Source organism: Chenopodium quinoa, unplaced genomic scaffold (assembly GCF_001683475.1).
Source record: "Chenopodium quinoa cultivar QQ74 unplaced genomic scaffold, ASM168347v1, whole genome shotgun sequence".
Classification (NCBI taxonomy): domain Eukaryota; kingdom Viridiplantae; phylum Streptophyta; class Magnoliopsida; order Caryophyllales; family Amaranthaceae; genus Chenopodium; species Chenopodium quinoa.
In genome coordinates, this window is record NW_018742907.1 from 1,272,810 (window position 1) to 1,391,902 (window position 119,093).

At 35.9% G+C, this 119,093-nt stretch overlaps 12 protein-coding genes across 16 annotated transcripts; 5 read left to right on the top strand and 7 right to left on the bottom strand.

Annotated features, from left to right (window-relative positions):
- Positions 1 to 1,324: 1,324 nt before the first annotated feature.
- On the bottom strand, positions 1,325 to 4,701 carry LOC110727570 (F-box protein CPR30-like). The gene is made up of 2 exons (XM_021907140.1): positions 4,625 to 4,701; positions 1,325 to 3,649 (listed from the first exon to the last, which is right to left on the bottom strand). The coding sequence occupies exon 2, from the start codon at positions 3,647 to 3,649 to the stop codon at positions 2,051 to 2,053; it is 1,599 nt and encodes a 532-aa protein (XP_021762832.1). The 5' UTR covers positions 4,625 to 4,701; the 3' UTR covers positions 1,325 to 2,050.
- Positions 4,702 to 11,574: 6,873 nt separating this feature from the next.
- LOC110727456 lies at positions 11,575 to 13,241 on the top strand. Its single transcript, XM_021907015.1, has 7 exons — positions 11,575 to 11,621; positions 11,730 to 11,860; positions 11,953 to 12,040; positions 12,122 to 12,202; positions 12,608 to 12,734; positions 12,821 to 13,000; positions 13,098 to 13,241. Exons 1-7 carry the CDS (start codon positions 11,575 to 11,577, stop codon positions 13,239 to 13,241), a joined length of 798 nt encoding a protein of 265 aa, XP_021762707.1.
- A 24,946-nt stretch (positions 13,242 to 38,187) lies between these two features.
- LOC110727571 (pentatricopeptide repeat-containing protein At3g48250, chloroplastic-like) lies at positions 38,188 to 40,707 on the top strand. The gene has a single exon (XM_021907141.1). The coding sequence runs from the start codon at positions 38,443 to 38,445 to the stop codon at positions 40,321 to 40,323; it is 1,881 nt and encodes a 626-aa protein (XP_021762833.1). The 5' UTR covers positions 38,188 to 38,442; the 3' UTR covers positions 40,324 to 40,707.
- An 89-nt stretch (positions 40,708 to 40,796) lies between these two features.
- On the bottom strand, positions 40,797 to 48,438 carry LOC110727572 (pachytene checkpoint protein 2 homolog). Its single transcript, XM_021907142.1, has 14 exons — positions 47,708 to 48,438; positions 47,533 to 47,596; positions 46,306 to 46,412; positions 46,154 to 46,221; positions 45,932 to 46,035; positions 45,753 to 45,857; positions 44,143 to 44,232; positions 43,982 to 44,057; positions 43,643 to 43,712; positions 43,465 to 43,535; positions 43,245 to 43,335; positions 42,249 to 42,376; positions 42,013 to 42,138; positions 40,797 to 41,901 (listed from the first exon to the last, which is right to left on the bottom strand). The coding sequence occupies exons 1-14, from the start codon at positions 48,123 to 48,125 to the stop codon at positions 41,761 to 41,763; spliced, it is 1,659 nt and encodes a 552-aa protein (XP_021762834.1). The 5' UTR covers positions 48,126 to 48,438; the 3' UTR covers positions 40,797 to 41,760.
- A 408-nt stretch (positions 48,439 to 48,846) lies between these two features.
- Positions 48,847 to 50,080, top strand: LOC110727573. The gene has a single exon (XM_021907143.1). The coding sequence runs from the start codon at positions 49,527 to 49,529 to the stop codon at positions 49,974 to 49,976; it is 450 nt and encodes a 149-aa protein (XP_021762835.1). The 5' UTR covers positions 48,847 to 49,526; the 3' UTR covers positions 49,977 to 50,080.
- A 6,402-nt stretch (positions 50,081 to 56,482) lies between these two features.
- Positions 56,483 to 61,301, bottom strand: LOC110727574 (serine/threonine-protein kinase HT1-like). The gene is made up of 6 exons (XM_021907144.1): positions 60,451 to 61,301; positions 59,820 to 59,952; positions 59,513 to 59,708; positions 58,264 to 58,388; positions 57,733 to 57,891; positions 56,483 to 56,957 (listed from the first exon to the last, which is right to left on the bottom strand). The coding sequence occupies exons 1-6, from the start codon at positions 60,579 to 60,581 to the stop codon at positions 56,640 to 56,642; spliced, it is 1,062 nt and encodes a 353-aa protein (XP_021762836.1). The 5' UTR covers positions 60,582 to 61,301; the 3' UTR covers positions 56,483 to 56,639.
- An 8,593-nt stretch (positions 61,302 to 69,894) lies between these two features.
- LOC110727575 (transcription factor-like protein DPB) lies at positions 69,895 to 75,032 on the top strand. Of its 3 annotated transcripts, none has more exons than XM_021907146.1 (10): positions 69,895 to 70,047; positions 70,663 to 70,991; positions 71,255 to 71,334; positions 71,470 to 71,513; positions 72,508 to 72,570; positions 72,666 to 72,812; positions 72,901 to 72,969; positions 73,106 to 73,204; positions 74,139 to 74,209; positions 74,455 to 75,032. In XM_021907146.1, the coding sequence occupies exons 2-10, from the start codon at positions 70,765 to 70,767 to the stop codon at positions 74,816 to 74,818; spliced, it is 1,164 nt and encodes a 387-aa protein (XP_021762838.1). In that variant the 5' UTR covers positions 69,895 to 70,047; positions 70,663 to 70,764; the 3' UTR covers positions 74,819 to 75,032. The 3 variants fall into 3 exon arrangements, with proteins under 3 accessions (XP_021762838.1, XP_021762839.1, XP_021762840.1); XM_021907147.1 differs by having other exon boundaries at positions 70,764 to 70,991; XM_021907148.1 differs by having other exon boundaries at positions 69,904 to 70,047; positions 70,671 to 70,991.
- Positions 75,033 to 76,920: 1,888 nt separating this feature from the next.
- LOC110727576 (protein NBR1 homolog) lies at positions 76,921 to 81,381 on the bottom strand. 2 transcript variants are annotated; one of them, XM_021907150.1, is made up of 7 exons: positions 81,269 to 81,381; positions 80,961 to 80,999; positions 78,751 to 79,865; positions 78,289 to 78,673; positions 78,054 to 78,203; positions 77,323 to 77,949; positions 76,921 to 77,230 (listed from the first exon to the last, which is right to left on the bottom strand). In XM_021907150.1, exons 2-7 carry the CDS (start codon positions 80,982 to 80,984, stop codon positions 77,132 to 77,134), a joined length of 2,400 nt encoding a protein of 799 aa, XP_021762842.1. In that variant the 5' UTR covers positions 80,985 to 80,999; positions 81,269 to 81,381; the 3' UTR covers positions 76,921 to 77,131. The 2 variants fall into 2 exon arrangements, with proteins under 2 accessions (XP_021762842.1, XP_021762841.1); XM_021907149.1 differs by having other exon boundaries at positions 80,961 to 81,381.
- A 1,680-nt stretch (positions 81,382 to 83,061) lies between these two features.
- Positions 83,062 to 95,075, bottom strand: LOC110727578 (plant intracellular Ras-group-related LRR protein 1-like). The gene is made up of 3 exons (XM_021907152.1): positions 94,036 to 95,075; positions 84,278 to 84,444; positions 83,062 to 84,206 (listed from the first exon to the last, which is right to left on the bottom strand). Exons 1-3 carry the CDS (start codon positions 94,756 to 94,758, stop codon positions 83,573 to 83,575), a joined length of 1,524 nt encoding a protein of 507 aa, XP_021762844.1. The 5' UTR covers positions 94,759 to 95,075; the 3' UTR covers positions 83,062 to 83,572.
- A 270-nt stretch (positions 95,076 to 95,345) lies between these two features.
- LOC110727577 (C2 and GRAM domain-containing protein At5g50170-like) lies at positions 95,346 to 102,395 on the bottom strand. Its single transcript, XM_021907151.1, has 9 exons — positions 101,518 to 102,395; positions 99,241 to 100,452; positions 98,963 to 99,145; positions 98,596 to 98,876; positions 98,329 to 98,445; positions 97,433 to 97,695; positions 97,148 to 97,322; positions 96,178 to 96,450; positions 95,346 to 96,092 (listed from the first exon to the last, which is right to left on the bottom strand). The coding sequence occupies exons 1-9, from the start codon at positions 101,873 to 101,875 to the stop codon at positions 95,886 to 95,888; spliced, it is 3,069 nt and encodes a 1,022-aa protein (XP_021762843.1). The 5' UTR covers positions 101,876 to 102,395; the 3' UTR covers positions 95,346 to 95,885.
- A 3,258-nt stretch (positions 102,396 to 105,653) lies between these two features.
- Positions 105,654 to 111,228, bottom strand: LOC110727579 (probable RNA-binding protein EIF1AD). 2 transcript variants are annotated; one of them, XM_021907154.1, is made up of 5 exons: positions 110,968 to 111,228; positions 109,371 to 109,593; positions 108,680 to 108,755; positions 108,475 to 108,601; positions 105,654 to 106,117 (listed from the first exon to the last, which is right to left on the bottom strand). In XM_021907154.1, exons 2-5 carry the CDS (start codon positions 109,482 to 109,484, stop codon positions 105,907 to 105,909), a joined length of 528 nt encoding a protein of 175 aa, XP_021762846.1. In that variant the 5' UTR covers positions 109,485 to 109,593; positions 110,968 to 111,228; the 3' UTR covers positions 105,654 to 105,906. The 2 variants fall into 2 exon arrangements, with proteins under 2 accessions (XP_021762846.1, XP_021762845.1); XM_021907153.1 differs by having other exon boundaries at positions 109,371 to 109,565; positions 110,968 to 111,226.
- Positions 111,229 to 113,399: 2,171 nt separating this feature from the next.
- LOC110727582 lies at positions 113,400 to 117,305 on the top strand. The gene is made up of 2 exons (XM_021907156.1): positions 113,400 to 113,885; positions 116,765 to 117,305. The coding sequence occupies exons 1-2, from the start codon at positions 113,742 to 113,744 to the stop codon at positions 116,918 to 116,920; spliced, it is 300 nt and encodes a 99-aa protein (XP_021762848.1). The 5' UTR covers positions 113,400 to 113,741; the 3' UTR covers positions 116,921 to 117,305.
- The last annotated feature ends 1,788 nt before the right edge of the window (positions 117,306 to 119,093 follow it).

The following is a 119,093-nucleotide window of genomic DNA, read 5'->3' on the forward strand; positions in this document are numbered from 1 at the left end:
GTGCATATGTTAATTGTCCACCACAGGCTTGTAATTCAGAGAGTCGCAATATTTTAGTTTGCAATGGTTGACTCACTTTATATAGAAAGCAAACAAAATTGAATAATCAAAAAACCATTTTTATACAGAAGAAAATGATAAAATGAATAGTGAACGGGAAAAAACCTGTCATAAACTCATAGATGCAAATAGTACCAACTAAGTTTGATTTAGTGGTAAAGATTGTACCTTTTTACTTTGAGGTCGTGGGTTCAATCTCCATTAAAGACACTTTGAGGGTAGGGATCCTTTATCCTTCCCCCCTCACTCTCTAAGTATCTAACCCGCAAATAGCGGACCAAAAAAATCGATTCCAAATAATCCAATCAAACGACCACTTAAATTGTATAACCCGTATACTCGTATATAATATGGAGTACTTATCTATTTGTGACCGAAAGTTTAGTCATCAATTAATAATACTATATTTAACCCAACCTGATGAAACGATGTCATGTCTTTGTCTTATAAAATTAAACTACAGCATGCAATAGCGGCCAACAAAATGATAAGTTGATCGGCAAAAGACATAACCTATTCTTAATTCTAAAATAATGGGAAATGGAGGCCAATTAGCCGTTGAATGAATCCCACAGTAATTATCATAATATATGGTCAATATTTGTATATTTATGGTACCAATCATAAATTAATAATCAATCATGAAACTTTATAATAGACGTATTAGCAATTACGTGAATATATAGATTAGGCCAGGCATGCTAATTGTTTTGTTTTTTTTCTTTATTTCCCGTAGTATTATTTTCAAAAGAACCCCTTGAAATAATGAACCCTATAAAAGTATACTGTATGTGATACGAGTAGTAGCTGCCACGCAAAATTAGCATAAATTATACTCTAACTAAAGACTTTTTCTATACAAATACAAATCGTCGTTACCTACCCTAGGCAATAGACACCATAAACTCCTCTCATACCTTTCCATTTTATTTTTATTATTATTATTTTTAAAAAGTTAACCTGTACATCATACGGGCTAAATTCTTTTTTTTTTTAATTTTAATTATAATTTTTATTTTATTAATAATTCGACAGGAAGAGGAATTCAACACTTTATATAATTTTGTTGATAGTGTTGCTACGATATCATTTCTTTGTAACAATTTACATTTTATTGTCAATTTAAATAATTAATTTTCTAATGTAAAATCATTTCTATGTAAAAATAATACTACGTAGTATAATACCCTTGATAACATAATAATCACAATCAGAACAAGAAGTAAATTAAATCGCCTGATTTTGGAAGAAAAAAAAAAACTAAAATAAAATACTTGAGAATTTGAGATCATATTGCCATCTGTGGTAGAATGAGGGAAATTCTATTGCACATAGATGTGTAGCAAACGAGGTGTAAAAGTGTTACTACAGAAACATACTAGTAATAGCAAGAGATTTCATCGAGTATAAACTTCCAAAACACCAAAATCTGACTGAAGTAGTACATAAAGGACCCAAATGCATGAAGACATGGCAATGGAAACCCCACTTATACGTACATGACCAAATGACCAAATGTCCAAATTGGTTACAATATTATGGTTGCACCACATTAAGGCCTTTTTTGCGATCCTTAAATTAATCGAAAATTGAAATCTAATTAGCTGAGGCGACACATAAGTAATATATGACATTTTCATGGGTAATTTTCCTCAATTTAATATGTTGAAATAGAATTCAAAGAAAGAGAAGGACCAAAGTTTCCCGTTGCAAAAACAAGAAAACAACACAAAGCAAGAACTTTGCTATGAAATCATTGTAAACATCTTGTTTATTGATGATTCAATCCCATTATAGACCTAAATCCGAAAGAGTTAGGTAAGAAACCTAAAATGTCAACAACCAAATATAATACTCCGCCTACTTATTATGTCCGAAAACAAAATCACTATGAAATTGTAAGACCATAATCAGAATCTAATTTTCCTAGCCAAAACATAGATAAACAATTAAACATCAAATGAAATAGAAGTTCTAGTATATCATGCTTCTATGGCTTAGTTGACTCTAATGGCCGCTTATTAACCTGTTTAAATAACACCAAACTTTCCACATAACTAAAAACTATATAACTTGAAGACCTTGAGTAAGTTTTTGCAAGATCTCTTACCCTTTCTCTTCTAACATCGTATGATTTTATGCCTTTCCCATCCACAGCAAACAATAATTCACCATTGGTCTTGAAATGCATGAGCTTATCGAATTGCAACGTAAATGTGTAACATTTACTCCATGATTTCGACACACCGTACTCTCCCATCACCCATATATCATTCCGGAGTTGATAATGAGCACAAAATACAGCAAGTGATCGCCCTAACACTGTTGGAAACTTCTCCTTCGGTTGTTCATCAGTTTTTAAGGCCTTAGGTAGCTCAAAATACTTGAACACTTCATTTTCAACATCAAATGAAACTATATATGAATCTTTATCCTTGAACCACGAATCAGCATCATTTGTAACATTTGGTCCGAAGTTTATCCAATGTATCGCGCCATTTAGAAAAATTTGTTGCCCAGCACTCCAATAAGGTGGAGGACTAACACCAAGGTTGCTACTCCAAGAATTGGTACCAAGTGTATACACTTGTACTAAGCCCGGGAAAGTAGCACGATAGCGCTCCCCAAAATAGTACTTGATCTCGGCGTGAGGATATATTATTGCTATGACCTTGTAATCATTGCGAGAGGCATCATACCCAAAACCAAGAACAAAATAAGTAGCCTCTTTCATAGCTTCAAACATCGAATTAGGAAGACTAAGCGTGCTATTTATGGAAGGGTTCCACAATATAATTTCACGAAATCCCCTCGATTTTCCCTTCTTTACCAAAAATACCCCATTTATGTAACTGATCATTTCATAAGCTCCTTCGAAATGATCATATAAACACTGAAGTTCCATGACCTTTCTAAAGGTATCACCACGGCGTACCAAGATTCGTTCATCTCTTAGCCAACTCCTAGCAGGGCGATACAAAACCAACAAGTGACATACCTCGGAATTGTTCTTGTAATTTTGAAGATGGGTATAAACAAAATCCGGAGCATCGATCAAAGACCGCCACAACTTGGATACGGACCTGTACTTGAGGAGGTCGCGTACTGGCAGCTTTGCAAGTACTTCTTCAACGAGTATGTCTTCAGGCAAACCATCAGCTTCGGTCTTGGGCCTTTTCCTAGCTTTCTTCCCATCCACAACCAACTCACATATAGAAGAAACTTCAGTGATCTTATTAAAAAGGCGTTTCCTATCAGCCTTGTCGAATTTAAACTTGGTAGCGAAATAGGATGCTATCGAATATAACCATGCATCGCTGTGCAACGCTACCATAGACAGCCACTCATGTTTTGTCATGCTGTCCCTAACAAAGTTGATCCCTAACCGTGGCTCAGGAAGTTCTGAAGAAGGAGGTGGTAAGTTGACCTCCCATTGTTGGTTAGGGAAGGCATACAAACATAGATTTGGATTGTTAGGATCACACAAACGATAGAATTCATCGACATCCTTAGTCAAAGCTTTGATCATCCCTGCTCTTCTACCTTTAAAATCCTGAATAACATCTTCCACCGTTCGAGGATTCAACATCTAGAACAAGTGAAAACGAATGAGGAATCAACATAAAACGATCATCCTTTTCAGGTTAATTAGGGGCAGAAAAATTCGAAGCTTAAATTTCTTGATTAATCAAAGAACTTTTAAGGGTTGAAATAGCTAGGTAAAGAAAGATATGAGTGGAATTTAATTAAAGCATGATTAAGGATAATGGGGGTAATGGATGAGTATTGATTGGCTAAACAAGTTAAATGTCAGAAAGTTAGAGGTGAGTAGATGTTATCTTTGACTATTGTTTTACGTAAGTTTCGTGGATTTTTCTTATTATATACACTTTTGATGTGATTTCCAAGTACCTTCCTTAATCATATTTTATATTCCTATAGCATTTTATAATCCTATAGCATATTGTATGAAATTACTAGAAATTTCTAGCTTAATCTAATTGCGATAAAGAAATTCCTTTCGAGACATTGACGTCAATCCCCAAGCCTATGCCTTCCTCACAAACAAGAAAAGTATATATTCGGGAAGGAGAAGAGCCATTTTTGTTTAAATACAACCCGAATACTCGAACCGGAGTACTCTTTCCCACTTTACCAAGTCAGAGCAACTATCTTAACTCCTAAGCAAGAATAGAAGAGACCTTTGAAGTTATAAAGTGTATGTCTTGCCCATACCATTCTCTAGTAGCATATATTATCATTATCAGTGTGACACTATGACGTGACAAACAAGTTATTCTGATTTAGCTAATTTGGATCGATTCATTTTTGGTTGATGAAATATTCAATATCAACTTAGTTTAATTCAGTTTTAATGAGTAAATTCATATTTTCATCTACTACACTACCTATCAATTAGCTCATGGTAAATTTGAATTAACTATCATGCGTGAATAGCTTATACTCCGTAAGTCTTTCAGGGCAGACAAAGAAAGATGCGAGTAATACATATTGACATATTGTTATGAAGAAAAACTGTAAGGTAAAAAGAAGCTGAGGTTACCTGATAACTGGGGAAATTCCTCTTCCTTCTAGTTCAAGAGTTACATGGTGACCTGCAACTGAAATTACCGTGAGATTAATCTAACCCAGTCGTTTCAAATTCGTTAAATTGTAACCACCAAGTTATGTAGCAAATGACTTAATTTTTAAAACAACACAGGGCACAAGACAAAAAAAAAATCTTGCCTTTGTGCAAAACTATAGAGAATGATTTGTACATTTTCTAAATGATGTAAATTTGTATATATGTTTTCATATTGAGCAAAACAATACATGTTTACAACCAAATATAAGCAGTTTTCCTAATAATTGTACGATTGTACAAGTAATGGCATCATGAATGCACGGGAACTATTGTGTACTCCGCATTACACATTACTGTCACAATCTATTCAGACGTAACATCCAAAACCCAGATAAAAAACAGAAGGGATCATGTATGAGACATCTTATGATGCCTACATAAATACAATACAATGCCAAGCTACAGCAATATAGTACATCAGTCTGGCGTACAGATACATCAGTTAGAAACTTAGAATGACCGGGGATTGACAAAGAGAATCTAGAGCTCCATGGATACGAACACATGATAATAACCAACAATGCATATGAATCATAGCCAAGTATTTCATTTGATGCAAACTTAACTGTTCTGACTAACAAATACTAACTTGGCTTGCTTATTACTAGTTTTAATGGGCTTTTATAGACATCCTATAACAAAAAATGTTCAACATTGAATCTATTTTTTGGATGCCTACTTTAACTAATCTGCTTGACTACTAACCTGAAACTCGAAGTTTAATGGAATCACAAATGCCATCACCGGCCTGAATCACTCAAAGCCTACAGGGTTTGTCCCAATTTATGCCAAGTTCCTTCACCTCTTTCAGCTAATAGAAGATGGCAGTATGCAGACACAGAGTTTAGTGGTCATAGCCCTTAAGAGTATGGAATGCAATCTTTAGAAGTTTTCTCTTTCTATTAGTTACTATTTCTGCAACCACATTGAGTTATGGACTTGTGGTTGATTAAATTGCTGTAATTTAATTAACAAATCCGCCGATACAACAAACATCTCCCCCCCCCCCCCCCCACCCCTGTCTTCCTTTGTTTTGGTTATGATTGAGAGTGGTGGGAAGGATTTAGGTTCCACATTACAACATGATACTCCTTGCACTTATACAAAAGTAAAGTAACCATTGATATATAGAAGTCTAAGGTTGACAAAAGCAAGAGAATGCTCCAGCTTCCAGCTTCAGCTCATAGCAAGCAGTCTTTAAAATTTTTACCCCTAGCAAGCAGTCTTTAAAAGCAAAGAGTATACTGCTCCATTACGCAAGATCCTTGGTCAGCTTCCTTACAACATCATACAACTTTTATCCCTTCACCTTTAACGGCAAGATGTACCTTGGCATACTTTAAGTCCAAGAAGCAGACATCAACAAAATTTTATATTTATACAACTCCTAACACCCGGGACAGCATACTCTTTCATCACCCAGACTATGTATGCATTGTTGGAGCACCTAATGAATAGAGTGAATGATTCGTTTCCTATCACTGGTACTACGTCATCTTATATTTCTCCACCTCCTCTACTGTCACCTCCTTTGGTTAAGCTCCCTAGGTTTCTCTGTTGCTCACACCAATTCCATGTAAAACACAGTTTACAGAAGCATGTGGATCACAATTCCACCAACTCGAAGGACAAATTTTTTATTCTCATCGAAGAGCTCATCCTCCTTGAGTAGATTTTAAATGAACTAGGTCTGGCAGCAACATAGTGTACTGTTTACTTAAAATGTTGTTTGGAAACGGAAAATAGGAAGTAACTAAATCCAACAAAGGGGTCAAAGGCAGCGCAGCGGATCACATAGTAAAATGCCAAATCCCTAGCCAAATTCCAAAAGGCTAATCCCAACTATGTAATACAGTAGTTTTAAACGATCCTCCTCTTAATGGTAATATAAACCACCATGATTGGAGTTAGGAAAGGGCAAAAAACTAAGATTTCCTATCACAAGGGTTCCAAATTAACATCCATTAAGCTCCCTAAAATTTTGCAATAGTATACTCCATAAATACAAACCCAACAAATCAGTCTCCCAATCATCAACAGTGAAATCAAGTTCCATGATCTTTCAAAATGTACCACTAAAAAGTTAGGATGAAATCCTTTCTTCTTGGCATGCAATGGCTGCTAAACAATGAACCAATGGTGATTTGACTGATTTCTGAAAACACTTTTAACTCTAGTGCTTAACAACAGTCAATACAATAATATACAAGAGAGGAAGAAAAGATGGATAATTCATGAAAATTTAAATTAAAAAAGTCAAAAACTTGCAAGCTACAACCTTATAGTACTTGCAAATATATTTACAATTGTTCATGTTGAATTCTCGTATTTACGAACTAATATACATTAGCATCAACAATAGTAATAAAGCTCTCTAAAGTAGTAGCCAAACAATCATTGTATAAATGATTAGCACAATACACATTTTAAATTTTACGTAAGATATTCAAAACATGCTCTTCCTACAGTAGCCACTGCCACGAAGAGAAGCCAAACCAGCTTCAAAAGCATGTAGACCTTTGAATGAGCTACACTCTTCCTTGTCTCAACAAGTTCCATGAAAACTCATTTAGATTCCTCACCTTTCAAATCTCTCATCATTTTGAATATCATCAATGAAATTCATAAGCAAATGCTAAAAAAAAAAAAAAAAAAAAAAAAAAAAAAATTTAACAAATCAAAAATTGAAAATTCATTGGAAAAATTTGGCAAGTCAAAGAATTTTTCTTATGACAAAGGAAGAAAATTGATTAGTTGGATTAAAGCAAAACATATTTTTTTTTAAAAAAAATAAAAATAATCCTTTGCTTACCTCATCAAACTGCTTTTCAAGTTCTTGTAATTGTTGATCAATAACACTTTGAAAAACTTCAGCTCGAAAATGGTGAAGATTAGTTACTCATGACTTATAAACACGAATTTTCCTTCTTCCTGGAACAACATACATTCCCCCCGTATTAAAAAAAATCTATGCCATGCTTAACCGTAAATGAAGTGACCTTATTCTTGTGAGAATCTCATTCATCATCTCTTAAATGCTGTAAATGCTCCTTAGTATGTCAACCATAGTTATTGCATTCGCAATATTATGATCCATATGTTGTAAAGTGATGTTGAACTCACTCTCTATCCCAAATATAGCTATCATCATGAATGCCTCAAAAACAAAAAACAACTGACATCAATGCCTATGTAAGTGACTTGACTTTATTTTTATCACCTCTTTCAACAAAAAAATCACCAATGGCATCGAATGACTCAAGAATAACAGGATAAATTCCAATAACATTCCAAATCATTTTAAAGTGTGATCCCAAACAATTGTTACAAGCCTTCTCCAGCCGAATGTCTCAACCTTATCTTAAAGAATGCCTCTACAACACATTTAGCTTGCCTCTGTCAAAGAAACTCTTTCTGCTCAGCTGAACCACCCACAAAAGTCAATAGTGTTGCAAGTACATTGACAAATAATCAAATACAATGAGCCTTCTTTTCAGCAACAGCAGCCAGTGTCAAATAAAGTCCATGCGCAAGGCAATGAACATGATATGCTGATGAAGATACCTTCATGATTAAAGTTTTAAGGTCATAATTTGCATCTTGCATTTTGCTAGTATCACTATAATATTAATTCGGACACTAAAAAGACTTAGAGAAGGCAACATAATTTATTTATTTATTTAATTTTTTTTTTAAAAAAAAAAAAAAAGGACTCAATTGCAGATTTCAATGTCAAATAAGTACTATCAGGAACATGCACAATATACCAACAAGAAAATGCTCTGTTATTTCTACTCTAGTATTAGCATACCGAAAACAGATAGTAATTTGGTCTTTATTGATAGATCAGCACACTCATCAAAAAAGGATGGGCAGTTCTTAAATAACAGTGTTAGTTGTCTCTTTTGCACAAACATTCATATTATCCTATAGAATTGAAGGAGCTACCATTTGAAAGTAAAATGGAGCCTTTCTAAATCCAACTTTATGAACATCAGAATATTCATTGAAGCATAGTTCAAATAACCAAGAAAATTAAACAAATAAGTCTCACATTCATAATGACCACAACCAGGCATCCCCTGTAGTAAAAGCCACCTCAAACATCGAACTAAAGCTTCTAATTGGTTTCATTAATGACTTAAAACTTGCTCATATTGTTCGAAGATCCTCATTAACACAAGTAGTCTCATTCTACAATAGATAGCAAACAAAGCTTTCAAAATTGGCTAAATTCTGTACTTCCCACACCATTTAGAGCTGAATTGGCGCATTGCTTTTCCAAAAGGTCTTTGAGGAAAGTCATAGGTATAGTATTGACAAGGTTTTCCTTGAATATACTCTATACTAACCATAATTCTGTCATCTGAATAAAAATCACTCATTCTTCTCCTTATTCCCAGGTCATGTGGAAGATTTAGAACATACCATTTACTTCATGATTAATTACAGCTTAAAACCTTAGATTTGAACCATCTCCAACTTCTGCTTCAGCATCTTGTGTTTGAGCAATAGCTCGGAATTCTAGAAAGAGGATTTGGACTTTCAATTTTCTTTACATATCCTTCTTGAAGAAAAACTTGAAATATCCCTTTCTAGGATTCCGAGCTATTGCTCAAACACAAATTCAATTAGAACCTAATTTATACACAAATTCTCCATTCTATTCAATAAATTCAATTAGAACCTAATTTATACACAAATTCTCGATAAAATTCAATTAGAGCCTTATACAATCTGAAATTTGGACTAGCATCATTCATCTCAAAATTGAGAAACTTCAATCCACAAATTAAAAATCAAATGCAACAATCATCAATTTATCATATCAATCCACCATTAAAACCCAAATCCCAAATTGCAACTGAATTACAAAAATAAAATCATTTGAAACAATTTACATCCTTTCATATATAAATACACAAACAAATTCATAAATAAACTATAACCAAATCATACAATCATAAAATGACCAAATTCTGAGAAAATGTACTAAAATAAAAAATCATCGCATAAATTTGCAATAAAATAGTAAATTGCGAAAGAATGAGATAGATTGAAGAGGGAAATTAAGCTTACCTGGGAATATCCAGGTTGGTCTTCAGATTTTACTGAGTGCTGCGTCGCCGGAAATAACACTCCTTGGCGGCCGATAATCTGAGTCGCTGCCGGTAAGAGCACCTCGTTACTCTGTCCGCGTCGTCGGTGAGACCTGGATTTCGAAATGAGCGCAAGTAGCGAAGAAATGGAAGAGTGAGAGAGTGTGAGACTAAGAATAATGGTTTTATAAGTTTGGGTTAGGGGTGGAGAAGCGGAATAGACACACAAACATATCATAGTGAAAAACACGATAAGACACGACATGATTAAATACATTGTATTTACATATCTCTTCGTATCTTGATTAATATGATACTCGTATCATTTATTAACTTGAAGTAATACTAAAATAAAACGTTGACGACATCATCAACTCCCTCCCTAACTTATGTGTCGCTCCCTAATTAAAAAAATTTCCATGTATGATGTCATCAATGATTTTTTTATTTTTATTTTTTAAAAAATCTACATTTTATTATATGTATAACTTGGAAAATCTAATATATATATATATATATATATATATATATATATATATATATATATATATATATATATATATATATATAAATAAAGTAGGCATTTTTTTATAGCATTCGGAGTGCCACGTATAAAATATACTTAATTCGACAAATAAGAAGAAAGATTTGTATTTTATTTTTGAATTTAAAAATTATGTCGCCATCTAAATTATTTTAATGAAAATAAATAAAGTTAAAATAAATGACATAATAAAATTTTGACTATTATGTTTATCAAATAAGAAAAAAAACTTAATAAATTAATCCTTTAAAAAAAACTTAATATACTTAAATATTAATAAGAAAAAATAAATAACCTTGTTTTAGCCTTTGACGATAATTTGAAAAATGATAAAATTTAAGTTGAAAAAAAGATCAATTGATTTAATTAGCTTATGATTTGTTATTATTATAAATAGGCATTAATTTAATTCACGCACCACCAAAGAATCACACAATACCTCATATAAAACAAATTGGGATTTCGTATTGTGATTTAAAAAAATGTCGATCTAATTTCTTAAACTCATTTTTTTTTCAAATTGTAGTTATGGGTAATATTATTTTTAACTATTTTTTTCATTGCATTGTTTTCTTAGGTCTACTTCGTCGATTCGAGAACTTAATTCTTCCAAAAATGATTGAAAAATTAAAGTACGCGTATCAAGGCTTTTTGATGTTTTGAACTTTCGGAAACATAATAGTTTGATTAGTTTGGACATGGTTTTAATTGACAAAGAGGTATGCCTTTAATTTTATTTATTTTATTTGATAATACTTATCGTTCTAAATTCATTGAATAATATATAATATTTTTTTAAATTCATTGTGTAACTTACAATATTATTTTAACATACAATATTATTTTGCATATGTAGGGTGATTATGTCCATGCTTCAATCAAAGGAAAATTTATCCAACAATTTCGTTTAAAACTAATTGAAGGCAAAATTTACATAATTCGATATTTTTCTGTTGTACTTAACAAGAATGGATATCGTGTTGTGAGCGATAACAAGATAATGATACAATTTTTCAAAATACAAATGTCAAGGGCGTTGCAGATAATAATAAAATTCCGTTGCATAGATTTGATTTTGTTCAATTGCAATATTTAGATCAGTTTCGTAGTATGCAACACTCCCTGGTATATATTTTCAATTTTTATTTTGTAAAAAATTTTATAGTGTCATCATTCTTTTTTTTTTTTATATATATCACTTTGTCTTATAAGATGTGGTTGGTATGGTTGTAAACGAAACTGGAAATTCAATTGAAATAGAAGACAAATGGTAATTATTATTTTAATATATTTGTATATATTATTATTGTAAGATAATTTATATTTGATTTATTTTAGATATATTAGTAAATTATTTGTATTTTGATATCATGGTTAGGGGACAACGAATCCAATTAAAGATTTGGGATAATGTATTTCCTTATTATTCAAGACAAAAAGACCTACTTGTTGATTCTACCAAGCCTTTTGGTATAGTTGTTACTTCAACAATGGTCAAATATTTTAATGGTAAGCATCATATATTAGTCATTATAATAACTTTTTTTATTTTTAATATTTTTAACGAATAACCTAATTTGCAATTGTCATTTTGTTTATAGGGAAAATTAATCTAAATACTTCTACAATAACCAAAATTTATATTGATCTTCAAATTTCTGAGGTTGATGAATTGAAATCTTTATGGAGGCATGTTATTTCAATAATTTTAATTTTTATGCTATTCTTTCTACATAAATATATCTCTTATATATGATCATTATAATGCAGTGAGAAGTTAGATAATGCTACCATTGGAAAACTTGAAATTCAGCATATCAACATTGGACCGAAGAAATCAACTCTAAAAAAGTTGATATTTTAACGCTTATTAATCATGTAAAAAAAACTTTAGAAAAGGTATTTCAATACATCACTTTCTTATAATTAATACGAAGTATATGATAAATCTTAAATTCAAACCTAATTTTATTTTTAAAATCATATAGGATTTGATCTTCTATTGCATGGCTAAAGTGGATACAATTATATATGAGTGAAAATAGTTGGTATTATATCTCATGCCCAACATGTGAAAGACGTATCACTCCAAGAAAAACATATTTTTGGTGCATTCCTTGTGAGAAACAAATTGAAAGGTCCATCCCAAGATTTGTTTCAAATTTCTTCTTTATCCATATTACAATAATAGATTAAATGAATAATAAATTATATAATGCCTAATATCTTCATGCATTATTTTTGTTTCTCAATCAGATATCGATTGGAGCTTAGTGTAATCGATCATAGTGGGTCAACAATATTTGTAGTTTTTGATGAAGAAGCTAAGAAACTAATAGGACAAGATGCAATTACTCCTTTTGAGGCTCATACTTATGAAAAGGTTTTAATAATTAATTTTTAAAAATAGTTAAAAGATTAAATTGTTCTACAAATGCTTTTATCTCTTATTTCAATTAAAATTGACAGATCAATGATCATAATGATGATGATAATAACAATGAAAATGGTGATACACAAATTCCAAATATGATTGCAAATATCATTGGAAGTGAGTTAGTGTTCAAAGTTAAAATCCCCGCTTATAATCATACAGCAATTCGACAAACTTTTACGGTGATGAGAAATTTTGACAAAAGTGTCATTGAGGTACTAAATATTTGTTACAAGTATTTAATGTTTATTTAGAAGTCATGAATTTAAAATTTTAATTTCTTAAAACTTTACATAAATAATTTTGATGTAGAATAAAGATGTCATAAAAGATAATGAAGATACTTCAAAAGATGAAGTTACAGTCATTGAAAAAACCGCAAAACGCCCTTTAAATAATATTGATTCAACGGAAAAGGATCATGATTCATCCGAACAAATCGCATCAAAAAGATAAAGGTATATATTTTTTAGAATATATATAATTCATTTAGATATTTCTTACTATTTCTAATTTTATCTTATAGATTATTTAATAGTATACTAATATTAACACTTTAATTTGTGTACATACTTTGTGTATGATGCAGGTTTAGTTTTATGAATCAAGGATTCTTTCGAAACATAATAAAACAACATGTTCAAGAAATAGAGATTTAGATGATAGTAACAAATAATATTTATGTTAGCTTTTTAATTTTTTTATTATGTAACAACTTTCGAGATTCTAGATGATAGTTTTTCTTTTATATATGTTTTATTATTAACAGCAAGTCATATACTTAATACTTTTGTTTACCTTTATTTTTGAATTGTTATATCAATTATAATAGTTTACCAATGATAATAATAATAAATTATTATTATTATATAATAAGATACAAATCTAAAATAATGATAAAAACAAAGTCGTGCATCGCACGGGCTTCACACCTAGTATCAATATAATTTGGTTTGTTTTCTTTTAGGTTTATTGTTATTATTTGATTCAATTTTTTATATATTATTTTTTATTTTACTTTAAGAAATTAGTCCACGTAGCAACAAGCTCGATCAGATCATTCACCATGATAAAACCACCGATGGTGGAGAAATGGTCACTGAATTTTGATTGGAATCGATCGAAATGGATAATGCCAATATAATTTGTTAGTTGAATACGTTCAACTCATGGTTGATGCCAGTCATTGTTTAACTCCACCTTTTTTTTCTTCATATTTCAATAAATATGCATTTTATATCATTTTCTTTCAACTATTTAAATTATTAATTGTAATTTGTAAATAATGTGGTTCATATAATTTCTTAATTGTAAATTATTTTAATATCTAATTCTGATCTTTATATACAATGTAATGCAACAGAATATAATTAAAAGAAAAAAAAAATTTGACTGTGCATCGCACTGGGATAGCCTAGTATATTACTATTACGTGAAAATTGTGTTATCACTCTATGTAATTGTTATGTGTATATCTTAATAATTTTGGGTACATCATATCATATCATATCATATATTACTAATAATTAAAGTCGGTCTCGCAGCCAAGCCATGAGACAGCGACACTTGGCATGTCAATTTTTCGCCAAGTGTCGCGCCACGTAGGCGACAAATAGGTATTATTGTGACACGATGATGCTAAGTAAGCGATTTTTGGATAGATTTTTTAAGATAAAATTGTTGTATAGAGTTTTATTATCGATAGAATTCTAATATTTCATATATACAAAATTAATTGTTTCGGGGTTTTTTTTGAGGTGTCCAACGGGAGAGTTACAGCACCGGGAATGTACGCCTGACTTCTGTACCTGCAAAACCACGAAACTCCGGTTGGGTGGAGTTCCGCCTCCGAAGGTCAAGTTAGTATGATTCCGGATGAAATTACGTGCAGAAGGTAGATTGGTTCTCTCGGATTCCGAGAGATTCCGCAATTAATTTTGCTCGGGTTTTGCGGGCGTATTTATGAATACCAATAAATGAGGTAGATTCCTCTTTTTATAGCAGATGGGTCTGCTCCCCTATTGGGGGTAAAATGCCACGTGGCATCCATTGGTTGGATGCCCATGGTGCAATAGGGTGATGACACGTGTTAGACCCCTATAGGGCCACGTGTCCAGGGTAATTTATACCCTAAACATTTTTCCCTCACGGGTGCTGACGTGTCTATGACACGTGGCACCTGTGACACGTGCCAACCAAGCAGGAAGGTGACGATTCGCCTCCCTCCCCCTCTTTTTTCAAATTTCAAACTAAGGGGAAAGAGGAGGTGACGGTTCACCTTCTGGGATCTCCTATAAATAGGCATCCCCCTCCTTTCATTTCTCACTTTGTCATTTTTGAGAGAAATTTCTTGAGTGAAAAAACGAGAGCTCTTGACCCCGCCTGCTTACTTGTGTAAACAGTCGTTCTTCCGGATACCGCTTGAGTTACACAGTCCGTCTCACTAAGGTATCCTTCTGACTCAATCGGTCTTTTTGATTGGATGTTTGATTATGCTGCAACCGGCGTTTGCCGTCTGGAGCTTTTTAGGCAATTTTTTATAAATTTCGTCTATTGAAAATCTCAACCGGGGTAGATCGTTTGAGTTATATTCTAGCACTTATCGAAGTTGCACTCAATAGACCCTCAGTCGGTTTTCACCGTCTGGGGTATCAAACAAGCAATCTCATTGGTGAGTTGCATTTAATAAACCCTCAGCCGGTGTAAACCGTCTGGGGTGTCCTCAAGCAATCTCATTGGTGAGTTGCATTCAATAGACCCTCAGCCGGTGTAAACCGTCTGGGGTATCTTCAAGCAATCTCATTGGTGAGTTGCATTCAATGGACCCTCAGCCGGTGTAAACCGTCTGGGGTATCCTCAAGCAATCTCATTGGTGAGTTGCATTCAATAGACCCTCGGCTGGTGTAAAACGTCTAGGGTATCTTCAAGCAATCTCATTGGTGAGTTGCATTCAATGGACCCTCAGCCGGTGTAAACCGTCTGGGGTATCTTTGATCAAACTTTCTTTTGGCCTACCTTGCTGTTTTCCCAGTCAGTCTCACACCGTCTGGGGGGGTGAGCAAGCAATTTCTTTCTAAGCTGTTTTGCTGTGACCCCTGACCGGTCTTTACCGCCTGGGGTGCCTTAAAACAGCCTTTAGCTTAACGAATACACAGCCGGCCTTCAGGCCGCCTGTATTGGCTTCTCTATTTCTTTGAGCTTTCTTGCGAAACTCAGCCGGTTTATGCCGACTGGGGGGTCTGTGCCCAATCTGATAAAAATCCCAGATTATTTGCTTTCGCCGATCTTACCCAACCGGCTTTTCCCGCCTGTGGTATCTTTGGGCAACATTGGTGATTAATTTTCCTTCTTTTGCCAATTTGCAGTTTGCTCAAAGTGATACCGTTTGGGGTATCTTTGGTCAACAACCGTCTCCAAATTTCTATTCAATCTCAAGGTAACGTCTTGGTTGTCTTTTTTGGAGTTTATTTTTGATTCTTTTGGCTGTAAATACCTTAAAATAATGACCTCACCCATCACACACACGGCACACCACAATTTAGAGGTCAGCCGGTCTCTTGGTACGGCTGAGTCTAGGACTGGGGGTGCCGCCTCTAGGTACGGGGAGTCTCCTTGTTCATCTCCAAAACCGACCGTCTCTGTCTCTGTGCAGGACGCAATGGCTCGCACAAAAAAGACTGCCTTCGATCCAGAGTACAGGGAGGCAGACTCAGGCGAGTTGCCGCCTAACCCCAGTCAGACGGAGGGGACAAGGGATTCTCCGCCTGACACCCCAAGCACTTCCAGTGATGTGATTTTAGGAATAGGAATGGGAGGCGACGAAGATGTCGCCTCGCCTCTTAAAGTTGAGCTGGAACACCAAGAAGAGGGTGCCAGCGACGACGAGACCGCCTCCTCATCCGGTAGAGAGCAGAGCGGCAGCAACAGCAGTCTCTTGACACCGGATGCTGATAGCGAGGCGGAGGAGAGGCCTAATTGGAATAACAAAGGCGACCCGTTCCTTATCTCTGTTTCTGCCAAAGATAGGGCAAGCATGGCAAATAATTTATAGGACTTCCTAAAAATTCGCCCGCTTGGGAAGAAATGGAAAATAATTGTGCCGCCTGAGATGGGCACTATTGTTTGGGAAGACGAGCAGCCCAACGCAAACGGATATTTTGGCTGCTATGAGGCGGCATTCCTGGCTGGTCTCCGCTTCCCCCTTCATAACACAATAAAGGCCATCCTTCGAGGATATGGCCTTGGTATTTGGCAGTTAACCCCCAACTCATGGGTCAACATATTGGGTTACATTGCCGCCTGCGAGATGCAGGAAATCAACCCCGGATGGGAGGCTTTCGCTCACATGCATTACTTGAGCAGAAGTCCAGGAGGTTGGAGAGCCTGGTACACATTGACCACCTACCCCTAGTACCTGATGACTTTGGACAAACCGTCTAAGTGGTCTGACTGGAAGAACAGGTTCTACTTGGTCTCTGCCCCTACTCAAGAGGAGAACCGGGAGTATAGGATATACAACCGGAAGCCGACCCTTCTGGGTCACAAATGCAAGAAGCCTCGTATCCCGGATGAGGACTATGAGCGAATAATAGAGTCTAAGTTCTTTGAACAGACCACCACAACCCTCTCCAATGGGGACTTAATAAGTGTACCCAGAAATTGGGTACTTAGGCACGAGTTTCTTCGAGACGAGGCGTTTCTATGCGTCTGTAAGCTTAGCACTCAATTTGACAAACGTAGGTCACATTAGAGATTGCCTCTATCTTATCTTTTGTTCCTTGTTTTATTTGTTTCTTTGACTGGATGGGTTCTTTTGTGCAGTGCGTGGATTAGCAATTTTTCCAGCTGACAAGACACCCGCCAAGTCAGCCGCTGAAATCTGCAAGGCAAATGCGGAGAAAAAACTTGCTGCTCAGGCGGAGAAGAAGGTATCTTTCTGTTCCTTTTCCCTTTCTACATATATTTCCGTTTGGCTTCAATGCCGCCTGATTGCTATGTTTGTTTTTAGGATAGGAGCAAGGTGCCCCATTCTGTTTCAAAAATAATCAGGCCTAGGCCTGGAGAGGAGCCGCCTGCCCAGAACAAGGCGAGGAAGACTTCCTCTTTGACGGTACCCAGCCGTCTGACGATTGGGGGTAAAACTCTCAAGAACCTCGGCTTGGGGTTCGATTTGTCAAAGAAGCAACCAGATGTTCCTGAAAAGGAGACGACGCCGCCTAGGGCATCCGGTGCTTCAATACCGGCTGAGGGCAGTCACAACCTTCAGCCCACCACCCAAGGTACTCTTGACCCCTTCAACCCTTCTTTGCTTGGCAAGCCTATGCGGGTCAAGTCGCACTCCCAGCTCCAGCCAGAAGACTCTTCTGGCAGCCAGCAGTCGATAGGAGGGAAGTATGTTGCCTTCTCACCATCTATTTCTGGAGCAGATCACTCCCCTCGCTGGCCGGATGTACAACGGTACGCTCGGGCCATGCTGAAGGTCGTCCCAAAAGAGGAGAAGGAGGCGATCCCAGGGATCCATTCCTTTAATGCCGACCAGGTTCTGGGCGGCCTGTCTGAGGTACATAATCCTTCAATTCGTTTCTTAAGTTATTATGCTGCCTGGTCACTTTTGACACCGTCTAGGCTTTTGCAGTCGATGCTGCGCGTAGAAGGGCTCAAGAAGGCTTATGCCCGAAAGTGTGAGGAGGTAAGACGGGCTAAACGGGATGCGTCTGACGCCCATAACGTTGCCCAGTATTCCATGATTATGCATGAATTGAAAACTAAAAGCATAATCATGCAACAGGCGGACAACATCAAGCGGCTCCAAAAGGCACTCGATGAAGCCGGCACCAAGATCCACAACCTCAAGGCGGAGAAGGATAATGACGAGGCGGAGCTGAAGAGGGTGGAAGACTCTTCCAAACTCCTGGATGTGGCCGGAAAGGAGAACACCAATCTTCTTGCTGACAATGTCCGCTTGTAGGAGGCGGCAGCCAAGGCCAGCGAAAATTTCCAGGCTATGCTGGAGACTGAACAAAGTCGGCTCATCGAAGAGAATGAGCAAGACTGCATTGCTCGAATGCAGAAAGCCTGGTCCCTGGTCCATCCGGACGCGGAGTACACCGTGTGGGAACTTGCCTACAAATATGCAGATCTTGCCATTGATGCGCAAGAAACGAACCAGCCGGCTCTGGAGCCTTATGAGGAGTGGGTCCAAAAGCAAATTGAGGCCATGCAGGCGGAGAACGACTCAGAAGGGGGAGAGAATCAAAAGGAGATTGCCCCTCTTGTCCCAGGAGCCGCATTGCAGAGCCAGGATCAGGCTCCGCCTCTGCCTTAAGCTCTTTGTCTTCTAATTTTCCGGCCTGCGTGCCGTGTATCTGATGTATCTTTTTTCACCGGACGGGGGTCCGGCTAACACTTGAACAAATTCCAATGTTAATATAATTTTATGCCGACTGAGTCGGTCATTTTTGCAAACCTTGTTCGATTTTTTTGCTTTTCGCTATTTGTATGTTTTCCCTTTTTTTTTAAATTAACAATGCCGAATGGTTGACTATGTGCCTGCCCCTGGGTGGGTGATTGTTTAGTGCAAACACTAAGCAAATAGCTGCCCATACATTCCTAAATCAACAATCAATCGATCTGGGTCAAGCGGGTTTAGGTCAGACGTTAATGTACTGATTGCCGCTTGAGTCGCACTTAGAGCGAAATGGGGGTTTTTGTGACCACTTGCCTGAGAAGTCTGAGCCAGCCTATGCCGGATGACTATAGAGTTCTGATAACTTATTATTTGGCATGATTTTATGGTACTTTTGAACCTTGTTTTCGTTATTAATCGACATCAAAGTTCATTTTTTATCCTATTTTTATGCAAATTTTGTACCATCCATGCTTCACCGGTTGTTTGTGTTTTTGATGTAATGTAGCTATTTTTAGCACTATGGACATGATCAAGCATGAGTGAGCAAGGATAAGGGCAAGCTTGGTTGATAGAGCCATGGAGGAAGAAGGAGGAATGCCTTAAAGGGAAATGAAAAGCTTTTGGAGAACCTTGAAAGGTCGTTTGCGTAAGCGTCAACTTCAACCAACCATAACTTTTGATCTTATCAACCTTTTGAAGCGATTCAAATTGGAGATTAAAGTTCGTCTCAAGAGCTTTCCAACGACTGGTCACAAGTCCATTTCCGACAAGAAACGTAGAAGTTACAGCTTCCCAAAGTTAAGCAGTGTAGGCAGAGCATCCTGCACGGACGTGCAAGATGATAGCACGTCCGTGCAAGTCTGCACGTCCGTGCCAAAAGCTGCACATCCGTGCAGACCTTGGCAGAAGCTTCTGCCTCCATTTTGGCCCTCCTGCACATCCGTGCTTAGCCTTGCACGTCCGTGCCAAATCTGGCACGTCCGTGCAGACCTGCATTCGAACTCCTTCCTTGTTTTCTCCGTCCTTTTTATTTGGGGGTCATATAAATACCACTTTAGAGCTCATTTGTAGGGGGATGCAGTTTTTTTTAGAGCTTTCCTCTTAGTTTGTAGTCTTAGAACATTAAATTCTCAAATCATTAGTTAGTTCTTAATTTTTAGCTTGGAAGCATTCAAATTCAATCATTGTAGAAGACAAAATCCACCATTGTTGCTCACTTTGAAGCTTCATAGTAACCATTTCTTACTCATCTTTTCTACTTCTCTTTACTTTTTTGTTGATTACTTGCTTAATTCTTGCATGCTTAGATTGTTAATTAGCTTAATCCTTAGTTTGAACTTGTTCATGAATTGCTTGAAACCTCTAATTGCTTTAACCTCCATGGATTGTGAGTAGTCTAAATTCTAGGGTTTGGGTAAAACCCTCAATGTAGTCACTAATTACTTGTTGCATGTGCTAATTTGGTTGTTGTGGGATGATGATTAGTTGAGCTTAAGTGGTTTAATTGCTTAGTTCTTGTATATGGCCATTGCTAGAACTATTTATCCAAGCTTTCTCAACGAAGGATCGAGAGATGAACTTGAGTTAGCTCCCTTATGCTTAATTGACCCGAAATACCATGAGAATAGGGATTACCGGTCAAGGGAATGTTTATGTCATCGTGATTATGCTTTAACACTTGATTTATGTTATGTAACCACGAGAGTAGGTTGTATTCACGATTCAAGTAATCCCTCTAGCTTGAGAGAGTAGTTGGGTGCTTTAGATGACTTCCCCTAATTTGTCCCATTAATTTACCTTGATTGTAGCATGCTAATTGTGATTTGTGATGAAGTTGAGTGGTATAACCCGAGCCCTAGATTCCTCTTAATATTGTTAATCTCCTCTTAGCTTTAGTTGAGTTGAATTAGAAGAAGTTACTCAAAACCAACCCAATTTAGAATTCATTTAGCTTATTTAAACGGTAGTACTCGGTGGTTGATTCAACGCCTCTCTTGGGTTCGACCCTTTCTTACCCTTACTATTGTTAGTGAGACCAAGATAGGAATCATTATCTTTGGTAGGCTCGACGACGGCCTATCAAGTTCTTACCGGCTGGGTTACATTGGGGTAACAGCCGTATGGAATCTTTCCCAAATTGGCGGGAAGTAAATTAAATAGAACGTTCGCCGCCTTAGTTGCCTTGAAGCAAAGAAGGTTGTGGCTTGAATTGTAATTTCCCCGTCTGGGGTACCATGGGGTAACAGTCGGTCAAGATCTGTTAGAAGTTGATTAATGGGCGCCTAAGCCGGCTAGGTTGCTTTTTGGCAATAGCCGTCTGCCCAACGAGATTTAATTTTACCGCCTGTATTGCCTTGGGGGCAATATCCGGCTCTATCTCGTTTGCAATAGGTCATTCGGACGGTCATGGGCTTAACCTAGCCGGTTAAGACCGTCCGACGCTTTGACGCTTAGAACAATATACCACCCGGAAGGGAGATGTTCTCTTTGACAAATTCACCCAGATGGGCGTTGCCGGATGTCTGTTCAGAGGTTAAGCAGACGGTTTATTATAGGCTTTGTGCCGTTTAACCGACTAAGTTAGGTACTTAGCGTTTTTGGTTTATGTTTGGGGCAAACGGTTGCCCGATCTTAAAAAATATCCGGATGTGTTGTTCACATCGGGACTTTGGTACACAGAAATTGAAATAAAGTATTTCTCATTAATTTGCTCTATTTACAAAAAATGACCACATCTTCCTAGAAGTAGTACTTTTTCAAGTTATCCACATTCTAGGTCCTAGGTAGCTTCCTACCATCTGGAGTTTCCAAGCGGTAGGTGCCGCCTCTGACTTCGACATATATCCGATAGGGGCCTTCCCAATTGGGGGTCAGCTTCCCTTGCTCATTTGCCCTGCCAGTGGCCTCCATCTTTCGTGGTACGAAGTCCCCAACTTTGAGAGCTTGTACTCTTTTGTTGTAAGCCCTCGTCATTCTTAGACGGTATATTTCATGACGTAAGGCGGCATTGCCTCTGCGTTCTGGGAGTGAATCCAATGCTAGGCGCATGGCTTCCCAGTTAGCCTCCTCGTCATAGAGCATGACTCAAAGTGTTGGCTCATAGAGCTCTATTGGCAGAACCGCTTCAGTGCCGTACGCCATTAGAAACGGGGTTTCACCGGTTGCCCCCTTCTCAGTCGTTCTGATGGCCCAAAGGACGTGAGGTAACTCATCCGCCCACAGACCACCGGCTCTTTCGATCTTCTTTTTTATGCCGTCTGAGATGAGTTTGTTGAAGGCTTCAACCTGACCGTTTGCTTGGGGCCGACCAACAGATGCAAAACAATGCGAGATCCCCTGATCTCCCAACCAATCCTTGAGGGCAGGCGTTTCAAACTGAGGACCGTTGTCAAAAACCATAGACATAGGCACCCCAAACCGGGTGATGATGTTTCTCCATATGAAGGAGATGACGTCCTTCGTCTTGATGCCTTTGACCGCCTCGGCCTCAACCCACTTGGTGAAGTAATCTACAGCCACCAGAATGTATCTCATACCTCCTGAGGCAGGCGTGTAAGGACCCAAGATGTCCATGCCCCACTTTGCAAAGGGAACCGGGCTGTAGATTGCCGTCAGGTCAGTTGCAGGACGGTGTATGAGCCGGGCAAACTTCTGACATTTTTCACACTTTTTCACCAAGTCCATGGCATCCGCCTCAAGGGTCGGCCAAAAATAACCTTGCCGTCTGGCTCTTTTTTCTAGAGTGTTGCCTCCTATATGTGAAGCGCAAAAGCCCGCATGCAGATCCTCTAACACTTCTCTTCCCCGCTCTGGGGTTACGCATTTCAGTAACGGCTGGAGGTATCCCTTTCTAAAGAGTTCCCCCTTGAACATTTCAAAGCTTAGAGCTCGCTTTTTAAGTGCTGTTGCTTCTGAAGAGGCATCCGGCAGGGTGCCGTCTACCAAATAGTCCCGGATGGGGTCCATCCAGGTGGAGCTTCGGTCTAAGATTCCAATGGGATCATGCTCGATACTTCTTTTTTCCATGACCTCCCAAAAGACTGACCTAGGCGTGTCATAAGTGGCGGATGAGGCCAGTTTGGATAAGGCATCCGCCTGGTTGTTTTCGGACCGAGGCACTTGTTCCAAATGGAACTCATCAAATGCCCCCGCCTCCTCTTTGACCGCCTGTAGGTATTTGATCATTGCCGGATGGGTGGCCTCGTAGTCACCATTGAATTGGCTGACGATTAATTGAGAGTCTGAGCAGGCGACAACTTTTCTTGCCCCTGCCGCCTTACACATGCGCATACCAGCTAGAAGAGCCTCATACTCAGCTTCATTGTTTGAAGCTTGAAATTTGAACCGTAGTGCATATTCGTATGTATCTCCTTCTGGAGATTTGCAAATTACGCCTGCACCACAACCGTTTACCGTAGAGCTTCCGTCTACAAATAACCTCCAAACATGTCCAGCATCTTCCGGCTGAGCAGGCCTAGTCATTTCGACAATGAAGTCAGCAAACTCCTGACCCTTCACTGCCCGCCTAGGCTCAAAAGTTATTTCCAGGCTCTGAATTTCAACAGCCCACTTGATCATTCGGCCGGATGACTCCATGGTGGTCATTGGTCGTTTGAGTGGCTGATCAGTATAGACAATTACCGGATGGGCCAAGAAGTATGGCTTCAGCCGCTTGACTGCTTTGTAGAGAGCCAGCCCAAATTTTTCAATCATTGGGTACCGGAGTTCAGCATTTCTGAGAATATGGCTGATGAAATACACTAGAAGCTGTTTGCCGTCTCTCTCAGCAAGGAGAACGGCACTAAGAGAGTGATCTGAGACGGCTAGGTACATGTAGAGAACCTCCTTGGGCATGGGGCTCACTAGTTTGGGCAACGAGTGCAGGTGTTGTTTTAACCTTTGGAATGCCGCCTCAGCCTCTTCTCCCCATTCAAATCTGGACCTCTTCCTGATTGCTTGGAAGAAGTAAGGCACTTGTTGCCTGGCCGGCTGAGGAATCTTCCTAATGCCGCCAGGCAACCGGTTAATTTTTGGGCCTCCTTGACGGTTCGGGGTGATTGCATGTCAATCACCGCCTAGACCTTCTCCGGATTGGCCTCTATGCCTCTTTGATCAATCACAAATCCGAGAAACTTCCCAGACTCAACACCAAAGACACACTTCTTGGGGTTAAGCATGACCTTGTGCCGCCTGAGTGTGGTGAAGGTTTCTCGGAGGTCAGCTAGGTGATCCGCCTGGAGCTTGGATTTGACTATCATGTCGTCTATATACGCCTCTACATTCCTTCCGATTTGATGGATGAAAACCGTGTTGATCATTTGCTGGAAGGTAGCAGGCGCATTCTTCAACCCAAACGACATCACCGTGTAGCAATACAACCCCTGATCAGTGACGAAGGCCGTCCTGATCCTTCTTCCATAGGGGAATTTGATGGAAGCCTGAGTAGGCGTCCATGAAGCTCATCAGGGCATGGCCGGCTGTAGAGTCAACCAGACTGTCTATCTTAGGAAGCGGGTAGCTATCCTTTGGACATGCCCTGTTTAGGTCAGTGTAGTCTACACACATCCGCCAGGTACCATTCGGTTTTTTGACAAGGACCACATTAGCTACCCAATCCGGGTAGTAGGATTGTCGAATGAACCCAGCGTCGAGGAGCTTTTTAACCTCGGCGATTGCCGCCTGTGACCTCTCCTCGCCATGATCCCTCTTCTTTTGCCTAACTGGCTTTATTTTGGGATCAACAGCTAGCTTGTGGACAGCTAGATCCGGGCTGACGCCTGGCATCTCTTCCACTTCAAAGGAGAAGTGGTCTTTGAACTCTCTCAAGAGTTGGAGCAAGTCTGCCCCCAACTTTTCAAAAGCAACCGTCCCAACTTTAATGGATCTGTCAGGACGGCTGTCGTCCAGGACGACATCAATGCTTTCACCAGCCGGCTAGGGACGGGAGTCATCTGGCCTTTCCTCGACTAGTGATTGCTATTTCATTTTCTTAGCGGGGGCCAATTGGTCCGCCTTTCTCTTTGTACCGCCTGCCTTAGGGACAGGCCCGACTTCTTTGTCATCGAGGTCAGTAGGTTCCTCGCTGGGGCCGGCTGGATGGGCAGTCGGCCTAACGTCTAAAAGATAGCACTCTCTAGCCGCCTTTTGGTCCTCGCTTAGGGAGCCTACTGACCCATCATCCCTCTCGAATTTTATTAGCATGAGGGAGGGGATGATTACCGCCTTGGACTCATTGAGGGTTGGACGTCCCAATATGAGGTTGTAGGCAGTCAGCTCTTCGACTACCAAAAACTTGACGACCATGTGCCGCCCTTATTCCTTGCCTCCCAGCCGGATGGGTAGGTCTATCTTACCTATCGGATGCACTACCCCACCTCCAAAGCCAATTAGGGGGTGGAGGGCCTTGTGCATACTGCTGGGCTTGTATTTCAGCTTCGCCAAGCAGCGATAGCTTATCAGATCAGACAACCTCCCGGTATCGATTAGGATTCGGCCAACTCGTTGATTGGCAACTTTACATTCGATGACAATGGGGTCATCGTGGGGCCGCCTGACCGTACCCCTGTCTTTCTCAGAGATGAAGACTTATGGGAAGACGTCTTTCGACACCTGACCTTCGTCCTCTGAGGCGGACAACTTCCTGATGTTGTCCTTGGCACCCCGAATGGTGGGGCCACCACTAGCGAAGCCGCCTGCAATGGTGTAGATATGCTCTTCATCTGTGTCAGAGCTCACCACCGGCTTCTTAGACGATTGCCCTCCATTTGTAGGGTTACCCTTGGACTTTGTCAGGTAGGACTTCAAAGCCCCCTCATCAGCCAATCGGTCCAATAGCCGCCTGATTTCTTTTCTTTTCATTTCTTCTTTTCTGGCCGGCTGATGGAACCGGCTTTCCTTTACGTCAGACCGCCTAGGTTCTGACGGGTGCTTGACGACACAGAGCTCTGTCGCCTGTATATAGTCTTCAGCCTCCATTAGTGCCTCCTAGAGTGTAGCAACCCTCTTGCGAACTAAGTCGAACTTGAAAGTCGCCCATCTTTCATACCCTTGAAGAAGTCTGTGTACGCGACTTCGTCAAATAGTCCTTGTATTTGAATTATCATCAGATTGAACCGCCTGAAATAGGACCAAAGTCCCTCCTTGTCACCCTGCCGGATTGCCCCAAGGTCGAGACTGGTTTTCTTGGCCGGGATGTTCATGGAGAAGTTGGACGCGAACAGATATGCAAGCGTCTTAAAGTTATTGATGCACCCAGCCGGCAGGTTGCCGAACCACCGTTGGGCTATTCCCTTTAGTGTTTCCGGGAAGCATCGACACCAGGCGGCGTCGTCCAACCGCTGTAGGTACATGAGGTTGGTGTAGGCCATCAAATGGTCTTCTGGGTTGGTGGTACCGTCGTAGGTACCTACCAACACATTCTTAACCTTGGCCGGCTGTGCCACCTCGGTTATTTCGCGGGAGAAAGCCGAAGGCTGTTCCCCTAGGTTTAGCAGCCTGAGCTGCCAGTCCATGGGCTGGACGATGTTTGCCGCCATTCCCCCAAAAGGAGAATGCTGCATGTATAGTGATTGAGCTCCATATGGTTGCTGAGGCACAAATGGAGCCTGGTGGATCACATGCGGAGCAGTACGGACGGATGTGTCGTGCGTCTGGCTCCTAGGGTGAGTTTCCGAATGCTTGATCGAAAAATTACGAAAACTGTCTGGGTATGTCGACGTAGAGGCCATCTGGGACATACTCTGACCTCTCTTATCCTGGATAAACAACCGGGCGTCTGTGAAGGTCTTTTTTGACCCGTCCGGCTGAATTTGCCGGATGGCCTTTCACAGCCCTGATTCAGGGAAACGAATTTTTGAAAGGTCAATTAGGGGCCCATCCCCCCCTTTAGGCTTCGGGTGAGGAGTAGGCACCCGGTCTTTGATTGGTTTCTTTACTAAAGCCCTCTTGGCCGACTGGCCCTTGCTGGAACCAGCTGACTTTTTGATGATGTCGGTGATTTCCCCTTTGAAGCTACTCATGAGGTTCATGAGCTCCTCTCTGGTGACGGGGGCCGACCCCTCCGCCGCCTGGGGTTGTCCGGTATGCTTGCCGCCTGGGTTGTTGGGGCAAGCCTTGTCTTGGCCCCGTTCCTTCTTTTCTTTGGAACGGGTGCGCCTGGAGCGGAAAGACCCGTCTAGGGCCATATAGGTTTCGACATTGTAGTCGTCCCCACTTCCACTTTCATGGTCTGTGTGGACCTCAGGGTCAGCCGTGGGTCGGCTGCCCTCTATGTTTGGTACATTTTCAGATGCCATCCTAGTGGTACTCTCACCACAGACGGCGCCAAATGTTTTGGGGTTTTTTTGAGGTGTCCTACGGGAGTGTTACAGCACCGGGAATGTACGCTTGACTTCTGTACCTGCAAAACCACGAAACTCCGGTTGGGTGGAGTTCCGCCTCCGAAGGTCAAGTTAGTATGATTCCGGATGAAATTACGTGCAGAAGGTAGATTGGTTCTCTCGGATTCCGAGAGATTCCGCAATTAATATTGCTCGGGTTTTGCGGGCGTATTTATGAATACCAATAAATGAGGTAGATTCCTCTTTTTATAGCAGATGGGTCTGCTCCCCTATTAGGGGTACAATGCCACGTGGCATCCATTGGTTGGATGCCCATGGTGCAATAGGGTGATGACACGTGTCAGACCCCTATAGAGCCACGTGTCCAGGGTAATTTATACCCTAAACATTAATCATAACTTTTTATAAATATCCTATTACTCAATTCTATTTCCATCATCAAATTCGTTTTAAAAAATTCTTTAAAATAAGATCCATTTATAATATATTTAATTTAGTAAAAAAAATAATAGAGAAGCAGTAAAAAAAAAAAAGTTTTCATTAGTAAAATTATTTTGGTTTGGTAATAAAAATAATTTAAGTTCAATAACAATAATTTCAAGTCAATAATAACATAGATATATATTTACAAACAAAACTACAAAAAATATACTATTTTATAAATAAGTGAAAGGATATCGTTTATCCTGCATTATCAAAAGGAATTACATGACCGTATTAATGAACATCCAAGTCAATAAGTTTTTTTTTTATCAATAATCTGGGCATCGCCCGGGCACAAAACCAGTTTTTCGCCAAGTGTCGAGCCACTTAGGCGAAAATAGATATTATTGTGATTAGATTAGATGCCACGTTAGATTTGATTGGATAGATTTGTTTAGGATAAAAAAGTATACATAAAATACTTTATAATTCTTTGAAAAAAATTTATCTTCTTATTTATAGTAGACTTTTACTTATAGCAACACACCACATATTATAATTAATATGAATATCCAATTAACAATAAAATTTTAATCCTATATGAATAACCACGTAATTATAATTATAAATATGGCCATGTATCATTAGTTTTTTTTATCTAACATATAAAAAAAATATAAATACTATTAATAATAAAAATTATTATTGTTATTATCATAATTATAATAATAATACAAAACATGCCCACAAATAAGTACACTCTCTAAAATGGGTATTTGGGGCAACGCCTGGGGCACGTACTAGCCACTAATAAATAAAGTCGGTCTCGCAGTCAGGCCACGAGACAGCGACACTTGACATTTCAGTTTTTCGCCAAGTGTCGAGCCACGTAAAAAAGAGAATTTTGGATAGATTGTTTAAGATAAAAATGTTGTATAGAGTTTTATTATTGATATATTTTAAATATTTCACATATACAAAATTAATCATAACTTTTAATAAATATCTTATCGCTCAGTTCTAATTCCATCATAAAATTTGTTTAAAAAGTTCTTTAAAATAAGATCCATTTATAATATATTTATTTTATTTTTAAAAATAATAGAAAATCAATAAAAATAAGTTTTAATTAGTAAAAATAATTTTAGTTTGATAAAAATTAAATATTTTCAGTTCAGTAAAAATAATCAACGTTCAATTATAATAACATAGATATCTATATAGAAACAAAACTATAAAAAGTACAATTATTATATAAATAAGCGATATGATATTGCATGTCTAAATATCTAGCATTATCAAAAGGGATTATAAGACTGATTTTTTTCAAACCAAAAAAATTTATCAACAATCTGGACATCGCCCGGGCACAAAACTAGTAACTAATATATAAAGTTAAACTTTTAGCCAGACCACAAGACAGCGACACTTGGCGTTTCAACTTTTTGCCAAGTGTCAGGCCTAGGGATGGAAATACTAGATTGATATCCGTTAACCCGATCCACCCGCTTAAAATAAATGAACGAAAACCCAAAATAAATGGATGAAAAGTGGGTGACGGATGAAGTGGATAATGGATCGGATTGGATGTGGATGATTATTTTTTCACCCGCTAACCATCCACCCATCCGTTTAACATATATAAAGATTCTTAATCTAAATTTTAATTAAAAAAATTAAAATATACAATAAATACTTTGTTTGTTGCAAATTAATTTTTTCAAAGAATATGTAGTTAGTGCTTCCTTTTTATTTAAAGAATAATAATAACTTACGATAGAAATAACCATAAATTAAATTTAATGCAAACTTTTTTTTTTTATAAAATGTTCATCCATTAGTCACCCGATCCAACCGTTTCATCCGCGGATGATGGATGGACAATACGGATGATAGGTGAAGCGGGTGATGGATAGATGTGGATGATGGAATTGGAATGATGGATGGATGCGGGTGAAGCTCCACCCGATCCGAATCCGATCCATTGCCATCTCACGCCATATAGGCAACTATTAATTATTAGTATGACACGTGGGATAAAAACATTGGATAGATTTAGATAGATTTTGTAAGACAAAAAAAAATTAGTTTAGAGTTTTTTTTTCAATAAAATTTGGATAGATTTTTAGGATAAAATTGCTGGTTTAGAGTTTTATTTTCAATAAAATACCAATATTTTATACCTTTCATTAATTATAACTTTCAATAAGTCTATTTTTAGCCCATAAGTTTCCTAAATTATGACATAAGTGAGTAAATGAAAAAAATTCCTCAAAACAAAATAAAAAATGGTGGAATTAGCCCATAAGTTTAGTGATAACTGATAAAGGTTTATTTTACTATACTCCATACAATTAGTAGTTGAAGTACAATAATAAGGATTATAGCAATATATTTTTAGATACTATTATGTAACATTAGATTGGAATTTTTTTTTTGGAAGGACGACATTGGATCAGATTAATCAAGCATAATTAATTAAAGAGAGAATTTTCGTATCATTTTTCTCATACGTAGTGTATATTTCTATAATATATATTGCGCTCTTAAAAAAATCAATAGTGTCCTTCGTCAAAATATCCCAAATCAAAAGAGATATACAGTACACCTCTTACATAACAATGTTTGTACCAATGATATGTTTTAAAATTTGGAATATAGGTTAAAGTTTTATTTTAAAATTCAATAAACAAACCGGATATCGCCACCACAATTAAAATTCCAAATAGACAATCGTCTTTCAAAAAAAAAAAAAATTCCTAAAAGTCCAGGAGCCGAAGACTTACTTTCGAACTAAGGGTTTTGAATAAAGTCTAGGAGTTCAAATTGTTAAATGTCAATGAAACCGTAGAATTAAATTACTCATCCAATTATGAACATGTAAAGTAACAAATGTTTCAAACGTGGATAGATTTAGACATTAGCGATAATGCCTTTGAGAAAATAATTATTACTTTATAATTATTTTATAAGTAGCCAATTAATGTAAGGATTTTTAAAATATAAACATATATATTGCGGAGGAACCCGGGCCATCGCCCGGGGTACGTACTAGTTTTAGTTATAAAGTCAACATTTAATACTCATCTGTAAAGCCCCGTTCACTTCACCTTATTTTTGCTGAACTGAAATTATTTGTACTAAACTAAAATTATTTTTGTTGGACTTAAATTATTTTTACTAAACTGAAATTAGTTATAATGAACTGAAATTATTTTTGCTTAACAAAAATTATTTTTACTGATTTTCAATTATATTTGTTTTTCATAGTTACTGAATTTTACTGAACTAAACTTATTTTTACTGAACTAGAATCATTTTTACTGAAATGAACTTATTTTTACTGAACTGAAATTATTTTTATTGAACTGAAATTATTTGTACTTAATTTTATTTTTTTTAAGGTAAAGTGAACAGGGCCTAACACTATATAAACAACTGTATTTTATGAGTATAATTTAGTTTTTCTCATAAATCTATCTGTTGGCTTAGGCCTTGTTTAGTTCACCTGATTTAAGCTGATCTGATCTGATCTGATATTTTCTGATCTAATCTGATCTGAACTTATATTTTTTGATCTGATCTGATCTAAACTTATTTTTTCTGATCTGATCTGATCTGAACTTATATTTTCTGATTTGATCTGATCTGAACTTATTTTTTTCTGATTTGAACTTATTTTTTCTGATATGATCTAATCTGAACTTATTTTTTCTGATTTGAACTTATTTTAATTATTTCAATATTCTACTTTTTATGTTAATCAATATTAATGTTTAATTATTATTGTTATGATTATTATTATTATTATTATTATTATTATTATTATTATTTATTATTATTATTATTATTATTATTATTATTTATTATTATTATTTATTATTATTTATTATTATTATTATTATTATTATTATTATTATTATTTATTATTATTATTATTATTATTATTATTACAAATATTTTAAAGAAACCTATAAGTATTAAAATTACTAGATAGTATAAGGTAATAGAATTGGAATATTTGATAATTTTATTACTTATAGTATCCCACTTCATAAATGAATTTTTTTTTATAAGAAAGTATTAAATGGGGATCCTAAAAAAACTAAATGACAGATTATATTTATCATAGCTTTTTTCTACATAGAAAAAAGGAGATTTGACTTATTTTTAAATACCTTAATTCTTAAATAATAATAATATGGATCTATGATATATCGGATTTGATTTTATCGTTTGTTTGAACTAGCAAAATTTTCTATGTTACTTTGTAGTAATTTTAATTGTAGTAATGCGTAGCTATTATTATTGAAAACCTTGTATGTATACTCCCTTCGATTTTAAATACCTTCTCCATTTTTACATGTGGGGAGTTTTAGGAGAAATTGGTAAACGTAATGGATATGCCATATAACTTTATTTTGTAACAGGAAAATATTATCTAGTAGATTCTGGATATCCGAATACCGTTGGATATTTGAGTCCAATAAAAGATAAAGATATTAGAACCCATATGCCCGAATTTCGAAATGGTCCACCACCTCTAGGCATACTTGAACTTTTTAATTATCTTCACTCTTCACTTCGAACAATGATCGAGAGATGTTTTGGACAATTAAAATCTCGATGGAAAATATTGATAATGATGCCAAATATGGACACTAAACAGCAATTGGCAATTATGGTTGCTACATTCACACTTCACAATTTTATTCGATTACACTAAACATCAATTGGTATAGAAATCGAACCAAGAGCAGATTATGATTTGTTTAACGAGAATCATAAAGCTGTAATGAACGAAGTACAACTTAATATAGCGAAGGAAATTTGGAACTTCTTGTAATGAAAATTATATTTGTAAACGTTTATGATTTGGAGCTTATAATGAAACTTTAATTATTATCGTTTATCGTTTGTGCTATTTAATAATAATAATAATAATAATAATAATAATAATAATAATAACCATCATAATAATAATAATAATAATAATAATAATAATAATAATAACCATCATAATAATAATAATAATAATAATAATAATAATAACCATCATAATAATAATAATAATAATAATTTGTTCTAATCTGATCTGAACTTATTTTTTCTGATCTGATCTGAACTATTTTTTCTGATTTGATCTGAACTTATTTTTTCTGAAATAAGTAAAAATAAGGTGAACTAAACAAGACCTTTGTGTGGCCCAAATTTCATAAGCCCAACTAATTATGTCTTTAATGTTTTTTTACGTAATTCTAGCATGTTGTTAATGAAAAAATGTGGAGGATACACTAGAAACCATGAATGCTCCTAAGGCTTCTAGATGCATAATTTATAGAGCATATGTATAGAGCCTTCTACACACTTCATCGATCATCTATAAATATAATGTGTTGGGAGCCATTTGAAATAATCGTCAGATATCTTTTCTCGTAAGTCACAAGCGTTATTCATTCATAGCGTGATTCTTGCTAAGCTTTTAATAGTTTTGATAGAAGGTTTTTCTTAATTATGTATTTTTTATCTTTTATATAAATAAATTTATTGTTTGCATGCATGCATATTTCTTGATTAAAATTTAAAACACTGCATTCTTTAAATCACCAGGGTCAACCTATAATTATTTTAGTAAAGCGTAAAAGTATTAGGTTCCATTGCTGAATATAAATTCTAGCTTTTAGCCTCAAGTCGATTAAAAAATTTATTGTTACTGCTAACTATATTTTCTTCTCACATAATACGAAACTTGGTTAGCTCTTAAACAGTTGAGCATTATCTAGAAATGGACAAGCAACACTTTCAACAAATGAACGGATCAAATTAAACGTAAAAGTGGGTTGGAAAGGGGGAAATTAAGCTGACCTTGCTGTTGGAATTTTCGTGTTAGTTTTCGAAGGATCGGAACAAGATGAGGTAAAAAGACATTGAAAATGGTTTTACGAGTTTGGAATGGTGATTCTCATTTAATACAAAATTATCTTAAACAATTCAGAATTATTTAGAAATGGGCAAACAACACATCCAACAACTGAACTAATCATATCAAATTTCATTGTACGTAGTAAGAGAAATACCGCAACTTCTCTCAACTGAACTAATCCCCAATATACATCGCCCGGACCAATAACTAGTTATGTTGTAAATTGGATAATATATTAAACGTGATGTTATTCAAAGGCCTGTTTGTGTGATTGTTGTTAATAAACATTGGTAATGATAATGATTTCATAAGTAACTTCGAAAGAAAATTTCATGCCAATTATTCCATCGTTGTTCACCCAACAAGTGCGCTACATAATTACTATCAATGGTGCGATTAAAGTAACAACAGTCCCAATTTTACTAATTCTAGGCATAAGATATTATGAATAACATGCATTGTCAATATGCAAATATATATTTATGATGGGAAGACTGATAAAAGACATTTTTATTGTTAATTATGGGGTAACATATAATTTTTTTAAAAAACAAATCAATTCCCTTTATAATAAAAAATAATTACATTTAAATATGACATTAGATCAGATTTATCATTAATTTGACGCTTATAAAAAGCTTCATCATATGGTTCATGTTTAAATCCAATTCTCTAATTGTTACTCATATAAAATGTACAACATATAATGCTGTAAACATGAGATAGAGATATCCTAACTTCAATTTTTCATCAATAAATATATGTACGTACTTAACTAGGCGGGCATAGTATTTTCATGTAATGAGAATTTGTTTTGGACATCAATAACAAAAATACGGTGTGTAATTTTTAGGTACCGCTCAAAATGGTTATAATTTAAACATCTAAATAAAAGCTAGGGTAAAAAAGTATAATAAAATTCAAATGTAACCATTATATAGACATATCTGCAAAATATATACTTCGTATTCCTTTAAACATTTTCATATTAAATAACTAACTAACTTAGCTAGCTAGAGCTAGGTTAAATGCAAACAATCCCATTATTTACCAAATATATTATGAAACCACAAATTTTTTAGCATACCTGGAAAAACAGCTAACTTGAACTAAATTAGCAATCAATATAATATATTGAGAGATCAAAACCAGAAGTTGAAACCCATAAAAGAGGAGGTTAATTGAATTGAGCTTATATATATGTATTTAGCTAATAGTACAATCCCAACTCATAAAATTAAATCAAGAAATAAAAACCAAAATTTAAACAATTATTAGAAAAAAGAACAACCCAAATATAAGTAATAATAATGATTAGTAGAACGTATATTATTAGTAGCTAGTAGTTGATGATTAGATTCGGAATTCGGACCAGGAGTGCTTAATTCCCCTTGCATATAGATTCACCATCCATTGCCTCGATCATCGACTCGTGATTGATCATGAAAGAAGCTTCTGATGACGATGATGATGGTGATGATGTAGACTTCTATCCATTTGTTCATCATGGAGCAATAAGGTCAAGACAAACATTTTTACAATATATAAGGTGTATGTAAAGAATTTAAGAATGTAATATAGAACATATAGACATATAGTAGTAATATAATGACAATGCAATAAAATGAGAGCATATATATAGAAAATAAAAGGGTAAAGAAAAAGGGTAATTAATATAATGTAATATAATGGAAGTTAAGCATGCAGTAAAAAAGAAAAATTGAGAAGCACGCATAGTAAGACATGAAGTTATAATAGATTGAGACTTTTCCAACAAACAAAGAGACCTCCCCACAAATCTTTATATTCTCCGCATGCAAAAAAATTTCACTTTTTTTCAAACTTTGGGTTAAAAAAAAAGGGATTGGAAATTAATCTGAAAGGGATAGATAATGTATACAATAGTGGAGAATTAGGGGATTTTTTTTTTTTTTTTTTTTGGCCTTTTGTTTAATTGTTAACAGGATGGTGGTGCCCTAAAGCTGGAACTCTTCTTAAAAATAAAGGGACTTTATTTCAATTGGGGTTATAAATCTTTTGATTCTTGCATAACTTTGCTTTTGGTCGGTTCATTGTTGTAGAATTATACAAATTTGTTTTACCTTTTTCATGTTAATGTTTGATTTCTTGGACCATATTTTATTTAATCAAAAAAAAAAAAAAAAAAAAAAAACAAACACATGTGTCTTGAGTTTTGGTACAAAATTGTAAAGAATATGTTGATGAAAGTATTTGAATTATGTTCTTTTATGCAACTTATTATGAGCTTAATACGAAGTTAGATATTTTAGGTTCCACTTGATCAGTATATACCACGTACAAAATAATAAAACAATACAATTTTTATAAAATAATAAAATAAAATAAAACAGTAAAATTTACAAATTCCTTCAAAAAAATTACAAATTGATTTTAAACTTAATAATCTAATCATTATAATCAAATGAACTTTCAATATTTTACCGTGCACTGTTATTATGATTTTGTCTTTGTAAAAAAGTTCACTTTAGAATTTGATCATAAGACACAACTTAATTTATGCAAAATATATGTAAAAAATAAACTTAAATTACAATAATAACTTCGTAATAATTTTTTCCATTTTAAGATGCAACATTATTTTATTTTATTTTTAAGAAAATGCACCATTACTTTTTAATCCCATCTTAAACAGGTTGATTAATTGATTGACGATGTAGGGCATATAGTAAATCATGCATGTGTTGCACTAGTACCCGTCACATACTAAACTTAAGTCAATTACTCATACTAAAGAAGTAAAGATAGTAAAGTACCTTTATTCGTTTATTAGGGTCAAAATGTGACATTATGACTTACAGGCTACAGCAAATGAGCAAATACTAGTAGTAAAGCAACTTTAATCTCATTTTTTGTTTTTTAAATAAACAATTTAACAATCCATTTATTAAGTACCAACGATAGTAATCTATCAAAGCCTTTTTGTCAGCTAAAGCAAAGGGAAAAGATAAAAATTAGCATATCATGCCTTCAGTTGACGACAATTAGCTAAAAGTTTAAATCTCATGATTTTTGAGTAAATTACAAAAATTGACTACGTTAATATAGGCCATAAAAGATGATTGCCGTTTAAAGTAGAGGCAAATTGAACAATGATAATTGTTTGCCTCCAAATTAATATGATTAGTCTATAAAAAGATTTAGATATGATTAATATGTGAGTTTCTATTGGAATACCGTTTGACATTAAACTAATTCTGTATTACATCCTCCATATTTTCATTTTTATGTTACTATTATATAAATCGTGTTGACTCTAGACTCTTTAATTATGCAATCGGTTGTTAAGGGTTTCTAGTAAAGAGGTCCATACAATATGATTACATGAAAGATGGGAAAAGAACTGGACCTAAAGTTTTTTTATCAAAAAACAAAAAAGTAAATGAGAAAAAAAAAATAGAAATACAAGAGAAAAAAAGAAAGTTTAAATGATCGAGTAATTGAAATCGAAATGGTATTTAGTGAAATTTCAAGATAAGTCAGTAGTTTATATATATTCCTTTACACATAAGTTGTGAAAGGGCTTTTGTTTGGTTTTTACTGGTGGAAAGCTCCAACCTTTGTTTCTTTATAAATTTTTTGCTTTTATTTGTCTTTTTATGTTTATAAAAATGTGTTTTTTTTTTTTTTTTTTTTTTTTTGCCTTTTGAGACTTTTTTTGCCAATTGATGGTAGCGTCTTAGCTTACACCCTCATACCATAGTAAAACAATGCAAGGATGAAGAACGCAAGACAACACAAGGCCAAGTCAAGCTAAGACTTCTAGCTTAAGATAGACATGATACCAAATGGTGAGCCAAGACATTAATGAGATGATTTTGAGGACCAAGTATGCCTTCCAGGGCCCTTTGTGAACCCAGAGAATCGCCTTGATGCACAATTTTGCTAGGTCTAAAAAATTATCAAGAAGCCAGATTTGAAGGCTATAATGCATGAAATTAAACCAATTTTGGAGGTTTTAGGATTGAAATCGAAAATTTTCAGAATACAGGAACTGCATCCTGGGATCATATAATTTTTTTGGAATCATATATAGGCTCTAGTTGGTCATATAAAGGCTCCTGACGACTTTGAGTTAATGAAGGGAGGCCTATGTAGTAGGCTAGGTAAACGGCTAAATTTATTGTTTTAAGCAAATTGAACAGTTCTAATTAACTACCTTAATAGCCTCCCAAAGTGACATAGGATGCATAGGAAATTAGGAAGCACCTTGATCACCTTCCTTTCAGGATCTAATGAATTGTTGTGAGCTTCGTTTCATTTTTGAAAAATTATGCGAGTACACAAAAGTTATCAATTTCTTGAATACAAGCAGATGGATCAGATAATAACATTCTCGTGACTTCAAAACACTTCAAATCCGTTCAAACCATAACTAGGCCTTAACCTAAGAATCCAACTCATTGCAGCCCAACAAACAACCTAATGTGCATTTCTCAAAATTCCAGCGATTCAACTCGAAGAAACACCAACTCATAAACCCTGCTAAAACCTCCAATTTCTCTCTTTCCAATTTTCTCAACCATGAACAGAGCTCAATTAATCCGTTTATCTGCTAGACTCGCCAACTCGCTTTCCTCAACTCGGCAACCAGGACTTCACTCGCTCAGGTTGAATCAGGTGACTCACTTTTCTCACCTCACTCAATCCCCTACTTTCTCTAGAAATCCACATTTTAGCTATGTTTCCCCCAATTCCCATCAAAGTCTATACTTTTCTACAACACCAGATTCTTTGATTAAGCTAATTTTGTCCAAAGATTGGTCAGAAGAATTTGAGGTTGAATTGGGAAAGTTAAACCCTAGAGTGAACCATGAATCTGTAGTTTATGTTTTGAAGAAATTGAATAAAAACCCTAAAAAATCTTTAGATTTTTACAAATGGGTGCGTGATAAAAAAGGGTTTGAGCCTCGTTATGTTCCTTGTACTATATTGCTCAAGACTTTGGCTAGTAGAGAGTTTTTGAAGGATTTCTGGGATGTTGCCAAGGAAATGAAGGAAAAGGGGTTTTGTATTGATAAACATATTTATGGTGCTATTAATGGGGCTTTAGAACGACAAAATTTGGTTAATGAGGCAGGAGTATGGACCAAGTTTTACGAAACGATGCACGAGGATAATGGTGAGAATGATGCTGTTAAGGGTGTTGTTGAGGTGGTGATGGGATCTGAGTGGAATGAGGGGGTGGAGAGTAAGTTAATGAAGCTTGGTTTTCCGTTAACGGAGAATGTTGTGTTTAGAGTGGTATGGAATTTGAGGGAAGAACCATTGATGGCTTTAAAGTTTTTTGAGTGGATTGCGAGTTGCAGGAAATTTGAGCATAATAGTGTAACATACAGCAGGATGGCCAGGGTTTTAGCTCTAGGTGGATTGATGGATGAGTTTTGGAACCTGGTGACGAAAATGAGAAGTGAGGGGTATGAGATAGATAATTATGTAAAGCTTGCAAGGTGTCTAGGTAAGGAAGATGCTGTTAAGCTGTTTGAGCTCATGATGGACGGTCCATACAAGCCAACAGAGACCGAGTGTAATTGGCTTTTGAAGATGCTTGCCCATGAACTTGATCCAGATATTGAATTGGTAAATAGGGTTGTTAACAAGTATGTGGGAGCTGGAAACACCCATACTAAAGCTTTATACGACGGTTTGCATAGATCTTTATGTAAAGCTGGGCAATTTGATGAAGCAAAGAAGGTCGTGGAAGACTTGAGGAATGCTGGTTACAAGCCTGACAATATTACTTATAGCCAAGAAGTGTTTGGCCTCTGTAGATTGAAAAGGTTTGAAGATGCTGTTAAGGTGCTAAACCAAATGGAAGCTGAGGGATGTGTTCCCGATATAAAGACTTGGACCATATTAATCCAAGGTTATTGTATAGCAGGTCAAATGGATGAGGCATTGTCATGCTTTGCACAGATGCCGGAAAGAAACCTTGATCCTGATGCTGATTTGTTGATGGTGTTGATAGAAGGATTCCTCTCTCAAGATAAGTTGCTTGGTGCTTATAAATTTCTTGTTGAGATGGTCAACAAAGCTTGTATAAAACCTTGGCAGGCTACATACAAACTGATGATTGAGAAGCTAGTACAAAATGGTAAACTTAACGAAGCATTCAACCTTCTTAGTATGATGAAGCAGCAAGAATATCCGCCTTATCCCGAACCATTTGCTGAGTATATCTCCAAATCTGGAACTGTGGAGGATGCTAACAAGCTCTTAGAAGCAGTGCCTATGAATGGTCTTCCATCCACTGAAGCTTACGTAAATGTCATTACTTCTTTCTTTAACAAAGGTAGACATTCTGAGGCCAAGGATCTGCTTTACGGTAGCCCTTCTCATGTTCGCAGACATAGGAAAATTAAAAAATTGTTTGGCTCCAAGCCTTCAATTAACTCTCCTAGTTAAGGCAGTTGGTATCAGAACAAAAACAACTGTTCTTTGTGTAGAATGTACGTCTTCAACCACTAGTTATAAATGAGCCTTCTTGGAAGTCTAGTTGGCTGGGTTTGGAGAGAGATATATTTCCCTTCAGCATTATGCTGTATACTGTCAAGCTGGAAATTGATGGTTTGATATATAACTCTGGAATTCAATAAAATGCTCCAGGATTCGCGTGGCCTAGACTGGTTGCCTTTTAATGTCATTTTGGATGTCCTGTTGTCCTTTTAAATTGTTTGTTGTGGAAGAACATTTCCTTCTCCCGTTATAGGTTTATAGCAGGAAGACTTGTCAATGAATGTTTACATGTTTGTACTGAAGAATTTAACAGATGATGAGTTTTTGTGCGCATGAGCGATTTTTTATGTATGAAAATACAAGTTAACTTCATAAAAGTTATAGGAGTACTCCGTATTAAGTACGAGTACTGATTAATAGTCATGTTAGATTTCTAGTATGCTACTCTGTGCATTATAATCATTCCACTTGAGGTTCCCTCGTTTCATACTATTCTGTGCATTATAAACATTCCACTTGAGGTTCCTTTGTTTCATACTTTCATATAATCAAAGTATTTGATACAACCTGTCAAAAAAAGAAAAAAAAAAAAAAGGTATTTGATACAAACTTTTCTTATTCCATATAATCTGCCACTATCAAGTTTCAAAAAATACTTGTCATTGAAGGATCCCAGCCGCAGTACCAGTTTTGGATAAAAACACAATACTCAATTTGTATACATAATGTCATAAACCCTACATTAATGGGAACAGGATTAGTAACTTTCTCAAGGGCTTCATTCATGAGCAATAAAAAGTTTTGGAGAATTAAAATTGCTGATGTGGGCTCCTTTCATTCGATTTCAATGTCTTTTACATCACCAAATTTCATAGCAGTGCCACATTTGTTTATGTTGAAATTCAACCGAAGTTTGGCTCACTTGGTAAGAGTTTTACTTTGGATCTTAGAGGTCTTGGATTCTAATTTTACCAATCGAGTGTTTGGGATTAAGGATCTCCTTGACTCCTGACCTCTCCTTCCTACTTCCAAGTACTAAGCCCACAAATACTTGACTGAAAAAACTGTAAGGGTTGGGTTAAAGCATAGTCAAGATCATTCTCCATTAAAAATAAATAGAAGTAAATAAAGTCAACCAAATTAATTCAAGTTATCAACAGAGGATCATGTGCACCAAACTTCCTTAACTCCTAATTTACATATGCATGATCCAATTCTGTACAATTCTATCTGACCACTTCCTCACATTTTCAGAGAATAAGGTGAGAAACTACAATGAATGTGATAATACAATAATAAGACCCCTACACCTCCAATCCCTCCCTTTTTTTTCACCTTGGTACAACATAAGACTCTGATACAATTAATAGTTTAATACTTCAAAATTCAGTCTGGTCTCTCAGAACGCTCTCTTTTGGCTGTATCAATCATTGTGCACAAAAACTTAATAGGATCACAGTTGAATGTATGGGCCATAGCAGCATGCGTCAAAAATGGAAGCTTTCGTAACGATCTTCCACTCAATCCCTTTACATCAAGATAAGTTATAACTTTAGAAGAAAGTATATCAAATCAAACCATGAAACCATATAAAACATAGATAATATACATAACAGGACATGTGTAGTGTGTACTTACATCACATGCTTCTGCAACTTCAAGCAATTGCCTAGACAATGTCAATGAAGCCCCAGCCTCTTGCATTTCACTTGACAGCAACTTTTCCTTGAGACTAGGAAAAGTCAGCATATCGAGGGGTTTATCCTACATTTCCATAATAAACAGAACATAAAAGTAAGATATAACTAGTTCATATAGCATGGAGGATGGAATGCAATGGGAACAAGGATGAAAGTAGAAGACAGATCAAAGACCTGAAAATTCTTTAGTATTCCACTTCTTAGAAGCTCTTGAACGCAGGATCTTAGTATTTCATAACGTGCTTGCAGGGTTGGAGGACCCACATAGGCTTTGATATCTGCCCTGTCAACAAAAGCAATATCTGCAAAGCCAGAAAGCAAATACACGGAACTATATGTTCAAAAAACTTGAATGAGGGTAAAGAGAGCACAAATTACACACAGTACACCTAGTAGTCTAGTACACAATCAAACAGATAAGTATGGTGAGCCTTGGACCAAGAAAGAAAAAGTAAAAAGATTCAGCTCCAACAGCTTCTGAAATACATAGATTGTGTGCAATTCCCTTGGAAATGAGACTGTCGACTGCAGTTAATGGCTCAAATGGTAAAAATGTCATAAATTGAGGTCCAGATAACAAGTTCAACTATATATATGATGTTTCTTGCGTGAAGTTCTTTGGAAATGTGTCTCCTCTCAAGTACATACATTTCTTTGTTGAATTTCATTCCAACTTATTACCGCCTATAGAGGATGTAATAAGTGGTAACGAAAATCACTGTAGAAAACCACATTCTTGAGAGTTGATGTACCTTAGATGGAATGTATATGAGACATTCCATAGATAATTACAAACTATATATTAAAATACGTCACTTTATGACTTGAAAGTGATACTGTTTTTGAACTTGGCAGTGATCTTTTCTTATATGCTAATGCATTGAAGCACTTTTCAACCGTTTCATGGTTTCTTCTCAGGCCTGTAAAAGTACAAAGGCATAGCATAAGATATCCAAAGAGATTGTTTCTTCCTACATGCATGGGCCAAACTGGTATGCTCAGTTGTTCGTTAGGAAGCTTGATCAGAATACTTGTCCAAACATCATAACAGGCAGCCAGATAATGCTAGTATCTGCTTTTAAGATACTGGAATATGAAATATCTGGATTCTAGAAGCCATCCCCAAAAAGAAATACAAGACACAGACTCTGAACTACAGTATATGCATACCTATAGCTGCTGTAATATTGGATGTTGTCATAATTATAACATTTGGCGAGCTTTTCAATTTGTCCAACTGAGTAAGTAGAGCATTCACAACCTGAGACGCCATTTATGAATTAATAGTTTTCCAGGGCAGTCAATTAGACAATTTAAATCATTCCAAAATGAAGTTTCAAAAAGAAATAAATAAAAAAAGAAAAACAATTGAGCAGCAAATGCAAGATACCCTAATAGAATCAGAGGGCTCAGAACCAGACAGGGCAGCATTTCTAGCAGCCGCAAGACTTTCAACTTCATCTGCAGATCATGAAAACAAATCAATATAAACTGATTTGAGATCAAAGAGAAAGTTTATCTCCTTTTGCCTTCTTTATTTATTTCGTTAGTGGAAAACCAACACTCACCAATTAAAACAAACACTAGATTGTTTTCATCCTCAACCATTTCTTGAATACTTTGGAACAGCTTAGCAACCTTTCATAAGTAGACATCTCAGTCAGTATTCTATGCCAAAAAATAAATCAGTCTATTAAAACAGCATACAAAATAAAAACCCAAGTAAAACTGTCGCAATAACTGAAGCTGAATTAGTACATGTCAATCAGATAAAATTGAAATAATTTGCATTTGTTGTAAAAATACATGAAGGCAATGAGGCAATCTTCTATCATCATAATAGAATTTTTTAAGAGCTGAAAGAAATGAGTAATTGGGATAAGATCACGCATGCTGAAAGCACATACCAATTTACCACTTTCTGAAAACCATTTGCTGAACAAAGAATGAGCATTAACTTCAATCAACTGGGACTGTGGATATCTGATTTTGTATGAAGAGAAATTATTAGGCAAAGAAACTAGGTGTTAAGTCTCAAAGTAATACAGTTAGCATAACACATCCAAACCTGGAGCTGAATCGTATTGATAGTTTCTGAGCCAATGCTTTACATAATGATGTTTTACCAGTACCTGGGGGTCCATGTAGAAGAATGATTCTGCATAGAAAACGATAGACTCAACAGAAGAAAAAAAAAGGGAAATCAACTAGAGCTGGTTCACCTAGCTATCTCAGATATCTCTTACAGTGTGTTAGGATAGAATAATATGGGGAAAAAAAGGTTGGAAGTGAAATTGAGGCAATCATCTTCCTTAATTTGAATGAATTAGGGGATGAAGGAAGGGAAGGGAAGGGAATTGGAGGGATCCATTTTCCTTCCACTTTATGAAACAAACTCTTTGAATGTTGGAAAGAATGGGAAGGAATATGAAAGATCACTTATTCCCCCTTCTCATCTTCCTTCCTTTTTCTTCCCCAATTCCTATCCAAATAAAGTGTAAGCTGCAAAAATTAAAATTTGGCCTCTAACCACAATGGAGCTTTAAACTTTAAATCATGGTCAAGGTATTGTGCTAGTAATGATATATGACATCCATGATGCCATTATCAAAGTATTATACAGAAATGTAATTCCAGCTCAAGAAAAGATGAGGTGAATGTAGTTTAAAAGTATTGTTTCAGGACAATTGACATCAATACAAGCAGAAGTTGGCATTATAGGTTTAAACAGAATGAGCGGCTTCTGAAGCATAAGTGCATTTTCTCTAGACCATGCCTTATTTTCAAAGCTGATGATAAACCGATAAAAATAAAGTAAAGGTAATACAAGTTCAAGCATAATGGGCCTACTTTCTATAACATACAGAGAACTTTCTCTTGTAGATTGTCTAAGAATAAGTAGTACTTTGTAAGTGTTGTATCACCAATCTTAAATATGCAGTTTTCAATAATTGACGCACATTTAGTTCATTGTACTTTGCAAGCCTGTATAGTTGCCAAATTAGCTCTGTGATCAACATCTACCAGCTTAAGTATCGAGTCATGAACACAGAACTCCATAACTCCAGCGTTAGCAAATGAGCTCACTTATCGGCAGTTATTTCATGCTTATAACTTAAGCAAATTAGCAGTAAGATGGCAGAGTATCATTTAACTATGGTGCCTCCCGGCTGGTGAAATGACTGAACATTGATGGAAGCTTAAGCAAGTTGCTGTTGTCAGTTCTGGGAACAACTGATTCAGGAGAGTAACTACAACTAGAGAACCTATCATCTTCTCTTTTAGAAAGAGAGACATTTAAACTGTTTCTGATGATAATTTATTAACTTATATCAGGGACTATACATCACTGCTTTCAAGAGGAAACCACTTAACATCCAAAAGGGGAAAATTAAAATTTAACAAAAGAAATTCAGGAGGAACAAAGCGTAGAATTCTTCCATAAAAAGGTTAAACAGCTCTCAAAAATCCAATATAATGATTGGGAAAACAAAAACAAAAAAACCTGGTAAAAAGAGTTTTTTTTTTTTGGGTGAACTGATAAAGAGAGTATCTGGAAGTAGTGTGAAACAGAGAACAAAAGCCAATCAACGCATTCAGCAGGGATAGTAGATTGCAGACCATGTATGAAAATGAATATATATATGGAATAACATGATGGGATATATGCTACATTACCGGTTCCAAGACACAAGAAATGGATTTACACCCTTTTCACTAAAAAGCAATGCACTCGCTGCATACCGCAACAATCTTTCCTTTAGTCCAGATTCGAAGATCAAGCTGCAGATGCAACAGTCTTATTGATATAATTCATTCAAAGAAAAAAAAACACAAGGGGGAAAAGACATACACACCTTTCCCACATTCCATCAAACTCCTTAGCAGGAAGAGCCCATTCATTAAAACTGGAATGTTGACCATCTCCTCCTAATTCTTCACAAGGCCCTTCCTCACTAAGCTAGTAAAAAACAAGGTCACATATCAAAACAGAATCATCAATGTACTAGAATCAGTTAGAATAGAAGCATATAAACATGTAACACTAGGTCATCCAAGTATGACTATAAAGCAAGTACCTGATACACATGCACAAGTGGCTTGACCTGCCAAAATAAAAGAACTTCACCATTCTTCACCCATTCATCTACAAGACAAGGAAAAACATCAAATTTATCAGAATTATCCACTACGTTGAGGCAACACCTGATACATTTTTAAAAAAGCTTACCTGTATCGCATACACATATACTCTGCACATTTTCTAATAAATATTGGTCATTGTCAGGTAAAGGAACAGGACCATTGCTATAACTCAAACTTCTTGTCTCTAGCATTCTGAAAATAAACAGAACTAAAATATCAAGAACAAGCTTAGGAAACCCCCTCCCAAGAATTTGGAAGTTTTAAAATATGAACAGGTCAGCTATTCAACATAGTGTTTTCTATGATGTTTTCCCAAATTTAGAAACAAAAATGTCTAATACTATTAGATGAAAACTGCTCCATACATCTAAAAATAATAGCAACATCACATACTATTTCAGCATGTTTGAAAAAAGTTTTCACATTTTCAAACTAGTCATGGTTTGTAATTGATTTACAATTAAACCCTAAATAACAACAAGCATTTTGGGAAATATGGTCCAACTATTTATTTCAGGTCTTTTAGTAATATTTATACATGTGTGATGTGTCTGATGATGAGATGTTGGCATGTTGGGATAATATGACTCTGAATCCTAGATAAAGGGAGAAAGTCTATTTTGTCTTGTACCAGTGTATTGTCTACTACAATAATCAAATAACTAAATATCCTTGGGGTTTTTTTCTAGTAAAAGAATTCCATTATGGGATACCAAACCAGAAGTTGGAAAATGTTTACTAAGTATAGCTGTTTCCTTTCATAGCCTCCCTCCCTCTCACTCAATCATTTGTGACAAAAAGAAACTAGATACATATTCACATCCATCCATACATGCATAAATGAAAAGCCAGAGCAACATATTGTATTTTCAAGTTATTGTCGAATATGTAGACGACAGCACATATAATCCTGGAAGGTGGTGTGTCTTGAACCTGCTACTCAACCACAGACACAAGTCTGGCCCATGGAAACACATTATGCGCCTACAAATTTCAGAATAGAAGTTCTTTGTGTTGGTATCGTATTCATACTTGTACCATTGTCTATCTCAAGGTAACAAAGGCAATCAGCTGTAGGCAAAACCAATTCCCTTTTAAGCACATACAGTATAATAGCATAATGCACCTAAAACAACGGAATCGCTCGATACACAAGACTGGCAGAAGCTAAGAACAACTAAATGATCAGCTAGAAACAAATATTCAATCAATCAGCAAAAAATGCTACTTCTGACAAGTACAATCATTTATACAAACATACGAGTATGACCACTAAAAAACTGATTGAACTACTAAACACATCAAAAATTACCTTTCAACGCAAGTGCGGACATCATCCAATCGAGCTGTACTGGAGGGTTTCAAACATACTTCAACTGAAATTAGGGCAAAAATTGGGGCAAATTCCAAACTTTTAGAAATCAAAATTGGAGCTTAGAAAAACATAAAATTAGCAGAAATTAACATATGAGAGAGTAAGAGGGGACCTGAAACGAGGAATTTGTCATCGGCGATTGCAGGAGAAGCAGCTGATTCGGAAGCAATGGGAGGAGTTGGAGTAGATTGTTCTGGAATCATCGGAGAAGCAACATTTGGCTCCAAAACGACGCCATTTTCGATTTTGATGGTTTCTGCTTCGGGTTCAGTGGATTCAGGTTTTGGAATTGAAATCTCCATTGGAGAGCTCATTTTCTTGAAATTAGGGTTTCTGCAACGAGTTGATTTTGATTGATGAACACGACGAAATTGAATTCTACGTGATGATGCAGAGTGTAGAAGAGAGAGAAATGAGAGAAATCGAATGAAAAGGGATGAACAATTGATTGGAAATTGATGATTTTTGGAAGAAGCCCTAGAACGACATTTTAGGGAATTCTTTGCTTTTGAATTTGAGCGGGAATTCATTAGGGTGGGTTAATTGAGTTTATCCATCAGATTCAACTTCACACTTTATCATACAGTACTTTTTGTTCGTTTAGTTTTTGTAACGTTGAGGGAAAGTGTGATACTAAAGCCCGTTCACTCTATCTTATTTTCGGTGAATTGAAATTAATTTTACTGAATTAAAATTATTTTTACTGAAATGAAATTATTTTTGGTGAAATGAAATTATTTTTGGTGAACTAACTTACTTTTATAGATCTTTTGTTATTTTTCTTCTTTACAGTTACTGATTTTTACTGAAATGAAATTATTTTTATTGAACTAAACTTATTTTTGGTGAACTGAACTTATTTTTATTGAGCTGAAATTATTTTTACTGAATATTATTTTTTTAAGGTGAAGTGAACAGGGTCTTAACTGGAGTAATTGGTTCTGTTTGAGAATTAGCTAATGGTTATACAGAGAATTGATTTTACTATCTACCTGGTTGTATTAGCTGATTTGATTAATTGGTTATAAATAACTGATCGTGTAAAACTGTTTATTAATTTACTCGTAGCTTATTGTAGTGATCAAATCAACAAATTTGATTAACTAGTTGTAAATAACCGACTGTGTAAAAGTGTTTAGCTTATTGTAGTGGTCAAATCAGCTAATTTTGCCCTCATAACCTCTCCGCCAAACACCTTAACCAAGTGGCTAACACATTATAAGCTAATACGAGCTCTTTTTTTTTTTTTGCAAGAAATATGAGTTTTAAAACTTTTAATAAACTATTTACTAAACACGCAAATTAACTTTTGAAAATTGTCAAAGCTTTAATAGGCTTCAATAAGCTAAGTGTTCTCCAAAATGCTCTTAGCCCATATGATAGTGAGAAAGATAGAGAGCATCATTGGCCAAATAAAGTAATGTTGCGATTAATTTGCAACTTTTCAAAAAGAATACGTTGCCATAAAAATAAAAAAATAAAAAAAAAAAAGTTTTAAACCACTAAGTCGCCTCTCCTTGCATAAGCTACGAGAAGAAATTGAAGGTGGTCCATCCTCAATGACATTCACTCTTTTTTATACGAAGTGCTAGTTAGTACACCTAACTTATCTTGAAGCACCGGCATCTCACATTTCTCATCCACCTTAAACCGCTCAAACCTTACATCTAGTTGCCAAATTAAACAAAACCACCACCATTAGTTAATGTCCCCAATTCATTCAATGGTTCCAACTTCCAAGCTTCAAATAGAATAAATGAGAATAAATCATTAAATTTCTCCATCAAATACCCATGTCAAATGTCATACACTCGTTCCTTTTTTAGATAACTAAAATAAAATGAGAGGCTATTATTGGCCCAAAGATTATATCATGGTCCCCTTACACTACCCTTTCCTAGTGAAACAACAAGGCCCAAAAACCAAACATCATGAAACAAAATATTAAACGAGATGATAAAAATAAGACTGAACAAATGGAACTTGAAATCATCAAAGCTGTAGCTCAAGCTTGGCATAGTCACTCCAACAATGCTAGGGAAGCAACATGCGAGTTCGATGCTCGAAGGCATAACTTTCGTGACACGCCTTCGAGGTTTAAACTCGAGGTCGAAGCTATGAATAAGTTGAAGGTGGATGAAGAGGCTAATAAGGGGATATGGAATTTTAATCAATCTCTTTGGGATCCCTTTGAAATTGTGGCTGTATCGAAAAAGTTGGAAACCGGGTTAGTTTTGAATTATGATTTTGATGATTTGCAAAAATTAAATGAGCAATTAAGGGTGTTTAAGAAAAGAAAAGAGAGTAAGAATAGCCTTAGGAATTTGTTCAATGTAATGTCTTCTAGGAGATTTAGTGATAAAGCTCAATTTTCAGATTAATCAAAAACTTTCAAGTAGTTAATTTCCGAGTTTCTTAATATGTACTCCAAATTAATACTTTTATGATACTCCGTAATTATAATTAAAGTTATTGATGATCAAAATCTCTGGTATTTTTGGTTCTCGGCTTCTTGTGATGTTATGGTATGAATCATATGATCAAAGAAACTCCAAACTAAATTTGCTTCTTCTTTGTACCTTTGCCACCAAATTTGTAACACAACAATTCAAATATGGCCCATTCATAAACTATAGTGTATAATTTGATCCTCTAAAAGATTTGTAATACTACTTCCGCTAAAAATTAGTTGTAACTTTGAAATATTATTTGTGAGATATAAAATATTCCAAAGTTGCTACTAATATTTAACGGAGGTAGTATGATAAATTGATAATAAGTGTGAATTGTATGAGCAGATCGCTAATATCATTGCGCTTATTGAGGTAAATTTTTTCTATATTTTATTGGACAGGTGACAATGATTTTATATATGCGTGCACACCTAATATTTAATAATTGATATGAGGTAGTCGACATCTACCATTTTACACTAAAATTTGAGCTTACCAATATCAATGACAACATTGAATTGTACAAGTTTCTTATGATTAAAAAAATTCCATGAAATTTTTAAATGTTGTTATAAGAGATATGGATTGCATAACTTACAGTATGATTTTAAGAGAGCACTAAGTAAGAGTTAGAAAGAGGCCTACATATATGATTCTTGAAGATAAGTTGAGAGAAATCTTTCATCTTTTGATTTGGCTTTTTATATCAACTTGAGTGTTGGACCATAGCATATCATATATGCAAGTTACATCATCTTATTAGCTAAGAAAAGAATTTTAAATAACAGTAAGACTTCATCCTAAAACATTTGATAATAAGGCTTCTCCCATGTATTAAGCTATGTTAACTAGCTCATATGTGAGTTCATGCACTTCTTAGCACACGTTCGCAAAGGTACATAATTAGGCGTAAATAAGGAAACTTATAAAAGTGAAATTATGCACTTCATCAGTTACAGGGCAAATGTCGTCAATTGATGCTTTTTACTACACCATATTACCATCATATTGTTACTAGTGTTTTTCTTTTATGCCAATGTCAGAAAGGTATGTATAACTAATAACATCTGTATGTAAAGCCAATATTCTTGCATAGAACAAATTCTTCTAAAAGCACATAAAAAATGCTTTGAATTACTTTTTCTCCTTCACGCATCACGTCTTGTTGGAAACCTACAAAGAGATACTCCGTATACGTAGTTAATTATTTAATTAGACAACCACACAGTACACAACCACATCTTTGATGAGGGTCTTATGTGATAACCAGGTGCGTGCCAACTCCCATATGTGTGTTGATCAATCGTCTTAACAACAATATTGCTACGGCCTACGTACGGACATACACGCATATGCTTTTATTCATATAAAAAATATATATATATATATATGAAAAATAGCAACACGAACTAATATATTTACTACTTCTTCAGTCCATAAGAAGCAAAAGATAGACATCAAATTATTTATTTGGACTGCTAGCTACAAGTACACACACAATTCACCTATATTGTCACATCCCACACGCATTATGCAATATGCATATATTGTACTAAGCCATGCATTTAGACAACAATACTACAATAGTATAGTAGACTTAGTAGTATATATAAATTAAAATATAATGCAATTAGTTATGGGTACAACCTTAATTGTAGATGATGCAGTAATAATACGTAATAGCATAGAGAGTAGTATCTTGGTCACATAGTAAAAGTGTTCCACCAGCGAACCTCAAAGCCCCTATGATTGGCCTTGATGAAGTTATCAGCTTCATCATCAACACTCATTATAGCACCCCCTTCTCCTTGGGTAGCTTGATCCCCCTTCTCTCACCATCCACCACCGGCGGCTCAACAGAATCCATAAAACGAACCCTTTGAGGACGAGCATGACTCTCTGGCATGTGGTTGTGGTGGTAGTGCTCGATATGAATTGTTCCATCCGTGTCCTCATAGTCCGATCCAATGTCATTCCTATCGGCCTCATCATTGACACTAGGATAACGAGGGACGTTCTCGAGATTGGAAATATAGTCAAGGTAGTCACCACTACTATTATAGGTGGTGTCCTTGCGATAGGAGGGTTGTATGTAATGTTGTTTTTGTGTATATCGGAAGGCCATTTTTGCTTAGAACACTCTCCCTTAGAGCGTATTATCTATTATTTATTGTAACAAGTATTTTTTTTTTTTTTTTTTTTTATGAAAGGAAAGCAAGGTTTTTGTAAGCAATTGGAAAGAATAATCACTTCAATTTAATATTCTTTGTGATAAGGTGAAAAAAGTTTTGCACCCTATGCCATTTTTTTTAATACTCTAATAACCCAATAACTAGGCATCAACGATCAATCAATCAAGAATATCACACAGAAGAGCAAGCGTTGTTGTTACACCAAGTGACCCTTCGTCTCTCCAAAACAAAATATCTCACACTTGATATTTATGGTCAAAGTGTCAAACTACATCAAGTTTTTGACCATTAATTTTGATCAATTCAATATGCCAAAATAAGGATAAAAACTTACACTATCATGAAAATGAAAAACATATTATATAAAGGAAAATGATAAGTTTAGCTCTAAGGGATCATTTGGTTGGAGGTATTCAACAAAGGGAATGGGAATCGACGGGAATCATTCCCTTTGTTGTTGTTCGTTAGGCCACTTTTTCAATCCCCTTTACCCTCTACATTCCCCCAAATCCCTCCAAGTTGATTTCCCACCCCCTTAGGTATTTCCATTCCCATTCCTGAGCCACCACCTCACCACCATAGCACCTCCCTCTCACCTATCCTCACCACCGGAAAATCAGCCACCGCACCACCGCCGCTCCTCCCCTGACCATTCGCCGCACCTCCCTCGCCCCTCGCCGCCCTTCCCTCGCCCCACAAATATGTCCCCTCCCCGTAAAACTTCCTCCAACCCTCGCAAAACCCTTAAAGCTCTCCTCCCTCCCTGTAAAACCGTCAGTCGCCTCTCCCACCACCCTCGGAACCCTAGCGCCTAAGGTTTCGAGGGTGGTGGGAGAGGCGGCTGACGATTTTACGGGTAGAGAAAGGAGTTTTAAGGTTTACGAGGCTGGGGAAGTTATACGGGGGAGGGGAGGGGTAGCGAAGGTCGAGGGTGGTGCTGCGAACGGCGGCGAGTGGTGGGGGATGTGCGACGAGGGTGGTGCTGCGAACGACGGCTGGGTGGTGGCTGAAAAAGGTGGGTTTTGAAAGAAATGGGTGGTTGTGTGGTGGTGATGTGGTGGTGGGACTGGTGGTTTTATTTCTCATTGTTTTTCAAAACAAACAACATATCAAATTTAAGGGTTTTTCAATTTCCATTCCATTCTCTATCTTTTCCTTTGTTCATTCCATTCCGATTACCCCGTGCAAACCAAACGACCCCTAAGAACTATGGAGTACATATTAAAAATGAATAAATACAATATTAAATTATCAATTGTATACACCGAGTCGTTTTGTTATAATTCTCAAATTTATATTTCATATTGTTAGATCTTCCTACTTTATTTGGCCAATTTTATCCCATAAAAAGATTTAAAGTAGGAAACAATTTTTTTTTAATTTTTTTTATAATATTTTTTTTACCAAAGGAAAAATATTTTAAGAGATGCATATTATGCTTATATATAAGCCTATAATAGATAATAAGTTTCATTTTCACATCATAGCTTGACATTTTAACCCGAATTTACCGTCATAGTAATTATTTAGTATTACCATCAAAGTCATATGTAATCAATTATCTAGATAGAGAAGAATATAGTAGAGGTGATCATTAAGCGGGTCGGGCCGAGGCCACAAGAATTAGCGCGCTTCTCAGGCTAGGCTGGGTCAAGCTTCGGGCCGAAATTTTTGTTTCCAAACCCACCCAAAATGGCCGGACCATGCGGGCTTTTCGCTCCGGGTAAAAAAAATCAACTAAAAATGCATAAAACCACATTTCCAAACCCGCCCAAAAATCAGACCAGACCGAAAATCTGCCCAAAACCCGTTCAAAATTGGGCCAAGCTAACTTTGATCAAGTCTAGAACATAGTACATACTGTTATACCATTTGAAAGATTCCCAAGTTTTTTTTTTTCTTTATTTCTTTTTTTCTTCTCTTGGAGGATAAGTATTCTCCAAGACAAGCTAAGAGACCCAATCTTTTCTTTTGGCAATGCCCATAAAATATATATTCTCAAATGGCCAAATCATACAAGTTGAAAATTTCTGATTCTTATGTAAGAAATACGATTGCAACGATGTAGACAGTGGCGGAGCTAGAATTTTTTTGTGTGGGGGGCCAAATCTTATATATGTACTCATATCTCATTCATACACAAAAACAATTCAATATATACTTTGTTATAATATAAATTTTAAGTATATAAAATACAATGATTTCCAATTCTAAAACAGTATAAATTAAATGAGTGAACCCGCATATTTTTGTTAAAAGTAAAATTGTAAGGCACAGAATTCGAACCCAAGATGAGGAAGACAAAATGAATCTTGTAATCTTACAACTTAACTAAACCATCTCTATTACAACTTAGCATGTGTATCTTATTGCTACCTCTAATTAATATTTAATGCCAAGGGGGAGGTCATGGCCCATGTCAGCCCCCCCTTGGCTATGCCACTGGATGTAGACACTTATAAATAACATGCTCCACGTAGGCGCACTTTGAGCGACTTCTAGCTACAAATGACAAGTTAATGTTGTCATTCAATTGAATTCAAAACAACACAATTCGATTTGACTATACGTGACTAATTAAAAGACATCTCAAGTAAAGTAAATTATTTGGAATAATATTTTATAACTTTTCCAAAAAAAAATTGAATATTTAAATCTTTTATAACTTTATTTAAGTACTAAGCATCAAATTCATCTATACAGCCCAGAGAACATATTCGACCAATATAGGCTACATAGACTACATAAATATTGTTAGAAACTTTTATAAAATGATTGAATAGAAAGGGCAATTTTCACTAAACACTCACATATGAGTACCAAAAGTTGTTATTTTTATCATATGAAACCCATGTGTCTTTGTACATGATACAATCGGATGTATAATAAATAATGAATAAAGGAACATATAATGAAGTCCGTTGATTTTGATTTCCCTTTAGCTCGACATAATATTTTACCTCATCTAAACTGTACTTTAGCAATTAGTTAGCCTCATAATTTGTATAGTGTACAATCTGTACATATAAGAAGCTAATTGACTTTATTTATATAATGAGACCCTACTTGGACTTCATTGAGTACGGAGTACCTAGTCAAAACAATGTGTTCATCATTTTTGAACAAGGAAAAATAATTGTTTTTATTATTCAAGATTGTGAGAAGTGACAAAATATTGGTCTTATTTTATTTTCTTGTGTCGGTGCTCTAAGCTCTTGCAAATTTGCAATTATTATTTATAATTGTTTACTCAGTAGTCCGTACGATTCAAGGGTTATAAAATTACTACAGTACTACGTACAATTCTTTTTTGTTTTGAAAAATTCGAGTAAAAAAATTACAATTCAATAAATTAGGAATGGACCATTATTTTGGCAGATAATGATGCAAAGGATCAGCTTTATGGCTCGTGTGTTATGTTCACATTAGACTCGTACCTTTTACATGTCAATTATAGTTCGATTTTATTATATAAATAACCCTTAGAGATAAAAATATCTAGTAGGATAAAAGAGATTCAAAAGGGCCAAAACGGCAAAACCTACCCATAAGAACAATAATTGGTCGAATTCCTGCGAGTCGGGAACTTAAGGGTCACAACTTCAAATCATATTAATTATATCTAACAGCTTTGAGGTCTAACGTACACCCACCCAAATCAATAAGACAGACCTGTCGACATAACATTATGGCATTATGACATTATCTATCTTTATCTTTTTCTATTCCTATTCTGCACGACTGCACTGTGTAAATAGTTCAGCTTATACCAAACTTACTTTATATTTGAATATTTTACGATTTAGAGCTGTCATTCCTGTCAGTTGGTCCATATTAATTATGGTACAATCTATGCATAAGCTACTAAGATTAAGGATAATATGATATCGTTACTGGAGTGGGATTTTTCTTTTGGTTTGGCTGACACTACTTGCAAAGATATGAAGCATCTGTTTCAGCAGGTTGATAGTTGCTCGTGCTAGGTACTTTGGGTCACCAAGCACTTCTCTCGCGTTGTATTGGAAATGTACAGTTTGTATCTAGGCGATCTAGCATACTGACAGCGTATTAGTAACTGGTAAAGAGAAAGTTCTGCAAGATGTATGTGTGTTAATTCGGACATCAGATGCACTTGACCTGTATTTGTGCTCGTTCTAGAACAGTTTCTGCTCGAATTTCCTTATTCAGTGCTTAAACCGAATTATGTGATGTATCAGGCAGCACTAAACAGCACAAAGAGAGGAAGCAATTTTAGACATGTACTATTTCATCAGAATGGGTCTATTATAAGTTACAAATTACAACAGATCGTTTGCTAAAATGCTAAACTATGCTACATAGCACTTTCACAGACCCTTTTCTGGTGGTTTAGAAAGGTGTTTTCTTCTACCAGTCTAGGCTAGTAACATTCGCCACCAAAGCAAAAGAAAAACCCTCGAGGCTTGTCTTCCATGGATTCCCTTGGGGTTTCACCAGTACTGTCCTTTTTAGCCATCAAAGAGCTTGTGCCTGGAGATTCTGGAGGTAGAATTGAATTCTCTCTGGTAAATATCCGAGGTGGGATTGCTGGTCCAAGAGGTGCAATGGTAGAGAGATAATGAAGGAGCATTTGGATTATTTGAGTGAAGTTGGGCCGGGCATCTGGATCTTCATTCCAGCATGAGGTTAGAATTAGAGCTACATCTTCAGGGAGGTCATCTGCACTAGGCCTCACATTCTGGGAAAAAGGATGAAAACCAAATCAGCACCATTTCATCATAGATAACACTAGTTCAAATGCAAAAATACAAATCCTCAAATGCTACGACGCTACTAAAAAGTTTTTTTCTTCGTGGCATAAAAGACAAAAAAGGGTTAGGAAAACATGAAGACATCCGATAGTGATGGTTCTAAAATTGGGAGCCACCCTATTGACTTAGTTATTACTTTGTATTTGTTTATACTTGTAAAAACTTTGGTCATCTTAAATATGCCAAGACAACCACATGATGCTTCCCTATCAAATTATCAATCTATCATCTTTCAATACAACACACAATACAAGTAAGAGGGAGAGCTTCCTTCCAAAGTCTCTCTTTCAGGAAAAGACTTATGTTAAGAGGTATATAGGTTAAAGATATTTTGCCCTCTCTTGCAACTTACACTTTGTCGATTTCACTTGATAATACCTTACGCTTTATCAAGTGACAGTTCTGTAAACCTTACAATTTTAGGTGATGAGAAAAGCTTTAGAGTTTCTCTCTACTCTTGTCCACTCCTCTCCAACATCACCTTATGGAGTGCGATAAAAAGTCAGATTCCACAATTCACCTCCAGAAATGTTTAAAACTCTACTCCACAAACTCCACACTCTGGAATGGGACATAGATCCTGACTCTTGACACTTCATTTTGGGTCAAAAAATGCTAAATTTGCCTTCAAATTTCAAGTCCGAACATGACTTTTTAACATAGGCTAATGGGCATAGGTTAAGCAAGTCGAGCAAATTTTACCTTGAAAGCAGCAGCATAAGCTGCCTGTAAGTTTGACATGCCTTCAAAGGGCAGCTTGTTGTGCAGCAGCTCCCACAAGACAATTGCAAAACTATAGGCATCAACTTTGTGGTTGTAATGTTTCTTTTCCCCTTGCCTCAGAGTAACAGTACTGTACAACTGCCATGAAAAAAAAAAGATATTATGCACTAGGAAATCTTCATCATCGCCAACTAGCTACACTAAACAATCTTCCCACCTCTCTTGTGCCTCTCCCCTCCGCCTCCCACTACACTCACCCTAATTATCTCCGTCTTTATAATTTCTAAAACTCCCACCATCCCTGTCTAATAGACTATATTTGACTTGGAGTCATGTTTAAATAATTGACCTAGTTTCAATAAGATAAGATTTCTAACATACTGAATTTATAAAGTGGCCTTTGGGGATGAAATATAAGACATGTATCATATAATTTTAGGATGGAGGAAGTGATCTATATAAAATCAGGTTGTTATGAAGAAAATTTTAAGAGCTGTCTTAGTAAGGAACCTCGGGGGCCATCCATCGATAAGTTCCTGTTTCAGCGGTCATCATCTCTGTTAAAGTCTCTTCTCTCGCTAAACCAAAGTCTGCAAGTTTTACTGTTTTGTGATCTGCGGTCAAAAGTAAATTCTCTGCAAAAGATAACAAGAATTGTTATCAATAATTCATATGATCACAAGCTATGAAAGCCGCAGCTATCACTACTCAAGCCTTTAAGCAAATAACAGCCAACATTACCCCCCCCCCCCCACCCTCGAAAATATTACAGGTCCAGTACACCTTGTTAATAAATTATTAAGTTCTAACCAGAAGTCCAAATTCATCACTTTGATTAATTCTGTTTGATACTTTGATGATTCTTTACCAAAATTCCTGAACAGTGGAATCACATGACACTACACATAGCACCAAAATATGAATTGAACTCTAATATAATGCTAAAAGCTGCACAAAATTTGATATCATTGGGCAGGAAATGGTCATCACCCGGAGAGGTTTGGAAATCACATCAAATATATACATTTATTAGAAGAATTTTGCAAAATTTGCCATCAGAAATTATGAGGTCGAGGTAAATACCATACCATACAAGAAAATGAAATTAATCTACCTAAGTTCAGCAGCCAGAGAAACAAGACAGAAATGGGAAGCACTTGCTTATTTTATGGCTAAGGTAGTCCATGTCCTCAGTTCCTCACCCTTTATTCCTTTAATGACCATTCCCAAAAATAAAAATTCTAGATAAACCCGTATATTCAGACATTATAAGAATTGTCATTAGATTGGCCAAGTATAATAGTAAAAGAAAAGCACAAAGAAAGATACACTTCAGTGATATATGCAAATTCAGTTGTTTTCACATGCTCGCATACTCTCAGGCTCTCAGCATAGGTGAACATAATACAAAAGAGTTGAAATTATCTTGTGGTCTTATGGTCTATGCGGTTTGGACTTAGATGCCACTCTTTTGCTTTATGCCATGCCATATAAGTGTCTCTATGTTTGGCACGATAAGATTTTGATGATTAGTGGCATACATATTATAGATGGTTACCAGTTCAGAATAAATGCCTTAATGCATCACTGACACCTATTGACTCATGGCATGGGTCCACAAAAACTCTGACAATCAGCAACATCACAGCGCTCAGCAGAACAATGCAGACAGGCTATATGATTTAGCTGCTATCTAGAGTATCTACTACACATGATCGTATGGACAAAACAGAAATGCGGCTCTAAGTTCAAATGATACCTGGTTTTAAATCCCGGTGTATGATCCCATGAGCATGAAGGCATTCCATCGCACGAGCAATATCAATGGCAAACCCTATAGCAACTCGCCTATCCAAACACTTCGGCCGCATATTGAACAAATATTTACGCAATGTTCCCCCCAACAAAAGCTCGGTAACAATTACCATGACTGGTTCTTTGCAGGCACCGATAAACTGTGAGCACATATAGCTAAATTGAAGTCAATAGGCAGAATTCACCAAAAATTAACCTTAAAAATGATGCAAAGCTTGATGATAGCAATGAGGGCTGTGGAATTAAAGTACCTCCACCAAATTTTTGTGCTGAACTCTAGATAACATAGCTACTTCTCTCGCAAACCTCCCCTCTCGCTTGACAATCTCCTCTGGGGTATCGCCTCTATGGACAATCTTGATAGCAACATTGTGATTCTTATACCTGAAGAACATTATCCCATATCAAGGAAGGAAAAAGATGACTATTAACACCCTCAATCTAACAACCTACATTATTCTCAAACCTTTTATCCCATCAACTTCATAACAATGTATCAAATTTTGCAAACAAATATTATTACCTTATTCAATACTGTATTAAACTATACTCACATTTTCATAAATCATCAAACTCAAAGATACAATCATCAACCTCAACTAATTCCCTAAATTACTACACCATATTGTAATTTCATTTATAAGCAATTCTTCTACAAAGTAAAGATACCATATGTAAAATTGAAAACAAAGAATTATCAGATCTTAAAAAATTTTATCTACAGAAGTTTAACTACATAAACATTAATTCATCAACCACCCTCACCAAAGGCCACCAACGCCACCGCTAATGGCGGCAGTGAGGGTGGTTGATGATCCGGCAATCCAACAGCACAAAAAACCTACTTTGATCCAAACAAGTAACAGAAATTTGTAAACTTACTTTCCCTCATAAACTTTAGCATGAGCTCCTTCACCAATTTTAGGTCCAACAAACAGCTGATTTGGATCAACCAACCATTTAGAATCTAAATGAAACTCATCAACTGAGTAAAACCCATCTCCAGAATCCATTTTTCCCCCAAATAAATTGAACCAAATTATTAGCTAGAATAAACCCAGAATTTCTTCCAAATGATCAATCAATAAGAATAGCAATCATCAAAAAAAGATATCCTCTGCTAAAACCCCAGCTTTCTGCTCATTTCAGCTGCTGCTACAACTACTTGGTGGCAGCTTCTCAACAACACCCACATCTCAAATTACAAGATATGGATAGAAAGAAGCTACAAAGTGCAAAACCCAACAAAATTCATTGAAATTTGAGCCCAAATTGCCAAAAAAATCTCCCAGTTTAGGGGACATAAACAAGGAAAGAGAACAACAACCAATCAAACAAGCTGAACTTCAAAAAAAAAAATGGATTTTTAAACAATTCAGCAAAAACCCAGCTAAAAAAAAAAAAAAAAAACAAACTTTGTAAGCTAGTACTAATTAATGAGTAGTGATTACAATAGGCTGAAAGATGATTAGAAAAATGTACTACGTAAGTAAAAAAAAAAAAAAGGGTTTTGGTTGTACGTGATGTTACAGAACCTTACTCACGGATCTAAGGACAGAATCATGGGAAAGAGAGAGGTTTTAGTGGATTAAATTAAAGGGGGGACAAGAAAGAGAAAAGGATTTAAAGGGGGGAGGTATGGGAGAATAGTGTATAATTTGAGCATAGTGTAAAATACTATAGTATAGTTTTTTATATACGAAGTGTTACATAAAATAATCAAGGGATGCACATGGAAACGGATCTTTCCAACATGGGGGTAGGCAAAGCACGCTATATTAAGGACTTTGCTTGGACACAAACAAATGCGATTGCCTTCTTCTAATCATCCTCCCATCTTGTGTGGTCTTTTGCTACCATTACTTCTTAGACCCTATTTGTACTACACCAGTACAAGTGTTTGTACAATTGTGTAAGGACGTTATTGCGCGCTATAAATATTACATAATTTCGTGTGGATGTTGTTTACAGGATTATTATTATTCTTATTGTGGATTTGGGGCTTATAGGCTCATACTACCCGTTTTGCTGAGTCTTACTAAGTTATATAGCTATGCAAACTAAGAAAAAGTCAAAATGGGGACCATACATATAAATACTTTTGTATTAAAGAGGAAAGAGATAGAGACTAAGACATTTATTAAATAAAATTGGGTCTCACACAGTAGGGTTGTGGATGATAAAAAAAATGAATAAAAAATTGTCATAAAAAAACGGATGAAAACGGAAAGTAAGTCTTAAGAAAACAGAGGTAGTAGCTTATTGCTACATATATATATTACTATATGTTTTTTTTTTTTTTTTTTTTTTTTTTTTTTTTTTTTTTGGTGAAATTGTGTTTTGAAACTTTGTGTTGTTATTAAAAATACGGTTACTTGTCTTATCATTTAGATCTAAAAATGAATAATTATGTTTTATTATAAAAGTAACAATGCAGTTAGTATTTTTTTTTTTATACTCCTATGTATTATAGAGTAATAAACATAACACTTATAGAATAGTATTTCCTATTAATATTGTAGTAAAAAAAAAATAGTTGGCCTCAAAAGGCACAACAATTGCCTTTGACTATTCTTTATACTTCTTTTCTTCATAAGAATCATAACAAAGGTAAATCACCTCCCAAATACAAATAATACATGCAATGGTAAACCATCATTTGATTTTAGAACATTAACATCAAGATTTAAATCTAATTTTGTATGCAATAGTTTCTAGAATAACAAGGGTTATATTTTTAAAACATGAATTCAAAGAGTCTTAGAATATAAAGTTTATTTGGAACATATGTCTAAGGTGAACAACATGACTTTTGTTTTAGAATAAACTTTATCTTAAATTACTTGATTCATTTAATTACATTTCTTAGATGTCTTATTTAAGCTTTTTACAATTTTTTCTAGACAAATATCTCACAAATCGATATCTTAATTTCCACATCTACAAATATACGAAGTACTATGTGTTGGGGATATTAATTATCGGGTCATAAAAATTGCAACGAACTTGGATAAATTAACACATCGAGACGTGAACAAAATCACTTTCCCAAAGTAATATTTCGACCTGATTTTACACGCCGGGTACCACGAAATTACTAGGAGATACAACGAATACAATCACAACAGTGTGTAGTATGTTTGTGATCTAATGTAAGCAAAATTTGGGTAATTATGATGATGATAAATAAGCCTTGCAAAAGTTTTCAAGAGAAAGCAATAAACTGATTTTCTTGAATCTATCTTTTATCATATGAAAAGTCATATATATATGAAGCCAAACAAAACCAACTCCACGAAGAAGAAAACCGTCACTTTTCATCCCAAACCAACCCGCGCCCGACCGGGCCGATCTAAGTGTCAAATCAAGTCCCTCTCGCAACCGGCCGGGCGCTAAGGCCCCAAATTCCAGAAACTACTCTCGCGCCTTGTAGGGCGGAGATACCTAGATCCGGGCAGCAACTTCACAATTTTCTTCTCCGGTCTCGCGCCCGGTAGGGCAGCGGAGCAAGTTCCCAGACCCACCCTCGCACCCGGTCGGGCGAGCACAACCCAGACCGGGCGGCAGACCGGATGGTGGTAAGATGTCTCTTAACCCAGTTTTTCCTTCTCTAAACCGAGAATATTAGCTTCAAATCTCTTGCTTAATTAATTCACAACACCTTAACCTAAGTAAATTAATTTAAACAACATAAATAATGTCTATCATTCTCTAAATTATTCAACAATCCTCCCCTATTTAGAGAATAAAACTAGACTCATTGCAAAAAACATCATCATCATAAATAGCAATCTTATGCATAAATGAAAGTGTACAAAGACTTGAACTCCCACTTAGAGCAATATACATTCCAAGAATCCATATCCATATGGTGTCGTAAAACGATTGAACCAAAAGCAATACATATTGAATTCATGAAGATATTACACACACAAGATAAATTACTTGATTACATTAATACTTGACACGTAAAGCCATGTGTCCCTATCTTTTCGTAAGTACTTCAAAATTATGCCCAAATAGCTTCTTGAAGCGGCTAAACTTCGTACTTATATAGGTAGACTTCCAAAACATGCTCATGTGATAAAGCACTATATCAGGAATTCTATTAAGTTATAAACAACCTTTTTTCATCACAGTAAACCGGAACTTTACCTTGGATGATTAAACAAGTTCCCAATTACCAAATAAGAAAGTTAATCTTATTGAACTTAAGACCCAATGTCTTATTGGGCATTAAGTTAAGACTCTCTCATGGGTAATTAATTAGGGCTGGCCAATCCCAAATTGATTGACATCCTATTATTCTCATCTCTAGCCAATGCCTTGGTGAAACAATCGGCTAGATTAAAATTTGTTCAAACATAATCAATAGTTATCACACTATTCTTGATAAGCCCTTGGTTGTAACTATGCCGCACTCCAATATGCCTTGACTTACCATTATATACTTGGCTATATGCCTTAGCCAAAGTATCATTATTATCGCAATGTATCACAATTGGCGATATTGGCTTTAACAAAGGAATCTCATGCATTAAGTCCCTTAACCATTATGTTTCTTTATCAGCGGAATGTAACGCAATGAACTCCGATGTCATCGTAGAATCCGCAATGCAAGTTTGCTTCTTCGATGCCCATGAAATGGCACCTCCCCTATATAGGAATACCCATCCACTTGTGGATGAATGATCTCTATTTGAGATCCAACTTGCATCCGAATATCCTTCAACAACCGAAGGGTATCCACTATAACACAAACCATAATCCATGGTTTTCTTCAAGTACCACAACAAACGACAAATCGCTTGCCAATGTAGCATACTAGGAATACTAGTGAACCTGCTCAATTGACCAACCGCATAAGCGATATCCGGCCTAGTACTTGTCATGGCATACATCAAATATCCTATAACTCTAGCATATTCCAGTTGTGAAACTGCATTACCTTCATTAGATATCAACTTTATGCTAGGATCCATAGGTGTTGAATAAAGAAAGGTCGAACTTTTACTAACATTGAACTTCTTGAGCACTTTCTCAATGTAATGAGATTGTGGCATGATCAACTTTCCATTATCTCTCTTTATTCTTATGCCCTAGATGACATCCACTTCTCCCATGCCTTTCATAGAAAATTGAGAACTAAGGAAGGATTTTGTCATTTCAACTTGTGACAGATCCGTTCCAAAGTTCAACATGTCATCTACATATAGGCAAATTATGACACCTTGACCATTGTCATCAAATTTTTCTATACACACATTTGTCAAAATTGTTCAATTTAAAACCATTAGACAACACAACCTCATAAAACTTTTGATGCCATTTCTTAGGTGTCTGTTTTAGCCCATACAGTGATTTAATTAACTTGTAAACTTTTGCCTCTTGGCCTTTCACAACAAACCCATCCGATTGTCACATATAAACCTCCTCTTCCAAATCTCCATTCAAGAATGTTGTCTTGACATCCATTTGATGGATCACTAATTCTTAATTGCCGCAAGTGCAATCAACAATCTAATAGTTGAGATTCTAGCTACCGGTGCATATGTATCAAAATAATCAATGCCGGGTTTTTGTGTTAAACCTTGTGCCACTAACCGGGCTTTGAACTTTTCAACAGTTCCATTAATGCTCAATTTCTTTTTGAAGATCCACTTGCACCCAATTAGTTTAAAATTAGGCGGTAAATTAGCTAACACCCAAGTGTTGTTTCCATGATGGATTCCATCTCATCATCAATTGCTTCCTTCCAAAATGGAGCATCCCGAGACTTCATAGTCTCTTCATATGTTAAAGGATCATCTTCCACATTAAAAATGTATGGATGTTGTGTTGAAACTTCATCCCTTGATCCTTCAACCAAGTACACATGAAAATCCGGGCCAAAAGATTTTTCTTTCCTTGGCCTCTTACTTCTCCTAGGTTGTAATGATGATGTAGATGCCTCCTCTAAATGAGCTTGGTCATTTACCTCTTGATCAATTAAAACTTGATCAAAACTTTGAGCATTGGAATTTGGAGTTATATCCTTTGGTCTAGGAATTGAAGAAAATCGATTTTCATAAAACAATGCATCCTTGACTCAATGGTGGTGTGAACCGACCAAAAGTCATTTTGCTCTATTACATAGAACCTATAGGTTTTGCTATGTTCCGCATATCTTATAAAAATGCATGCATTCAACTCCTCTTTCACCTAACTTTTTACGTTTAGGTTCTGGCACTTTTACAATTGCCCTAAAACCCCAAACTTTAAGATGACTCAAGTTTGGTTTCCTTTTATACCATATCTCATATGGGGTAACATCCTTCCCTTTCATGGGAACACGATTTAACACGTAACAAGCCGTTAAAACGGCTTCACCCCAAAATCCATCACTTAAACCTGAATATGACAACATAGAATTAACCATTTCTTCATTCTAGTGTCCTATTCTTCCTTTCCGCTACACCATTTTGTTGTGGTGTATTTGCCGCGGTAGTTTCATGTACTAAACCTAAAGATTGGAAATAACTTGGGTCATAGTATTCACCTTCTTTATCGATTATTAATCTTTTTATCTTTCCATTAGTTTGCAATTCTACTTCACTTTTGTAGATTTTAAATTTGTCTAAGGCTTCATCTTTAGAGAATAACAAATAGACATAACAAAACCTTGGAAAAAATCAATAAATGTTACCAAATATTTCTTATTCCCTAAAGAAGGTGTGTTGTGAAAATCACACAAGTCACTATGCACTAAATCAAGCAATGTAGTATTTTTCTCAACAACATTAGGAAATGGTTTCCTTGTGATTTTTGTTAACATGCATGTCTTGCACTTTTCTATTCTTGGATCAAACATGGGTATCAAATCATGATTAGACATAAAATATACATTTTTATAATTAACATGACTAAGTCGCAAATGCCATAGAGAAAAATTGTCATTAACAACATACACAATATCATTCAAAGTATTACAAATACTTAACTTAAACATATTATCACACGAGTAACCAAGTCCTACAAATTGACCACCTTTAGACAAAATAAACTTATCCGACTCAGACACCATTTTAAAACCTAATCGATTCAAGATCGCACCGGATACAAGGTTTCTCCTAAGTTCGGGAGCAAACAACACATCTCTTAAAATAAGAGATTTGCCCGAACTAAAGACTAGCTCCACTTGTCCCTTGTTAACCACCTTAGCGGTAGAGTCATTGACCACATAGAGAATTTCTACATCATCGACCTCCATGAAGGTCTTGAACAATGTTCTATCTTTGCACACATGCCTCGATGCGCCCGAATTGATATACCACGAACAATTAGCCTGTACACAATTGATTTCAGAAATCATACACACATAATCAATTAATGAATTAAATGAAATTTGTGCACAAGAGTTACCTTGTTTGTCTTGGGATTGGCTAGCATTTCCATTCCCACCTTGAAACTTTTTCTTGCTCAATTTCTTCTTCCAGATTGTACAATCCTTCTTAAAATGACCGGATTTTCCACAAACCCAACAAGCACGTGATTTTGTACCATTACCACTTACTTTAGGTTTCTTGCCCTTTTGTTTGTTTGAGTCATATCCCCTCTTCCTCTCATTGGACTTTCCATCCTCCATCGTGTTAACGGTGGTAGAACTAGGATTTACCTCCTTTTGTCCTTCTTGCACACGGATTTCTTCCTCAATTCGAATATGGGAACTTAATCCCTCAAGATTAATATCTTCTTTTCTATGCTTTAAACCATTCTTAAAGTCTTTCCAAGAGGAAGACAATTTGTCTATTATAGATGATACTATACAGGTCTCATCAAGATTAATTTCATGTTGCCTAAGACTCCCAAAAATCCTTTGAACCTCATGATATTATTCCACGACCGCCCTACTATCAACAAACTTATAATTGTTAAATTTACTAACAAGGAATTTTTTTGCTAAAAGCATCCTAGCTCGGCCATATACTTTGACTCTAAGTCTTCCCAAAGCATTTTAGCGGAATCACGAAACAAATAAATATCAAACAACTCATTTGACATACCGTTCAAGATGTGCCCACGACAAATGTAATTGTCATTCTCCCATTTGTTGCGTTTCCTAGTGACCTCCAATGCCTCGTTTTCCTCCTCCGTTGGCTTTGAGGAAATGAGATCATACGCCACTCCAAGTGAGGTCAACAGAAAATACATCTTTTTCTGCCATCTTCGAAAATCAACTCCTTCAAACTTGTCCAACTTTTGAAAGTTTAATGTCAATTCTTTCATCGTTGTCATCTTTGTAGGAAATATTACTTTGGATTGTTGGGGAAATTGATTACCAAGTCACAAAAATTGCAACGAACTTGGACAAATTAACACTTCGAGGCGTGAAAAAAATCACTTTCCCAAAGTAATATTTCGACCCTGATTTTACACACCGGGTATCATGAAATTACTAGGAGATACAACGAAAACAATCACAACAGTGTGTAGTATGTTTGTGATCTAATGTAAGCAAAATCTGGGTAATTATGACGATGATAAATAAGCCTTGCAAAAGTTTTCAAGAGAAAGCAATAAACTGATTTTCTTGAATCTATCTTTTATCATATGAAAAGTAATGCATATGAAGCCAAACAAAACCAACTCCACGAAGAAGAAAACCGTCACTTTTCATCCCAAACCAACCCGCGCCCAACTGGGCCGACGATTGTTCGGCTGGGCCGATCTAAGCGTCAAATCCAATACCCTCTCACACCTGGCCGGGTGGCGGTGGCCCTTCCGGGCGGTAAGGCCCCAAATTCTAGAAACTACTCTCGTGCCCGGTAGGGCGAAGATACCTAGATCCGGGCAGCAACTTCACAATTTTCTTCTCCGTTCTCACGCCCGGTAGGCTGGCGGCTACCCTGTCGGGCGGCGGAGCAAGTTCCTAGACCCACCTTCGCACCCGGTCGGGCGAGCAAACCCAGACCGGGCGGCAGACCAGATGGTGGTAAGATGTCTCTTAACCCAAATTTTCCTTCTCTAAACCAAGAATATTAGCTTCAAATCTCTTGCCTAATTAATTCACAGCACCTTAACCTAAGTAAATTAATTTAAACAACACAAATAATGTCTACCATTCTCTAAATTATTTAACACTATGTTGGATTATCATTGGAATAAAACATAGTAACTTTTGTTCACCTACTTACCTCCATCATCTCTCTCAAAACTTTAAAGTATCTAACGTGTTCTCATTTTCTCATGAAGCAATTATTTTGAAATGTTATTGAAAATAAGGTTAACATAACTTGTACTATAATCCTTTCAAGGGATTACTAAGTATTTGAAATTTTGATACACAAATATACATTGTCAATACTCTTAACATATTCCTTGATCATTTTACATCCTCCCTCTCCCCAATGTCCAACTTTGAATTGTCAATACAACTATAATCCTCTCGTGCAAAGATGACATTATTCTACAACCCTATTAGTTGCTTGCATGAACACCCATTTTGGCCTTGCACATGTCTTAAATCATCAACTATACTTCTAGGAATGCAAATTTCTCTTTAACGCACATAAATGTCAACCTATAGGAGAACATAAAATCCAATATCATGTTCACCCTAAGTCATTCTACATACTTAAAGCATATTTGAAATATGCTGTTCTATACTATAATTTTTTTATGCATGTTCTAAACCTATATTCTAATGTTATGAAAACAAAGGAATGATTTATATTTTTTGTCACCAATAACAAACAAATTAATCATGTTTGATTCTTAGTTCATACTTTGATCCCTCCACTAAAGGTCTTAAGTTCATTTTAATTCGATAAATACTATGTCTCTCCTCAATTTACGATTTCATTTCATTTTCTATTCTTCATTGGCTTATGATTTAAGCTTTCGCTATCCACTATTAAAGCTTTCATTCTATTTTGGTTTCACCCTTAAAATCAATGCTTTCACTCTCTTCCACTAATCAATACTCCGTATTTCATTAAATGAAGCTTAAATTTGTGCTCACTTTGTGTGTTCGATCATTTAACTCAATTTCTATATTATAATCAAGTTTAATTTGAGACATTGCAGGTAGATGTTGAATCGGTTGTCAATTAATATCAGATCAGTTCAAGTTGAGTCATAGGTCACTATTTTCGTCAAATTCCATGTTGAGTTTAGATGTTATTGATGTAGATCAATTTCTTAATTAGGTTGGGTCAATTCTCGACAGCTTTACCATCATACTCCGTAATTCATAACAACATGTACTTGTATATGTTTCTATTGATTATTAAAGATATTATCGGTAAAAGTTTATCTACTCAAATTATACATACTTTTTATATACGTGTCATTAATCTTCCTCCTATGTATTCATTTTTTCCTTTGGATTTTTTCACTTTTTCCGCGCACTTCTCCCTCTTTTCTTCATTGAAGCGTACTCTGCGTTCTCCATTGAATCTGCGTCTGAGCTTTCTCTTCTCCATCGAAGCAGTTTCTGAGGTAAGATGTTTGTTCTGCCTTTTTCTGTTTTATCATGGAATATCAATTTCACAATCTAGGGTTTAATTTCGCAGTATTGTTAATTTAATTGTCAGTATAGTCTAACTAGGGTTCTTGTAAGGTAAATGATTGAATTATTGGTTGTAATTACTGAAATTTTGAATCTTTTTATTTGCAATTAACAATTTACGATAAGATACTCAAAGGAGAGGAATTTTACGTGATTACAAGTGCCTAATTTGATGATTCAGTCATATAAAATTGCTAATGTGTTGCAGATTTTGTTTATAACCCTTCAATGTTAGGATGGAACTGTGAAAATTGACATTATGCCCTCACTGCCCTTCTCAGCGGCGGCCTATTTGAGTGATTTAGTTAATTTTCTATGTTAATAAGTAATTAAGTACTAGTGGTAGACTATATTGACTAAATGTACGGCTTAATTAGTATCAGGTGCACTGAATTATATTGAAGAGGGTAGATGATTGTATTGGGACTAATTGGCTCAGAGTCAGGCCTGTTTGAGAGAATGTAGTTGATTATGATGCTATTTCCATTGGTTACCAATAGAAGTAATAGTTGTGGACTATGTCGGCTAATTGTATTTAGTATCAGGTGCGCAGAATTGTGAGGAAGACGGTAGATGACCATATCAGGATAAGTTGGCTCAGGAACAGGCCTGAACTTCTCTAATTCTCGCCTTTTATATTCAGCAGGATGGTAACTGGGAATTCTCAGGAAGACCGAGAGAAGAACCCTAAAGGAGCTACCAGGTCGTGGGGGCCTGCTGTCTCAGGACAGTCAGTATCAACTAGTGGCAGTGTGGGCTCACCATCGAGCCGGAGCGAAGCTGGAATGGCAACACCAGCTCGTGACAGTACTGTTCTTAGACTAAGTCACCTTGAGATTCATGGTGATGATTCTGCCTCTCAGGGTGCTGTTGTGTAAGTCTTGTATCTTCCATTTTAAGTTGCTTTATGGCTTTTGTGATGCTTAGATGGTTCCGTTTTATTTGTTGGTTCATTGTGTGTATCCTTTCTAGTCTTTTGGGTCATGAAGGGGTATTATTGCCAATTTTTCATATCTTGGTGAAGTTTCTGCATTTCTGCTGCTTTTGTTTCTGTATTTCTGCTGCTACTATGCCTTGTTTCATTCACCGGAATCTTTTTCCTTCTCTAAATATTACATTCTATTAACCTCTAATTAGGAGTAAGAAGAAAAAAAGAGGTCAACGTGCAACTGGAACTGACAAAAGTGGTCGTGGACTTCGACAATTCAGTATGAAGGGTAAACAGCATATCTCTATTGATGAAAGTTGCCTAGAAAATCATATTCTACTCCCCTGTGTATTTCGCAAAATTCCTGACTTGGGATGTTCCTATTGTCTGTGTACATGACTATATTATCTATCAAAATTACTAGTTTGCGAGAAAGTAGAGAGCAAAGGAAGGACAACATACAATGAGGTTAGCTGCTTGCCACTCATCTTTTGCAATTTCCTATTGCTTTGGACGTCTTTATTTCTATTCTGGATTATTTCTGATGGTTTCCTATTTATAACTTAGTACTGGGGCGCCTTTTATATCTATCTTTCCATTAACCTAAATTATGTTCAACAACAAAGTACCTTTCTTAGGCATTACATTACCATAATTTTACTACATGCGTACACTAGTGAATATGTGTTAGCACTGTAGCAGATGGTGGCTCGGTTTAGATTATCTTGTTTATAAAATGGCTTAGCTTTTCTGCAAACAACTTTAGAACTTTAGTTTATTTGTGTTTCGAATATGCTACTAGGAAAGAGGACATCATGGCACTAAGTCTATGTCTTTGCATACTAGATGAGGGCTTAAAGCCCCTGTTAACATACTGATAGATGTAGGATTTAACAGAAAATTTAGTGACTTAGTGAGTGATCCTGTTAAATTCTAGAGATCCTGACGGTAGTTACGGTAGCCTGAACAGGTTGAGCTAGAAATGGAAAGAATAGATGGAGAAGGAAGGATTCATGTTTAATACAAAGATTATTGTAATTTTTTTTTCAATGGAAAAGGATCTATGAGACAATGTAGCCCTTTATGCAGAGCTGAAAGTGGGAATATTGAGCATGAACCCAACATCAATAACATCGACACTGGATTTTGTTGTGCATTTCTAAACTTATTCCATTTGAAAAATTTATGCATGTATTATAATCAGTTTTGATTGGTATTGCAAGCGTTTGACACTGTGAAACCTACAAAATGCTTTTTATACTATCCCTTGCCCTTGAGAACAGTTGGTTTTTTGATTTTATATTACCGTTCCCATATTGTCTGTTGTATCTTATATGTTTTTGTATAGATACAAGTTGTTACTAAGCACCTCCTGAGATAGTGCATTCTTTGTGCCGTGTTGTTTTGTTGCTCTTTTGTCACGTGCTCGTGCTTGACATCTGATGATTGGAATAACCTCCAGGTAGCAGATGAACTAGTTGCTGAATATGCAGATGCAAGTAATGCTCTTGGGTCAAATGAAAATGTATGCATTTTTCCTTAAATCAGATTCGATAATTGTTTCTCTTGTATGCTTGAAAGTTCAGGAGAAAATAAAATGGAACTGCCTCTTTGTTTCAGCAAGGATATGATGAGAAAAACATTCGCCGACGAGTGTATGATGCGTTAAATGTTCTAATGGCAATGGATATAATTTCCAAGGATAAGAAGGAAATACAATGGAGAGGTCTGCCTCGAACAAGCTTGAATGATATTGAAGAGTTGAAGGTGTGAAAGTTACGTGCTTTTAGTCGGTCTTTCTTTTGGAACATTTTGTGTGTAAGCTTCTCAAGCTGATTCATTTTATAACTTGCAGACAGAGCGGGTAGGACTGAGAAATAGGATAGAAAAGAAAGCTGCATACTTGCGGGAACTGGAAGAACAAGTAATGATTTCCTTATATAAATCCTAATTGATTAGCTTCTTAGCTATATGTGTTTTTAAAATGCCAGAGTTTGTAATTTATATCGTCTCTTCCTGTTTTCTGTGATTATTTTGCTAATTCTTTTGCTGCCTTGAAGTTCGTAGGATATCAGAACCTCATACAGCGTAATCAACAGCTGTATGGAGATGGGAATGCTCCTACTGGTGGTGTAGCTTTACCTTTTATTCTGGTTCAGGTAATATAAAGTGCTGAATGACACCTCTTGCCTAATTCAATTCAAATCATTTTTTTATACAATTGTAACTTGTATATTCATTATAGGCTGGATTACTAGTCTAAGTGGTGAAATACTTAAGAAAACAATGGATTTTGATAAAAGATTAATTATGTACTTTGTTGCATGATTAATGGTATTTGGGATACACAATATCTCAAAAAAAAAAAAAAAAAAGAAAAAAAAAGAAAAAGAAAACCGAAGTTTGGGCCCTAAATTACGCTTCCATGTATCAAAGATTAACCACATAAAGCTTTTATGGGTATATGGTGTTCCATTGTCAGCCACTTGAAAATTATCAGATGGAAGTGGCTATTGTATGCTGAATTGGAAGCTCATGATAACTTTTTAAGGGTTCCTGCAATTTGATTGAGTATGAGCTCTGCTTGAATAGTGCGCCAAAGGGAGGGGGGGGGGAGTGTTGGAGGTGATGAGGAAAAGGTGGGTTCTTGATTCAAGCGGAGTTGAGTAGCTCATACAGTGTTGGATCCAGATAACAATTTACTGGTGGGGAAAAATATGAGTGATGATTTTTTTAATTGAGAATAAATGGAAAGTTTAAATATTTACAAGGAAAAGATAAAACACTGAAATTTTATTGGGTGGGTTGCCAAGAAGTAGATCTGTAATTGATTTAAAAAATTGGCTTGGTTCAGCTCACTGGAAGCATATGCTGCTGCCAGTGCCTCTTGGTATATTAGGAACCAGTGAACATCTGCCTAGGTGCTGTAATGTACTCGGTTGTAGGGGTATAGAACTATGATAGGTGATTAATTATTAGCTCATCAAAAATTGTACAAACAATAGCTTATTCGTGAGTAAATGGTGTTTTTTGATGTTTCCTTATAATGATCATTTCAATTAATCTTGCATGGTTTGTAATTTTGTATTACAGACTAGACCAAATGCTACCGTTGAAGTCGAAATTTCAGAAGATATGCAGCTTGTGCATTTTGATTTCAATAGGTAAGTAAAGGCATTACTGTATATGTCATGCTCTATGGTCTTTTTCAAAGAAGTTAAATTATTGGCAATTTTGCACTAAATTTATAAAGGATGTTCTGGCCCAAAAAAAAAAAAAAAAAAAAGAAAAAAAGAAAAAGCCAAAAAACTACTGACAGCCTTAACTGTATGATTTTGTGACTGCACAATATTTCTTGCCGTTGGCAAATTTTTGACAATTGTTTCTTTCCATGGCCAATTTAATGCAGTACCCCTTTTGAACTCCATGACGACAACTACGTCTTAAAGCAAATGAATGTTTCCAACAAATCTCTATTTGATGCTGAGGCTTGCGATATTCCAGCTAATGCAGGTGAAGGTCCAAGTGTGCCTGCCACTACTTATCATCCTCAAATCTCTCAGCCTCCTTCACCTAAAACTTATCACAATGAAAGCTCTCAGCTACCATCACCGCCGAAGCCATACCAACCTCAAACTTGTACATCGCCATCATCATCGACACAGCAAGCTCAAATGACATTGCCCTCTTCACGCCCGAATACAGCAATGAAGAGCCCCACATCTCCACCTCTTCCTGGTATACTTAAGGCTCGTGTGCAGCATGACAGATAGACAAGAGATGTTGAACTTTTTCCATATCATCTCCTTTCGTCTGTGTATAAGTTCCTACTAAACCTGGCAGCATGCACTCTCTCAGTATAGCTTTTTCAGCTGGAGGGTGAGGTACTATATAGGAGTGACACAAAACTTAGTCTTCCTCTTTACTGCAGATTTGTAGTTCGCTGTATCACCATTTTATTCTATGAAAAATTATTCTTGAGCAATATCTCGTCTTTCCTTTTCTTATGTAGTTAACAGTTAACTATGTTGTGTCAAAAAGATAAATTTAGAAAGATTGCTCTCGAATTAATACTGAAGATAATTCTTTTGGATGATTTCTTAAATCTATATAATTTATGTTGATTGATTGTTTTCGTACAAAGTTAACCAATAAATTGTTAACCATTCTGTCTAGAAATTCCATAAGGGTTTTGGATGCAGGATTTTCAAGCTTTAAAGGCTTGAACTAATACAGTAGAAATCATCTATAAAATCAGATACTACCTGTCCATAGTTAAAGTCACATATTCTACTTTAGGTTAATTAGTCACGTATTTTACTTTAGGCTTGGAAAATATTGTTTAGATTAGTGACAAAGTATCCTACCTAGTAAAACAAAATATATCTACTCCCATGGCAAGCGGATTTGATTTTCTCAAAGCCTCAAACTTAGGCCAAGTTGTATTCACCTTACTTTAAAGTTAACATTGAAACAATCATTTTAAAATAGAGGGAGTACTACGTGAAACTCTACTCCGAACTTAGGCCAAGTTGTATTCACCTTATTCAACACTGTAATTGGTTTGTCTTTAGTATGGCGTGCCTTGCGCCTAACTTAGCAATAGCAAAGCAGCAAATTTTTTTTTTTTTTGGGTACACCCAATGCGCTCAGACAGTAAATAAGGCTGCAAACAATCCGGGCCGAGTCGAGTTCTAGTCTGTTCGAGCTAAGCTTGATAAGAATTATTCGTGTTCGAACTATCCCGAGCTTGAACGAGCTTTAAAAATCTTGTTCAAACTGGGCTCATTAAGAATTTGGCTTGTTCAAGCTTTGTTCAAAAACGTATTCATTTACATTTCGAGTTTAAGTTCAAGTTTGAACGGGTTTAAATCGGGCTTGATTGAATAAACGCCCTAATTTATCATTAAAAAAAATAAAATGGTTTCTTACAAATTTTAACACATTTATTTAATTTTATATAAGATGTTTATATTCTTTCTGTTAAAAAAGGTAATGACAGAGTTTTTCATGCCTTTACATGATGAAATAATTAGTACCTTTTACAAATATGTATGAATAAAAGATATATAAATTGTCCTAGTTTTAAATGGGCGTGAAAAACTTATAAATGGATTTAAATGAGTTGTTCATGAACATAACCGAGTCGAACATGATGTTGTTCGAGCTTTGTTCATCTATTTGACGAGCTTAAGATTTATGTTCAAGCTTGTTTGTTAGCTTAACAAACGAGTTTTGACCAACCTTGTTCACGAATCGTTCACGAACGTATCAACTCATTTACACCCCTAACACTAAAAGAGAACATACCTCAAAGATTTAACCCAAGAAAAAAAAAAAAATCAAAAAAAAACCCTCAAAGCTAGAAACATGTAGGTTCAATGGCATTTTTTACAATTATTATTTAACTAGTATAGATCCCGTGCATGCACGGATAATAGTAAGATTTTTATTTAACTTATTAATTCAAAGATTATTATAATTAAACTTTAATACATTAAATTAAATTAATTGACACATAAGTATGTCTCACAATTTTAATATATAGTACTAACATTAATTTTATAAGAAAAAGTTATTATGTATAATGTTTATTTTTTTAAAAAATTATTATTAGTTGATACATTTTCTTTATTCGTTGATTCGAAATTTTATAAATTATTGATTTATTGAATAAATTTTTTTAAACTGTAGATTTGTTGTAATTTAAAAAGAAAAATTTGTTGGTATTAATAGTTAATGAAATATCGTGTACTTATCCTTGAAAATGATAATTTAAGTTATGGTAAGATTTAGAAACAGTTATAATAAAAAGTAAATTTTGGAAAGAAAAATTCAGCGGGGAATTTTTTTTACCCACTAAATGACAACATGGTGAGTAAAAAGGGCGTTCAAACAGAAGCATCATTTATAATATTTATCATATATATACTGCCATATCACAGCAAGCGTTCCAAACATAAAGATCCCAAATCAACACAGCACGGTATCGGCAAAGTCATAAAAATTTAAACATTAAAGAAGTTCACAAACAAAGCCATTATTAATAACAATTGGCCCAAAAGATAGATAGGTATGTTAATATACTACTGTTCCTCCCCAGCTATCAGGTCCATGACCACGCGCGTAATACTTCCATTGTTCTTAGCCAGTAGCTTCCTGTTAGTATCTTTATCTTCAAAACCCTGCAGCAAAAAGTGCAGAAAAAAAAAAATACAATTAACTTTGACGGAAGCCCCAAACCAGCTCAACCTAATCAAATGTCTCCCGGACTTACCATCTCTTTCAACTCCTCGAGCATAGGATCCCATTCAGAAACACCGCAGAGATCATCCACAGACCGCTCCAGGTCATACTCATTTACACGAAGAACCTCTTTATTCGAGTCAATTTGCTTAAATCCCATCTTCTCCAATTCCTTCAGCAGGGTCTCTTCAACACCTTCTTTCTCCCAATCTTGCTCAAGGTTGCTCTTGTCATTCTGGGCAGAAGAAGACCCCTCAGACATATCAATGATAGGGTATAAAGTTGCTGAAGGAGCAGACGGTGATTCATGGTTGTCAGTGGCTGCGGTATCAGAATTTGGAACAGGTAATGCCTCACGAAACACACTATCAGCAGTTTCAATAGAAGGCCATTCTGATGATGAAGCTGCAGTAGCAGTAGGGCACAGCACATCACTAGCAACCAGTAAATCATTATTGATTGGAAAATTCAAGTCTTCAATTTCAATATTACGTCTCTGCTCAACCATTGATGGAGACTTATCTTCAAAGTTCACAGCAGGTTCATTGTTTACATCTAGAGCCTGTGGGCCCAACGCTCCAGTAGTCTGAGGAGGGAGGTTCAAGTTCAAATCAGGGCCAGGGGATCCTTCACTGGTCAAGTCCGCAGAAGCATCAACCTGATGAAGAACAGGGCTAATTAGTTAAGAAAACAACTAAAACCCCTATTAATACAAATGTATTGTAGAAAAGCAGAATGGAAACCAGATTCTCAAGAACAGACCTGTATTTCAACCCACACACGTTGTCCAAACTTTTGCCCAGACAGCTCTGCCATTCTCCAATAGGAAACATATCGACCAGGCAATTCCGGCGCAACGAAATCAACTGCTATGTTGATTTCATTGCCAACATCCACACCATTGATAGGTAGCTGTCAAAATAAAACAAAAACAATGACTAAAAAGTCCACAACAAGCATAAGACCTTTTATAGAACAAGACTGGGAGATGAAATACCTCAATCTTTACTGAATCAGAGGCACTAAACCGATCTCCCCCGATCCAGAGAAGTTGTAGTCCATTATGCCATGGAAGTGCGCCATCGTTACGCATCAGCCATATCTTGGTAAAAGGCGTCGACGGGGCCATCGTTGTCCCATCCATAATATTGACATCCATAATGAAGCGACTGTCAAGTCTAGAGCGAGAATGCTTTCCTATCGATTTCCTAATTGCCCAAGGGGGATGCACTAGAGGGACCAGTGGTAATTTACGTTTAGGATCATAATAATTCTTTAAGGCCGATGGATGCTTGTAAGGCAAAGGGAAATCAAGTCTACAGTAATCTAGATCATTCCCCATTCGTCCAAAGCAGATGCTGCATAAATCATAATCATATTTTCTGCAGAAAGAAAGTAAGACAATTACTTCAATAGAACAATGAAAATAATCCACATTAAACCACAAGATCATTCTTACACTTTAGACTTGAACCTTGGTCCAGTGATCGGAAGAATCCCACAGCCATCACAGCGGACTCCTTTGTGAAAAATGGAGCCCATAGCATCAATTTTATTAAAATTATCGTGAACCGAAGGAGGACTAAAATTCCCTGGCTCACCCCAGAGCGAATTTCCAAATGCGCTTGAGTGAAAATTGGACCTGAAAGGGGGGCTATGCCAAATATTTAAGCCCTCATAAGATTCGTATCTACTTGTTTCCTTATCAGAGGAAACACGCTTTTTCATGCTACCTTTGGAACAGTTGATCTTGTGCACATTCATAACAGACTTCGCAGCAGAGTTTTCTGCAACTTCCTTGTTCTTTTTACCTTCACTAGTCGACAATCTGAGAGATGAAGGTTGAGAGATTGCATTCTTGCCTTTGTGGGAAAATGGTGAAGGTAGGAAAGGTCTAGGGGGTTCTGCTTCTCCCGTAGCTTCAGTGGTGCTTCTAAGAGTCGGCTGCACAGAACTAGGTGTTTGAGAATCATTAAGTTTTACCCTTTCACCAATAGATGCATCATCCTTTCTACTTAGACCGTTTCGATTGGGGTCGTAACAGTTTTTTGCATGACTGCTGACATTAGTAATACCACAATCAGGAGGAGATACGTTCAGGTATTGCTGCCCCATTTTCGAAAAACCATCCAAGAGATCAGCAAGTATAGGAGAAGTAGCTTTTGATGACAATTCAGTAGATATCTTTGTAAAAGCATCACGCAGAGGCTCCGGAACAGATTTCAAGACTTCAGCGACATTTTGATTGCCATTGTGTTGTGTAGAAGACGAAGAAGATCCTCTAGGCATTGAGCTTTCATTTTTTGTAGCACAAGGTTGAACAGTCTTGTCTGTTTTCAGGTTAACAGTGATCCTAACTGGATCCAGATCCTGCCTCACAACATCATGCAGATCTTCATCATCAACAAGGGTGACCAAGTCATCGTCTTCATCTAGATATGTCAAGGTAAAATTTGCATCCGATGGCAAGTTGAAGAGAGAGCAAATCTTCAGCCTCAGACCTTCCATGTTTAGATCTAAGCGCTGACCATTAACTGGAACATTGAAACGCCTGAGTGTATCCTCATATTTCACCTAAAAAGGAATACGTAAGAAGAATATTAAGAGATAATGACATGACAAGCTCAAGTCCAAGCTTTAAAAGACCCATTGCAACCCAATAGCCCCAACTATCGGTAATCACTGATGTCCAAAATCTCAAATCATGAAGATGGAAGTCAACATTATATATAACTTAGCTAACTTGATTATAATACAGAGATTAAACGAAGAGAGCAAAATGTAATACTTGCACCATCAGGTAATACAGTAATACAAAAGAAAAATGAAGATACAGAATCTTTCACACCATCAAAGATTACTAGCAGAAATTCTCTTATAAATCTTTTCTTTTCTCCTTGTATAATGTTAAAAACCTTTCACTCCTACTATTACTCATAAATGTCTTGTTTTGTCTGTTAAGAGGATTTCTGTACACTCTTTGTCATCAACAATAATCAAAGTCAATATTACGCCATGATACAAGAGCCTATATATATAACATCTGTTATTGATCACGACTACTGAGTAATTTCTATTGTAAATGTTGATCAGGCATTTAATCAATTAAAACAGCAGCAAGTAGCTAGCAAAACACATCACCAACACTCTCGTCATCCCTATTTACCAGAAGTTCAATTCATATGACATGCAAAAACAAGTTCACTTCAATTCATAGAATAATTAATAATATATGGTGACAAATAATTACAATAACAAAATCCGAAAAAAAGTCAATTTACAAGACCTCAATTACAATAGAATAACACACCATCATCAAATCACATGGAGATCAACAACTAATCAATATTCGATCTATCAAATCGAAGACCCAATCAAAATTAGGACAAACAATTACGAAAATTAAAATAAAAAAAAAAAACAAAAAAAAAGTAATCAAATAAATTAGACATGCAATTTCAGATTTCACACCACAAAACCTAATTCGTACGAACAATTACCAAAAATCAAACAATGTGATCAGATAATTTGACAAGCGATTTCACTTTCACACACAATTATACACAAATTAAACCAAAATTAACAAGCAGCAAGTAATATCAAAAGAAAAACAACAAAAATTGAAATTGAAATACTTAAAAAATTAATAAAATCGATACGAATCCAAACCTTAATTACAACGGAAGAAGCCATGATCTCTTCTGCGATCTTCTTAGGTAGCGGCATTGGAGAAGAAGCAGTCGACAAAAATCAAAAGAAAGCGTACCAGTAAGCCGCTGAAATTCTAGCTAAACCTAATTTCAAGAATTTAAAGGGTTTTTGAATAATTTTTTTTTGGAAGAGAGATTTTCGGAAAGAAAAAACAAAGTAATTGATAAAAAATATTTATGAAAATCGGAAACCGAAAGATTTATTTATGAAAATTGGAAATCTAATTACGAGTATTTATTATTGAGATTATATATTAACACGCGTACCCGTTAGCCGCGATTTTTTTCTCTATCGTAAAACTCTTGAGATTCCAGAGCTGTGTTTATGTTTATCCGATTTTATAGCTAAGTGGTTAGATACATGGTATTTGTGTTTGAGTGTTTCTTCTCCTAAAAGAAAGAGTACTAGGCTAAGGAAAGATTTTGAGAGGGGTATATTGGTCATTTTATTTGTGTGGAATTTATTTGTGTTTGTGGATTGTTCATTTTTATTGACTAGATTATCGTTACTTTGAAATTGAATAATTGACATGAAACTTGACTTATAATTGAGTATTTCGAAGTGAAGTTGAAATTAAATTTGAATTGAACCAGCTTGGATCAACTACTCCGTATATTTTACGAGCACTAACTTTAACCCATTTTATCCGATTCAATACAGTCCAAATGGTCCAGTTTTATTCCAAAGTTTGAAAGTCAAAAATCCAAATGATATTACAAACAACTAGCTAGAGTAAAGTTGTCACGATGCACCAATTCTAAATTATTTAGTTTATTCTTAAATAAAATTTAAGTTGCAACATTGAAAATACTATGTTTTAATCATTGTAAGAAGTAATCCAAAAATTTGCATGACCCTTAATAGTATTTAAGTAAGTTTTAAAAGTAGCTTCTCAAGATCAAAATTAAAAATTAGGTCACACATGATTTTTGCCTCTTTGGATAAAATAAATTTTGGCTTCATAGAAGCTCACATCTATTTCTAGTCGCCTTACTAGTTTGTGATGGAAATAGTTGAACAAAAAGATGGATTAATTTTTTTTAATTATATATATATATATATATATATATATATATATATATATATATATATATATATATATATATATATATATATATATATATATATATATATATATATATTTAAGAAACCAACCCTTTGAGAGTACTTTTCTTTGCAATAATGGCATGACGACCTTCCTCTTGTGGAATTTAGCTAGTAGTTGGGCATTAATTGAAGCTATGTTAGTGTTTCTTCTTCAAAAAGATACACTACTAAGCTAAGGAATGAAACTTGAGGGGCAAATTGGTCAATTACTTGTGTGTCCAATTCATCAACAAAAAATATGCATAAATTAATAAATACCTATCAAAAGATGGTTCGCGAAACTTTACTGGCTTTACGATAAAATACAAATATATTACTCGTAAAAAAAATAAAAAATAATATATATTAGTCTAATAAACTTGTGAAAGATATTGAGTTAACCATTATCTTTATATCAGTATTTTTTCTTAGGATTTTATTTGAATTCAACGGTAAAGTTGTCGGAGTGTTTATGTACAAACATAAGTCGACGGAGCAGTGGAGTGAGAGGGTGTAGAACACAATCACCATAGGAGAGAGCAAGTGGTACAATTGATGGGTTTCACACTTTCGAGTTACCTCCTTGTTTGGTTTAGGATGGGAATAACTGTATTTCTTTCTTTATGTTATTGATAGATGTTGATATTACCGTAATATTTCACTTACTCTATAAGTCTATAGGTTATATTCGCAACAATTTTCAGTGTATACAAACATAACTTGAGTCTAAATAAAGCGCCATTAAAAATCGTCCAAGTTTATACGTTACAAGAGCACACATAATAATCTAAATCCATTGTCCTTTTTATTAGGTCACATAAATCATTAATACTCGTGTTGTTTAATGGTAGATTTTTCTAGCTCAACGAATGCCTATTACTCTAGAAAGTAAAAGCTACATGATACAAGAGTACAGTGTAACCCTTAAAGTTACATATATGAATAAACAAAAAAATTAAAAAAAAAACATTAATTACACAAAAGAGTGCATGTTTGTATCATAAATTTTCAAACTTTTTAGAGCTGCATATATCATTACCCCTAACATGAAGGACTGTTAATACACCGCATTATTCAATGAACATACTCCAATTCTCAAAAGTATCAAAACTATGCTTTTAAAACTGCAATGTGGATACTACAATCACTATTTTTTGACAACATGTACCCACATTATAAGCCAAGAAATGCTAGCTGCATATAACACAACAGCCCAAAATAGCACAATGCAATTTTCATACTTATTACACAGACAAAACTGTTATCCTAAACTAATCTGCAAAACTTAGTGAATAAGTCAAAAGTGTTCAATACAAAGCAAACAGCAACTTTATCAAGACTTTTCTGCCCGTACCAAGCTGTAAGTCTGTAACCAACAAAAAAATGGGGAGAGGGCCATCGGCGTTGTTGCAGAAATGAGCAAAATTCTCAAAGCTCACAAAAACGATCAGGAAAATGAAAGAGCAAGTCAGTTTGCATACTGATCATAGAGGTTGGTCAAGGTAAGGGTCTTGGGGACTTCGAGGAGATCCAAGATATTCAGAGGCTTTAGAAACGACTTCATTAATCTTAGAAACACTTCGTTTCAACCATCCAGTCTCCTGTCCTTCCTGCGTCACTTGCCTGCTCCTTTCTTCTTCCTCCAATAGGAGATCAGCCCATCTCTTAGCCATGAAAAGCTTCACAGCCTCGACCCCTTCTTTCACAACCTCAACAGGAGGAATGACAATAGGGTTCTGTTCCAAATTAAGCTTCGCCAGCTTCTCCAGCCTACCAAATGAATTTGGCAGTGAATGAATCTGGTTGTTGCTCAGGTCTAGTTCTTCAAGATTAATTAGTTCGCCAAATGTCTCAGGTAACTCCTTCATATCACTGAAATTGCCACTAAGGTTTACAGTTAAAAGATTTTTCAGTTTGCCAATTGTGAGAGGAAGGCCATGAAGCTCGTTGAAGTGCACGTCAAGGTGTTGAAGAGATTTCATCTCTCCAACAGATGTTGGAAGAGAACGGATCTTATTGTATTGAACTGCAAGTTTTTTCAAGTTCACCAACTCATAACCTATGTTAGTTGGCAAGTATGCTAGGTTATTGAAACTAGCATCCAACTCCACCAGCGACCTGAAAAGACCAAAAATCAAGACTTCCCCATATTGGCCTTTTGAAGTATTTGGAAAAGAATCAAGCATTACCTGCAGTGGCTGATGCTGTCAGGAAGGGTAGTTAGCTTGTTGCCAGACACATTGAGGATCTTCAATTTAAGAAGCAGACCAATAGAGTCTGGCAGTGATTGCAGAGAGTTGGAGGACAGATTAAACTCTTCAAGATTTTCCAGCCCGGCTACAGAGTCAGGAATAGACTACAAACCAAAAGCACTGAGCATTAGGAGGATTAAATTGAATAACATATACCAGTTTATAGATAACGCAATAGCAACATAGCTAGGCCATAAAATATGCAATATAAAAACATCAAGGCATATTTACACAAAAAAAAAAAAAAAATACACCAGGTCCCACATACCTGCTCCCAAACAAAGGGATACATTTCCAATTTCATACAAACAAGGAAAATTATTTACCATAGGAACAAATTTAGGACTGCAGCCCCAAGAAAAAGGTTGGTTGCATAGGAAAGAACAACGGAATTAGCCCGGAGATTTAAACTGCTGCAGAATATGAGCTGGAACTGAACTCTACTAAAGATTTCCAATTGAGCTTTAACTTGCATGAAGAGGCAATTCCTAGACTTGTTCAGTGAGATTTTTAATAAGCAGTCCCATGAAATACAGATGTAATTAACAGGTATGGCAATTTGAAAATTACTTGTATTTCTTTATATAGCCCTTTTTATAATCTTTTACACATAGATAATAATCAATAAATATTTAAACACAAATTTAACTTAAAACAGTGTGATTGCACAAAATTAGCTGCAAGCTGATACCAACTCACACTGACATAATGACATTGTAATCAGTATCATATGTTTAGAGTGAATTTGACCCAAGAGATACCACTAGACACCTTCAGACTTCAGCAGGGTGAGAACCAATATTTTACCACAGATGAACAAAACTCTAATCACCAAATTGTAGACACCCCACTCAGATTGACAAAAATGTTGTTTCCCAAAAATTGTACACACACCACTCAGCTTTATGAGATCGAGGAATATCTTATTTATCAAGAGTTTCACTCCTCCCCCCTCCCCCCCTTCCCCTCTTTCCCAAATGAAACCATTCCCATTATGAACCCTCTTGGTCCCACCTGGGCACCTCATTCCAACAATAACTAAAACAAGACTGATATAATGGTTTGAGAATTTATTATCAAGGAAGAACATTGCTGAAGGCATTATTAACGAATAGTAGAAGGGCAACAATTTGACAGATTTTAACACCTTTTTATACTAATTTAATTGGGTAAAACCAGAATACAGACTCTTGAGAACTAGTTGTTCATTCAACATTCTGCTATGTGTAGCTCAAGGCACAGAAGCTTGAATGTCTTAAGATACCCAATAAATGGAGGTCTTCCGAGCAATGCATAAGGAATATAAGAGGAAAGTATCGAATGCAGTCAAGACATGTGACAGTTATTGACTAAAATATGAGTGACACAACCGATGACAAACAGTTCACAGGAATATCATCCATGTGACCATATCTGCATTCTTGCATTGCTTAACCATTTTCCAACATGCTTAGAAGCCATATTGATTCTCTATGACTCTATGAGTCAAATCTTGAAATGCAAATTATTAGGTTCTTCACAAAGATCTGGCTTGGCAAGTTAGTGGAAGGCAAACAAATGTCACAAATCAGGGTACCAATCAACTTCTCAAGTGGATAAGCATAGTCTCATGGTTCTAGTTTGATTTAATATTGAAATGGATAATTTAAAGATCCATCAAATATTAGAGCTACTACTATTCAGCTATTCTCTTAATGCCTACCTCCATACATAGTACTCCATTGCAGTCAAATGTTCACTATTCTTTGACTTTGGGTAAGGATGGACTAAAATACAATAATTCATTTTATTGTCTCTTTCCTTTTTAATTTTCAAATAGGAGAGAGTTATCCGATCAAAGTCCAATGGGAAATCACCTCTCTATTATCACAGAGGTAGGCTCTGTTGAAGAATTTGTGTTTACAAGGGTCACAAAGAAAAATGTAAGGGAAAAAATCTGAAAATAAACTTCGAGGCGTGAACGGAATCACTTTCCCAAAAGTATGATTCCGACCCTATACTACAACCGGGTATTACGGAAATTTACTCAGGATATACAACGAAGGTCAATTACAATCACAAGTAGGATGATGGCAATACATTGTGTTAAGCTTTTGTGATATTGGGATAATGAAAATTAACTTGCAAAAGGTTTTCCAAGAAGAACAATCAACCGTTTTCTTGAATTACCATTTTCTATCTTTGTCCTAAGCGCCCTACCGAGCGGGCACCGGATAGTGGCTTGTCCAAACTGAGATACAAATTGCACTTCTTCTTTGCTTTTCTTAATCAACAACACCTACACCTAAGTTATCTAAGCTTAGCAAACATGAAAATGCCTACATACTCTAAATTATTCAACAATCCTCTCCATTTAGAGTATAATATAAGACTCATTGCAAAACATCATCATCACAAAAAACAATCTTATGCATAAATGAAAGTGTACAAAGACTTGAATTCCCACTTAGTGCAACATACAATCCAAGAATCCTTATCCATTCGTTATAAAAAAAACGTTAGAACCAAAACCAATACATATTGGATACTTCAAGATATTACACACCCAAGATTAATTACTTAAATACATATTTACTTGACACTTAAGCCATGTGTCCATATCTGTTCATAAGTACATCAAAGCTATGCCCTTAATAATTTCTTGAAGCGGCTAAACCTTGTACTTATATAGTTAGATTTCCAAAACATGCTCCTATGATAATATCAGGAAATCTATTAAGTTAAAAGACCTCTTAAACATCACAGAAAATCCAGAACTTAACCATGGATGAATAAACAAGTTCCCAATTAGCAAATGAGAAAGTTAATTTTATTGAACTTAACACCCAACATCTTATTGGGCGTTAAGTTAAGATTCCCTTATTTGTAATTATTTAGGGCTCCAATCCTAAATCGATTGCCATCCTATTGTTAACATCTCTTGCCAATAACTTTGTGAAACAATCGGCGAGATTAAGATTTGTTCGAACATAATCAATAGTGATCACACTATCCTTAATAAGTCCTTGGATGTAACTGTACGTTTATGCCGTACTCCCATGTGTTTTGACTTACCATTATAAACTTGGTTATATGCCCTTGCCAAGGTAGCATTGTTATCACAATGTATCACTATTGGTGATATCGATTTTGGCAACGAAGGAATCTCAAACATGAGATCCTTCGACCATTCGTCTTCTTTACCAGTCGAATGCAAAGCAATGAACTCCGATATTATGGTGGAGTCCACAATGCAAGTTTTCTTTTTAGAAGCCCATGAAATTGCACCTCCCCCATATAGGAAAACCCATCCGCTTGTAGAGGAATGATCTTTGTTAGAGATCCAACTTGCATTCGAATACCCTTCTACAGCCGAAGGATATCCACTATAAGGCAAACCATAATCCATGGTTTTCTTCAAAGCATACCTAGGATTACTAGTGTATCTACTTAGTTGACCAACTGCATAAGCAATATCCGGCCTAGTACTTGTCATGGCATACATCAAACAACCTATTACTTTAGCATATTCAAGTTGTGAAACTGCATTACCTTCAATAGGTATCAACTTTATGCTAGGATCCATAAGTGTTGAATAAAGAGAAGTAGAGTCATCACTGACATTAAATTTCTTAAACACTTTCTCAATGTAATTAGATTGTGACAAGATCAACTTTTCTTTTTCCCTCTTTATCCTTATGCCCAATATGACATCCGCTTCTCCCCAATATGACATCCGCTTCTCCCATGTCTTTCATGGAAAACTTTGAACAAAGAAAAGACTTTTGTCATTTTAACTTGTGACAACTCCGTTCCAAAGATCAACATGTCATCTACATATAGACAAATTATGACACCTTGACCGTTTTCATAAAATTTGCTATATATACACTTGTCTGAATTGTTCAACTTGAAACCATTAGACAACACAACCTCATCAAACTTTTGATGCCATTGTTTAATTGCTTGTTTTAGCCCATACAAAGATTAAATCAACTTGCAAATTTTTCCCTCTTGACCTTCCACAACAAACCCTTCCGATTGTTGCATGTAAACTTCTTCCCCTAGACCTCCATTCAAGAATGCGGTCTTGACATCAATTTGATGGATCATGAGATTATGGATAGCCGCAAGCGCTATAAACAACCTTATAGTTGAGATTCTAGCAACCGGTGCATATGTATCAAAATAATCGATACCAGACTTTTGTGTAAAACCTTGTGCCACTAACCGGGCTTTGAACTTTTCTATTGTTCCATCAATCCTCAAATTATTTTTGAACATCCATTTGCACCCTATTGGTTTACATTTAGGTGGTAAATTAGCTAACACCTGAGTATTACTTCCCATGACCGATTCCATCTCATCATTAATAGCTTCTTTCCAAAATAGAGCATCACGAGACCTCATAACCTTATCAAAGGATCATCTTCTACATTAAAAATATAAGGACATTGTGTCGAAACAGAATACCATGGTCCCTCAACCAAGTACACATGAAAGTCCCGGCCAAAAGATTTTTTTTTCCTTGCCCTCTTACTTCTCGTAGGGTGAGATAATGATGTTGTTGCCTCCTCTAAATGATTTGGTAATCTATCTCTTGACCAAATCGGTATTTGGAGTTATATCCTTAGGTCTAGGAATTTGATGAATATCTATTTTCATTAAACAATGTATCTCTAGACTCAATGGTGGTATGAACCGACCAATAGTCATTTTGTTCAATTACATAGAACGTATAGGATTCGCTATGTTCCGCACATCCTATAAAAATGCATTCCACTCTTCTTTCACCAACTTTTTACGTTTAGGCTCCGACACTTTTACAATTGCCCTACAACCCCAAACATTGAGATGACCCAAGTTTGGTTTCCTTTTATATCATAACTCATATGGGGTTACCTCATTCCTTTTCATTGGAACTCGGTTTAAAATGTAACAAGCGGTTAATACTGCTTCTCCCCAAAATCCATCACTCAATCTCGAATAGGATAACATGGAATTAACCATTTCTTGTAGAGTCCTATTCTTGCGTTCCACTATACCATTTTGTTGTGGTGAATATGTCGCGGTAGTTTCATGTACTATATCTATTGATTGGAAATAACTTGGATTATAGTATTCACCACCTTTATCGGTTCTTAATCTTTTGATTTTACCGTTTGTTTGCAATTCCACTTCATTTTTGTAGATTTTAAATTTGTCGAGGGCTTCATCCTTAGAATGCTATAAATAAACATAGCAAAATCTTGAAAAATCATCCATGAAAGTTGTTAATTACTTTTTGTTGCCTAAGGAATGTGTGCTATGAAAATCACATAGATCACTATGCACTAAATCAAGCAATGCATTATTCTATACCACAACATTAGGATATGGTTTCCTTGTGATTTTTGTTAACATGCATGTCCTACACTTTTCTATCCTTGGATCAAAAGACGGAATTAAATCATGCTTTAACATAAAATACAACTTTTATAATTAACATGTCTAAGTCTTACATGCCATAGAGAAGAGCAATCATTTTTCTTTTTTTTTTTTTTTTTTTTTTTTTCTTTTTTTTTTTTTGGTGTTAGAGAGCCACGAGGGCAAGAGATGAGAATCGATCCCAAGATCTCTTGGAATCGGGAGGGGAGCTCTAACCACTTGAGCTATCCCTCACTCTCAAGAGTAATTATTAACAACATACAAATTGTCTTACAAAGTATTAGAAATACTAAGCTTAAACATTTCATCACAAACGTAACCGAGTCCTACAAATAAACTACCTTTAGACAATATAAATTTATCTAAAACCATTCTAAAACCTAAACGATTCAAGATAGCCCCGGAAACAAGATTCCTCCTAAGTTCGGGAGCATACAACACATCCCTTAAAATTAGAGATTTGCTAGAGCTAAGCATTAACTCTACTTATCCCTTGCCTAGTACTTTTGCGGTAGAATCATTCCCCATGTAAAGAATCTCTCCATTGGTCACCTCAATGAAGGATTTAAACAACAAAGGATCCTTGCAAATATGCCTCCATGCTCCTGAATCAATGTACCAAGAAGTATAAGTATCACCTTGTACACATAGGATTTCAGATTTCACACATAAATAACTCATTAAAGAATTAAATGAAATTTGTGCACACTGCTTGTCTTAGGATTGGCTTAACCTGCCTTTTCCACCTTGTGCCTTTTTATTGCTCATCTTTTTCTTCCAAATGGTACAATCCTTTCTAAAATGACCGGAATTTCCACAAACCTAATAAGCTCGTGATTTTTTACCATCACTTCCCACTTTAGGCTTTTTGCCTTTGTTTGATTCATTTTCTCTCATTAGACTTAGCATCCTCCACCACATTAACTGTGGTTGAACTAGGATTAACATCCCTTTGTCCCTCTTGCACTCGGATTTCCTCCGCAATCCAAATGTGAGAAGCCAAGCTCAAGATTAATATCATCTTTCTTATGCTTTAAAGCATTTCTAAAATCTTTCCAAGATGATGGTAGTTTATCAATTATAGAAGAAACAATAAAGGTCTCATCAAGAGTGATATTGTGTTGCCTAAAATTCTTTAGAATTCATGAAATTGTTCCACAACTAGCCTAGTATCAATCATCTTAAAATTATTGAACTAACTAACAAGAAATTTCTTGCTAGATGCATCCTCGACCATATATTTAGACTCTAATTCATCCTAAAGCAATTTAGCGGACTCATGAAATTGATTAACATCAAACAATTCATTAGACATACCGTTAAGGATGTGACTACGGCATATGTAGTCATCATTCTCCCACTTGTTCCTCTTTTTAGTGGCATCCAATGTCTTGTTTTCCTCCTCCAAAGGCTTCGGGGATGTGAGAACACAAGCCACACCGAGCAATGTCAACAGAAAATGCATCTTCTTTTGCCAAAAATCCACACCTTCAAACTTGTTAGCTCCATTAGTCACATCAAATGCATGTATAGTCTTTTCCTTTCTCCTTAATTACACTTATTACATCTTTATCCTTCAAAATGGTAGTTGACTCAAATTATGGATTCCTTTGTTTTCTTTTCCTTCCAATTCCTCCCAAGACAAGAGTCTCAGCCAAAAGGTTCCTAACTTTTCACTTTTCGCAAATACCCACAAAAAAATCCGAAATAATCTCGTATTATTTTCACTCCTACTCGAGAGTGATGGAGGTGATGCAACGAAGATTGCGAGTAAATTTCCAGGATCGTGGAATTCTAACCAAAACCCCAAAAAAATTTGGTCTCAAGCGTTCATGGGTTCTTCTAAAACCCCAATTTCAGAATCTTTTGCACTCCTTTATGATTCCTGCCCTAATGACATCGTTCTCTATATGGATGGCTTTGCTCTTCCACTATTTTGAAGGATAAAGATGTAATAAGTGTACCTAAGGAGAAGAAGAAAAAGACTGTACATGCATCTGATGTGACTAATGGAGCTAAAAAGTTTTAAAGGTGTGGATTTTCGAAAGTGGCAAAAGAAGATGCATTTTCCGTTGACATCGCTCGGTGTGGGCGTATGGCTTATGTTCCTCACAACCCCGAAGCCTTCAAAGGAGGAAAAAGAGACGTTGGATGCCACTAGAAAGAGGAACAAGTGGGAGAACGATGACTATATATGCCGTGGTCACATCCTTAACGGTATGTCTAATGAATTGTTTGATATTTATCAATTTCATGAGTCTGCAAAATTGCTTTGGAATGAATTAGAATATAAATATATGGTCGAGGATGCATCTAGCAAAAATTTCTTATTAGTAAGTTCAATAATTTTAAGATGATTGATAGTAGGCCGGTTGTGGAATAATTTCATGAAATCCAAGGAATTTTAGGGAGTTTTAGGCAACACAATATCACTCTTGAAGAGACCTTTATTGTTTCTTCTATAATTGATAAGCTACCATTATTTTGGAAAGATTTTAGAAATGCTTTAAAGCATAAGAAAAATGATATTAATCTTGGAAGTTTACTTTCATATTTTTCCTTAACATTTTTCTTTGTGACACTTGTAAACACAAATTCCCCAACAATCCAAAAGTATAATTCCGACCCTATACTACAACCGGGTATTACGAAAATTTACTCGGGAGATACAACAAAGGTCAATTACAATCATAAGTAGGATGATTGCGATACAATGTGTTTAAGCTTTTGTGATTTTGGGATAATGAAAATTAACTTGTAAAAGGTTTTCCAAGAAGAACAATCAACCGTTTTCTTAAATTACTATTTTCATCATATATAATATATATATATTAAGAGCAAAATACCAAGCAAACAACGAAGATAACCGTCAAAGTTGCCTAGGCTTACACCCGCGCCGCTGGGCGAGAGAAACCAAGCAACCCAGGTAAATCTGGGTCCTGTCGAACAATGGCGGCCTTGTCGGCCGGTTGCCAGCGATAATCTTCTTCGTTCTCGCGCCCTACCAGGCAGTGCCCGGCGATGGTACAACAAATTTCTATCTTTATCCTCGCGCCCTACCGGGCGGCTCGCCGTGCCAGGCGGACGACTACTTCTCTAAACCGAGATACAAATTGCTCTTCTTCTTTGCTTTTTTTAATCAACAACACCTACACCTAAGTTAATTAAGCTTAGCAAACAAGAAAATGCCTACATACGCTAAATTATTCAATAGGCTCCACCTGCCTAACCTTGACTAAAGCAGGGCCTATTGAGAGGCATTTCAACATGGTATTTGCTGATTAGACCTAGATCAGAACCATAGGTTGGTGTGCCACATATAACCTTAATACCTATGGAGCTAAAGTACTACATAAAATCCTTCTATATTTCTCAACTCTCTTATGAAAATCTTTCTGTTTTCTCCGGAATCAGCTCAGGAAACTGAAAAACTCGAGATAATAGCTATTTGGGTCTGGCTTGATTTCAAGTTGGATTTCAGGTTAAAAGTTGAAAATAAGTTTCCACCAGAAGAAACAGGCTTTTAATACTCAGTAACAGTAATCCAAAAGTCATTATACAACTTATCTAAGAAACATCATCTCCAAGCACAAAATCAATCCAATCTTCTAAACTCACACACCATTAGTTTGCCAATTTAAAACTCCGTAACAGCATTCCAAAAGTCAAACGAAAACCTTCATACAACTCATCCAATAAACATCATCTGCAAGCACAAAATTGATCTGCTCTTCTAAACCCACACACCAATAGTTCGTCAATCCTCAAAACGCAAATCAGATTTCAACCATAAGAAACGAAGTTTTAACACTCCGTAACAGCATTCCAAAAGTCAAACAAATACCTTCAAACAACTCATCCAATAAACATCATCTGAAAGTACGAAATTGACCCGCTCTGCTAAACCCAACACCATTATGTCATCAATCCTAAATCACTCATTTTTTATAAATAGTATGATCCAGAAATGATGCAGGACACACCAAACCACGTCCAAGTCAAATGTGGTCATTCATCATATCTCTATTTTCTAATTTGATAATTCATAGAAACACAAAACAAATTCATGATCCTTAATCATTTTCTACCTCAATTCATAATTATTCATCAAACTGAGCAGGCAAATGCAAAATCATCTAAAATTCAATTGAATCCAATAACCCAACAACAAGTCAACAACAATATATAATTCAACTAAAATTCCAAATCCAAGCAATTAAAAACACATTGATCATCTCAATCAACAAAATCAACACAATCAAAAGAGAAACAAAGAGAAAAATGAAAACCTGGAGTTGATTGCTAGACAAATTAAGAACAATAAGATGACGAAGCTTCCCAAAAGCTTCAGGAAGAATCTTCAACTTCCTACCAGTCAAATCAACCTTCTCAACAAATTCATCCTTCAAAACCGCAACAACCTCCTCATTCATTTCATCTTCTTCCTCCTCCTCCTCATCAATGGCGTCCCCATTACGAACCTCACCTTCCTTCTCTCTAACAGCAGAATCATAAATCTTCATCAACTTCTCCTCAGCACTCCTTAGCAACTTCTCATACGCATCATGCATCTCATCAAGCTGAATAACAGCCTTGTACATCATCTTCTCCCGCTCCGCCTTCTCACGCTCGCTGTCGACGTCGGGGGAGCGAGGGGAGAGCGCGATTTCCTCGAGTTGGGAGGAGAGAAGAGCGTCGATTTCGGCGACTTTGGATTTGGCGATGTCGATGGATTCGTGATCAGGGCGTTCGCCGAGAGCTTGGAGGATGGAGCGAGTTTGGGAGATCTCGGAGACGGCTTCGGCCATGGCGGACATGACCTTGGGGTCTTTGAGGTGGGGCATGGTTTCGACGAGGGGGTCGTGGAAAGGGGCGGCGGAAGAAGAGGAGGAGGAAGAAGGGGGTTGTTCGATGTCGTGGGTGGGTGCGGTGGGTGGGCGGAGGGAGGAGAGTGATGGGACTCGAGCCATGACGTAGGAGAGGACTGGGAAGTTTGTGGGGTTTGGATCCATGATTGGAGGAGAGAGAAAGATGAAGATGAAGATGGTGGAAAACTGGAAATGGAGGGTTTGATCAAGGTGAGAGGAGAGAGAAAGTGTGTGAAGGGATTTATTAGAGAAGAGGGGAGAATTTTAGGGGGATTAGTGGATTAGCATTAGCAATGGTGATGAACTGATGATGATAACGAAATTAGTGGAGACTCATCAACTCATTAATTGATTTTGTTGCAGATGAGGGGTGTACTGGGGAGGTCTGTTACATTGTACATTAGTACTCGTTAGTTGTAGCCTCGTAGTATTGTTTTGTCACCCCAAATCGCATAATATGGTTGGTACATACCACTCAAACGGAAACTAAATTCCCACTCACAACCTATATACGTGAGTTGTAGCTCATAGTATTGTTTTATCATCTCAAATCGCATAATATTTTTTTTAAGGTAAGATGAAGGGCCCTATTGAACCGACACTTCTTACAAGTTTAGCCAATCTAGCTCCGTAGGTCAACGCTTGAGAGTAGAGGGGGAGGTAAGGGAATCCCCCTAATCTCAAGCATTTGTAATTGCTGGGATTTAATAATAATAATTTAATATCTTTAATTGTCAATTAAACAAAAATTAAGAAATACATTAATTTCGTCTAAGATTTGAGAACATGCTATTAAGTTTGTTCTCAATTTATTTTTGGTATACTTGTGTTATACACAGTCATCACATTAACATTCCATCTCAAATAACTTGTGTGTAAATAGTAATTGTAAAAAAAACGTTTTGGGAATAGATGTACTCCAATAATCCCAATATACATCAGTGTTATCCTATGGAACAATCAATATACATATACTCGTAATATCTAATTTCTATGGATCCATTGAAAAAAATTGTCATTAAAGAAGTTACATCCTACCCCAAAAAAAAAAGAGAACTTCTATATCAAATGGTCATTATAGTAATTTTTCCCTGTAAAACGTAATTAAAGATATAATACAAACAATTAATGAAATCCTTTTCTTCTTGTCAAAAAGATATAATACACAATTACCAACTCTAAGGATCCTTTGAAAAAAATGGTCATTGTAAAAGTTACGCCCTACCCAAAAAAAAAAAAAAAAAAAAAAAAAAAAAAAAAACCTACCAGTACTATACTGAATGGTCATTTGCCAATAGAATTTCTTTCTTGACGAGCTCAAAAATAGACTTTAATCTGCAGGAGAACTTCTCATTTATATTTTTAACGATTCTCTGTTGGAATTTGCAGTCTTTTAGCCACAAAATTCCCATGTATACCTCACATTTGCATGCATCTTTGGTTGACGGAAGACTTTCAAGATGATAGCTCAAATGTACCTGCATTCATATCAAAAACGGTACTAAGAAATCAAGTAACTAAACACAATTAAGAAGCCTAATAAGTTGCAATATATCAACATACACGAAAGTGGTCACCAAATGGAATATCATGGAGGGCCATGGCTTCATTCACGATCCATCCACCTGTATCACCAAGGAGCGATTTTCTCTGGCTGCATCGCACTTCTCCTCCAAAAACGGAGACAATGTGATTAAATTTATAAGAAAGTTGCCTTTCATAAACATCAGGCTTCACTGATTGCCACTCTGTTGTGACATAGTTCAGACAACCAGATTTTGCCATCACTTTACGCTCTAATTTTCCTCCTCCAAACATCTTCATTAAGGATTTGATCTGCAATGGAGTCGTTAAAATCTTTTTCAAGATCTCAAAAATATGATCAAAACAATGATGGAACCCAAACGGCAACTAACACCTTCAGAATTCAAAAATTGGATATCCTTTTCAGTGAAATTGTTTGCGCTTTGGATCTATTTAAAGTGTGACCAAGCATGTATCTAAGGATTTTTTGTAAGATTCCAATTTAAAAAGACTATAACTAAACAGTAATCTGTGTCATAGTTTATAATTACTAAGTGAGCAAAGTATATAATTAATGGGTTAGATATTAGCTTTTAATATAGTTTTGACTGGGCTAAAGAGATTTAACAACACCACAAATTCACCAACACTTAATTTTGATTAAAACATCATTTATCAGTACCGTTCAATGTCCATGTCTTTAATTACACTCTAGTCCCCCAGCTAGACATGACATCTCAGTTGCACAGCATTTTTTTTTTTTTTTGAAGAAAAGTCAAGTGCCAATTCATTAATCAATGGACAACTTATCCATGAGAACACAAGGAGAAGTTACAGAAGGGCAAAAGTTCTCCCAGACTTGTTCAGAACCAAAAGGCACTAAACTAGCAAGGTGACGGGCCACAGTTAAGTTGCACAACAGCATATATAGCTTAAGGAGTTGAGGTCAGTGATGAGTTGATGAAATGAAGTCTAAACTCTAGAATGTGCAAATTCATCAACCACTTACATCGACAGGAAGAGTAGAGGAATAAATTTTCAACATATTCGACTCTTCAACATGGAAATGATTGTCATTTTCAAGTGGAACCAACAGACTTTCTTGATTCCCCTGGTCTTCTTCTGTGCCCAGGGCCTTCCTCTCCAGAGCAGCTGTCCTTGATCTCCATAAGGCCGTAATTGTCCTGTCACTCGTAAAAAAAGAGAGTGTTTTCAAAGTAGTTCAAACAGCATCCCCTCATAAAATCCAGGCAACAATGAAAATAAAGCTCCATATATAAGTAGCAGAATTTACTTGCTGGCAACTTCAAATGGAATAAATGATTGGAAATAGAACTTAAGCCTGCCCTCTTCATCCTGAGTCCTGGCACCATGCCTTGCATCTATGCCTCTCCCTTTCCGCAAGATTATGATAAGAGTAGGACTACCAAAAGATGACATGGTGGGATCCTGCACTTCAATATCTTCAATGTCCTCCCATAAAAAGAAAAATTTGGTTTTGTGTCCAAAGAAATTACTGTAGAATCCAACTATTCTTGCTGACAAAAATAGACGACCCTGCAAAATTCACAACTTTTAGGAAGCACTAAGTTGATAAACATGCAAGTAATGTCAGCACTATTGTCCCATTCTCTCACTCAAATCATGCTTGGAATGAGGGAATGAATTATATGGTATTCAAAATCAATAAGGGGCACTGGGTTATAAGGATATGGAGGAGATAGGAAAGAGGAAAAGGGGGGAGGGGGGTAATTACCCTCCTGACTACTCTTAACAATAGTTTACTTTCCACATTAGTTTCAGAATACTATTTACCTCCTAGTTAATTTCCATCATTCCACGCGTGCCCTCAAATATGGAATGAGACTCGCTCCACCCTCATGTAGACTTTGAGTAATTCTTCCATCAATTTCAAACAAAAATTTTTGAACGTCCCTTAACAGCTGAACCAAATGAGCTCTTCTTTGATTAATTCATATTTTCCACATAAATACATTCACTTCAACTCAAGAGAATTCCAACTGCTTTCTTCATCAATAACTATCTAACTACTGTCTATCAGTATTGTACTAATCATTATAAACAAATGAATGCAGATATTGAGTTGCATCATGCTTTTAATCATTAATGACAAAATCCCGTTCTTTCAAAACCATTGCACAGTGAAATGCTTTACCCATATAGAGTTACCTGTAAAGGCATCTTTCTCCTCAAAGAACACGAGTAATCTTTGATCAAAAATTCTTCTGGTGGCAAGCCAAATAGCTTCTGAAACGAGGAGTTCTTGTGGGGAGACCGAAGATTCAGCTGTCAAATAAACATGTTACATCCTCTCTCACACACAATATACAAGATGTGCAATTCCTTGCCAAAAAAATAAAAAAAAAATAAAAAAACCCAAGGACAGAAATATTTTGACAGACTAGCTAATCAACATAATAATCAATAGCCCTATACCTTCTTTCCAACTTCTTTTTCCATTTTGTTGAGGTACCCTTTGACTGTTTCAACTCCCTTTTTGTTCTCCACAAAGATTCTTAAATGCAATTTCGCCTGAGAGGAAACAGCTTTCCCTTCAAGAGGAACCCACATATCAGCCAGTTCTGTTGCTGAGTGCTTCAGAAAATTGATCTCTGTGTGCCCAAGCGAGGCTGTCTGGTCAAATGGGCCACCAAAATCAAATACTTCAACATCAAGGACTGAAGGTAGCTCCTCTGAAGCATCAAACTCAAGTATCTCTGCGTAAATTCATAGATGGAAATAAGAAAAAGTAATAATATGGAGTAATAATTGCACAGGGTACACATTAACCAAAAGGCCAAACCATTCCATTGTGGATCACAAGTTTGAAGCTGTACAGAGCTTGTCCTAGTTTTTCCATTACAGGTAAAGACCACAAAGGGATCAGAAGGTTCTGCTGTGTCCAGTGACGGTAAGTTGACCGCTTCAACCAAAGCTACTGTAACTTTCCACCCATCACCCTGAGATTTAATCCCATGATCGTTTCCTGCAAATATAGAGTACGACATCAAGAATATGGACATAGTATAAGTAGACTTAAAATCTTAAACATTAGGGCGTAGTTATAAAAATGGTTACTACCTACACGTAGTCTGGCTTGTACAAAGAGAGAAACCATGTTATATACACGCTCTAAAAGAAGTACTAAAACCCCACAAGTGATGAGCTGTCCAAAACTGTCAGGCAAAATAAGGCCATTAATCTCAAGTCCCTGAGGTTCATGGGGCACGGATATTAGGATATGTACAACTACATATATTGTAAGAAAGATGGCGGCAACTACGGTAAGGTTCCCAAAATACTCAGTAGCCAACTCCCAATCTGATTGATGTTCCCTTTGAAGAGCTTCCAAGACATGATCCTTTTCCGATGAATCCTCACTATCCAACAATTTGAACTTCTGAGCTAGCAATTTACTAAAATGGTCAAAGCTCTCCTTCAGCCCTTGCTTTGCTCCATTCTCAATCATACCTTTCATTAAGGTACTCTGCGAAAAATTTATGCCCCAAGAAATCAGAAGACGGGAGGATTCCTCGCCTGAAGATAATTCTGGACCAGGCATGATTTTGTAGAGCAACTCAACCTTGAATGTATTCCCATATGGAACATCTGGTGTAGCTATACTTATGAAAACAGCAAACTCAGCACCATCGGCTTTGACATAAGTCTGCTCCTCAGTGGCTTTAACAGCCTTACATAACTTGCTGGCAGGATTAATGTAGGTGACTAGTCGTGATAAACGTGGTGAATCACCTGATTTACAAGTCCAGGGGCTCTCTTGCATATCAGTTGTTCCCTGTAACTCTGAAAGTTCTCTCCTAAACTGTGAATCTGGAGCAAATAGAAAGGCATTAAGATCTTTCGAAGTAACCACATATGTCTGATCAAGAAGAATACCGCCTTGCAGATTCTCAGGCATTTCTAAATCCTCATCTCTAGACTGCATCATATCCAAAGATTCTTCAAAACTACTAGATGGCAGTGATTCGTCCTGCACACAAGCTTCATACTCAGAAGGACTAACACTTAAGTCTGAAGATTCATCACTTTTTGAGGGTTCCCCATTCTTATGCAGAAGCTTATCCAAACGTTTAGTTACAGCTTTCATCATTTTTTTCCCATGTGGAACCTTCAAAGGAGGAGCTTTAGGTGAACAGGAATTTACAGATCCATGATCTGGGAAATCCTCTTCTTTACCATTAGATGTTCTGGTACATGATTGTTCAGACAAGGAGAGTTCCGCATTTGCAACATCTCCTCTTCCGTGCAGAGTGAGAGTCAATAGAATTTTTCCTACACATGTAGGGTGATTTATTTAGATGCATAGCATAATGGGATATATATTACTTGTAATAGCCAAGCCAGAGAGACTGCCAATAAACTGTTACCCACAAAGGAAACTTCCTTATATCTCACTTAACTAAAAATCCTAAAATCTTTTACAGCCGAATTGATGTCAAAGATTTAAACAATTCCCATAGGTTAGTTCATTGCTCACTTGACAGCAAAATACGAATACATCCTATGATAACCTCTTCTAACAAAATAAAAAAGAGTAGGCCAAATCTTCCAATATTTTACATTCTTGTTAAACGGTTCAAAGCAAGATAAGCAATTCAACCACATTATAAAAAACCTACTAGTTTTGTCGTAACTTACGGTTTACAAATTCACTAACCGCGTTCAAGGGCAATGCTGCCACAGCAAAAGGAAAGACTATAACTCTACATTTTGGTTTTTTAGAATTAATCATCTGAAATAAATTGGTTACGCAAACAGTAAGGCATAATATTACATGTCTATACATCCCCACACCAACAAATGACAGGACATGGTGACATGCAGTGGTAGGATCACAAAACAAGAAGAAGAATATTAGAATACTACTACTCACAGCCACAAATAATTCACATTGTTCGGCACATATAGCATCATAAGAAGAAACACCCAAATTTACGATGATGTTCCAACAAAACAACAAGAAAGCTACTTCTCACAGCCTCGAATAATAATCACATTGTTCTACGTTTCCAAAACACATACAACCTCCGTCCAGATTGAGTTGTTACATTACTAGTTCAAATTACACTATCAACGCAACAGCTAATTCACAAATAATAATCACATTGTTCTACGTTCCTGAAACAAATACTACCTCTCTCACTAAATTAAGTTGTCACATTATCAATTCAAATTACACTATCAATGTAACAATTAATTCCGCAAAGTACAAATACTCAATCAAATCCAAAACACATTGATACAACCCATATCCATTAAAATCCATATACAAGTTGAACAATACAAAATCACAACGTAAAGATCAACACATTAAAGGACAATAAAAGAAATACAAACCACAATTCTTTTTCATGCGCTTCCCAGTTTTAGGATTCTGAAGGGAAAACCAAGTAGGGGGTAAACATTCACTCTCTTCGCCGATGACGGTCCAAACCGGAACCCGAACCCGACCCACCAAAAACCCGGAAACATTAAAGAACCGGGCATAAGTATCATCTTCATCATGATGATAAATCGACAAAACAAGTTCATCTTCCAAGTCATGAACCCGGAATACAAATTCTTCATTCCAAACCGGGTCAGACCCGGTCACAATTCGGGTTTTAGACTTGAATTTACCCACTTGAAGCTTCACATAGCTACTGTTTTTTACTGGCAAATCTTTAGCTTCTAATACATACGCATATAATCTCATTTTAATGGCGGTTTTTTCTAATTTTTGGGTATTAATTTTGATGAGAGAAAATGGGGGTATTGAGTTTTAGAGAGAGAAAGAGAGGTGGGTATTGTAAGGAAAGAGAGGAGAGAGAAAGTTATTTGAAGGGGAAGCCATGGAAAACGTGGAATAGGAAAGAAAGTGACACGAATGTAAAAGAGGAGAAAAAGAGGGAAATGTCAGGCTCTGTTTATGGAATGATTTTATTTGAAACAAATCTTATTGAATTGAGAGTTTGTCTCTAAGTAACGACTTTTCCTGTACACCCATCTCTAAGATAGACTTTTGTGACCCGAAATCGAACCGTCAACCCGAATTGAAAGTGAGAATTTTAACGGTAAATGATACCATAGTGATATATGTTAAGTTAAAAAATAAAATTATAAAATAAATTATCGGCAACTTTTATCTTTGTAAACTGTGTTTATTAATATTCCTTCCATCCCATATTTACATGCCTATATTTTATTTTAGATGTCCCAAAATATTGTGTCTATTTCTAAAAATATCACATAATTCTATCATAATTCATACAACATTTTACCTTTTTCCATACAAAATACATACGTATCCAAAAAATCATTATTTACTTTTTATCTTTTTCATACAGCATTCTCTACTTTTTATTATTCTCATACAATATTATTTACTTTTTATCTTTCTCATATAACATTTCTCCACTCCCTTCATTTTTCTTAATTCCAATGTTTTTTAAGAAATAGACATGTAAATATGAGACCGACGAATTGAATCTTATAAATCTTATTATGTGTCCATGAATACATGTTAAAGAATCTCATATTATATTATTACTTTTGAACTTCTTATACACTACGTGTACGGAGTACTTCATACACACACTTTCGTCCTTGGCATCACTTAATTCTTCATTGCATAGGCTACAACTTTCCATAATACATTCTCCTAGCCATTGAACAAGAAATCAAAACATTCTCATTGAAGTAGACAATCGGCTAGTGATCAACGCATCTTCCGGTATCTAAACTTCCTCTTAGCAGATTGGTCAGATCATTGTAGATACCTAATTGCTTTAACGAAAGTTCGATCACTAAGAGATCAGACATGCTTACAAAGATGCAAAGCTTATTGAATTGCTAATATTGGTCGTTTAATTTTAGATGTTGCTCCATACAACACTTCGTCTTTGTGCCAAATACTTTATTCTAATTTTAGAAGCACGTAAAATATTCTTCAAATGTACTTTAAAGAAAGAGGGAAAAGAATCTAAGCAATGGGAAAATGAAATATGATCATTATGATAACAAGAGGAAGATAAAGGAACTGATTAAAGTTAACTTTGCTTGGGTTGGAAAATATTGACTGGTAGTTTTAGATGCAGTAGTTCACTAAACAACTTTAATTTCTTCAATTTGGCAGAGGGAAAAGAATATCATACAACGCTAAGTAATAGATGCTGTAATTAATAACTCGGCATTTGGTGACTTGGTGCTGAGTGCTACCCTGCCAAAGTTGAGAGAACGTGAGAAACTTCCCTTATCCGTATAGCACTCTACGCTTTTACCAGTTTGGTGGCATGGTGGGCCAACAACACAAAATTTGTACGTAATATGCTATTCAGCTTATCATGTGATAAAGTTTCGGAATTTTGAGGATGGGATGTTGATATACTACCTCCGCCTGTAATTATCTGCAACACTTACTAAAAATAGGTGCTCTCTATTATTTGCAACAATTTTTTTTTCCTCTTTTAGTAAATTTTTAACAGCAAAATGTCAATCTTACCCTTACTTAAAACTCCTAACTTTGTTTTTAAGAGCACTCCCAGCAGTGAGGAGAAAAGCCCTCACGAGTAAAAATAAGGGTGTAAAAGAAAAATCCGAACACTACATCAGTGAGTGAAAAAACACTCACCGATGAGTGAAAATAAAAACCCTCAAGAGTTGAGGGCTTTTGGTGATGAACAGTAACATGTGGCCCCCACTGCTTTTGTTGTTTTTTTACAACGGTTATATTTTGTATTTGAAATATAACCGTTGTAATTATTTTTAAAAAAAAAATAAAATTCACCAACGACCATAAAAAATTTTTCTCTGTAAATAGACATGCATTTTGATATACTTTCAAAAAAACCCATAAACTAGAGAAATTAACATATTTTCCCAATTTCTTCTTGTTATTATTATTATTATAATTATTTCTTATAAAAAAAATTTCCAGTTAGTATTATTAATATTTTAAAACGTAATTATAAATTTTTATTAAATTATTTTTAAACGTAATTAAAAAATAAATTAAAAAATAGTGGAGGAGAAAGTGATGAGAGGTTTTTTTTTTTCCTCATTGCTGTGGTGAAAAAAACATTTGATGGGAGAAATTGTATGGGAGGAGTGAGAAAGTGGGTAGAGAGAGATTGAGAGGTTTTTTTTTTTCCTCACCGCTGAGAATGGTCTAATATGTTAATGACATTGACTTACCAACTAATCCACCACCTTACCCCAGCCACCTTCGCCGCCCCTACCACCAGCCCAGACGAGCACAGACCACCAACACCACCGCAATTCGTTGCCAATTCTCCACCACCTTACCCCAGCCACCGTCGCGCAATTCCAGATCTGGATTTCGTGGGTTTGGCGGTGGGTTTCGTGGGTTTGGTGGTAGGTTTCGTTGGTTTGGGGGAGGGTTTCGTGGGTTTGGAGGTGAGTTTTGTGGGTTTGGTGTTGGTTTTCGGGGGTTTGGTGGTGGGTTTCGGGGGTTTGGTGGTGGTTTCGGGGGTGTTGGTGGTTTCAGGGGTGTTGGTGGTGGGTTTCGGGGGTTTGGTGGTGGTTTCGGGGGTTTGGTGGTTGTTTCGGGGGTGTTGGTGGTGGGTTTCGGGGGTTTGGTGTTGGTTTTCGGGGGTGTTGGTGGTGGTTTCGGGGGTGTTGGTGGTGGGTTTCGGGGGTTTGGTGTTGGTTTTCGGGGGTGTTGGTGGTGGGTTTCAGGGGTTTGGTGGTGGTTTCGGGGGTTTGGTGGTGGTGGTTCGCGGGGTGTTGGTGGTTCTTGGGGTGGCGCTTTGGTTTGGTGTTCGTAAGTGGTGGTTGTTTAATTGTGTGTTTTAATTTAATTTGGTTTAATTATTCCTTCACTCTCCTCTTACTTTTCAATAATCTTGCTTAAGAAGTTTTGCCTAGGAGTCCGCAAAACCGTCCTTTGTTGCAGATAACCCCGGGCAGAGGGAGTATTATTCTACACCGTAGAAGTGTATTTTTGATGGAGTGAGTATTCATTGACATCTCATGCGCCTTTATGTCTCTGCGAGTTCGTCCTAATCACAACATAGCAATGCGGAAACACCATTGTTTTTAGCATCCTCCCAATTTAATTAGTGGAGATTGAAATAGGATTTATCTTGATCATAAGAATATAGGGTATATTGGGAAGAAAAAGGAGTGAAAATACACAAACCAAATTGGATTTTAATTTCTTCATGAATGGAGTGATAATAACTTGGGAGAGTGCTAAATATTCTCTGATAACGATCTTTATACTGTACTTTGGACCTTAGAACAAACATGCCACGTTCGCAAAGCTAATGCAGATGTGGACTTATTTGTCATTTTTGGACATTTGCCAACACATATCATGCAATCGCGATGGACTTATAAAATTTCCTATACCAAATGATTTCATGAAATCAACTCTACGTAACCTTCACTAATCCATCCAGTCATGTCATCATGTCGCAGGTCAGTTGTGCATACAGCTCAGAATTAGTTGTAAGGCCAACAGAGCAGCAAGATGCGATCATAACAGCATACTAATAGCAAATAAACTCAACTAATCAGTAGCACTGAATTTACTTTACAGTTATCTGAATAACATGTACCACCTGGATCTATTCAATATTACATAGATAACACTACAAAAATTGCTTAGAACACATTTCTGTGCACGATTTGAGAGAGAATATAAAGAGTAGTAATAATTGTTTGTGCAAGTGCCACCTGACTATAACATCTAAAAGCTACAAAGAAATTACCAGAAATCTGTGTCTAAGACTCTTCATTAGTGTCACTATCTGCATCAGAATTTGATGCTGAGCCTGAATGCAAGTCATACGGCCTCCTTCTATTCATGTTCGTTTCAAGTGGTGGAAGTCCATCATCATCACTTGAGCCTGAATCTTCCGCTTCCTGTTCAGAAACAGGTCTTGGGGAATTTCTAGTGGAGCTGTCAATAGTTTGTGACTTGAATGCTTCTGGCCTGAGGAGGTAAGAAGAAGCGATCATCAATCAGTAATGGTAAATGGTAAACGATGCAGAGTAGCAGAGTAACATATGAAACCTACATATAAAATTTTCATAGTGGCTTCGTCTCATTAGATTATAATAATGTCTAATGAGAGCAGTCCATTCATAGTAAAAATGACCTATGCGCCTCTTGACTCCAGCGTAACAAAACATGACCTTGCCACACACCAGTAAAGGACTACAGTCTATTCCACATTAGCATCAGACAGAGTCCTCTAATTAGAGAAAAGAATGGGGAAAGACATCATCAAATGCCTAAATTGCAGTATTCCAAAGCACTCGGGCTTTTTAAAGGTTGCTGAGAAAAGATATACAAGTAGTTGTTTCAACTCTTTAAGTCTTTTAATTTCTATTACAACCGAAGAAAGAAGCTATATAGTTATCTGGTGTTGCCTAAATTAGTACAGAAATCCATGAAAATTGAAAACATAATTACTCAAGCAGGCCACGCATTCCTCCAGTAATGAAATTGAAACACTGCAAAGAAATTGCATGATACATATCTATGGAGACAGAATAGCTCCCAAAAAAAAAGAAAAAAAAAAAAAAGAGATCCCTTACAAAGGCTCCACTAGTGATTGTCCAAAAAATCAAGAAGTATTCTTTATACAGATGATACTTCGAAAGCCCAAAAATCACATAATCAATGTAATTTTAATCCACTCTAGCCACATACACCAGAATGCATGCTTGAAACTACATCTTGATAAGTCATGGATGTTTGAGCTGAACAGCCAGCATTAAAACAATTACCCAAGGGGCCAAGGTTCACCAAATGTCAGGTAAAGCGATCCGCGAGAAGGTTGAGGAGGACGAGGACCTAGTCCAAATTTTTGTTTTCCATACTTAGAATAGGAGGTAAGTCTCCTTCCATGATGTCTAGCTTAAAATCCCCATGCTGTAAATTTGCTAGCAAAATCTTGTCCAATCACATGTAAAGCAATAAGAACTAAGGAGGAGCCAATCAAATTAAGGAGAGGTTATTTAATATATTTCACAACAGGGAAGATGAGTTATGTAACCAAAAACAAATCAGTAAGAACTTATATTAACTTGATATTAGCAATCACTCTTTTTAGTCCTGATTAAGCTGCACAACAGCGCACCCAACACCTTAGTATCAAAATAAAAAAAGATATAGCCAGGGTTCTACATGTTAGGTCCTACCTCAGTCTTTATTTAGTTGACACATTATGACTATTTGCACACCCCACTTGGACTATCAATTATTTGCCAATATATGAAAACAAAGGTTAGTATGTAAGAAGAGTTTATCTTAATGTATATTTTCAATATACTTTCTTTAATTTTTAATAACTGATAATTAAATTTATCGATGGTCAGAGGGAGTAGCTCCCAAGGTAAAAGGTGTACCAAGACCTTAAGCCTAACCTTAAGCCTAAATATCCTAGGGCTATGTTAAATTGTTAAGATTCAATCTATAATGTTCTGAAGCACTGGTTATGCAGAAAAAACAAGAATAAGGCAGGAAAACTCTAGCATCCCAGGCTTGAACACATCAGCTTGAGCCTAAGATTTATCGTGAAGTAAACAATGATGAGGCCTAGGAACTTCTCACATACGGAGGACAAAATAGCATTCTCCACGCAGGGTGTTATTTCAGCACGACAAACAAGCTTCTATATATAGATTCACATCTACCAAAGCTAGAAAATCCAGAAGTCTTGAATCGAGGAAAATGCAGCCATTAATAAAGGTAATCAAAGGTATGACTACATTATACAATGAAGAGTAGGTAGTTGCAGACAGCTAAGAAGCTATAAATCAATTAACTTGTCATTACAGTATACACTGTACATCTTAGTAAACAAGGATCACATGAGGATCCTGAGGTGGTGTAGGCATGTGGCAGCTTACCATCGTAAAAGTTAGAAAATGTTTAAAAGGTCTAACATGGAAGGAGACAGTGCTGAAGATGCATACCTTACAAAGCCCATATGATATCTGACAGGCAGACAATAAACATTATTGGAGACCTCTAGGTCAGGCTGACTACAACGATGTTACTCAATATGTGGACATTGCACTAAATTCTCCCTCTTCTAAAAGCTTTATTAGTATACAAGCTTGATGAAGAAGCTTCAACAAATAAGATCAAGAAAAAGAGACTTCATAAAAGCTAAATAAAGAACATCATAGATTCATAGGACTTCAAATTACAAAATATTATTAAGCTCATCTGACTAAATAATGGAAAAAAAAAAGAGAAACAAACCAAGATGCTCTCAGCAGTAGAAACTACCAGCCTAAAACAGATTCTAAAGGAGATCAGAATAAGTAAGAGCTTACCAATCAGAGCTTTTTTGAAGACGCCTAACTTTATCATGGAAGAGAACTTGGGATACGATGCATCCCACCTTACTACCAGACTCAAGAGCCTCCTCTTTACCACTGTCATCGACAACAACAAAGCTCCCTATGCATTGAGAAAGTGATACTTCATTAATACAGTAGAAGTTTTAGTATAGTGTTCGTAATGTTTCCGATAACTAACCATTCTTTATCCACATGCTTTTCTGAAATTTGGCGGGAAAAAGAGCCAACGACTTCTCACCTTTTCCATCTGTTACCTGAAAAACATACAAAACCAAATGCTCAGTTAGCTACTATCCACACACCCAAAGCTTGCAAGTCCATGTGTTCCACCCTACAGCTACCATCAGAACCCTTGAATCCGTAACCCTTCCTTGTAAAGGAGTAGACTAGTGAAGGCAGTTCTGTTACATTAGAGTATTGACTTCCTCTGAATTAAACCTATGATCTAATCTCTACCCAATGTCAGGAGGGTCAATCGCCTTTCTAAGTTCTAACAAACTTGAAATTGGAAAACAACCCAACTTCTACATAATAGAAAATTAACAACCCTTGGTCATGCTTTCGGTTGATTTGAGAAAAACAACTCCTCATAAGCAAAAGTGTAAAGGGGAAAACTTTAGGGAATCATCTATCACATATCCATTATACATTTACTGAAACCCAAAAAATTGTGTATACTAATTCAATGCCATATGACTATTTTTTAAGAAATTTCTCAGATAAAACTTCAAAAATTTCACGCCATCTTAACGTAGACAATCACTTCAAAAAGATGAATACAAAATCACAAATAAGCATCAGCATTCTCAAAGATTAATAAGCTCCACAGCATTACTTCATTGATTAGGAAAGCAACATTCAGTCAGTACCTCAATAAGATTGGAACCTCGAAGAGACACAACTTGCATAATACTTTGACCTTGTTGAAGAGTGAAGTCGTCCTCTTCCACCTCCCTCTTCAAATTCTTCCTCCCTCTCCCCATTATATCCTTCACAATCTCCCCGAAAAGCTGAAAACGTTGCTGTTCCGATAAACCCACAAGCGGCAGCAATAATCCTATTACCTATTCAATTGACACAAGCATTGCAACCCTAATTGAATCCAAATTTCAATCAATTAATTCCAGTCAAACAATGAAACTATCTAATTATTCAAACCACCAGGATTAAGCAAGTACAGCATATCACAAAATTAAGGGAATTAGGGGATCATATATTAATATAAGAACAAAAAAATTCCTAAATTCAGTAAATTTGAAAGAGAAGACAGTAAAGTAGCAGAATAAAGGAAAATTTGTCAGAAAAAATCTTTCAAATCAACTTGTTTGTTGAGAAAAACCTTATAAAATTTTTATTTCTTTTGTTGAAGATAACCAGTGACTACTTTCCGGCGTTAACTACACCTATTTCCGACATTGACCCCCATGTGATTTTTTTTTTTCTATCTCCACCCCATTTATTCTAATTAACCTCCAACTCACCTAATTATTTTAGCAACTATATTCATTTATAAAAAATAAAAAAATACCACCTCCACCACCAGCCACCTCCTCCCCTCCCCTCCCCTCCCCTGCTAGCAGCACCCCTCCCCCATCCTACTCGCCACCCCGACGACCCACCTCTTCCTTTCCCCTTTACCCCGACCACCGGCCGCGACCACCCAGCAAACCCTAACCCCCAACAACTCTCCTCCCTCCCTTCCCCCAGCACGAAACAGCCCCGCTCCCTTTCCCCCACCCCGAAACAACCCCCTCAAGACCTCAGAACGCCTGCTGGCTGCTGCGGTTGTATAGCTAGCACCCTGTTCACTTTCTTCCCCCAATTTCTACAAATTCAAAAACTCCTTTTTTTTTAATTTTCAAAAACCCTAAAAATTTATAAAAATAAACACCTAAAATCAAACTCAAATCTAGGGGGAAAAAAAAAAAAAGTTCTAATTCCAACAATGGCAGCAGCAAGAGATGAGAACTAGTACATGGCAAACTCGCTGAACAAGCTCAGACAAAGGTTACAAATTAAATATGGTCACCCACCCTAATTTGTGAATTCCTCCAATTTGATGAACTGGCCACAAATTACACAACAATTGAATAGTGTACTTGGTCAAAACCAATAGCCAAAAACACTAATTACCTTGCTTGAAAGATATTCAATTGAGAGATAACAATCTGATGAGAGTGAGAAAGAGGGGAATTAGGGGGAAAGTAGAAGAAAAGGGGTGAGATTAGTGATAAAACAAGTGGGGTCAACGCCGGAAAAGACCATGTCAATGCCGGAAAATGAGTCTCGGTTGTCTTTAACAAAAATATTTTTAAATCAGGTTTTAGGTTGCCAAATAAAATTTATAAGGTTTTTCCGAACAACATAGTTGCTTTAAAAGGTTTTTCTAACAAAATTTCCCAGAATAAATTAAGGAATTGTAAGAGAAGCTTAAAAGATGAGATTGGCGTGAGGGGAAGAAGTTACCGGCGAGTTGAGGAGAGAGAATAACAGCCAAAGTGGAGTCCAAGCGACAGCCGATAAAGGAGTCACAACGCTTTCCAACCGAAGGTTTTCGTCGTCGATTGAGGACAGAGACGAGCAAACGCCGGCGAAATGGGGAAGCGGATTAAAGTTTTGTGCTACACTTCTACTGCTTCGGTCCTCCTCTTTCTTTTGTTCTGGATTTTACATTTTCTGGTGGCACAACTGTAAGCATCGGTATCTTTAGTACTCCACTACTACGGCGTACAACATTAGTATGATATTAGTAGAAATTATTAAAAAAATACTTACCTCTATTTCTCTTAACTAACACGTATTTCTTGTTAGGAAGTTTTCGTTAACTAACACGTATTTCTTGTTAGGAAGTTTTCGTTAACTAACACGTATTTCTTTTTAGGTAAGTTAACCTTGCTTTTAGTAGCTAACCCACTTGCTTTATCATTCTCTCTCCTCTCCTTAATATGTGTGCCTAAATTGAACGCGTCAACTAAATAAAAACGGTTGGAGTATAAAAGTAGACATTATAACAAATTCAGCAATATGATACATGATCACATTTATATACTCCGTATTAATAAAAAATAAAAAATAAAATAAAAAGTTAAAGGTAACATATGAATAATGCAAAATTTCAAGTAAAGTGTAAAAAAACCCGAGGAGAATTCATCTTTTATTTACTCCATATCAAACTAAAATTACAGAGTATTTTTCCTGACAAAATAAAAAAATAAAAAAAAAACATACTCCCTCTGTTTTTTTTTATAAGTTAGAGTTGGATTTACACATTTACCGAGACACAACTTTGACCATTAATATCTTTAATTAGAGGTTAGTAAAAATTATGAAAAAATAATTTATAAAGTTGACATTATGACAATTCCAACAACATATTATTTGATCATATTTTTATATTATATATTGGTAAACAAAAAAACAAAAAATTAAGTCAATGATGACCTATAAATAGTGGAATTTTCCAACTCTAACTTAAAAAAAAAAAAAAAAAAAAAACGGAGGGAGTAGTATTTTGGAAAAACTGAAGCTGCCAGTCCTAAGACAATTTTCTTTAAAAAGTTCCAATAATCGATTAACTCATAGCGTTCTTATTATTGGAAGGTCATTCTTAAAACATTAGGAGTAGTCCCTAATTTATCATGATCGGGTATGTCAAGTAAAATTGTAATATGTTGAATTTTTAGTTATCCGTTTTACAGAATTGTTTCAAGGTGAAAATAATAAGACTGGAAAGAAGGAATAGATATTTAGAGTGGTGGAGAATTTTTTTTTTGGAAAAGATATTGTTTGAGACCGAACTACCCTCGATAATCGACGTTTGTCCTTTTGGGAAGTCTCTGAGTCCTCGATATACCCTCGTCGTCAATAATATGAGGATGGGAGTACTTATTAAACCAATTCATGTAATCATCTGAGCAAGTAGTTGAGCCGTCCTCAAAGCGCTTCAAAACATCAACACGAATACCGCCGTACAAAGGATTAAACCTTTGCCACATCAACATTGCGTATGGAATGGAGAACTCTAACTCGTACGACTTAGCAGCCTATATGCTTTGTCTGGTGCTAGAGCCGGAGGAGGGGTTTCCTGAACGTAACCAAGTTCCTACGTAACCAAGTTGTCGAATTACACGATCAGGGTTATATGGCTCAATAATGTCATGGTAACATAAACAACTAACCCAAATAAGTAGTCCTCGGGACATCAGGAACATAGGGCAACCAATTAACATGCATACAATAAAAATAAAAAATAAAATAAAATAAAAAAAAATAAAATAAAAAAAAAAACGTTCACATTGATTAATATTTTATAGTAGCATAAAATCATTGTATAACTTAACTCGTTACCTTTCTTGCAGTCATATGGTCAAGTCGTTTACGATATGAGGCCAGTCGAAGGTGGCCTTTACTCTCATTGCCATAATCCCACATCAAGGCACCAACATCTCCTGGTTGTATCACTAATGAACCCTGATGTGGTAGAAAACAAGGAAAGTACTCAAATATCCATGCTTGCATTAGCGTTAAACAACCTCCCATCGCTCTGCACTCACTCCGTGAAGCTATGCCTAGTTGGCAATGTAGATATGCCAAAGTCGCCGAACCCCAAGAATACTGAGAAACAAATATAAATTTCTTTCAATCTATAAGAACAAATATAATTACGTGGGATCTAGTTTGATTCGTATTGGTGAGTACATTATTAATATCTTAACTTTTATAGATTAAAAATATTTGCTATAAAAAAAGGGTAAAAATTTGCAACGATTTACGTAAACAAGAACATCATTTTAAGACGGAGGGAGTATCATTTTGGGTGCCTTTGGTATCACTGTAGATTTCAGTTTTTTACAAGCTTGCCCAGGTTTATATCCGTGAGAAACAAAAACGTTATCTCATTGTTACAGTTTCACCCTCTCTTTCCACTAGCCACTCCACCACCACCAAACCAAAATATTTTCTTCTCTCTCCTCCCCTCCCATGGCCATGGTCCATGCCAATCAACCCACCTAAGCAATGATAAATCGGTCAGCCGATTTAAAGACATTCATTTTAGTGGCAAAGTATATAAATTGGGGCCATACTAACCCCTTAGGTAAAGATTTTATTAACCACTGATATATTTCTGACCGAAAATCTTAAAAGTGATGGTGGTGTACAAATAAGTCCCTAAATAGTAACTACTCCAAATCGTTGATTTGGGACTTCGCCAGACAAGACATAACTGAAGACGGGAGAAAATGCTGCAGTTTCCGGCGTTTATGACCCAATTTCCGTCGTCGGAGCGGATGATTCCGGCGTCACTTCTACTCCAACACCAATTAGCGAATGCCCAAAACGAAGACGAACTCTTAGCTTTGGAAGAATCTGAATTTCTCGACAAGGTCCTTCAATTTCTAACCTCCTCCATTTTTTTTTTCACTTCGTTTGCAATTGCTGCAATTTTGTTCCAATTTAATTATTAATTTTATAATTAGTAATTTTGATGATATTTCGCCTAATTTAAGTTTGATCACTCCCGTCATGAGCAAACCCTAGGAATTTAGTTGTTTATTTTGAGAATTAGGGATTTTTGTAGGAAGAAATTGATTAAGGCATTGTGTGCAATTGCCAATTAATGCAAATATCGAAGAACAATCTTTTACATCCAACTACAATGCCTTGGAACACTGCATATATTGCGTTAGAATGATCTTTTAGCCATTAGAAAATGTTTTGGAGATTGTTAAATTTGTGGGGTGTTGAGATTTCAGAGTTTTTAGCCGTTTTATCAGAGTTCGTGTTGTTCGTGGTTAAATGGGATAGTTTTGCTGAATTTTGGTTGACACATAGATGACACTTGTGAGTTATGACAACTATAGTTGTAGCATAACAAGAGGCATTCTTTCAACAAATTTTTGATTTAGGGTCTTCTTGGTGTTGTTGCTTTTGTTGTGGTTGGCTGGTAGAATTAAGGGAGAACAATTCACTATACTAGAAAGACTAAACTATCTTTATTTTAAATTTTGGTTTTATTTCCATGTACTAAAAGAATTCATATATGGAGCTGGAAGACCAAGAAAATTGATGTGTGTTATCAATCTTAAGGATTTTCTTACATTGGTTTTAACTTCTGATCAAAGTTAGTGTGGTATCGATTAAGTGTGACCATTTTGTGTTTGATCCCCTATCAAAACCATGCTGTTGGATGCCCTGGAAATATCCCTTCGAGCTTAGATTTCGCTTTGTTAGTTGGTGTTAACATTTGTGCAACTTGCACTCACCTACTCTTGCATTGATTACGATTTGATGTGATGGGCTCTACATGCAAGGTTATTTTGGCTTGAAAATTAGGATTGTATTGAGAGTTGATTTATACCTGTGGATTACATCATTCATAATATCTCAGCCGAATTATAAAAGCAAGTTTTGTCTAGTATGAAATGGTTGGCAACAGTATTCTTCATATTCTTGATTGATAACCTTTTCCCTATTTATGGATGGTTGAGCTCCCTTCTGTGGATTAGGAGCAATCTTTATAACAGAGTACCTGTGAGAATTTTCGAGGTTTTTTTATTGGTAAAACTTTCTTGTGCAATGGAAGTTATAGACAACATTTATGGATTAAGAATTTTATAAATTATATGACCACTTATTAGTATACTTATTTAACTTGATCAGCTATATTTTCTTTCTAGTTAAGTAATCTAATTGTTTCACTAATACCAAAAGTTGAGATATACACCAACATAATTAATTCACATCTGGAGGTTACATGTAATTATAGTCCTGAAGCTAAGCCACCTTAGAAAAGGTTTATTCTTGGTTAGATATTGCACTTGTATTGCAGTGTGAAATTAAAACATTAGAATTTCTTTGGAAGGTTTTCTCTCTTTTTGATTTGATGCTTGATTTCTTGATATCGCTTGAACCGAAATGTAATGGACGATTTGGTCTAGCTGTGCCAAAACTTGATTTGTTAATATATTTAATCATTTCATTTCAAATATCATTTTGCATGACTGATTAGCTGTTGAGCTGTATTTAAGTAGATGTAAATTAAGGTTTGTAATTGGAGTTGGTTTATATATGAGGATTACGTTATTCATTAACATTTAGCCTAAATATGTAATCAAGGCTTGATTTAGTATCAACTGGTTGACCATAGTTATCACTTTCAGGATTGATGATAAACCATTATGTAGTTGTGGATGGTTGAGCTCACTTGTGTCAGTTGTGTGGTTTAGGTGCAATCTTTATAACAGAGTGCCTGTGAGAATTATCAAGATCTTTTTTTTTTGTTAAAACTTTAGCCTGTGACTGTAATGGGAGTTATAGAAAGCATATATGGCTTAAGAATTTTTTTAAAATTAGTGTACCTATTTTCCTGTGTCAGATAAGCTGATAAACTTTATATAATTTTGGTGAATTTTTTTATTTGAGTAAGATAACCTACATTCTATATTTATTAATACCATCGTTTGAGATTCACGCCAACAGAACTAACATTCTGGAGGTTCTATTTCACTTTAGACCTTAACCTATGTCTCCTTTTTAGAAAGGGGATACACTTTCTTGATTAGATAATACACTTGTATTGCAAAGCTGAGAGTTTGAAGACACTAGCATTTCTTTGAAACTAGTGGCACACTGGCACATCATTATTTTGTCTCTTGACTAGGAATGGATGGACAGCTTGGTATAGATGTGCTAAAACTTGATTTGTCAATGTTTTCATCATTTCATGTCACAATGTCATTTTTCATGACTAATTGGCTATTGAATTCTACAAGTATTTGAAAAACTAATTGACTCCTCTGAGATAATGGATGAAAATATACTTTTAGATGTATTGGCTATGTGCATACTTGTGATCTAGCTTAAATGAAGCCTCTGATGAAATGCAAGCTACAGTATTGTTTTAAAGAAAGCAAGCCAGCACTTTAATGTATTCAAAGAAAAGCGGAGACATTCATTTTGTTATGGATGAATTTTTGTCTTTTTTTGCCTAAACTTGAGAGTCAGCCTTCATTTTGGAAATCTGTGCGGAGGTTGTGCTCTGAGTTTTCTGTTAGGTTGCTTTAGCTCTACTTATTTGAGAAATGAAATAGATGGATATAATTATGTTGTATCTGGCTTCATAGGTCAAGCTTTCTTTTTATATTTCTAACGTTACCAAACAGGTCAGTAATTATGGAAATGTCTATATAACTGATGATATTGGTTTTTTTTTTATTTTTTTATTTTTATTTTTTAATTTTTTTTACTCTTCCAATTTTTGCAGTGTAATGAAATTAAAAAGTTGAATTGCAACGTTGTTGTGATTGGGAAAACAAAGGTGGATAATGATAAAGAAGACGTTGACAATGATGCTGAAGACGATGATGAAGCTGACAATGCTGAAGAATCAGAAGGCGAGTTCGAACAGGAAACTGCCTAGTCGGACTCTTGTGGACTGAATTCAATTCCTATATTGCAAATGTCTCTCGCTTTATTTTCTAGCTCGGAAGAGCTTGTAGTAGAAACAGCAAAGTACTTGTGGATTGAGTTCCATTACCACATGCCAAGTACAGTATGATGTACTCCATACTACTTGGAAAATGGTTTGGTAAAGTATCCTCTTTAGTGTCCTTGTAGCAAATCTTGTGTTTATAGGTGATTAGTGAGAAAACTGAGTGCATACTCAAAATTTGAACCAGATTATTGTATTTCTCCTTACTATATTGCCCGAAAAGTTTCAGTGTTTTGGAAAGTGTTCCATACAAGAATTTGCCTCAGAAGAAATGCACACTCGTATATATGGTGAAAGTTAATTGGATCTCTCATCTTAAATAGTTTGATATCATGATGCAATGGCATGATTTTTACGATTTATCATACCTTATTGATAATTAGGGACATGTTCTGCAATAGTACTAGTTTTTGTAGTGGTTGTTGATATTGGAAGTATTTGTTAGTTGTGAGAGTAGTTTGTATGTATTGTGGCTACCCGTAAATGTCTGAAGTCTCCTGGTGGTAACTAAACTCATGAAACTTGTCTGGGATCACAAGTTCCTTGTGTGGTGGTAAGACTCACAATCATCACATTACTCAATGCAGATAACTTTTATGAGCAATGATCTCTCTATTATTTGAGGTAAACTCGACTCTCATTTGTGCCAAGTTATGCTATTTTTGCCCATTTTACCACTAAAATTGTATATCTTATGCCTAAAGCGATACTAACTAGGTTAGTTAACCTTTTGAATTTTTGATTAGGTGATTTCTTACAAGTTTCATTTTTGTGTTGCTTGATGTACTAATAATTAAGTAGAAGACCAATAAGCAACCAATGCATCTTGATCATTGATAGGGGATGGCAATTCAGTTAGGATTTTAGTTTAGTCACGAGTGCATTAAAAAATTTGGGTCAATTTTGGATTAATCGAGTTTGAAAGTTTATCAATAATGTCAAATTGGTTCAAGATCAGCTATGATTTTCTAACCCTATTCATCAATTAAGGCAAGGTGTCGATCTATTAAAACAATATTTATTTTATTTATGACAGTGGCATCATCGCATATTGCTACTAATCCCGTGTTTTCACAAGTGCACAAACATGCTAAGATTGACACTGTCCATAACAACGTGAATCTTAAAGCTCTTCGTTTTAGTTAGTTCCTCGTTCTTACTCGCAAGTCGAACATTCAAGAATCAAGATCTTTACGACCTAAGAGGACAAAATTGGCAAAAGAGCATAACACAACTCACTAGACGTAAATATGTAATAGTCTCTGAATATGTAAGTCTCACCCATAAGACCATACACCGAATGATTATTTCATAGAAATATCTTCATAAATATAATAATATTTTTTCTTCCTATCTTATCGACCTCTCCTAGTACGCGGGAGCCAACGTGAATTCTTTGTAAACACTCTTAGGTCTCTTACCTTAGTACCTTAGACTTATTCGAATAGATTCTTTAATATTACTCTTCTCCAAAATCATTAAACACTAACAACTAGTAATAATACTAATATTGTTAACTAATATGACACGCAAAATCCTAACACACTACACATAAATCCCTCTCTTTATCTAGGATTTGGCATTCATACATTCTCTCTTTGCCTCTAACAATCACCAGAAGCCGGCCATGGTCCCATAATTTGATAATTATGCCCCATTCTTATCTTTATAGTATAATACTATCGTATTCAATTCAAATCAATCGTATACTATACAATAAAATGTGTGGGTCCCACAATATGGTTGACACGTTCACATTCAAGCCGCATATATTAAACCTTTTCATCCAAATGTTCAATCATTCCAAGGCCTAATGGGCCCCAAAGTTCACGTCATAATTCCGGATATTATCCTTATCTCCAACTTATTAGGTCCACCGAAGCCCAGGCCCATACCACTTGCCCACCTTTTCTTTTCATTATTTATTCAGTAGTTTGCTTTTTTCTGTTTTTTCTATCAAATATTTGTCCATTTGTTGATTACTCCCTATTAATTAAGAGACGTTATTATCAAGTTTTCTAAGTCCACCTAAATATAATTTTTGGGTTACGTCATTTAGTTTAGTGTAGTCCACCAACATTTTAGCTGTATAGAATAATGT

What these genes read in the sequence shown, in the direction of transcription:
- LOC110727570 (XM_021907140.1), bottom strand. Translation starts at nt 3,649, where the DNA reads ATGTTGAATCCTCGAACGGTGGAAGATGTTATTCAGGATTTTAAAGGT.
- LOC110727456 (XM_021907015.1), top strand. Translation starts at nt 11,575, where the DNA reads ATGGTTGTAAACGAAACTGGAAATTCAATTGAAATAGAAGACAAATG. An exon ending in AAGAAATCAACTCTAAAAAA is followed by an intron (nt 12,203 to 12,607) that starts GTTGATATTTTA and finishes TTTCTCAATCAG; the next exon opens with ATATCGATTGGAGCTTAGTG. An exon ending in AGGCTCATACTTATGAAAAG is followed by an intron (nt 12,735 to 12,820) that starts GTTTTAATAATT and finishes TAAAATTGACAG; the next exon opens with ATCAATGATCATAATGATGA.
- LOC110727571 (XM_021907141.1), top strand. Translation starts at nt 38,443, where the DNA reads ATGAACAGAGCTCAATTAATCCGTTTATCTGCTAGACTCGCCAACTCG.
- LOC110727572 (XM_021907142.1), bottom strand. Translation starts at nt 48,125, where the DNA reads ATGAATTCCCGCTCAAATTCAAAAGCAAAGAATTCCCTAAAATGTCGT. An exon ending in GTCCGCACTTGCGTTGAAAG is followed by an intron (nt 46,413 to 47,532) that starts GTAATTTTTGAT and finishes GTTTATTTTCAG; the next exon opens with AATGCTAGAGACAAGAAGTT. An exon ending in TTTCTTGTGTCTTGGAACCG is followed by an intron (nt 44,233 to 45,752) that starts GTAATGTAGCAT and finishes TTTTCTATGCAG; the next exon opens with AATCATTCTTCTACATGGAC.
- LOC110727573 (XM_021907143.1), top strand. Translation starts at nt 49,527, where the DNA reads ATGAAACAAAATATTAAACGAGATGATAAAAATAAGACTGAACAAATG.
- LOC110727574 (XM_021907144.1), bottom strand. Translation starts at nt 60,581, where the DNA reads ATGGATTCTGGAGATGGGTTTTACTCAGTTGATGAGTTTCATTTAGAT. An exon ending in GCTAAAGTTTATGAGGGAAA is followed by an intron (nt 59,953 to 60,450) that starts GTAAGTTTACAA and finishes AATGTTCTTCAG; the next exon opens with GTATAAGAATCACAATGTTG. An exon ending in ATCGATGGATGGCCCCCGAG is followed by an intron (nt 57,892 to 58,263) that starts GTTCCTTACTAA and finishes TTTTCATGGCAG; the next exon opens with TTGTACAGTACTGTTACTCT.
- LOC110727575 (XM_021907146.1), top strand. Translation starts at nt 70,765, where the DNA reads ATGGTAACTGGGAATTCTCAGGAAGACCGAGAGAAGAACCCTAAAGGA. An exon ending in GAAGGACAACATACAATGAG is followed by an intron (nt 71,514 to 72,507) that starts GTTAGCTGCTTG and finishes AATAACCTCCAG; the next exon opens with GTAGCAGATGAACTAGTTGC. An exon ending in CTCTTGGGTCAAATGAAAAT is followed by an intron (nt 72,571 to 72,665) that starts GTATGCATTTTT and finishes TCTTTGTTTCAG; the next exon opens with CAAGGATATGATGAGAAAAA.
- LOC110727576 (XM_021907149.1), bottom strand. Translation starts at nt 81,017, where the DNA reads ATGCCGCTACCTAAGAAGATCGCAGAAGAGATCATGGCTTCTTCCGTT. An exon ending in GTGTGTGGGTTGAAATACAG is followed by an intron (nt 77,950 to 78,053) that starts GTCTGTTCTTGA and finishes GTTCTTCATCAG; the next exon opens with GTTGATGCTTCTGCGGACTT. An exon ending in TCGAGGAGTTGAAAGAGATG is followed by an intron (nt 77,231 to 77,322) that starts GTAAGTCCGGGA and finishes TTTTTGCTGCAG; the next exon opens with GGTTTTGAAGATAAAGATAC.
- LOC110727578 (XM_021907152.1), bottom strand. Translation starts at nt 94,758, where the DNA reads ATGGATCCAAACCCCACAAACTTCCCAGTCCTCTCCTACGTCATGGCT. An exon ending in TGTCTAGCAATCAACTCCAG is followed by an intron (nt 84,445 to 94,035) that starts GTTTTCATTTTT and finishes TTTGGTTTGTAG; the next exon opens with TCTATTCCTGACTCTGTAGC. An exon ending in GACAGCATCAGCCACTGCAG is followed by an intron (nt 84,207 to 84,277) that starts GTAATGCTTGAT and finishes TGGTCTTTTCAG; the next exon opens with GTCGCTGGTGGAGTTGGATG.
- LOC110727577 (XM_021907151.1), bottom strand. Translation starts at nt 101,875, where the DNA reads ATGAGATTATATGCGTATGTATTAGAAGCTAAAGATTTGCCAGTAAAA. An exon ending in GCGCATGAAAAAGAATTGTG is followed by an intron (nt 100,453 to 101,517) that starts GTTTGTATTTCT and finishes CTACATGTGTAG; the next exon opens with GAAAAATTCTATTGACTCTC. An exon ending in CATTTGGTGACCACTTTCGT is followed by an intron (nt 96,093 to 96,177) that starts GTATGTTGATAT and finishes ATATGAATGCAG; the next exon opens with GTACATTTGAGCTATCATCT.
- LOC110727579 (XM_021907154.1), bottom strand. Translation starts at nt 109,484, where the DNA reads ATGGGGAGAGGGAGGAAGAATTTGAAGAGGGAGGTGGAAGAGGACGAC. An exon ending in GAGGTTCCAATCTTATTGAG is followed by an intron (nt 108,756 to 109,370) that starts GTACTGACTGAA and finishes TATGTTTTTCAG; the next exon opens with GTAACAGATGGAAAAGGTGA. An exon ending in AAGCATGTGGATAAAGAATG is followed by an intron (nt 108,602 to 108,679) that starts GTTAGTTATCGG and finishes CTCAATGCATAG; the next exon opens with GGAGCTTTGTTGTTGTCGAT.
- LOC110727582 (XM_021907156.1), top strand. Translation starts at nt 113,742, where the DNA reads ATGCTGCAGTTTCCGGCGTTTATGACCCAATTTCCGTCGTCGGAGCGG. An exon ending in AATCTGAATTTCTCGACAAG is followed by an intron (nt 113,886 to 116,764) that starts GTCCTTCAATTT and finishes CAATTTTTGCAG; the next exon opens with TGTAATGAAATTAAAAAGTT.